The sequence below is a fragment of the Nipponia nippon genome, unplaced genomic scaffold (assembly GCF_047370975.1).
Source record: "Nipponia nippon isolate SJK-2023a ecotype South Korea unplaced genomic scaffold, ASM4737097v1 scaffold_2, whole genome shotgun sequence".
Taxonomy (NCBI): Eukaryota; Metazoa; Chordata; class Aves; order Pelecaniformes; family Threskiornithidae; genus Nipponia; species Nipponia nippon.
Window position 1 is genome coordinate 119,773,160 of NW_028262336.1, and position 126,146 is coordinate 119,899,305.

At 41.2% G+C, this 126,146-nt stretch overlaps 5 protein-coding genes and 9 non-coding genes across 36 annotated transcripts; 10 read left to right on the forward strand and 4 right to left on the reverse strand.

Moving 5' to 3' along the window:
* The first annotated feature begins 3,979 nt into the window (after positions 1-3,979).
* VSTM5 (V-set and transmembrane domain containing 5) lies at positions 3,980-14,355 on the forward strand. Of its 4 annotated transcripts, none has more exons than XR_015705106.1 (5): positions 4,031-4,212; positions 7,257-7,586; positions 7,687-7,827; positions 9,530-9,654; positions 12,446-14,355. XR_015705106.1 is itself a non-coding variant. In XM_087759083.1 (4 exons), exons 1-4 carry the CDS (start codon positions 4,128-4,130, stop codon positions 9,571-9,573), a joined length of 600 nt encoding a protein of 199 aa, XP_087615209.1. In that variant the 5' UTR covers positions 3,980-4,127; the 3' UTR covers positions 9,574-11,248. The 4 variants fall into 4 exon arrangements, 1 of the variants encoding a protein (XP_087615209.1); XR_015705107.1 differs by having other exon boundaries at positions 12,450-14,355; XR_015705108.1 differs by lacking the exon at positions 12,446-14,355 and adding an exon at positions 10,645-11,248.
* On the reverse strand, positions 13,398-25,889 carry MED17 (mediator complex subunit 17). 2 transcript variants are annotated; one of them, XM_087759067.1, is made up of 12 exons: positions 25,562-25,886; positions 25,050-25,216; positions 24,478-24,697; positions 23,108-23,244; positions 22,923-23,007; positions 21,662-21,814; positions 20,713-20,843; positions 19,468-19,652; positions 18,756-18,893; positions 17,637-17,754; positions 16,185-16,344; positions 13,398-14,658 (listed from the first exon to the last, which is right to left on the reverse strand). In XM_087759067.1, the coding sequence occupies exons 1-12, from the start codon at positions 25,791-25,793 to the stop codon at positions 14,453-14,455; spliced, it is 1,932 nt and encodes a 643-aa protein (XP_087615193.1). In that variant the 5' UTR covers positions 25,794-25,886; the 3' UTR covers positions 13,398-14,452. The 2 variants fall into 2 exon arrangements, with proteins under 2 accessions (XP_087615193.1, XP_087615194.1); XM_087759068.1 differs by lacking the exon at positions 16,185-16,344 and having other exon boundaries at positions 25,562-25,889.
* A 937-nt stretch (positions 25,890-26,826) lies between these two features.
* Positions 26,827-39,027, reverse strand: BKGD (beta-keto-L-gulonate decarboxylase). Of its 2 annotated transcripts, XM_087759082.1 has the most exons (11): positions 38,891-39,027; positions 37,845-37,936; positions 36,580-36,753; positions 36,071-36,193; positions 33,811-33,909; positions 32,778-32,851; positions 31,904-32,005; positions 30,757-30,933; positions 29,861-30,010; positions 29,175-29,291; positions 26,827-27,136 (listed from the first exon to the last, which is right to left on the reverse strand). In XM_087759082.1, the coding sequence occupies exons 4-11, from the start codon at positions 36,126-36,128 to the stop codon at positions 26,963-26,965; spliced, it is 951 nt and encodes a 316-aa protein (XP_087615208.1). In that variant the 5' UTR covers positions 36,129-36,193; positions 36,580-36,753; positions 37,845-37,936; positions 38,891-39,027; the 3' UTR covers positions 26,827-26,962. The 2 variants fall into 2 exon arrangements, with proteins under 2 accessions (XP_087615208.1, XP_087615207.1); XM_087759081.1 differs by lacking the exon at positions 36,580-36,753.
* Positions 39,028-39,049: 22 nt separating this feature from the next.
* Positions 39,050-53,902, forward strand: TAF1D (TATA-box binding protein associated factor, RNA polymerase I subunit D). Of its 11 annotated transcripts, none has more exons than XM_087759070.1 (17): positions 39,050-39,189; positions 39,645-39,717; positions 41,293-41,547; positions 41,640-42,096; positions 42,379-42,554; positions 44,161-44,218; positions 44,554-44,841; positions 46,184-46,253; positions 46,506-46,557; positions 47,816-47,960; positions 48,308-48,355; positions 49,254-49,291; positions 49,866-49,939; positions 50,678-50,826; positions 51,698-51,775; positions 52,652-52,724; positions 53,470-53,902. In XM_087759070.1, exons 3-7 carry the CDS (start codon positions 41,306-41,308, stop codon positions 44,707-44,709), a joined length of 1,089 nt encoding a protein of 362 aa, XP_087615196.1. In that variant the 5' UTR covers positions 39,050-39,189; positions 39,645-39,717; positions 41,293-41,305; the 3' UTR covers positions 44,710-44,841; positions 46,184-46,253; positions 46,506-46,557; positions 47,816-47,960; positions 48,308-48,355; positions 49,254-49,291; positions 49,866-49,939; positions 50,678-50,826; positions 51,698-51,775; positions 52,652-52,724; positions 53,470-53,902. The 11 variants fall into 11 exon arrangements, with proteins under 11 accessions (XP_087615196.1, XP_087615205.1, XP_087615204.1 ...); XM_087759071.1 differs by lacking the exon at positions 39,050-39,189 and adding an exon at positions 39,261-39,547; XM_087759078.1 differs by lacking the exon at positions 39,050-39,189 and having other exon boundaries at positions 39,260-39,717; positions 41,643-42,096.
* LOC148055935 (small nucleolar RNA SNORD5) lies at positions 46,298-46,369 on the forward strand. Its single transcript, XR_015705224.1, has one exon. It is a non-coding gene; the product is annotated as a small nucleolar RNA SNORD5 (small nucleolar RNA).
* LOC148055936 (small nucleolar RNA SNORA40) lies at positions 47,579-47,705 on the forward strand. Its single transcript, XR_015705225.1, has one exon. It is a non-coding gene; the product is annotated as a small nucleolar RNA SNORA40 (small nucleolar RNA).
* On the forward strand, positions 48,053-48,191 carry LOC148055937 (small nucleolar RNA SNORA8). The gene has a single exon (XR_015705219.1). It is a non-coding gene; the product is annotated as a small nucleolar RNA SNORA8 (small nucleolar RNA).
* On the forward strand, positions 48,607-48,738 carry LOC148055938 (small nucleolar RNA SNORA1). Its single transcript, XR_015705217.1, has one exon. It is a non-coding gene; the product is annotated as a small nucleolar RNA SNORA1 (small nucleolar RNA).
* LOC148055939 (small nucleolar RNA Z40) lies at positions 49,477-49,549 on the forward strand. Its single transcript, XR_015705215.1, has one exon. It is a non-coding gene; the product is annotated as a small nucleolar RNA Z40 (small nucleolar RNA).
* On the forward strand, positions 50,492-50,623 carry LOC148055940 (small nucleolar RNA SNORA18). Its single transcript, XR_015705218.1, has one exon. It is a non-coding gene; the product is annotated as a small nucleolar RNA SNORA18 (small nucleolar RNA).
* Positions 51,433-51,571, forward strand: LOC148055941 (small nucleolar RNA SNORA8). Its single transcript, XR_015705220.1, has one exon. It is a non-coding gene; the product is annotated as a small nucleolar RNA SNORA8 (small nucleolar RNA).
* LOC148055942 (small nucleolar RNA SNORA25) lies at positions 52,768-52,897 on the forward strand. The gene has a single exon (XR_015705221.1). It is a non-coding gene; the product is annotated as a small nucleolar RNA SNORA25 (small nucleolar RNA).
* Positions 53,903-54,669: 767 nt separating the features above from the next.
* On the reverse strand, positions 54,670-98,040 carry CEP295 (centrosomal protein 295). Of its 8 annotated transcripts, none has more exons than XM_087759062.1 (29): positions 97,931-98,040; positions 96,023-96,156; positions 94,448-94,648; positions 93,149-93,273; positions 92,147-92,240; positions 87,517-87,630; positions 85,964-86,104; positions 84,659-84,842; positions 82,637-82,828; positions 81,438-81,662; positions 80,008-80,114; positions 78,249-78,461; positions 77,331-77,428; positions 76,121-77,204; positions 75,395-75,566; positions 75,114-75,266; positions 73,589-73,813; positions 68,684-68,790; positions 66,991-67,129; positions 65,187-65,420; positions 63,631-63,785; positions 63,216-63,378; positions 60,286-60,920; positions 59,335-59,508; positions 58,131-58,248; positions 57,138-57,341; positions 56,516-56,624; positions 55,918-56,017; positions 54,670-55,067 (listed from the first exon to the last, which is right to left on the reverse strand). In XM_087759062.1, the coding sequence occupies exons 2-29, from the start codon at positions 96,128-96,130 to the stop codon at positions 55,023-55,025; spliced, it is 5,619 nt and encodes a 1,872-aa protein (XP_087615188.1). In that variant the 5' UTR covers positions 96,131-96,156; positions 97,931-98,040; the 3' UTR covers positions 54,670-55,022. The 8 variants fall into 8 exon arrangements, with proteins under 8 accessions (XP_087615188.1, XP_087615186.1, XP_087615187.1 ...); XM_087759060.1 differs by having other exon boundaries at positions 75,395-75,584; XM_087759061.1 differs by having other exon boundaries at positions 54,670-56,017.
* Positions 67,388-67,471, reverse strand: LOC148055943 (small nucleolar RNA U2-19). Its single transcript, XR_015705223.1, has one exon. It is a non-coding gene; the product is annotated as a small nucleolar RNA U2-19 (small nucleolar RNA).
* Positions 98,041-126,146: the final 28,106 nt, after the last annotated feature.

The window sequence follows — 126,146 nt, forward strand, 5'->3', positions numbered from 1 at the left end:
GATTTGGGGTAAGAGAAGGGCTTTTTGCACTGTGCCTCTGCCAAAAAAATAAAAGGCAAAAAGAAACCACTGACAAACAAAGTGCAGATTTGGCCAGGTTCTACTCCAGATCCTGAAAAAGACTTTTTTTCATCTTATATAGATGGAAGGAATGTTTTTACCCACTGAGACCTCCCAAGGGATGTTCTTTTCGCTTCCAGAAGATCAGAATAAAGTAAGCCTGGACCACCAACTTCATGTGAAAGAGGGGGGTCCAGCAGGATGTTACCTCTTTTTCTTCTGTACCTGTGCCTGGTGTACCTTTCTGTTGCCGGTTCAGAAGCCTGCGGCTGTTCCCTGCTCTCTGCCAGCTGTTTGCCAGCTCACTGCATCCACCAAAAGCATCTCAAGGCAGTGGTGAGCAGCCTCCGCAGCCCTCTGACCCTTCAGATGCAATGCCCTGCAGTCCCTGCTAACATTGCTTTCCTGAATTTTCTCCCACGGTTTCTTGCAGGATGAAATTACCTCTAAAGTGCTATTGCAGGTCTGGAATCTCTGTGAATTTTTAACTCTGGTGTTTTTTAGCTTTTCTTCAGCAAAAGACAAGGTCAAGCATTTTTTGAGTCCAAAAAGACATCAAAGGAAAAGGGTGAGAAAAAAAAAAAAAGCAAACCCTCTGTATAAAGCATTTCAGAGTACTCATGCAGCATATTAGAGAGCAAAAGGAGCTTTCTGGCTCCTATCTGGCTGTTGTTGCAACTGTTAATGTGGTTTTGTTCCATTATTAATGACACCAGAAAGAGAAATCAGGCCTTCCAGACAAACTTGAGAGACTCTCAGACGGCAAAGAAAAAAAAAACAAAACCAACCTTAAAATAGTGGAAATAAGCAAAGGGAAGAGAAGGGAAAATTTAATATACGTAGCATGTAGCAATAAAAATCTGCAGGTGTCTATAGCACCGTAGGTATGGTGAACCAAATCTCTTACAAAGCTTGTAAATCATTCCCAGAGCCTGCTAGTTTACGGGCACTTTGTAATTAAACCAGGAAAAATGAATTTCTTACAGCCTGTACTATATTGCTTGATACATTTGTGTTTCCTAGAACTGCTGTTTGACAAGCACAGAAAAATAAAACCAGAAAAGCAACATTATGGACAAAACACCTGTAACCCAGAGCGGTGTATCATTAGCCTCATCTGAATGTGGTTGAACAGGATTTCAATAAAAAGCTTTGTTAGGAAAATACATCATGAATATGCCAAGGTAAGTAATCTCAGGATTAGCACTCCAATCTGGCTTTCCTGTAAAGTTACTGAGTTAGCGACCAAATCAGCATCCCTGCAGAAGAGGCGGGCAGGGCGCACCCCTTTGCTCCCACTCCGCAAAAACAGCTCCACTGCTGAAGCCTTGCACTGATGCCCAAGTACTGAAGCCCGGGACCCACCACCGGCTCATCGCAGCATCCTCTTCAAACCCCATCCCCAAGAGAAGAAGAGATCTGCTGAAGCTCATCCCCCATTGCATTTGGGGTGCTGGGAGGCAGGCAGATGCTGGGGGGACTCAGAGGAGCCAAGCATCAAGGCTAAATTTGGTCAGACTGGCTGCTAATCAATAATAAGCTGTCATTGGTACTCCTTTAAGTCAAGTGACTCTCTCTGCAGTCACTTGTTGATGGGGCTGCACCCGGTGGTCCCCAGCACCAGCCCTGACAGTGCTACTTGCCACGGCCACACTCCTTCGCAGGCTGCTAGCAGGGAGCCTGCCCCGAAAATCCCCCCTGCCCTCTGCTCTGCTGCCCTGCCAGCAGGCTCCCACCCTGCCCAAAGCGCTCACCCACTGCTGCCATCTCACACCCCCATGCATTTCTCCTTAAGAGAAGCCTCCTCCCTTGCAGAGGGGATGTCTGCAGCACAGCGGGAGAAAGTGTTGCTTGCAATGAGCTCTCAGGGAGAGAGGAACCAGCTGGCTTTCAGATAAATAGGGTTTTTATAAACCTGATTAAATGCTCTCTTAATACTGGGCATTTTGTCATATGTGTCACTGTATTTCTTGAAGTGCAGTTTATATTAAAATAAAACAACCTCTAGACTTTTTATAATTTTCCCTTTAAAAAGAAGGCATCTGAAAGCTTTTTGCTGTTAATTATTGATGCTGAAAACAAACACTCGCTTCTTGTCCCAGGACTGAACACTTGACCTATACTGTAAAGCCAAAACTGCCAATATTTGGGAAGAACTCCAGTCCTGGATTTCAATTTCATTATTAACATCTGTCTTTCCAATAGAGTGGATTAAATCAATGCAACCAGTGTGATATATTTTAAATTACTCGAAGTTCAATTCATTTTATATGACTGTATGCCCTGTATGTTGTACTGCCAAAATAGGTCACTGGCCCAAGAGCTCAAAAATAATTTAGATAAAGGTTTAAAGAAACGAAGAAAGAAAATGGCATAGATTTACATTACCATGAGACTGTCTTTATGCTTCGAGGAATAAAACTGCCATGAAGCAATGGGATCAGAAAGAAATTTTGCCCCAGGGATCTCATTTTCAGCAGGGACACCCGGACACAATGTTGGCCTGACGCAGCAGAGGGGATTTGGCAAAGCCCAGCAGCGGCTCGGACAGATGGGGTGGAGGGGAAGCACTTTGCAGGCTGCCTTCGCACATGAAGTGCAGCCATGCTTTCAGGCACGACGGCAGCCCGCAAAACCTATGTGAGATCAAATATTCAGGCAGTATGTCTTCACTGACCTCTCCTCCCCTGTCCCTTCACCTGACTCCCATTGCTGAATCTTCAAATGTACCAGAAGTCAGGGAAGCTGGAGGTTTTATTGCACCCTGAATAAAAGATGGTCCCTGGAGTCCAGGCAGATTGCACCCTCACTTGCCAAGGCCTGACCTAAGTCCTATGAAGACCCCCCCTGAGGTGTGCAAGTAGGAAACCCTAATGTCACACGGAGGCTTTCACCTGGCTGCACCTGACAGCATCACACTTGTTGGAAAGCCCCAGCGGGAGCAGGTCCCCCTCAGCCAAGCCCCGAGCAAGCCCAGCCCTGCTCCTGCTCGGCCCCCTGCCTGCCGCTGTGCTTCGGCCACCCCGACCCCTGCGGGACTCACTCGTCATCCTCGCAGGCAACCAGTACATGGGGAAACCTGCACTAGGCCGTACAGCGCAGCGGGAGACGCGGCTGTCTGGTGCAGAGGGCTCCGGCAGACTCCGGCCATCCCTCCTCGTGTGAGGAGTTGCCCTTTCCTCTCACCCACCCTGAGAAGCCTGTGCTGACCAGCAGATCGAGGTGTCTCTCTTTTATCCACACCCTACTAAAGAAAACTTGAGGACAGGGAAACACGAGGAAGACGGAGATGGAAGATCTGCAAAAGGGCCACCCCGGCATGTAGCCCCTTCGCTGGTCAGAGGCCGGCTCTCCCGCGGGTACTTAAGGCCTCTGGCAGCATCCACCCCTGGGCGAGGGTCAGTGTTCAGGATTGGGGCACTCAGGCGTTTTCTAATGATGTTGCTGCCTAACTCACGCTGTCCCATGCTTTCTGAAAGAAGGACGAGCATTTCTGGGGACCTCCTCTGGAAGCCGGTGGAAGGGAGAGAGGAGCGCCCAGTGGTTATGCTGGGTAGGGTGGGATGGAGCGGGGCTCACGTCCAGCGCCGTCCCCCGAGACGACCCCTGGGAACACGGAGATGCTGCTGCCCAGCCCCGCCACCTCACCCCCAGCATCACCAGCCTCCTCGGGGCAATCAAGTCATTTTTAACACCCCGAAGGGAAATTTCCCTTGCGGGTACGTGTTCCCTCAGCGATCACAGGAAAAAAAAAAAAGAAAAAAAAAAGGCATCCCCGCCGGCGGCCCATTAGCGCCCATTTCCTGGCCGGGGCGATGGCAGGCGGCCGGGCAGCGCTCTCCCTTCCTCAGCCAATTGCATCTTCAACCGGTATCGCAGGATCGCGGGGTGGGAGAACCCGGGGCGCCGGGGGGGAGCTGCCGCCAGCCCCGGCGCCGCGGCAGGAGGGGGAGGAAGAGGAGGGAGAGGAGCGAGGAAGAGGCCCGGGGCGGGCAGCCCCCGGGGTCGGGCGGCGCTGGCCGGCCCAGCCGCTTAAATGCAACCCCTGGGGCACCGGCTTCTCTCCGATGAGACCGCTCCAGGGCTGCCGGCGGCGGGGCGTCGTCGTGGGGACCGTCACCCTCTGCCTGGCCGCCGGGTGGGCTCTGCAGAGTAAGTGTGCCTTTCTCCCCTCCGCTTCCTCCCCCTGCCCCTTCCTCCTCCTCCTCCTCCTCGGCCGCCCCTCCGCGGGCTCCGGCCGCGGCCGCCCACGCCGGGCTGCCGGCGAGAGCTCTCCCGCAACCGGCCTGAAGCGGGAGCGTCCGGAGAGGCGCCGGGAGGGGCCGGGGCCGGGGCCGGGGCCGGGGCCGGGGGCTGAGGCAGGCAGCGCTGCTCCCTGCGGGCTGGAAGCGGCCGGGGCGGGCTCGTCCCCGTCCGGCCGCGCCAGGGGAGCGGGGAACGGAGCGGGGCCAGCCCCGAGCAGCCGCCGATCCCCTCTGCCTGCCCCGCAACGCGGGGAAGCAAGGAGGAGGAAAGAAATCCCGGTTAACCAGCCCGAAGGGGCTCGGGTCACGCTGGGAAACGCGGCGGTGAAGAGGGAGGGTGGATTTCAAGCCCGCAGCCCACGGGGGGCGAGTGGGGACGGGGCAGGAGGCCCAGAGCCGGCCAGTCCTCGCCAAGGCAGAGCTGGAGGGGGCTGCAGCCAGTCCCCACGCCTGGGAACTGGGGTGGGCAGTGCCACCGGTGGGTTTGGTTTGGACACATCACGCCGCCTCCTTCATCATCAAGGTGACGCACAAGCAGGACACCGAAGGATGGAGGGACTGTCCCCAGCGTTTAGGAGCTCCTTTTCAGAATGGTTCCCCCCATTCTACAGCTCCTGCGTGGGGGCTGCTCGCTGCCAGCCCTTTCCCCTGCTCCCCAGCACGCTGCAGGCCCAGCTGCGTTGCTGCGGCCAGGTCAGGTCCACAGAGCCGCGCTTCCAGCTTTGGCTCCAGCTTTGACTCCGGGCCAGGCGAATACTTTGGAGTGCAGCAGCGTGCCAGGGACAGCAAACCCGGCACCGGCACCCTGCTCTCCCCCGTGCGTGTTTTACTGGGCGTGAAGGGTCTGGTTCTGCAACCGGGAGAGCACAGCGGCCTTGCGCAGGGCGCTGCAGGTGGGTGGGATGTTTGCTCTCGAGGCTGATGCAGCTCCGTTTGGGTTAGCCTGGTTCAGGTGATCTAGGCGGACTGCGTATTAAAAATATTTTTGAATGGTCAGATATTGCATTGCCTTTTTTGGCTTTGTGTGCTGGATAGGGACAGAACACATTTGGAAATAATTTAATGGAAGGATTATTTTTTTTTTTTTTTTACATTTACCTTGCAATCACATATTCAAAACAAAACCATGCCTTTATCAAAACATAAAAGGGTCACTGTGGTGAGACTCTCAGCCCCCGTCTGGTCAGAAACAGGGCCTTTAAATAAACACATGGAGCAGAAAACAATTAGAACGATTTGCAACGATTACCCGAGGTTTCCGTCTGTTCTGTTTCTCTGGCGGGCACAAACCCCTTTTTCGCAGCTCTGGTTAGTCTCTCCTGCTCACGGGCCGAACGGCAAACCACAGCTTAGCTGAGGGTGCGCTGGCCTACCTGGAAAGCGTGGTGTCCCTGCACGGGGACTGGGCAGCACGAGCATGGCAAGGTGCCCACAAAGGGGGAATCCCAGGAGCGTTATCTTGGAAAACGCCTAGATCCTATCTGGTTAAAAAAATATGGAGTGGCTGGGGCTTTCTCCTGTGCTGGTCCCGTAGGTGAGGATCTGGGAATCAAACTGGCTTCTCGAGCTTCCCTGCCTTACCTTGACCAGCAGAGTTTCTGAATTCTGCTAGAGATCCCAAATAGAGCAAAGTCAGCTTGTAATTCATTTACCCATCTCTCCCCATTTGTGGTTGCTCTGAGGTTTTGGCCATGGGGGGGGTTCTTATTTTTTTATAAGATTTTTAAAAAGAATTTCTTTTCCTTGGTGATTTTTTTTCTTTGCCTTTTTTAACCATTCTTTTCCCTGAAGACGCTGCAGAACCTCCAGGAGCATCCCCCGGGGTCCTGCTTTGCGCTCCTGCGGCATAGCTGCGGGTCTCGTCCTCCCTCCCCGCTGGGTTACAGACATTTGCAGCTCAGCATTATTTTTTCAGTTCTGCTCTTGCAGTCAGGCTGTTCCCACAGTATGAGAGGAGAGCGGGTGAGCTGCTCCAAGCCAAACCAGGAAAAGGCATTCAGCGGTGAGGCTTACTCTGTGCTTTATCTGCCTTTTGTCTGGTTTGATTTTTGTGGGTAGATTACAGGATTTCAGTCTCTAGCCAAGTGTCTCAAACATGCTGCTAATTATTAAAACAAAAGGTATGCCAATTGAAACTCAGATGTTTGGTGTTCATCCAAATCTCCCTGCAGAAATACCCACATGCAAGCAGAAATTATTGCAGTTACATATTAAACGAAATGGTCAGTTCAGTTCCACAGTGTTATGAACAGCTCCGTAATCACATCAGTAGGAACTAGGTAAGAATTAAATGTTCTTTCACGTGCATTTTTGCCTGGAAAACATCAGGAACATGAGGTCCCTGACTTTGCATGAAGCTGTGTACCTTTGATTACAAGTGATTTATCTGCACTGGCATATAACTGGCTGCCTTTATGAAGCTGTTGTCTCAAACATTGATTACGCATCCCAAAAACATGGTGAAGTCCTTGCCAAGTCTTCACATACCTTGCTTTTGGGGGATGGTAATTAATTAATATAATAGGTTACCTTGGCCATGGAGATTAAACTTTCCATTTAAATGCAGGATTTTAAAGGAAAGCCAGTTACTGATGAATACAAGAGCATTGCTCAGTTTTCAGAAAACATTATGCTCCCTTACCCAGAAAGACTCTTCCAAACTCTCTCCTCTTGGGTATCGAAACACTGAAACACATGCAATTACTTGTCCTGTATGGTGGAAACGTTTCTTCTGACTAACACCAATTAAAAATGTTTATTTAGTCTTTAATTTAAGTATGTATGTTCCTTTTATGGTCAGCAGAAAGAAAGAGAAACTGCAGGGCATAATCGATCTCTCTTAAAACAGACCACTGAGATAGGTGGGATGAATCATGCCCCAGAGGTCCCATCTTGCCGTGGACGGTTGGTGCAGCATCACCTCCACACTTACCGTCCTCCTTTGTCTTTCAGCTCCCGGAGGAGTATCGTTAGTTGTCCCACAACCCAACATCAACGCAACAGTGGCACAAAACATCCTCCTCTCAGTTGAATACTCTTGCAGAGGCGTCGCCACCATTGAGTGGAAGCATGTGTCGAGCTGGGGCACCACCAAAATTGTTGAGTGGAAAAGTGGGAATTATGTCAACATATCCACGGTCTACAAGGACAGAGTGACTACTTTTGAAAATGGCTCTATAGAGCTTCTGAACGTGGGCATGAGAGATGCCGGCTACTATTTTATCACTGTAACAGAGGAACATGGAACCAACACCTATGGCACTATCATAGTCAACGTTTACGGTACAAGCTAGATGGGACTTCTTGGCTTTACCCTGTGTTTAAACATTAATCCGCTTGTAATCAGTTTTATAATACTAATTTTTTTCTGTCCTCCCTGCAGAGATTATCTATGAAGATTTACATTTTGTAGCAGTTCTCTTTGCATTTCTCGCTGCAGTATCTGCCATTTTGATCTGCTTCATGTGGCTGTGTAATAAATCTCTGCATCTATTTCAGAAGAAGACGACACACAAACTAACAGGTATCTCTCTAAGAATGCAGTCAAGGTGTAGGGTTCTCAAGTCTGAATTTTGAGCCTGAAATTCACTTGTGATTTGAGCCATAAAGGTGCTAAGCAGGGACACTGAGAAACAAGATGGGAAGGCCTCGTTTCAGTTATCCTGTTCAACTCTTTACTAGCTGAGGCAACTGAATAAGAGGTATTTAGTTGCAGAACAATCCACAGGACATCTACCTTATACAGAAACCACAAAACACGTCCCAACATGGCTAACTGCAAAACTTAGGGAGAAAAGGCCAGAGCTGCAATAACCCCCCATCAGAGGGCAGGAGACAAAGTCAAGAGCATTCAGCAATGCTCTCGGGGTCTGCACCAGAAGGGTATCTCCTAGGGAAAAATACTCAAATGGCCCTTGGGAGCGGCCCCCACCTCAGTTCACAGGGGACTGCACCTCTTCTTCTCCTCTCAACTTCCCCCTTTCATCTGTCCTCATGTTTGATCCAGTTGCAGGCTCCAACAAACACTGACTAATATCAAAACCAGACTCCTCACGCGTGCCAAAGACACCAGTCATGAAAAGCAGATCAAGGGGACACAAGGGCTGCATTGAAGGGAACGTTCACGTGTTAGAGAAGAAATTTCCAAGCTGCAGCCAGGGATATTCATAGAACCATAGAACCGTTAAGGTTGGAAAAGACCCTTAAGATCATCGAGTCCAACTGTTAACCTAGCACTGCTAAGTCCACCACTAAACCATGTCCTCATTCAGCCCAGGCAGCAAGACAAGGTGCCATGGTGCGGGCCTGGGCTCAGGCTCTGGGCACATCCTTGGAAGGGGAGGTTTCTGTTACCACTTCAAAACATTTCAGGCGTTCACCTCCCTTCTTTGTAAGTGCAGATCCACTAGTGGTTTCTTGCCCTGTAGGTAAAAGGTCTGTATTTCTTCTCTAATAAGCGCTGCTTAAGCTGTTACATTGCAACAAGCAGCCTAAGTATCAGTATTTTACTAGACCAACACAGATGCTCAAGAATCCTAAATCTCATGGCCCAGACTTTGTCTCAACTCTGCAAAACCTGATATGAGACGAGATGAATTTGGCTGGAGCTGTCTCTTCCTTTCTGCCGCTCGCCTACAGCTCTAAGGGCTGCTGCTGTTTTCATGGTGCACACACTGCTCACAAGCTTCTGCAGCTCCTGAACCTTTTCCTATCGTGCCAGAATATACAGGCTTTTGTTTGGATAAAGCCTCTCCTTCCTCCAGTTAAAGCCAATCTTCCTACAGAGCCAGAGTTTTACAAAGTCTGAATCAAATACAGTTATTTGGCAGAGTTCAGGAAAACCACAGTTCTGGAGGCTTGCTTGGTCATCTCCCAGAACATGATCCAAAGCAGGGACCAAACTTCTGCCCCGATTCCACCTCAGAAGAGCCCTCCTTTCAAAAGTCACAAAGAGAGATATAAGGACTGGCCCTGTGGACTTTAGTTTTCATAGTGCCTTTAGTCTTGTATTGGAAGAAATCAGTGTCAATTTAAAGATTGTGAGGGACTCTTCATGCAGTTAAACATTTTGAAAAGATGTATTTAAAACCTAATTGTAGATGAGTAAGCTTGAGCTAATATTAAAAAGTTCAAAATGTCTTAGCTATTAACACAGCGTTGTTAATTTTGGAACGCTGGCCTTCCATTCCATTTGCCAATCAATAATAATATCCTTTTATTTGCAGCAAGTACAACTGAAGAGATTGAATTGGAAACCATTGAGTGTTAGCCAAGGACTCTCTCATAACAAAAATAACAATTCTACCTCAGGAGAAAGTATTGGCAAGGAAAGCGAGAAGAAATCTGAAAGGTAAAATGTTTGTGACTGCTGCAGAAACATCCTGACTTGCAAAGCTCATTAGACATGAAAGCAGCAGTGGCTGATGGAGCTGTTTTGACCTGTTAAGATTTCGGCTCTGCTTTCATGCTGAGCACGAACACATTTTTGTGGCTAATTAATAAAATCTACAGCCTCTACCACTCTTAAAACCAACCAACCAAGCCTCTAAGATCAACCCATAAAGGAAATGATCATGGTCTTGAAGGACACCTGTATTTTGGCTACAGCAAGTCTCCTATTACAGACAGAGCAGCCATTAGCATCCTTCAACATAATAAATTTAATGTCTAATTACAGTATTACATTAAAAAATTAATTGCAAGGATTGAATCCTGTTTATTGTGCCTATGCTGCTACTTTTGGGCGTAAGGAATTTCCTGAAGCTCTGAAGACAAACTGTAATTCTTCATGAGACAAAACTGACTTTGAAACAACACGGAGCTGGTCAAAGTTCCCCCACTTACATTTCCAATTGTTTACGCTGCCCCAGGATATTAACACACATTTTATGACATTACTAGGAAAGGTTGCTGAACAAGGAACTACACACAGGCACGGAAGAGGATGCTGTCTGTAGTGATTAGAGGGGTCAGATAAAATACTGACAACATCACACCGGTGGGGTGGCAAAGTACTGAACGGTTTCATTGTGAAAGATGTCGAGTCCTTTGCAAACTTAGCCCACTGATGAATTGTCTCTCTGGGAAGAAAAGTCAAAAGAGCATTACTTTGAAATTTAGTATTTACAAATACAGTGCTGAAATTGCTCTTGTTGAGAAGCCACCTTTGCTTTCCTATGTTGTAAGAAAACATGAAGTGATCTAACTAGTGTTTTCGTGAACCTGCATATCACACATTTTCCACCTGCAGAGCTTCTGGGTGGAATAACATTTGGTTTTGTCAGTGAGAAAGCACTACGCTGATCAGGCTTCAACTTAATCCTGTTTTGCTTTTGTAAAGGGAAGAATTTTGCAGTGTGAAATAAACTTTGAACATGTGAGAGACCACGGACTAGTCTGTGTCTGCAGATTGCCACGTGGCTTTTTGAGCTGAACTGCTGCTGCTGCCTCTCTCACACGTCAGGTCGCTTCTTCGCATAAGGCTTTCACAGGAGAGGCTGACAGAGCTTCCCCTCGGGTCAGGGACTGGGATGCTCAGGTGCAGAGGTACGACGGGTTAGATATGGAAAACCAAAGGATTTCTCACCAAGTGCGTAGCAATGCAAACCGGCTTTTCCCAAAGCACCCTGTACACAGTACTTTATAGAAGTCATCCCCGGATTGAACTGGCCGTTTGCAGTACAAAGTACTCGCTCACTCAAAGCACTCTCGCTCACTCGTAAACTCGGGTACCGGATTCAGCTGGTTGCTGCTTCCTGCTGTGAGGATAAGAGGTCAAAATAGGCGAGAAATTAAAAAAAAATATCCCAGCTACAGCACAGCTTGGCAAAGTAAGTTTGCTCTGATTCTTCGCTTTAAGTATATATTACCACTCTTTTGCGTCTTTGGGTGAATTAAGCTTTGACAACGCAGAAGTTGTAAGTGCGTCTGTTTTAATCACCAAGCTTGAAGTATTTTGTGAAGTATCCATATACCATAAGGAAAACATTATTAAATGGTTTGGGTTTTTTTTTCTGTTTATCTGTTCCAGATTTTTTTTTTTAATCCCTGAAACTTAGAACTTGAAGTTACACATTAGGCTGAGCTGAGTATATAGCAGGTGCGCTGCCAGACTTAGTCAGAAAGGACAGAAAGAGCAGCTTACACGTAACGCCGTTACGATCTGCTGACGTTGGCCTGCATACTGCAATTGTCAAAGGAAAAGTCAGGAAATGTATGCAGGCACGAATGCCTGTTTGAATGCATTGCTGTAATTGGAGAGATCGCTTACGCCTTTCATCTACAATATTTGAAAGTTGCGATGAAAGTAGGAAACGACCACTTCAAATTCTTCAATTTAAGATGCTCTAGAACAGCAGCAAGAAGTTTCGTGTACGTCTCAGCTTGGCTAAAGATACAGCCACTTCAGGCACCCAGCCTTGGCTATTGATGCTGGCGCCAACCTCGCTTTTAGGCAGTAACGTCCTAGGTGAACAACGGGGATTCAAATAACATTCAGTGAGGACACACAGTGCGGGTAGCCTATGTACGGCTTGCCTTATAGACAACGCCTCACCCACAAATTTTACCCAGAATTTAACATGCTCACTCTACATAGCTAGGGTCACTTATAAAATAGCCACGTTTTCTGAAACTGATGTTTGTCAATACGCATTATTAACGTCAATAATATTTGATACAGGGAACGTGAGGCTAAGCTGGCTGTAGCAGTTTCTTGCTACACTGGAGGTGCCTGAAGTGTTTAAAGATCTTATGGCAAGCTGTTAAAAGTGGAAGTTTAGAAACAAATAGCTCTTCTTACTCCAGTCGTAAACTCTATGCAGAACAGCAGCAAACTTAATATTTAGAGCATTCCAAGTGATCAAAGGGATTAAAGCATTTTGCATTTAAACTTTAATTAAAGAGATGTCCAAGTTCACAAGATTGCTTTGGCAATCAATTGTAAAGGTCTTAATCATCCACTAATGTCTTCATTTCATGTTCAAAGATGCACTACCAAGAATTTCAAGACTGTTGCTCTAGTAGAAGCCTAATCAGTCTGTTTTCCATTAAAATTAGGAATCTCTGTGTATGCGACACTAAAAGACAGATTCTCCAGGTCCCTAATAATTCCTTTTTTTTTTTTTTTTTGTTTCTCCCAGCTAGGCCTGGAAGTCTTCACAAATGTCTTCACTGCTAATGTGCAGTGCTTGCACTTCTGCAACACAAGAGAAGTCCTCTTGCATCCGTTGTTTCCTTTCAGAAGGGGACAAATCCTGCAACTATGAGATCCCAATAGCTCTACAGTGATCCTATAACTTGGTAATGAAGAACTCATTTGACAAAAAGGCTATCGCTACATGCAGACCTGTCAATTTAGGTTAAGAGCAGTGAAGTGTAAAGACACCTTTAAGTTTCATATGCTCATCTTCTCATTATTAGTAAGAGAAAAGTTGTGTTGCCGAGTCAAAGCAGCCTCATATAATCAGATGCACAAGCAGATGCATCAGGCTGTTGGCTGAACTGTTCACCAAGGAACAAACCCCCTGGCTGCCTGCAGCCACGCGATGCCTGCTAGCCAAGCTGTACGGGACCTGGCATCACAGGTGCTGCGTAAGATTCACCCATCCTTCAAGATCGAGAGGCCATTTTCCACTAGTGCTTCTTCCTTTCCGTAAGTTGTCATCAGAACCTGAAAGGGAAACCCTTCAGAAATACTTCAAGGAACTGAAATAATGAGATGTTCTACAGCGGCAAACGCCAACGTAAGTACAAGAGCTGCTTTGGATACACACTGAGCAGCGGCTTGCCACAAGCAGTTGCTTAATATGTATTTCCTACAACTATTCTTTATTGCTCAAGAATACATCAAGGTAACAGCTGTCACCGTACAAGTATGATGTTCAATTCAAACATGTTCTGTGTGCAAGAAGTTCTCATCTATATATACATATATATACACACAGACCTCCTAACACACAATATGGACGTAAGTCTGAACCAGTTCATACAGACAGGTTTCAAAAAGATCTTTAGCAATTAATCATCAAACAAAAGAAAAGCTTTGTGCAACACCTTACTAGAAGCTTCAAGAAGGGTACAATTACAACCAAAAAAGACAAGAACGTGACTTTTTTTATTTTAAAAGAACTCAAAAGAGCTGATCTTCAGGAGGATATTATTGTTTCCCTGGATGATAATCAGTGACAGTGCAGAAAAAAAACCAAACAAAAGCAAAAAACCTAGCACAAGTGTGGAGATCCAAGGTCTGCATGAGAGTTACCTGCTTCTGTACAGACATGAATTCACACAAGTCACCCACAAACTCCAATTGTCAGAATTTTGCAAGCAGAGTAAGACCCTTTCCTCTACATGCTTGCAAAAAACAAGGCCAGAAAACAGAAGCAAAGTAACCGACACCACATAGGCTCATCTCTAGGCATCAGAGAGGAAAGGCGTTCGCCACAAGCTGTGACTTCTTAACACTCTCAACTTAAACAAATACCTAAATAAATCTTTCTCAAAAAGAAATGGGTCACCCAGAAGCCACATGAAGGTACAGTTAACACAAACAAACCTCAACTCAAGACCATCACGCAGTGAAGACTCTTCTTTGAATCTTCAGTTTTGTTTAGCCTTCGTTCTTGACAAGGGAGCTCTGCTTCTCCTCTGTTGTCCCACTTTTAATCAGACAAGTCCATTAACTTCCACAAGGATAGCCATTCCCTGTGGTATAAGCCACTAAAAGGCTTATGGATAGCATAATTCAATTCTAATAATTTTCGTCTTTCAGAAATAAGATCTATTGAGAAAACGTAAGGGCATGAGGGGTAAGGGAATGACTCTGAGCAGACACCTTTCGTGTAGCAAAGGACTACTGAAATCAATTTTATAAAAGAAAAATACCTTAATTACTCAGCTATGTTACTCTAGATAGAGCAATCTGCAAAGATACAGCTGAAAGGAACTTTTTGAAAAAGTTGTATTTTGTATGTCATTGAAAAAAGTTTTATTACAAACACTACGATGGACATATCTGTACAGGAAATAAATTTGGTTTTGCTTTCTTGTATTGCCCCATCGGTTCCATTCCCCTTTGCTGCACGGGCAGTGATCGTTCGCAGCACAGTGATGATTCAATGCCCGCCCCCAGAGAGGCTGATGGATTATTAGCATGGAGTTAGGGCGGCCATGAGGAGTTCCATTTTATACACAAAGTTACGGCCTTCCATTTTATTCCACTGCACTTCCTTGAACGGCCCTCGAAGATGATTCCACTTGTTGTCTTGCAGTACGTCTCCTTTGGGGAGATCCTTGCACTGACTCCGTGGAAACTGAACCATAACTTTGCTGCCACTTTCCGGACCATTACGGACTGTGAGGAACAGAGATTTTTATGAGCGTTTTTACACTGTAGGAATTCCTCATATTAAATATCCTTCCTCATGTGTGCTATACATTACTCCTACTCAATTCCAAACATGCTGAAAGCAAACAAAGGAAATTACCTGACTTTTTTTAAAAAAAAGTTTTTCTCTTTTAATTTTCTCTCTCTCGTCTTCCACTTCTCTATGATTTTGTTGCTTTAGCACTGCATGCTCTTACAGCAGACCCGAGAAACATTTGACAAAAAACCTCACACATACACTTTACAAATGCATTTCTTTTTCCCTAATGATACCAGGAAGGGCAAAGGGTTTTTTTGCCGATTCTTACCTTGGATGTATTCCCCACCATTCTGTTGAAAAACGTGATCAAAAAGATATTGTTTCTAGTGGATTTATCTCAAACAGACAGGAATGAAGTCACTCAAGATAGCTGTTGCTTTTAATCACAAAATTCTGCAAGACTGGAGGGGTGGTGGTACTCTGTTGGCTTGGATGGGGTTTTGTTTTGATGTTGGGGGGGGGTGGTGGTGTTTGTTTATTTTTAAATAAGCAGTTAGGGAGATAATACTTTGCTTTCCCCTCACCTACCAAGCTAGCCTTCCACAGAGATGACTATCAGGCTGACTGAATATGGTTTCTCCTTCATAAATTGATGCTGACTATTCCCCATCACCTTCTTGTCCTTAATATGTTTGGAAACTGCTTCTGGGGCTGTTTTTTTGCCTCATCTCCCCAGTAACTGCAATGAGGCTGACCAGACTGTAGTCCCCTAGATTATCCTTCTTGAATACAGGAAGTGACATCTGCCTTCTTCCAGTCCTCAGGAACCCTTCCTGATCACCGTGACCTTTCAAAGATGATCAAGAGTGGCCTTACAATGACATCAGCCAGCTCCCTCAGCACGCATGCACTCAGCACTATCTTCCTCCCAGGTCAACTGATCCCGCTTACAATCTCTTGCAGCTTCCTTTTTATGTCATGAGTTTAGTCATGAGCTCCCTGTTCATCCACACAGATCTTCTGTCACCTTTGCACAAATTCCTGCACATAGAAATGACTTGAAAGAGATGAGCCTTGGAAAAAAAAAAAACCAAACAGCTCTCTTGGACCCTTCCTCTCTCCATCCCACAGGATGGTATCCCATAGGATTCTTCCAGGAAGATCCCTGAAGAGACCAAACTCTGTTCTCGTTAAGTCCAGAGTTGTGATCCTGTTGTTTGCCTTGCTCCCTTCTCTCAGGATCTTGATGGTTTCTGTAATCTATTTTACTATGCTAATTCTAAGAAATATTTTCAAGCCCGTGTAAATTGAATCAAGTTTACATTAAGTGGCTTACAGGTAAAATATTGATTCTATTTACGTGTCAAATCCATACAGAAAAGAGATTTTTTTCTACAATATTTTGCTATAAATTGACATTCTATAAAGGTCTAGAGACTATCTCAGAAAGAGACTTACAAAGCCTGTAGAATTCGCTTAAGATTTTCCATACATTTGGAATAGAAAACACTACCTGAAATGGCATAGTCTCCATTTGGTGATGCTACAGTTATTGCTGATGCATTGCCAATGCTCTCCACTGGCCCCAGACCAACATGATTACTGAAACTCAGCACATGCCATCCCATAACTTTCGCAAGCTGCTGAACTGCATGTACTTGGTGCTGTGACATCTGAAAGACAACAAGAGGTTCGTCTTCTGTTCAACATTTGCACACCACAGAAAGAATTGCTTACTGGTTTTACCAGCTTTTCTTCTTCTGTAGTTATTTAGAAAAGTGACTTTGTCTTATAAGTTCTCTAGTTTCAGAGGAACTTTTTTTTTTTTACATAGATGCTATATAAATGCTAGTAGAGCTTTGTGTTACTTGAATTTAGACTAGTTCCTCTGGAGACAGAGAAGACCACTGCATTAAGCACACTATGCAGTTAGATGAATTCTTCATACGTATATGGGTTTATGCATTTTATTTAACGATGGCTTTCAATTTACAAAACCCTTTATTTAGGTCTCAAGAACTAATTGAAGTGATAAACAGGATTTTGAAATAATCCTTTCTCTGAATGGAAACGAGATTTCTGCTGTAAAATATAAAAGATCTGTGAGAGTATTATCATAGCAAACTCAGGGGAAAAAAGCTGAGATTCTCAGATGCATGATTATCTCCATTAATGGTCAAGTATAAGCATTGAGCTTTAACAGCTTAAACGTTTAAATGCTAACATTTTTCTGTGTCACGACTTAACACTTGTAACAGGGAAGTATCTAGCACTGTTTAGCAGTTCTCTGTGAACAAGTCTGGAAACACTTGACCAAAAAGAGACACCCTGAGCAGAATCTGTTTCAACTTGTTTTCTGTGTCGTAGAGTTTCGTATAACTGCAACAGGCCAACCACTGTTATTAAAGACCTGTATTCTGACTATTTATAATGCATAGTAGGGAGACTGTCACTTCTCAATAAAACCAGCAGCTTGCTCTAATTAAGAGAACAAAGTTCATTCAAATATCAGCTGATTTAGCAATGGCTGATGCAAAGTGAACATTAACAAGAAAATGTTGACATGACAGTAATTGTGGGTTCATTAAGATCTCTACTCTAGACAGGACTTGGTTACAGTACGTTTCATATATTGAATACCTTATTGTCTGCTACGACTTTCACTGACTTGTTCTGAAGTAAGCAAAAATCTTAGTGCTCCCATAATGAGCAGCATAAAGAAATGTATTTTAAATGGGAGGGAAAATTATTACTACCGACCTTAGTAAAAACTGGCATTATATTTTAGTAACAGTTGCTAAAGTCACTATACAAACATACTGAAAAATTCAGTCATCCACCTTCCTATTTTCACTATCTTTATATGAAGTTTTCTACCATTTTCTACATAGATAAAGGTGAGATTCTAACTTCTTCTCTTTCCCAAACGCTACCAGAAAGGGAAGAATGATGTATATGAGTCTACCTGAGATAAAAGGAAATCCTGCAGTTCTTGCTCTTGATGGGACAACGTAATAACTCTTCCATCTCTATGCACAACTCTGATCTGTTCCACTCCGATGTTCAGCTGTAGTTGAATGGATCTTTGAAGACAGGATGCATATTTATTCAAAATGCATTACAACACTTCACAAAACAGGAAACTGCAAACACAGAATCCCTCCCATTCATTGACAAGAACTCTAAGATGAGGATGGTGCAAAGCCTATGGAATACGACAGCAACTCCAAACATTTCAGCTCCATCACTCACCAGTTCCCTCTATACTGCAGGGGACACATTCTGTGGCATGTTCCCAGACCTGGCCCACTGCTTGTTCAGGTCAAGGAACCTCCTGGAGTGCCTCATGGCTCCCTGCCTGCCACTGTGCCCACGTTTCCTTCCAGAAGTGAAGGGGAAAATGGTGTGGGCCTGTTCTATCCTACAGCCAAGACTTGGGCAGCGTATGTACTCTAGAACCGAGACTGCAAATTGCACCAATGAGCGCAGCCTGCTCCACACTGTGGACACAGCCAGAGGGGAATGCTCAAAAATGGCAAAAGCAACCAGGTCATCCACTGTCAATGCATTAGTTAATTCACTGCTGGGCAGCATGCAGACGTTCCTTTCTGGAACATGAAATCTCTTATTTCAATGACAATATGCATAACTAATAGCATGAATTACACGAGCTTCACATTTCAGTACCTATGCAACCAAGCTAGAACTGAGCACTGACTAGCTCTCCATGACCAAACTGGAAGTTTAGAATCCAGCACATATAAAGATACTTTATATTCAGCTACCCCTATCCAAAGTAAATCCCCCCTTAAACGGCCACTTTCACCTTCAGTTCCTTCTTTGCAAGGAAACTGTGCTAGTTAACGACTTAATAAGTTTCTTCATTCAAGTGTGAAGTGGGTGAAGAGTTTTCTTAGGGTGGCTGCTCCCCCCCCAACTCAGAAAAACAAACACTTCCACACAAATAACAGGCTCCTACTTGTCTGTCTGAAGAGAATCTAAACCCGTAAAACACAACTTGAATACACTCTACCATTGCTGCATGCTGCTACAACTAGAAAGATATATGCATTTTCATACTTACTTGCATATCTGTTCGTATCCTTGAGAAGTTATTAGAACTTTAACACTGGATTCATAAACATCATTTATATTGGACCAGTGGGCCTGAATCTGAGGATCCTCAATACGACTGGCCAGACTGTCAATGGTTCGAGCAGTTCTGGAAGATAAAGACATATTCCGTGCACAATAATCTAGACAGTTTGTGCTGTTATCTTGTTTAAAGGAAATGAGTAGGTTATTAGTTTGGGGTATTTTTTTGTGGCACACCAAAAAAAAAGGCAAATTTAACAGAACCATGTGGATTGAAGTTCTATTTCAGCACTATCCTGGTGCTAATGAAGCGCACTTGTCTACTCTGTACATTTCACATATATTCTGCAGCAGTATTAAAGTGGTATTACACAGTACTGGCTACTGTACAGCAAAGAATACTAAAAAAGATTTATGCAGTGTAAGAAAAGTAGGGACAATTATCAGCAGCCTGCATCAAAACTGTCACAGAGATCTCGAGGAAATCTGATTTTTTTTTTCCTTTTTTTTTTTTTTTACTAGCCGAGTGTTGTTTGCTCATATTGCATGATATGTTATCTGTTCTTAGTACTTAAAAATTAAGACTATTTTAGCAGTGAAGGAAGAAGTACCTAGTTTTAAGAACACTGAAAAAAGATCAATTGTATTCTACATAATGGTACATTTTATTGTAACTTCAACAAGAATAGCTTGTGACCCACCTGCGTCTCAAAAAGATATGTTTTGCCTGCTTTATTATCTTTTCCAGAAGTCCTTCATTTGACTGTAGAGAGCTGATATCATTTTTATCAAAAGCCTGGGGTCCCGCGAGTCTCATTCTCTTATGGCCAAAAGGCGCACTAGCTGGATGGGGCATCACTGTTGAGCTCAAGGTTTGCTTGTGACACTGCAACAAACAACAGATGTTATAAAAGGAAGTGACCAAATAATGTATCTACAAGAAATAATATGTATACTACAATACGCTGCTTCACATCAGGTTTTTTAAGTGTACGTACTTTCAAAAAGTGCAATTTTTTTACTTTATAAACTTGACAGCACTTTAAAGCCAGCTTTACACTCATACTTTGCCTCCCCTGTTTATGCAGGTCTTTTCAAACTTTACGGAAAGCGGGTTTTAAAAAAAGGTGCTAGCTAACAAAAATTTGGTAGTATGGCAGTAGCTCCTACTAAGAAGTCTGCCTTGTATACATCTCTGGAGACAGACAGAATGGTCAAACAAAAATAAAGGAAGCATTTCAGAGATAAAAAAATTGAGGTACAAAAAGATTTAGCAACCTGTTCAAAGTCAAGAAAGGAAATGCACAACAGAGCTGGGCACTGAGCCAAAGCTTCATGAAACCTAGTTCAGTGTTTAAAACACTGGACTATTCCACACGACTCCATGACTTGCAGAGCCACGCTCTAAGGAGATGAACACTCTGGAACACAGTTTCACAACTGCTTAGACATCTAAAATTGTGCTCCTTTCCTGAACAGATGCAACCTCAAACTTCTACCCCAGCTCCTCCTGCTAGATTAGATGAGAATCTAAAACACTGAAGCAGAGAAGTAAGTGGACCTCAAAGGAAGCAAAGTTATTATAGTAATTGATTGTTCTTTCTCTATGGGAGTACTGTCTGAACAGATGCTCACTTAAAGTACTTGACAAGCACTAATGAGACACAAAGAAAAAAAGGGAGACTGATGAGCTGTACTGGAAAAACCTTGCATTGCTTTTCTGAAGCGAGCAGCCAGGCCTTAGGTTAAGTAAAGAACTCCTAGCATTCTTAGTAAAGAACTCCCTAATCACCCATACATATTAAAACTGACCAGTAGGTTGCCTTACACAAATGGATAGAAAGTGACTGGCCTCTAGTGGCACTCTGTTGTTACAGCAGTGCTGCACAGTGTAAGTCTGAACAAAAGCCCAAAAACTCTTCAGTACTTGACCATAAACGCATTACCTCTCTGATAAGTTGATGCAAATTATGTTCCAGGACATAGAGATGATCCTCTGGATTCTGTTTTTCAGAAGCAGACTTTTGTGATTTTTTGTCATTGGAAGAGTGACACAGAGAAATAGACAACTGCAAACCTGTACAAAGCAGATGAAAAAAACAGTGAGGACACTGACAATTTCCAAGCAGGCTACTGAGAACTGCTTTATCTTCACATTTTATAGTTTTACAACCAGTATTCACTGTATCAGAAAAAAATCTAAGAATGATGTTGGACAGCGTAGCACCAAAGGCAAGTAAGACTGGCTACTCACTGAAGTGTGAGAGGCCAACTAATAAATCACTAGGTGCATTTCACACCAATTTCTATGACTCAATCCCACACAAAAACAGTCCCCAGGACCCCATTCCTTCCCCAAAGAAGGAATGATTTACCATCATAGAAATTTTAAGCAATCCAGAAACTTATTCTTCACATGATATAATCAGTTGTGTACTCCTTGTAAGAACAGAGGATTCACCAGCTGACTTTGAGCCATCTTCATGCTGTTTAATTATCCTCATGGAAAAGTATTAGCCTCCGTTCTTCTGAAGACCCATTAACTCAAGTCTTAAATTTCACCTGCATGCAATCCAGGAGCAATGACTTATGCACAGCTCCAAACTGCAATGTCCACATGGCATTACAGTTGACAGCTTTAAGCACTACTGACAAAAAACACAATCACAAAGAAAAACAATCCAAAATCCACAAACTAAAATATTAGTAAATTAGAAACTAAAGTGCATTAGTTGAATTTTTCTATAATTAGCAAGCAAAATTCAAATTCTGGGAAATTACGTTTTTTAAAACCTTTGAAAAACAAGGAGATTACTTTTTTTTTTTTGCCCCCCAGAATTTCTGTTCATGTTTAAGCAAATAATCATAGGTTAAGAATTCTAAAAAGTTTCCTACCTGGGAAAGGCTGGGAGATTATCTGATTTTTCACAACAATGTGAGGAATTTGTGATTTGATTTGAACAGCTTCTCGTGACAGCTGGGCAAAAATTTCTTTACATAAAAGAACGTTCTGTGCAGTCTCCAACTTTGTCTGCCAGTGTGGAGAACCTGAAAAATATAAATCGACGTTTGCAGAAGGAAAGAGTAAAGAGAAGCTATAAAGGTAGCTTCAGATACCAGGTACTGCACAGTAGTTATGAGTAATTGCTAAGATAAGGTAGTCAGTATCTTCCACCCAAATTGAGTATTTTCAGAATTTTATCTCAGATAAGCAAGCACTTTAAGATAACACTAGCGCGTTTTACTTCAATTTTACATATATGTATACTGTGAACTGCACATCCCTTCTGGAACTGCCTATTACATTTCCCAGGCCTTTTGTGAACTCTGCTTATGAAGTCTTGCTTCGTAGTTGCAATTTACTTTCAATGACACTTTTAGCTTTATTAAATTCACTTTACAACGAACCACCAAATGATGTTAAATTCATGTACGCGCTTTTACAGGATTTATAGGCCCAAAATTCTTGGAAGATTCTGGTCTGAGTAAGTACGCAAGCTCTATGCTGTGCCCTGAACACCACATGAAACATCTACTTAATACAACATCCTATCTATGTTCAAGACAGCAGGAGCATCTGTGTCACAGATCACTGTGAAATAAAATCCTGCCAGTTCTGCTTAATCCTGAGGAGTTAAGGATGAATTTTTAATCCCAAAGGCTTACACCTTCAGATACTGTCATATATCAAATGAATCAAGCTACTATCTGCCAGTAATAGCTGAGCTGTTGGTAATGAATACACATGCTGCCAGCACACTTTCAGATTCAAAGAAAACATACGAGCCACAGAAACAAATGATGCATTTTGGGTAAGAGCGAACGGACATTTAGTCCAGTTGAGCCACAACACCTTGGTTTGCTTTTGGTTATGTGCTCAAACTCTTAATGACTAACGAAAGGTGCTCCAGAATACCTAAAATACAATCCTAGTAATTTTATTTCAGAAATTAAGTGAACACACATGAAAAACTGAAGGAGTACACTTTGAAAGCATCATCTTTCCAAAGCCCAAGCAGCACCTACACAGAAAATTTCAGTTTAAATAAGAATATTCTTGTTTGCTCTTCTTTCAAGCTAGAGTTTTCAAATAAACATCAGATGCAAACCCATTTCTTAAGAATGTGCTCAGAAAACAACGTATAGCCAGCTATACCTGGTTTTGATTTTGGCATGGGTCTTTTAAAAAGATTGACTGTCCCAAGGTCACCAATGTCTGGAGCTTGCTTCTGAATAGAAACCTAGGCAAAAGAGAACATTGTTTGATGTTTGTTCTTTGTTGCAAGCATAAAAATAACAGAACAAAACTCATGCTCTATTATTAAAGTTTATCCGGCAAACCTTTATATAGGCTGATCCTTCTAAATCACTTGGAATTTGAACATCCAAAGGACAGTAATCCTCAGGTATCTTCTTATCCAAGTCAATGTCAGTGTTCTTTATCACCTCAAATGTGCCATGATGAAGAAAAAGGGAGCCTAAGAAACGAAGGACAAAGACACACATACTATAAAATATCTTCTGCAAATAATTAATCTCATACCACCATTTTGGAAGAACATGTCGCCAAACCCCCATAGTTGCGCTTGTGTCAGATTTCTTAATGAATTCTTAAAAAAACAGGTAAATTAGAAAGCTCATTTCAGCACATCAGCATCTCAGTCCTCCAGCGTGTGATGTGTAAGTAAGTTAACAAGTAGTATTTAATAGTTATGGGAGAAAACAAACAGTGTTTCAAAATGGTGTCATCAGAAGCAGGGAAAGAGAAAAAAGGGTATTTGGTTAAAACAAGACAAAAACATTTAACTGCCCAAAGTTTTGCAAGCAAGTAGCTTAAGGTGCAACACCCCTACTGATTTGAAGGAATGCTGATGGTGTTTGGCTTGCAATCTTAAAACTATGACAGTGTTCAGTCTGTAAAAACCAGCCATACAGCCAGTCCTTCCGGTGGGACTGATAAAGGCAGATGCCCACTTCTGTCTTAGTTGCATCCCTTTTACATCCAGGGCATGGTTCATCTAGTTTAGGATAAATCATCTAAAAAGAGACATCTCCCGGGTTACATCTACAGCTTCTTCATGAACACAAGATTAATAACCCTAAATTTGACAATGATGACAACTGGAGCCCAACATAACCAGTTCAGATGCCTGCTTTGTATCTACATCTTACGTTTGGCGAGATTCCGTATTCACTCATTCACTCCACAACTGGCTCTAGAACTCTGGGCTGGTTACCCTCTCTCACTGTAATCCATGAAATAATGCATATTCTCAGTATAATTTCTCACAAGTGTAGCAATAATAGGTACGATAACTCTGTCTTCACTCAGAGAAAAATGCAAGATGCTCCTCAATCTTCTAAAAATGCTTTACAGACCAAATGTAGATAAAAGCCAGAGATTTACAAGGTCTACCTGTCAATTGATCAGCTACATTGTCAATGCAGAATTGCTTCTGTAAAGAAATCTCTACTGTAATCCTACACAGCTAGCTTTTGAAATCACTTTCTAGATTGAGGATGGCAGGATATTTTCCCTGATAATAACACAAGTTTCCTCCTTTTACAATTGTGTCATAACTATAATAATATTTTATTATCTGATATTATTTGTTATTAAAAATATTCCATCTGTTTTCCCAGTTACAAAAAAATTACTTGTAAAATATAAATATCCATTCTTGAGAAAAAAAAAAGACCCTACTGTTTACCTGCACTTCTATAGCTCAGATCGCCAAGAATTTTGTCTCCCACTTTTCTCAGCTTCCAATGTTGTCTCAGTCTTAGCAGTTCAGAGTTGAAGTCTCTTTGTCGCTTATTTTCCTGGTTTTCTGCCACCGATTTGGATAATCTTTCAGCGCCTTTCAACAGGATTTGAGCTGCTCCAGCTAATGACTTCTTTTTTGAAATCAACTGTAGAAACTGAGGATTCTAGTAACAAATAAAGAGAAAAAAACTTATTGTATTTTAATTCTCAAAAAATTATTATTAGTGGAACTAAGTGACAGTGACTGATAACTTAGTTTTGCTGGAAGTTCAGTAGTAACTTTCATGACAATATTATATAGCCACAAGTAGTGCTTTGACTTACAGCTTCAGCAAAGAGGCCTGTGAAATCAGCCTCGCCTCCCATTCTCAGCCTTCCCCTGACCCATAAAGCACTGTACCAGCACATCACAGGGAACAGTTTACTAAATCTTGCATGTATCATACGTGAAAAATCCCAGTGGAATAAAATCTTTAGCATCAAGCCTTAAAAACTACACAACTAGGTACAATATACCTGTTTTGGAGGAAGGGGATCCTGCACAACCGGATCTAGAGTCATAAACTTTTTATCCTTGACAATACTAAGAACATCATACAACACACACATCTCAGTCAAGGCGCTTCTTAAGTTGTTCCTCACTGAATCCCAAGGCCAGAGGGATGGCTGAAACTTTACCAGCCCTAAAAAATAAAACAAAAGAAGGGAAAACAAAGGATTGTAAAAACATACGGTGTAAAGCTGATTCTTAAACCACGGAGAGATCATAACGGCATGAAATACAACACGACAGCATGATATCTGGATCTATTCTTTCCCGCTCTACCACTGTAATTTGTTGGACCGGGACTCGGTCACGAATGTCCCGACCCGGTCCACGGCCATCGGCGGGCACCCACGGGGGCCGGCAAGCCGCGCCCGTGGGCCCGCAGGCCGGGCACCGCCACAGCCCGCCAGGCCTCCGTCAGGGGGCTCCGGGCCCAGCCGCGGGCCGACTGACAGGGAGCCGCGGGCCCGCCGCCCCTCACCTTCCTCATCCTCCGCCTCGCCCGGCTCGGCCCAGGCGCGGCCCGCCGAACCCGGCTCGTCCTCCTCGGAGCCGGAGCCCTGGCTGAAGTCGATGCGCTGCGCCAGGCGCGCCAGGTTCTGCGACATGGAGAGCGGCTGCAGGTAGGTCTCGCTGCCATCCAGCCCCACCTCCTGCACCTGCTTCTCGCACGCCGACTCGATGCTGATGCGCACCGCCGGCACGCCCGCCATCTTGCTACGACCTCCCGCCGCGCCGGCCCGCCTGCGCCCCCCCCCGCCACGGGTGCCGGGCGGGGGCGGGGCCAGCGCCGGGCGGGCTCGGCTGTTTCCGGAGGGCGCTCGGGAGGGGGCGGAGCCGCGCAGCCCTGAGGAGCCGGAGCCGGAGCCGGGGCCGGGGCCGCTTTGCTGCTGCGGGGCGTTTGGCACTGGCACAGGCTGCCCAGGGAAGCGGTGGAGTCCCCATCCCTGGAAGTATTTAAAAGAGGTGTAGATGTGGTGCTTAGGGACATGGTTCAGTGGTGGGCTTGGCAGTGCTGGGTTAACGGTTGGACCTGATGATCTTAAGGGTCTTTTCCAACCTAAGCGATTCCAATTTCCACAATACACGGCCACTTTCCTTCTCACATCGCAGGCAAACCCCAGCCGGGTTCTCTCCTCAGAGGTAGCCACGCAGGTCTGAGCTGTTGCAATTTTCTTTTACAGCATTATTTTTGACCAGAAGTTAGTTTAATTCCCCATTCTAAACATAACTTCACTTCTAGTTCTCCATCACCAGCTGTGACCACGCAGGAAGCTCAACCAAATAGCAAAAAAAAAAAACAAAACCAAAAACCATAATACTACTGCAATGAAATTACAGTTTGAATTCATAGACTCATAGCATGGTTTGGGTTGGAAGGGACCTTAAAGATCATCTGGTTCCAACCCCCCGCCATGGGCAGGGACGCCTTCCACTCAGAGCCCCATCCCGCCTGGCCTTGAACACTTCCAGGGATGGGGCATCCACAGCTTCTCTGGACAACCTGTGCCAGTGCCTCACCACCCTCACGGTGACTAATTTCTTCCTTATATCTAATCTAAATCTAACCTCTGTCAGTTTAAAGCCATTACCCCTTGTCCTATCAATACATACCCTTGTAAAAAGCCCCTCTCCAGCTGTCTTTAGGCCCCCTTCAGGTACTGGAAGGCTGCTATTTCAGTCATAACAATTCAGTTATAACAATTCCAATTACATGTACACACTGAATTTCTCGCTTTAACAAAATTAAGAAGTCGGCAGTTTACTGCTCTCATATTTATTCTTCACTCTGATAAATGTGCGTAATGAAAAGCGTTACAAAAATCAGCATTTGTATTTTAGAAAGATTAAATTGTGATGCCTTCTCCGGAGCCTCCCTGCCTCAGTCCCTCCCGACGAGGTGCGTCTCCTGGGGCCTGTCGATGCGGAAGAGCAGCTCGGCGGGCAGGAGGTACCCCAGGTACTGCACGCTGTCGGGGCTGGTGTCCTGGTGGTAGTGCCCTCCTTCCCCGTGGTGGCTGAAACAGTGGGTGTGCTCCACGCGCAGATCAAAGCCCTGTCACCAGAGAAAGGCCCGTGAACATGCATTCCTGTGAACTGTGGTTAAAACTCCAGGGGTAGTCTCCTTTATACTGCGTATTTCCATGCATCTCAGAGCCCACTCCAACCATTAAGAAGTGCAAACTTGCAAGATGCTTGTGAAACTAAGGCGGCAAAAGAAAAGGAGCTGTACAGGGCTTTACCACAGGACATCAAGGAGAAAAGAATTTAGAAACCCTGACAGTCCCCCACTTTGGTGTCAATCTCCCAGAGATTTCCTTTTTTTTTTTTTTTACCTTTCTTTCCATTGGGATTAAATAAAGCAGTCACACCAAGGAACTCCTACTGGAAATCAGAACCCCATTGCACTGAATGCCACAGACCCATGCGATAAAGGGACAATCTCTACTCCAGTTCTGAGAGCCTGCTTACATGAAAGTGAGCATAGCGAATAAAATAACAACTAGCATATTAAACCGTGACATCACCCCCACCACTTTTATATATCACAGAATCATAGAATGGTTTGGGTTGGACGGGACCTTTAAACATCATCTAGTCCAACACCCCTGCAATGATCAGGGACACCTTCCACTAGATCAGCTTGCTCAAAGCCCTGTCCAACCTGACCTTGAACACTTCCAGGGATGGGGCATCCACAGCTTCTCTGGGCAACCTGTGCCAGTGCCTCACCACCCTCATCGTAAAAAAATTCTTCCTAATATCTAATCTAAATCTGCTCTCTCATTTTAAAACCGTTGCCCCTTCTCCTGTCACTGCAGGCTCTGGTAAAAAGTCTCACTCCCTCTTTCTTATAAGCCCCCTTTAAGTGTTCAAAGGCCACAATAAGGTCTCCAGGCTGAACAACCCCGACTCTCTCAGCCTTTCCTCACAGGAGGGGTGTCCCATCCCCCTGATCATTGTCATGGCCCTCCTCTGGACCCGCTCCAACAGGTCCATGTCTTTCTCGGGGCCCCGGAGCTGGATGCAGCACTCCAGGTGGGGTGTCATGAGGGGCAGAGTCACCTCCCTTGACCTGCTGGCCACGCTTCGTTTGACACAGCCCAGGTTTTCTGGGCTGCAAAAGGATACTGACGAGTAATGCGATGGCATTTGAATGCCATCTTCTACTGCTGTCTCTGTAGCGACACTCACACATTTCCAAACCCATAGGCTTAGCGCAGTGCTGTTGAGCTTGCAGTGGATACAGATGGGAGTAACCCAGCAGCATCCACTGCACAAGTTGCACTGGTTCTGAATGGAGCAGCTGTTGATGGCTGTTTTCAAAGTACTCATCAGCTGATTCTGGGAAGATGCACACAATTTAGCCTTAGGCCAAAGGCTGCCACATAATAACACAGTAAAGTCACGCCCTTGAACATATCCAAGCCTACAGCACGACGCATTTAACTCTGGAAAAAATGTTTTTATGTTACTTATGACTGCACTGTTATTTATAAAATAGTCATTTTCATCTATGGTTTCCTGGTTACTTTTAAATAGTCTTCCTAATGATGAACATCTTAACGGCTTTTGAAACCAGATTGGTTTTTATCCTGAACTGTTTGCTGATGAATTCAGTGCTTGTGGAAGATGCTAGATAACTTTCTGCCATGAGGCTTTGCAGACTTTAATTTGCATCAGCAATTATGAGACACGTTTCACATATTTCAACACAGCTTTAGCAGAAACAGTTCTTACGAAAGTGAACTACATGAACACACAGCTGAACAAGCTTCCATGCTCTTGACATTTCTCCTGGTGTGGCCAGCAGTGAATGCAAACTATGCTGTTGGGTTTGGGACAGACACTTGTACACTTGCAATTGGAACTGAATCATTCAGTTCAATCCACTATGAACAGCCACGAGGTTTCAGAACAGATTGACCTAGCCTCAATTCAGCCCGTGACAGAAATGAGAAACTTCTATTTCATTACACCACCTCTGGAAGAGTTTAACACAATATATACACACTCCTGTTCTTAAAAGGAAAATCACATCCAAAATTCATTACAAGTCTCAGTTTACACTTAGAAATGAGAAAGAGACTCACCGGATCTCTGGAAACTATTACTGTCTGACAAATCAGCGGAGCCTTCATTTCAAAGAATTTGAGCCAGTTATTCACATCCTCATCGGTATTCAGAGGACAGGCAGAAAACTCTGGAGGCTACAGCAAAAAAAAGCTTTATAAGTGAAAGGAAGACACTTGAATCAAGATACTTTTTCTCTGGCAACTTCCCTTCACTTTTCCCCTCCCCACTATTCTGTTCTTCTTGCCTAAAAGAAGCTCACCAGTGCCCATTACTGTGTTTCTGCCAGAAATGGAAGTGACCAGAATATTGCTTTTTTCACTGCACAGGTAGTGGGAGAACTACTGAAGTGAGGATTCTCCTCTTGGTAGATTTTAGAAGCTCGGGTTATTTTAAAATAAGTCTATTGCTTCTTAGAAGTACCATCTCAGTTCACGTATTTCATTTCAATTCATTTTACAATAGTTCTACAGCTCTTTAGCTGCCCATGGATTTCAAAAGAAAAGATGACTGTATTAAGGCCAGGTAATACAGCATCACTAGTTTTGTAACGTCAGCTCCTTACTTTAATACACTGCTTATCCTAATAGTTTATGCAGGCATTTAAAAATACCAAACAAAGTCAAGGCACTAAGATGTTACACCCCGATTTATACTTCTGTTTTCAGAAGGATGAAGGAAGTTACATGAATTGAGAACAACTTACCATGATGTGAATCTTTGCTTTCCCCTTCTGAATGATAAATGTACCACCCATCCCAACTGGCTTTTCTCCATAGTGTTTCTCTAAAATTTGTCTCAGACAAGACACAAAGTTAAGTTCCCCAGTTCTTCCATTGGCTTTCACTTCAATGACCTGGAGAATAAAGTTAATTTGTCACTGCTGTCTCCCACTGCAACAGTCTGCAAAGGTCTGTGGAAGCTGCTCTGAAATTCTCCCAAGCTTATAACCCAAGATTACTTTTTGAAAATGCGAGTTTCCTTGCAAGTGCTGCTCCACTTGCATCCTTCCAGTACCTGAGCAACTCTCCTGACTTTCTGTTCAACGCTAGCTTTGCCTGTGAAGGGTGCTGGGCAGCAAGTCATTTATTCATCACACACGAGACAACGCTGTAAGTAACCCCTTTCTGTCCACCAGCTGGCTTCCACTCTTATAACGAAACTCCTGGAAACAGAGAAGACTGCTCAGTTTCCTTGCAGCAGTCAGGTTTTTGACTGCTCTGCCGACACCCCTTTGTGCTAGCTGCGTTGGGGGAAGCACTTCTACAAAAAACCAGACAAGTGCCCAGATGTGATTTACACAAGGACATTGTACAACCATTACCTTAAATCACTGCTAGTTTCGACTGGATTTGGATGGATGATTTATGATGGAACAGGTTTAATAAACTAATACTTATCCCTCAAAAATTCAAACGCCTCTCTGCCTCTACCAATTCTTCCCCTCGTTCACCGGCATCAGTTCCTTATGTTTGGATATTTCTTTCATGGAATTACTACTTTACTATTATCACAGAGAACTGATAGGATAACATCGAAACATGAGTTTTCCTTCAGCCACAAAGCTCTACAAGCAAAGTCACCTTTGATCCAAGCACGTACCTTACCAGGTTGGCCCTCACTGGCATAAAGGTTGGCCAACAGCCCAAACTCACAGTCAGTGTATTTACTGCTGTATTTCTCAAGCAGGCACCCTTTATCTGCAGGATTTATCTGAGCAATGTAGCTCCCATTTACAGCAGGCTTTTTTTCACTCTTAGTTTGAACAATAGGGATAAGCTGAGAAAAAGAACATGTAAGAACAAGTCAAGCAAGTCAATAAGAACGTGTAAGAGTCAGTCACACGAACAGAACTCACATAAATGCAATTTAAGCTTTGGACCATGATCCCAAGAAATAATCCCCTTCGTCACACAGCTCTGTTTCTCAGGATGAGGTCTGTACTGGTAAGAAAAATGCACTAATACTGTAATGTAATTGAAAACTCCAGAAAACAGTTTTACTTTTTCTGGACAGTTACATTTAATGTTATGTGAAGATGAATGCTAGTGTTAAAAGAAAAAAAAAAAAAAAGTCTAACCATTGAGATCTGAGGCCTGCATGCAAGTACTGGAATTCTATGTAATACTTTCTTAGTGTACAGTAACAACCACTATTATAGTGGCCCAAATTTAATGCTGAGAGGGACTGTCTCATCTGCAAATAAATGCACCAACAGGAGATGGCAAGACCAGAGGTTTATGCTTGAAAAGACTCTGAGACTCTGACTAACCAAAGCCTCCACAGGCAGTAGTTTCTGTCTTCTGCCTCTCCTGCAGGTGATCATTTTGTATGTGGCATCTTTAAAATTTACAATGATAAATCAAAGCCATCCAAGAGGGCAAGAGACGGGAAGTATTTCAAAGGCATTTACCAGTAACTTTGACAAGCATTTCTAAATCTTGTCATTCAAACCTCTGGTCAGGTCTTTGTCAATCAGTTTCAAAAAAATCATGTTTCTTGCACGCTTCAAAGCAATCACATGCTTCCTGGAGAACTACAAGTTAAAAATTAATCTTTATTACCTCAGTAATAGATACCTCGTTGGATGGCCCTCATCTGAATTCCTTCTGATGTGTTTTGTGTGCTTTTCGCAAGAATGGTGTTTATTAAACGTTTTATTGTAAATGTGAAATACCCAGCATGATACTGCTCTACTATTATGATACTTCCATGAATTCATTGATAACCATCACATTTATTTACTGACCTCAGCATTTACTCCAAGAATTTTAGATGAAGCAGCTCCAGCTCCAAGAATGAAAGCTCCAGGCAGCTCTATGTCTTTTGCAACTGTATTTAGATCGTAAACCTGCAAGAGAAACAATCCTTTGATTTTGGTGTGGTGCTCTGATTCAGAATTGTCATTCTGTTCACTGTAACCCCTGGATGCATTTAATTCACAACACCCTCCTTAGTATTCTGGATAATTAGGTTGAACACAGTTTCTGAACAACACAACATTTGGTAGTAACAAATTGGGTACATGTCCATTTCTTTTCTGAAAGGTAGAGTCTGCCTGTATGGTCCCCTGCCATTTTACCCAAAATCTGAATTATTGTTCTTACTGAAATTTATATTTGTGTAAAATAAAAAATGGAAGGGAATATCATACAGAGACAGATGGGGTGAGGTGTTGGAAAGGAGGCATGATATTCTTGGAAAAAGACATTGGCCTGAAAATGCAAACACAGCCAGTTTTTACAAAGCAGCATGGCTGTGACTTGAAATCACAGGCATGCAGCAAGCCATATATAAACATGCAGACAAGCCCCTTGTTTAGTAGTTCCTTCCATAGCTCCTGTCACAGATGGTATGTTTCCAAACCTGCCTTGTATTTGAGGGCAGGAGAAGGTGAACCATCAACCACGACATGCTATTTTTGCTACGATGTGTAAGATTTCCTGACATAGACTACGTTTAACATACGTCAGAATCAATCTCATAAAACGCTGAAAAGTAAGCCTCTTTCATAAGTGGAATCTTATAGTATCCGTTAGTCCTTAGTTTTATTTATATTTCAACAAGATATTGCTTTTCTTTTGACAAATGCATTATACCCCACAGCTACAGGAAAAACTCACTTTTTCTTTCTGTACAACAGGTATGAGGTACGGAACACCTCCCACATCCGCTATTCTAGGCTTTCCGCAGATTCCTGGAAGAATACAGCCAGTTAGCTTGGTAAAATATTTTTTCCTAATAATCTTAAATGAGCATGCAGTCTAACCCACCAAAGAACTGGTTCCTCACACTTGTAAAACCCTTTGAGAACACTATTTCCCTAGCATGCTTAGATAAAGCGTTGCACTACTAAGAAGTCCAAGAACAGCAAGCCCTAAAATGATTCACAGTAGGATTTAATGCTAGGCAACCTGTTGCAAAATTAACATTCTCTAAGCACAAAAAAATATTACAGTGGGCAACAACTGCCATTTGCCAGTTCTCCAGTAAGATGCCCTCACCACACAGTGGATGTCCCCACTGGGACTCCACTTGCAAAATTTCAGCAAGGCTGGATGCCCACGTCTCAGGCCAATTCATCCCACTTATTTGGACATGTATTTTAAGAAGGGATGAATCACCTGGAGGTGTTTCTTTCACTACACTGACGACAGAAGGAACTTAAATGAGTAGCACAGGTGACATGTCTGTCTTCCAGACAGCTAATGCCAAAGAAGATGAATCCCCCCCCAGAATAAGACAGTTTCACTCCACCGACATACAAGAATGGCAGGAATTTACAAATGAGTGGAAGTGCAACAACTTAGGTTCAGACAGTGATTGGCATGGATCTAAAAAATTTCTCCATCTGGAAGATAACAACTTAATTTCAAATCCTTTTCAGTACATGACATAAAGATTATGAAGTGAGTGAGTATTGCAATCATAGGTTAAGAAAAAAAAAATTACAACAAGTATTTGGTAATGATTTGTCCTTGTTCATACATCAACTAAGAAGCAAATCCAGGAATAAAATGTAGCTTTCCTCTCATGCATACTCTTTACCTGAAAAACAGTTTAAGCTCTCCCAATGTCTTTAGAAGATCAAAACCAAGTAGGATCAGGGAGAAAGAACTGGAGAAGTCTTAGCGGAAGACAGGAATGCTAGGTTACCTTTGGCAGGAAAGTTGAAGGGTTCCTGAGTCAGATCAGGACAGTCTACAACAGAGACTTGAGCATCAGCAAAGTTTTCTTTAAGCCCTTTCTGCAAAACTATAATAAAGAATAATGGCAAAGTTATTGACAATGAAAAATTACCAAGAGTTTGACAAGTTACTAACAACAATAAATATATCTGTTTAGGCTTTATGTCAGCAAGATACATTAAAGGACTTACGCTTACCCTAAGTAACTGCATTGATGTAAATGTTACTGTCTGTAAGCACTTGTTTCCTGAGTCAGAGCTTCAGAGAAGAGCAAAAGCTTGTTCAGGTAATTGTTTGCTACCACTTCAATTCATTTTAAGAATTTTAAAAGCCTTTTAATTGAAATACAATAACTGACTGCTCCTAGTAGCACTAGGAGCAGCACAATATGAAGTAACATGGGTAAACTTAAACCACATTCAGCAGTGGTTTTGCTTCACAAAAGCAGACAATTATGATTACGGTGTCAAATACCATGTGAGAGCAAAGGAGGAAGTGACTGAAGTGACAATCAGTTCTTTAAATATATTAATTAGACTGTTTGCAATAGTTTCATTATCACCTCAAACTGTCTCTGCTGTCTGGAAATTTCTGCTGTTACAGAATATTGTCTGTCATGTTTATGTTTACGTGGAGATTTTCTAGCAAGTGCCACTGTCCGTACAAGACAGATGACGAATGGTGCTGATGATAATGAACAGCCCCAAATCTAAACTTTTGGGTTTGCTTCATATCAATGTTTTTAGGCTCAGAACCTGCAAAGTCACTCAGACAACAGGGAGGATTCTGACTTAGACAGGTGCACTGTTTGGAAACAACTTCCAAACCTTAACTGAGTGTGAGATTGCCTTCACATAAACTGCTTCTAATACCATGTTAAAAGGTCCAAGTTCTTTCATGCCTGGAGGTCTGCTTTGACAGATGTCTCAAACTAAGGAGCAGAAAATCCAGTCTATGATCTCAAATCAGGCAGTTCCTTATTTACTCAGAAGGCCTTCCTGTGCCTTTGTTTCCTCCAGTCAGGATTTCAGCTGTACCTTACTTCTTGGGAGCAGATTTACCAAGCTGTTGACCACAAGGGTCAGTACAAGGTACTTGGCAGATTTCTAAATACATCTCAGTACCTTCTGGTAAGTGGAAAAGGACAATACGGGACAAGAAGGACAAAAGGGCACTCCTCAAGTTATACTCAAGAGCTGAACAGCAACAAAATTCACAGCTTACAGGAGGTCCTCAGGACAGACGGGGGGGGAAAAAAAAAAAAAAAGAAAATTCTGCTTTGTGACTCATGTTTTCTGCTACCCTTTTAAGCTGTTCTACGGCAAGTACATGCTGTTCTCTGCAGACCCCACAGGTCTGTAGCAGCCCTGGCCTGTTGCCCCAGCCTGACAGCTACCGGGTGAGAAAAGCATGGAGAACCACCCGGGGTACTGCTGGGACCACACTTTCTCAAAGCATGGAAATGTCAAACTGACACAGATTTGGGAGAGTGGCAGGCTGAACTTGAGGACCTCTCTGAAAGAAAAAAAAAAAAAAAAAAAAACCCACAAACAAAAAAAACCCCCACACTTTAGTACATCTGCTTCAGGAGACAGACTACCAGAAGGAATAATGCCTTTCTACTACGGCAAGGAAAGAAGCTCATGAGCCGGTGGGTTGCACCGAATCACCTCCAAAGGTCCCTTCCAACCTCGACCATTCTGTTTTTCTGAGCACGTTTTGTGAAGGCTTTGGAAAGAAACAAACTAAAAATGTTTCCTGCAGCCTGGTTCTAAGGCAATCACCAAAAGAGGAGCCAACTAGGTGCAAGCAAGAGGACCTGCCATGCTATACTGCACCTTGTCAGCTGTGGTTTGAGTAGCCCTGAAAAAGAAAGAAATACTGGAGGGTAGAGGAGGACAGATGATCCCATATGTGTAAGCAAGTTTGGTCTGTAACTGTCGAACTTTCACAACCCATGCACGAATCTGCAAATGCAGCAGATGGTGTTAAACGGTTTGAGAGCCTGTTTGTGTGCTTAAATATCATTGAGGCTTGGGGGAGGAGTCATTGTTTGCTTTAAGGAAATAACAGCATATAGAAAAATAGGGCTTTTCTTTACATCTCAGTGTGCTAAGAGCAGGAACATTCTGCACGTACTAGCTGTAGAAAGGTTTTGATATGAGCTTTAAGATAAGTCTGAAGAGTACATTATAAGTTTGTAAAAAGTTACATGCTGCATGACTTACCCCCAGCAAGCTCCTCCAGACTTGGAACGTGAAAAGCAAACTTTTCAACTTTGGCCATTTCCTAATTGCTGCTGATTTCTTCAGGTAAGAAATTACAATATACCACACTGTAGAGTGACTGACCTGTCAACAAGGATAATAGTTTAATGATTAAAACAGGCTGTTTTCAATATGTTACTTATTTTTCAATTTCACTCAAGAATACATAGACAGTAGAATTGTAGTTCTGCCATCAAAGGAAAGAACAACAGCTTCAATATTAATGTTAATTTTCTCATGTGCTTTGGAAGAAGATGTGACTGTCAGCTCTATAGCTGGCTCAGAGCATTACATATGCTAGTCCTCGAGCTTACAGCTGGCCGTAGGCAAAACACATCCTACACTAAATCCAGTTTAAGGGACAGGTCAGGAGATTTATCTGTCCTTTGTAAGCCTGGAGTCGTAATTTGTTTTTGAAAGAAAACTGGGCTTTTCTGAGCACGTTAGCTGCCTCCTCAAGTCTTCCCTACCTTAATGTTTACTTTTCCAGCATTGGCTATGGTGGACTTTCAACCTCAGCTGTGACATGGTCTCCAATTGATTCTGGGCACGTGTTTCCCCTTCCAGAGGGGAACAGGCTAGCAGCAAAACAGAAAACAACAGCGGCAAGTTCTGCAGTATCAGGCTGTGTACGGGTACAGAGCCTGTAACAAGAAGTTTTGTTTGAACATAAGTTTAAGAACCCCTTTACAAATGAACTCTATTTCAGTCAGCCTTGCAACAGCAAAGTCAGCGACTAGGGCAAACCACTAGCTCAGGGCAGAAACAGCTGATTATACACTACCTATAAATCAGCCACAGCAATCATTCACTCCTTAGGCACATGCTTGCTGCACACAGCAGAAAAAGAAAATGGGTCCCACTTACCCAATCTCAGGCCTCAGAGGAAAAAGCCAAAAACCTAATTACAATCCCAGACCTGGCAGAGCTTTTGTTAGGAAGGACTATAATGTAAGCTAGCTGTTTATGTATACTTTTAGCTTCTATTTTAAAAAAATCCTAGCTTTTATGATTGTCAAAAATCATAACCGTCCTTATACCATCAGCCTCTCAAGTCTGCATAAAGGAAAAAAAACACCAGCGGAAAAAAGAAAGAAAGAGAGTTGGGAGATCATAGCAGTCACCTAATTGAAGTCTTTGAGCTCAAAGTTCAGCCACCCCAAATTACTGCTGTAGCAAGCAGTAGAGAAAGGCGGCTACCTGTGTATAGTGATTCTCATCTTAGTTGGTCTTATCCATCTCCACAAGTGACTCCCTCCCTCCTCTGGCTGTGGAGGAGAAAGTTACAGGCTGAATTTGGTGCCTCTGGCAGAAGACTACCATCAGATGGAGTGAATAACACCCCAAGACTTGAAGTGTGCACCAAACACAAGAAAGGGAGTAATTAGAGAAAGAAAGTGAGAAGATGGCTTTGGCAGCATTATTTTAGATGATCCTTATCCCCTCAAGAACCTTTTTCCACATCTGGAAGGAGGCTGTGCCAGCAGTCAAGATACCAGTTAAAGAAGTCCTGAAACAGACTGAGAAGACAGGCTAGAGCTGCTGTTGTGCCAAAGGCAGAGGCAAGACTTGGACACGGTTCAAATAAGTAGGCTCAGATATAACACCTAGACCATAACCTGCTGTTTAAAGGACAGTAGTCAGCTCCCCACAATCAAGAAAGGAGGGAAAGACTGTGGGAAAAGCTTGGTGTACCATAATAAACCTGATTTGATTGCTAGACAGTAGTCCTTACCGGGAGGGACACAAAAGGGAAGTAGATCCGTGAGTCACCACTGCAAGAAGAGCATTAACACAGGAGTTTGTGTGGTGTGGAAGAGGGAGAACCTGAAAGGAGACAACAGACAATTAAGATCCATCATGGAGGGATGGAGTGACATTGAATTACTGCAGAAGACTTTCAAAGAAAGAACACAAACACTAAAGTGACTATGAAATTATTAGATCTGGGATGGTGCAACAAGAATGGAGAGAACAAACATTTTAAAAGTCTGTCTTTTTGAAGCAGGAACAAACCTCAGAGAGGGCAGTCAAGGGCCAGGAGAATGTAGATGAAATGGGAACCATGATATTAACGGGGTATGGGGGGGTTGTCTACTATCAAAATCTGAATTAAAACTAGTTTGGAGGGTACAAGCCGGAAAGGTAACAGGCAGGCTAGAGATAAGGCAAGGTGGGGGGAAAAAGAGATATCAGGGAAAACCCGAAGATGGTAAGTCAGCGAGAGAAGAGAAATTTAGCGGTGACACCAAGAGGAGCGAAACAGCTCCAGGCGGGTGGGCAGAGGCCGTGCTCCTCCGCGGGGCGATGCGGGGGGATCCCGCCGGCGGCAGGGGAAGGCGGCGGGACGGCAGAGCCATCTGCTCCAGCGGCTGGGGCTTGGGAAGGGGCGGGCGGGCCAGGCGAGACCGGGGCCTTGGGGCCAGCCCCCGGGCAGTCACAGGCAGCGAGGAAACGCTAGAGCCGGCACGGCGCTTGGCGCGGCAGCGAAAGGGAAGAAGGGGTGGTTGGGGCTGGAGCCGCCAGCTCGGGGGAGACTGGGCGGCAGCGGGAAGGAGAGGCGGGACAGCAGCAACGAGAGGCCGACCGCCGCAACGAGCGGCTCCTCGGAGTCTTACACCGAGCGGGAAGCGCGGGCACTGCGCCCTGAAGGGGAGCCCGGACCCCCGGGCCAGGCGGCGAGCGGCTGAAGGGGGAGACAGCTGCCCTAAGCCTGCAAAAGCGCTACAGGCGATCCCTGGCCCCGCACCCGGCCACCGCTAAGCCCCTGACCGCACGTACCTGCCCCGCCGTCCGGGCTGCGCGGCGGCACGGCCCGCCCCCGCCGCGGGCCGGCCCCGGGGACGGACGGACGGACGGACGGACGGACGGACGGACGGACGGACGGACGGACGGACGGACGGACGGACGGACGGACGGACGGACGGACGGACCGCCACCCCCAGCATGGCGGCGCCAGGCTACCAGCCTTCACCTGCCTCCCGTCAGCCCGCGCGCCTCTCGCGAGAGCCCGGCGCTATTTAAGCGCGGAGGCGGCCATTTCGCGCCCTTGGCGGCGGCGGTGCATGAGGGGAGGGGAGGTGGGTGACGGGGCGCTCGGCATCCGCCGCCATCCGCGGCGCTGGGGCGGCGGGAGCGAGGGACCCGGGTGAGGGGGGAAGAGGGGTGGCGGCGGTATCGAGCCGTGCCCGCTCGCCGGGCGCCTCTGCCGGGGCAGGCTGGCAGAGCGGCCCGGCCTGCCCCGGTGGGGGTTGTCTTCGGGAGCGGGCTGTGTGGCGGCCATCGGGGAGGGCCTCCTCGGGAGCGGTGCCGGTGGGGCGTCCCCGACCTGTGGTAACTTGGTGGGTGCCCACGTACAAAATGTCTGCCGCGCCGCCGGCCGCAGCGCGCTGGTGGCAGCCGAGCTCGGGAAGGGGGGGCGAGCGCCTTCCACCTGAGGTGAATATTGGCGAAGCGATCGATGGGTCTTTTGGGAGGAGAGAAGTTTGTGTGGAATAATCAGCCAGTTACATGTTGGTGGTTTTTCTTCCTTAAGGGATCTGTGTGGCGTGCAGGCCGTTACGAATAGAGCTGCAGTAGAGGTGGTGAACGATGCTGAGCTGCTAACTGTAAGTATCAGCTACAACCTGTGCAGTTAGAGTGCTGTTGTTGCACGGGCACCTGCTTTGACGTTGGGCTGTTTCTAGGCCTTGTGTCTGTCAGGCCTTGGGTGAACCCGTGTTAGCGGTGTGCCCGCAGTTGGTCTAGGGCATGGGTGCAGCTTGCTGTAAAATACCATTTTTCCTCACGGTGAAGGGCAGATTGGGCCCCTGTGCTGCTATTTTAAGTGCATTAGGGCGAGTTTAAGGTCCACTGTACTTCTAAGCCTGCATTTAATGCATTTTTTAAATGAAATATTTTCATTTTGAAAAATTGTAACAGAGTACGTTCTGCCTTGAACAGTTGGATGATGCAAAAAGGCAGTCAATCACATGGCTGCAGCAGATCTGTGGTATTTTTATTCTCTTTGTTCTGAGAATAACTTCGAGGTCACTGTGGCTCTATGGGCTAGAGAAGAAATGGAACTTCATAGTGTCAGCAGTCACAGCTATTCATGTTCTACAGCCATTTGTTCTGGTCTGCTATTCTCAGTCTTTCCTTAGTCATATGTATCTACTGTATTTTCAGACTTCTCAGTTTGCTGTTGCATACCTTTGCCTTCCCATGCCTTTGGGAAGGCTTCTTCCTGAATCTGTACTCTGAAACGTAAACTGTTATCCAGACAATAGCAGGTTATCTGAGGACATCAGATGAGCTCTGCTATGGTGTCTTCAGATGCTAAATTGTGTGTAACGACATTTGAAATATTAATGGGTATGATGATGGGTTTGTGAAACTGTAAAAAGCACAGTAAAATAACAAAGATGCAGATCTGCAGGACTAGTAGATGACTAACAAGCAGGTAAAAATAACCCAGTAATGGAAAGGACAGGTTCTTCTGCTGTGTGTTAGAGTCCCTTTTGCGTAGACTTGGGCAGCTGAATGGGTGGATTGGGTTGTCTTGCAGATCCAACAGAAAATTAGCATTTTGTTTGTGGGGTTCGTCTCCATGTTGATTGATAACCAGTGAACAAGGGATTGATAGATTGTTAGAGCAGGAGGCTTTAGGTATCATGTAGCTAGGAAAAGAACAGAGGGAAGATGGCATTGCTTCTGATGGTGGCACTGTCTTAGGTTAGTTTGAAAAGGTTGTAAACCACAATGAAGTGAGTATTTGTGTATGAGTTAAAACTGCAACATCCTTACAAGTATGAGAAGCTGTTGGCTACACGTGTGCTTATTTAACGGAAAAGTTATTCCTAGTAGGGAGAGGGTTAAAACATTCAGAACTTATCTCCGTAAGTGTCTGAACAATCTGATGTAACTCTGAAGTTAGCCTTGCTTTGAGCAGGAGCTGGATCAAAAGAGCTGTAAAAATCCCTTCTGACCTAAATTATGCTATGAATATCTTGAGATAAGTGGCTGCAACTTAATTGTTACTCTGGAGGTTAATACGTTTGCTTGTGGTTCATAGGAAAATCTATGTTGCAGTTTGCTCACAGATAGTTCTTCTAAGTTTACCCTGTTGGGTGGAGTGGTGGAAGGCTTGTTACCTGATTAATATAGAATTTTCTTTAATTTTTTGAATTCTCATTGATTTTTAGGGCAAACGGAGACATGACTGATACAGATGAATCTCCGGCTTCTGGCTCTGATTACCCTGACGCCCAAGAGCTAATATGCAGTCGGCAGAAAGAACCATACAAGGTACATGCACATGAAACAAATACACGAATGGAGTGTTCGCGTTCAAGGCAGAAGAATGCTGCTCCTGAGGAGTCTTCAGATGAGCTTACCAGAAGAGGTAAATCACCAGCTGCTTCAGCTGAGGTTTTCCTGGACAGCAGTGATTCAGAAAGGTGAGTTTTTATTTCTAGTCTGTGTACAGAACCTGTGTGATACATCATAAAAGGATACATTCTTTTGAAAGTTAATATTGTTTTTTCTTTAGCAGTCTCTCTGCTGCTAGTGGCAGTGAATACCATTCTAAGGGCTCCATTTCACCTTCAAAGCAAAAAAAGAGATCTAAACCTTCAAGGCAACAAGCAGAATCTGTTGCAGGACTGCCTGATGATGAAAGTTCAGATTCTTCTCTGTCTCCTCAAAGTCCAGTGAAATCATCGGAAACTTCCCAAAAGCAGAAGTCAAAACTCAATTTGAAAGCCATTTTTGCCTATCACTTCAGGGGAAAGAAGTTTAAGGCTGCTGCACACCGAAAATACAGGGGTGGCTCAGGGAAGAAGAAGAAGAAGTATGAGAGCACACACATGCCTACGGGGAGGCCACCACTGACAGCCTCACCACAAGAGCAAAAGAGAAGGCTTCTAGATAGAGGTTTTCAATTCCCTTTTGTTGAAAAACATTATGGGAAGAAACACATTCCCTTAAAGATGGTTCTTGGCTATGAGGTGAGTCCTCTGTTTTGTGGGATAAATGTCTTTACTTTTGTATCTAGTCTAAAAATAGTGAATTTAAATGGGTGTGTTGTGCTTCTACCTGATGTGCTACAGTGTAACAAATCTGGTTTTGTTAAACAGGACACTTGATGTTGTCTGTTTAATGCCTTTAAGACAAACACAGATAAAATGTATGTGTCAATTTAATATTACAATTCAGTTGATAATAGAAATGCTTTATTTCTTTGCTTTGTAGTGATATTTTTAAGATCTCACCTGATGCATTTTTTTCAGCAAGCAGCTGCCAAGGGGTATTTCCAGTACATTGAAGTGCTTAAATATGAAGAACATCTCAAAAAAGCTTTAAAAGCCCTTCAGGCTAGTGAAGACTTAGAAAGAGAATGTCTGGCAGAACGGAAACACAAATATTTAGATGATGAAGGCCCCATTTCCCCCATCCAGGAGATGAAGTAAGTTTGTCTTTATATTTTTAGGTGGTGTAAAACTTGCTTTTTTGTTCTTAACTTATATCTAAGTTTGTGTGTATACAGGTAGATGCATGACACCATCCCAGTCCCCAGCTCTTGGTTGCCCCCAGCTTGTTTGCTGGAGTGGGGAGGGCATCAGCACAGCTTTAGTTGCAAGTCCAAACCAGCACCGTACAGGCTGCTGTGAAGAAACCTAACTCCATCCCAGCCAGACCAGTACAATCTGCTGCTGTTACAGTTGAGGAATTCAGGAGGTAGTACAGTTGTAGTAGCATGTGATTTTGTGTCTGAGTTGTAGGTGTATCAGGTTCGGTACCTATGCTGTCCTTCTAGCCTATATCAACATTGTGTGATCTAAATGTGACTATCTGCTTACGAAAGCATTGTTTATTTTGGGAACAAAACACTCTGCCACTTGAGATTCTGTGCTTGTAAACGTGACTTGGAACTTCTCATAGAATGATCAGTCTTTAGATTTAAAATATTTCGTTATTTCAAGTGGTGATTTGTACTGTCTCATTAAAATGACATGGCAGAAATGTTTTAAAAAAAAAAAAGTATTTCCTAAAATTAGTTATCCTATAGTTATTGCAAGTAAAGAAGTGGAGTGTTTTATGGCAAAGACTAAAGGATATTTTTTCATTTCCTTTTTACTTTAGTAAGTATTGAAGTATCATGTTATGTCTTTCTTTATGCTCAAACAGTTAACTTGCAATAAAGGGATCAGTAAATCAATAAGAACACTTACTGTTGTAAATATACTTGGCACCTTAAAACTAGAAAGCCTAAAAGACTGTGTAAAGGTACAAAGCTGTCTTTCAGCTACTGTTCACTTTAGCAATCACTTAAACTGCTAATTTTTGTGAGTTGAAGTATTAGGGTGAGCCTGTAAAATGAGTAACAATAATTAGTTTGCTCTCTTACAAAAGAGCAGAAGAAACAAAGTTCTGCAGAATAAATGCAAGCCAGCTCATCCAGACACTCAATTCTTTATATAAAATGAGTACTAGAAGATCTTCTAGGTTTTGGAACCAGTCCTCCTGGTGCCACTTGTTGAAACCGTAGTACTAAAGTGGCTTCACCTCTTTCTGGGGAGTTCTTTCTGTCTTGAGAGAAAAACCTGTGGACAATAGTGGAATTGAATTTCATACTTGTGGTTCATGGCAGTATGGAGATAATATTTCTCAGTTGTAGTATCAGGAAGACAGGTGTGTACTCTTGTTAGCTGAGGCCTATCCTCCTATTTTCTTGATTGTATTCTGCTTGTTTTCTAACTTGCTAACTTTGTAGCGTGTTTGGCAGTGTAATCCTAAATATCTCAATACTACTGTTGATGCCTACTGCTAAATCTTTGTCCTGCTGCTAAACACTGCTTCCATCCTGCTGGTGTTGCCAGTTAGGATGCAATTCTGCTGTCAGAAGCTATCATTTGAGAACAACCTCATGTAGAAGTAGTATTTTCTTACACCTACAAGCTGTAGCATTTCCATACACATTAAGAGAAACCTGGAGTTGCAGTAGGAAAATAGTTAACGCATTTTAGGCTACTATAAAAGAACAGAGCTTAATTTGAATTTTTATATTTCAGTGATGATGATGACAGCTTGAATTCTGATAATCAAGAAGACCTTGATGCCAGAGTAGTGGTGAGTAAATATTCCTTAACTCCAGAAACTCTCTAACCTTCTTTCTCTTGTGAGGTTAAAGAATTAGTAGATAATGTTTTGAGTACTTAATTCTTGAGCTTAGATCCAGAGTTAACTGTGTGATAACTGTATGATACCTGCGAATCCTGATCTGCAATGCAGAAAGAAATTGTTTTGAGAGTCCACACTCTCCTCCTTGAAATAATGCTGGAATGTATAGGAATTCTGGAGTTCTCTGAAGAGTTCTTCAAGTTTGCAAAGTTACTACCAAAATCTTAACCTTTTAAGTATCTCAGAACTAGACTTGTGAATACTTCTGTCTTCTGTTTTCTTAGGAGAACAGCTCTTTCATTATAAGCAGCAAAATTCCTAGTAAGAAAAAATCAAAGCCAGAAATGAAACGTGCAAAATCAATTGAAGTGATAGAAGTAGAGGAGGAAGACGACTGTGCTGCTGAGAACTCTGGGCTTCTGCAGGGTTCACCTCAGTGAACAGAAAACTAACAAATGAGGTGGCAGTGGTCATTCTTCAGATACCTTTTTCATGGCCTGCCTGGTGTAAAACACTGCTCTGAAGTCAATGTTGAGCTGTCAACCAAGCAACCTAGTCAGACTAGGTTTAAGGTGGGTATATTGGGGTTGTGTCTGAGATGGTTACAAAAAACCAAGTATAATCTGTCTTTGCTAAGCTTTTTAAGTGTCTTCTGTGCTGTCCTGTATCAAGTGTATGACGTCCTTGATTCAGTGGCTACTAATCTTGCTGAAATGCTAGCTTCTGCACCCTGACCTCTGTTAACCAATGGATCATAGAATTTATGTAATTAAAGATAGGAAAACAAGTTCCAAATATTGTAACATAGCAGAAGCACACTATAGAAAGGTGTATGCATTTGTATACATACGTATACACGCTCATGTTAAAGGGCAATTTGGACCCCTTTTGCTTTCATAGCTGGCTTTTTTGCGAGTGGTACTTGAGGGATTTTTTCCTGTATCTTAAGGAAATGGAGGTTATGCTTTGAAACACTTCAAGAGCTGAGTAAGGTTGAAGACAGAATTGAAGCTTGATGCAAATCTTTGTGCCAACAGTAAAAATGCAAAAGTGGTTAGTCAACTTGGACAAAAGTGTATTGCAAAATATGGTTAATGCATTCGAACGATGATAAAATCAATTTGTGTGATTGAGGTTGTCCATTCCATGTGGAATAACTTTTCAGAAAGCTAATTCTCTGCTCCTGAATCTAGTACAATAATCTGAAGTTGTAAATTACTTAAAAATAACTGTAGCGGCATAGTGAATCTTAGATTAAAAGATTCTTTTTCCCCTCCTGCCCTCCTCTGTCCAGAATGGGGTCCGATGTGAACACGACGAAGCAGAAGATGAAAGCTCTTTATAATGACAGTACTTAAGAAGCATTGCCCCAACTGCAAATACCTTTCTCAAGGTGTTGTAGACAGTTGGAAACATGAGTAGTGAATGTTTAGAAATGGTCTGAATATGGCTAACTCTTAGATGACAAGGCTGTGTTTGTAGCAGTAGAAATAAAAGAACTGTTTGAAAAGTTTACTTGTGAATCAACAACATTTAAAAAACAAAGGGTGATCTGCCTCACTCAAATACTCTTAATAACCAACCAAACAGCTGTTCAGCAGCTAAAAGTAGTCTGTGCTGAACAGGAGTGTTGTCAGAGCTACTGGTTTAATTTCTTTCAACATGTAGTTGACGGTTTGAGGAGATGCACAGTAGGTGCTATGTATAATGAGAGCAGGTCAAGTTGCATTCCTTATATGCTTGAATTAAGGTCCCAAATCTTTGTAAAGGAAGTTTGGGGTTTCCCAGTTGCAACTTGGTAGCAATTAGGGAGTAGTAGCAACTAGGGGGTGAGACTGCAAAAATTACTCTTCAGTAGTTGAAGACCACGTTTAGTATTCATCCAGAATTAATGGCTAAATGTAACTCTTTTAGGCATCTACCCGAGGAATACTCTACGGCTTGAAAGACTCATCCTGGATCTCGGAGTGGGCTTCTTGCTTGGGTAAGGCATAGCGAGGTGGTATGTGGAGTCTCGCTCATTCTGCAGTTCATGTGATGAATTCTTCTGTTCAACTGCTGAGTGACTCAGAAATGAACTAAATTTCAATTCTGATTAGAACTGGATAACTACACATGAAAATCAAGCTTATTACAACTGTTAAATTGATTGCTAAAACCTAGCTTTTGTCTTTAGGAATCTTCAGTTGTTTGACCTTACCTGATAGTTCTTATCACTTTACTTTTTTTCTTGTAGTTTGTGTTGCTTTTGGAAGATGAAATACTACTCAGTTTCCTTGATATGCAAGGTGAGCTCTTACTTGGTTTGCAGTTCCTATTTTTCTTCAGGTAGCTTTTTTGCTTTGTTTCACAAAATGTTTTGGAAAAACAGTATTCCATAGGTCAGGTGTGAATATATTACCAAGTTTCATAGCTGTGCAACTTCTGTGTGAAGCTTCCAAGGTGTTGAGTTCAGTGCAACATCTCTTATCAGTCTGACCAGAATTAGAGCCTGTAGTCTCTGCTTGAATGAAGACTAAAACTTTCAAGCTCTTGACTACTTTTATATTAAATACAGTTTTTGTTAGAAGTTTATATATAGAAATACTTCGGTTTTACGTGATGTTGAATGCTGCAGGGCAACTTAATCTGTCTGATTTGGTTTGGACATTACCTGGGATCGTCTCTGCTGAAGATGTTGGAGAACTACTGTATTCTCCTGGTGCGGTCGCACCCACACTTTCTGTGCTGGGGTGTATCATACAGCTGCAGCTTCTGATTGCTTCCCTATGGTAAAATGTCATCTTAATGCATGTCCCATGCAAGAACAGGAGGAACAGTAGAGAAGCCGGTGTTCTTGCACGTATGTATTGCTAAAGCGGTGAAACTTCTTACTGTAGGATGTTGCCAAGTTTGTGTGGCTTCAAGAGAGGAAACAGGAAATAGCACAGAAGAAAACGCCATGTAAGATTACTGGACAGGAAAACATCTTTAAGATGGGAAGCCCTGAGCTAAAGCTGCTCAAGTCTTACAAGAACATACTTGAGTAAGAGGATAGGAACAGGGCATCTTATTTGGCCATTGCTGTAGTGAGGGTACTGGACTAGATAGCGTATCAGTTTGACACAGCATACATTGTTCTTATGACAGCATATCTGATATTGAACTTCTTGCTGCAGTTACCTTAGTCCAAACTATACTTGTCTTTAGAAAACACAGTAGTGGAAAGTGACAGTTACTAATGGTAAGTATATAGTAAACTGAGAAATAGCTTCAAATGCTGTTTCAGAAATGGTGGAAAAATGAAAGCTGATGCATTCAATCTGTTCCAGCACGTGTTCAGTTTTTGTCTGTTGCTGTAGACAAAAACCTGGAACCTAGTGCTTAGAAAAAACCCTTCTTTTGCAACCCACAGCTGATGAACGTATTAGTTGTGTTACTTATATGAAGGGACAATATTTGCATGTATTCAAACAGCAATTCATTCAAATACGGATGAATCTAGGGCATGAGCTTCATGTTCCAGATTTGCAGAAGTGTAGTTCAGTTATATCGATTTCTTTCCAGACTTTGCAGATGAACACACCAGCTCTGCAGCAGCGAGCAATTGTAACTTTTTTGGAGTGCTTGAACTCTTGTGGCTGTTTGCTGGCCTTCTGATGTACAAATCTGTTACTTCGGTGGACATTTGCGGAACGCGTTAGCGAAAGAGGTAAGCTTTGTGTTTCTTCTGCACTTCAGCATAAGAGCATTAGATTTTTTCAGACAAGTACTATTTCCCCAGCAAGTAATCAGGCTAATTTGTGCACTGCATGGTATCTGCACCCAGCAGTATCTTCCTGATGGGGTGTTCAAAAAGCAGTGCTACAGTACTTCAACAGCTGGCATCGTTGGTTTTCATGCAGATGTGCTGGTTAAACTTGGTATTTCTGTTGAGACAAGTAGATTGGAAGTTTCTTGTTGGGAAGCTTGTCAAATACAACTTTGAGGAACTGTCGAACTGTTATGGGATAAAAGTATAGTTAAATCAATGACCTTGTTCCAAAATCTTTCTTAAAGGGGCATTCCTGTGATGTCTGGAACACAGCAGAAAGCCTCTACTTAAGGGTAAGTACTGAGGAAATAGCTGCTTTTTCCTAGGTGGAGGTAGTTGGATGAGGATCGTAAAAGCTCAAGTCTTAGCTTTTTGGTTGCCTTTTTACAAAGAAGCAATACTTTATTTTGAAACACAAATCCAAGTGCCAGAAGGCAGCTAGTGACATGTTGTTGTGGTTTGTTTTTTTTTTTTTAAAAAAGTAAACTGCCTAGGCTTCAAAACCAGAAGCTGTTCTGCAGACATTGCGCAGAGTTGATTGTTATGCCTCGTTATTCAGCAAATAGACACAAGTCACTGTGTGTCTGAATTGAAAAACGTGGCTAGAAGAGTAACAGGTTATGCTTTCCTCACTGCAAACTTAATTGCAGTGGTGACAATGAGACCTGTAACAGGTTTACTTAGTGGCACAATTATGCAAACATAGTTCAAAATGCAGCTACTGAAAAATCCCAAGGACTAGCTTGTTGTGATGTTTTTGAATTCTGCATCCTGCCTACTAAAGGAAGTAGAATTAGCAGGTAGAGGAAAAATACACGCAGTGCTGCGTTCTTGTAAATGGTTTATTAGAGCATATTTGTAAGCTGTCTTAAAATGGTATCTCGTATGTGTTTTGTTTACATCACGGTACCAGCTGGCTGGTGGGTAACTCCCTTAGTTGTATCTTCTGTGCCATAGTCCTCCAGTTTCTTAGATTGCAGATAGATTTTGTTGATAGTTGTGTGATAGACTGGGGCCATGGCTCTGCTGTCAAGAAATTTTTTGTTTTGGCGTTAGCATGCAGGCAGCATAACTGGACTACAGTCTGTCTGCTTCATATTCAGTATAAAAGTACCTAAGTCTTCATAAATTACTAAAATACCAAAGAAACTTGGAACTGTTACTCAGATGAAACAATTTACTTCTTTTTAGGAAGTCCACATGATAGTCCAGTCTGAATTAGCATCTTGGTAAGTTAATGTGACAGATTTTTTTTTTTTTTTTTTTTTTTTAAACCCTTGCCTGTTGCAGGTTAGCTGGCTGTCTTTAACTTGGTGAGCTGGTTCTATTGCTGTTTTTCTTACTGAGAAGATGCAGTGTTGCTTTAGAAAACATAAGAACTTCTCTTCCCCCAGACTTGAGAATGCTGGGAGAAAATTGTTGTGATGATTGGCAAAATGTTCAACTGCTCTGAAGAGAGTGAGTGAGAATAGCCTTTCTGAACAAATCTATTACATGAGTGTCCTATTCATGTCACTTCATTCTGGGCATCCATTCTGAGTGTTTAACAGCAACGGTTTGTGTCAGTGAGCAGAGATCAGGACTGTGTGACTTGCTTTTAAAAATAAACAGGAAATTAAGAAGAGCTGTCAAATCAAATAGGATAACATTCAGACGTTGTAGTAGCTTTAAGTGTGATTCCAAATAGAGGCTCTCAGGAATGCCTGTGGTGGTTGGAACCACTTAAGGACTAAGTACTGCTCTAGGTTCTGCTGGCTTGTATGCACACGCATGTCAGTTTGTAACCTTATCTTGCTTTTTCAGGTGGTATAGAATTACAGGAAAGGAGAGAAGAAATGCGGGATGCCATTTCACAGAAATCTGCAGCCCCTCCTAGGGTTAGTATGACATCTGAGGTTAATGATTGAAGGGCTCTGGTTTTCCGTGGCTGGAAGTCTGTATCAGATCAAGCTTACTGACTTGTGGAGGGTTTCAGGGACTTGTTTCAACACTACGCTACTGTATTTTAATGTAGCATTCACTCTGTTAAGTGAAGAAGTTATTTTAACTGATTTGTCAGAAGGACACTCATACAAATTTCTCATTCAAAAAGGAGGTGATCAGCTTAACTGCTTAAACTGATAGTTTTACCTTCTACAAGTAAGTTAACACTTAGCAGGAAAGTTAGAGGGAGGATTCTGTTCGAGTACAATTCTGTAGTTAATTGCCTTTGTTGTTTGCCTTTCAGGTAACATTGATTTTTAATGTTAGAACTGTTGCTAATATGAAGGATTTACTTCATCTTCCCCAAATGTTAGTGTGTCATTTACCCTCCTCCTTCCCCCAAATGCCTTGAAACAAGTTGAAAAGACACCGAGTAGGATCTGTATGCGATACCTTTCCAGTCTGCTTGATTTTTATCTATTGTGTTAATTTCTAGTACCAGGAATGTTGAGGTCTATCCCGATAGGATCTCCTCTGTAGGTTCGTGTCGTTGGAAATGCCTCACAGAATAAACTTGTGGTTTCGCTTTACCCACTGAACTACCTGTTAGCTCTGTGGGATAAAACTGCAAGACAAATCGCTGCAAATGTAGCATCCTAGGAACTGTAATAACGCATTATATTCTCCTTTAGGTACTGGCTTATGCTTTCGATACAAATGGAAAAAATTATTCAAGTGGAAAAGCTTGGTCAGAATCAAAAGATGGTGTGTTCTGGGACTTCCAGTGTAACCAACACGTTGGATTGCGTGGGCTGAACTTAATCTTCAGCCAGGTTTTTGTGTAGGTACCTGATGTCTAACACTGGTTCTTGTGGTTTGAGTTTTCTGGATGGCTTGAAACAATCAATTCCCCCTTTGATCATGAAGGAGTGATTCTTTATTTCTTGTTTTGGTGGCCATAGGTAAGAAGAGACAGCACTGGTGTCTGTCTGAACTTGAAGTGACTTCATAAACATGCGGCATTGTTGTTCTGTGTCAAGTAGATGCTTGATAGCTTCACACTGAGCAGCAATATCGGGTTTTCTGTCTGTAAGTTTGAGTTTAGAGAGTTAATCTCTGAGCAGCTCAGCCAGTTTACTACTATACCATTACAATTCCTGGCTTCTGTTTTATAGAATGCAGAGTTTAAAGTAAGAAAAACAAGCACAGTATTCTGGGAGAAGTATAAATCCTTCACAGTAGGAATATAGAAAAGCTTAAAAGAATTCTGAAGCTGCTGTTCCTGTTAGGTGCAATTCATGGAGTCCGTTTTCCCTGTTAGTTGCATGGCAGCTTTTGTGCAATGAAGAGCACATCCATTTAGCTTATCACTGGGCTCTAACGGGTGCATACAAAAAGCTTGGAATGTTAAAATGAGCAGCTGTGGATGAAGAACTGCTGCAGCTCTTGCACTGTGTGGTATCTGCACCCAGCAGCGTTCTCCTGATGGGATGTTCAAAAAACAGTGCTACACGAGTTCAGTGTTTGGCATCGTTGGTTTTCTTTCTGCTGTGGCTGTTAAACCTGGTATTTTTGCTGATACAGTCTTTGTCCTCTTCAGGGATTTGAGTGTACTTGCTTTCTGTTTTCATGTTCCAGAGCAAGAACTGGATACTGGCCTCTGGAACTGGGCAAGTGCATTCGGTTTATTTCTTCTTTTTTTTTTTTTTTAGCAGGTGCTTTAGGCTACACAGCAATGTGAATTTTGCCATGTTAAAAGGATTGGCTGTGGAAGATAACCTGTCTGACAGGTAAGCGCTGAGTTACTTGTCAGTTCAGATGGTTTCATGCTGCTTTACAGTTTGTGTGTTAACTTGGTATAGCGACTCCAAACCAGGGAACCCTCAGCACGCTGTTCTGGAAAAGTGTAGAAATGATTGTCTAGAAGCAGAGATTGCCGGGCAGTGATCACCCCCGATTTTGGCAGTATCTGGGGGGTTGCTTGTCTGCGAGTTATTCTTCCTTCTGTGTGTCTATCTACTTCAAATGGCTGTCAGAGTTGTGCAGCCAGTTGTAGCACTAGTTTCTGAAGCAAAGGCTGATACTGGTGGTGAGGAATTCCTCTGTACTTGGAGCTCTTAACAGATTTTAGGCTTGTTGGTACACAGCTTGGCTTACTTATTGGTACGATTGATTGGTCCTTAACAAGAAAGGATGGGCAAGTTGAATGCTGATTGAGGTTGGTGGTAACAGCAGTGAGAGGAGAGTACCTGGTCATTACCAAGGCTGCTGGGATGTTGCTGTTCCCGGCGAGTTGTGGACATGACCGTACAGCAAGTCCATCGGACTCTCGAATCGCCACGTGATGCGGCACTAAAGTCTGCTGGGAACAAAGCTTTAGCGTAGCTCAGAGACGCAGCGCTCCCCTCTGCTGCTGCTGAGAGGAAAGCAAGCTCCTGCTGAGGAGTAGGTGTGTAGCTCTGTCCTTGGGCACCTCTAACGCTTACACTACAGCAGAAGAAGAGTTCTGGTTAGGGCCTTTGTAATTTGGCCTCCAGAAGCTGTGTTGTCGTGCACACAAAGCAAAAAGGGCAGACAAAAAGCTGCTCCGTGCCATTTACATCCAGCTTCAGTTCGTTGTAGCTCTTCACTTACTTACACTAACCAAACCTGCCTGTAACCCGTAGCGTCTGCTCCCAAGTCACTGCGTGCCAGAGGGGCGAGAAACACTGCCCGAGTGCTACCAGCGTGGGTCTGAAGGTAAGGGTGCTCAGCGAAATTGCTGGTACTAAAAAGAAATCCCAGGTCACTTCAAAGAGGGTTTGCATGGCTGAAAAACCAGCAGCTCTTAACGCGGTGACCGCATATTGAAATCCTCTGCAGGATGCCGTGGACACTTGGTGTGTGCTATGGTCTATTTATGAGGAGATATACCTTATGTAGTCAGGCCTCGTGGAGTGGAAAAGGATGCTTACCTGCTCCCCTCGGGGTTTTTTGAGATGCTGACATAGAATGAAACTGCTGCTCAGTTTCATTCTGAAACCAGTTGACTTTTGCAGCATGTGAAGCTGGAGAACGACAGGTGGATAGGGTTGTGGCATGAGCAGTCTTGTAACTTCATTGCTGCTTCCTTTTTCCCTTGGCAGTATGAGCTATTCTTAGAGCTGCGTGGAAGTCTTAGAGTGAATAATCCTGGAACAACAAGGTGTGGGAGGAAAGAAGTGCAGGGTGGGAATGCTGTGGGCACTGCAAGTAGTTACAGGAAACAGAAAATGATGGTACTTGGGAGCTGGCCCTGGAAATCATCTTTTGCCCCTTAAGAGTTCAGTAAGGGGTGTAGGCACGTGTTCCCTGCCTTCTGCTGCTTTTGTACCAGCACCATGTCCTGAAACTAAATTGCTTCAGACTAGAGGAAGAGGTGTTTTGCTCAGTGTGAGGAAGACAACAGAGTTCAGATGGCTTCTCTTTCAAGTAAAAGCGCTAATTGATGCTTTTCCTCTCTCAGGTCCTGGTGATGTTGCTGCAAGCCTGCTGCAAAGAACTGCAGAGCTCTTCCAAATAGAGAACGAACCTTATCTGGAGTGTTTATTGCAGTAATTTGGAATTAAGCATTCATTCTAACTTCCCATATTGCTTTGTAAATTGTGAAGTAGTGCATGTTACTTGGAAACCAGTTCAGAAGCACGGGGAGCCTTTGCCTGTACCCTCTCCTCCTGGGAGCCAGGGTGGCAAGGCTTGGGATGGACACTTAGCTGCCAGCTCGGTGTTGCAGAAGAGCCAACTACACTGAGTGTATCAAGTTGTAATTTGGCTGGCAAAGGCTTTATCGGCTGTTTTCCCTCACTTCCCTGTCCCTGAACTCCGCAGTACCAAAGCTCTGGAGAGGTATTTATTCTGTACAGAATGTCACAGCGTTTAAATAAAGCGGGTCTCTGAAAGCTGCAGCCTGGGATTAGTTCTGTTGCTGTACGGTAAGCAAACATGAGCGGCAAGGAAACCATGGCAGCTGAGCCCCTGTGCCTTGCTGGTGGCACAGTGTAGGCTTGGTCTCCTCCCTTCTGATCGTGTTCTGAGAAAGGAACCAGAACGTTCCTGCGTAACGTTCCTGAGCAGCCCTGGCAGAACCACAGGGGCGAAGATGAGACCGACCACACATACCATACCCTCATCTTTGCATCGCAAAAAGCCCCCACCTCACTCAGCGCCGCAGACTGACAAGCTGCTTTTGTCTTATGCTCTTTACTTAGAAAGGGGGTAACAAACGGCTGTACCTACTGCAGTACGTGCAGCTGCACTGTGGACTGAAAAAAACTGGTGAGAACAAGCCTAAATTGTAATCAATTGCTCATCAAAAATAACCTAAGACAGACTCCTCTCTGCTGTATTTTAAACAGGACCAGATTTAATGAAAGCGCCCTGCTATTCCACCTGCTGATAACCAAGTTCAACTTGATGGCAAAAGCTGAGCTTTGCATTTGTCCTCATGATGCAATGACTGAGCTCTGAAGCGGAGCTCAGGAAACTTGGATAGAAGAACTGCTTTTGGAAGTAGTAACAGTGTAAGGTTTTTAGTCTCTTCCTACCTTCAGGTGCTTTAAGATGCACCTCTCAACTGCAGGAACCTACACTTCCTCACCTTAAATCACAGTGCAAAGACAGATTAAAATTTCAGTTTAACAGACGAAAATGTCTTGCAGCCTGATGATTCAAGTCTTGTAAAAAAACACTTTATTTGAAGAAGTTTTATACATGTATATTACAAAAGTTAGTATGACCTCCCTTTAAAACACTAATGCACTTCAAGAAAGGCCTTTACAATGTCAGTCTACTCCATCTGAGACAAAGCCTGTTTAAAGCAGTAGTTAATCTGCCGCCGGAGCGATCTCAGTAAAACGCGAGTGTACTACACTGATTCTGTTCACTTATGGTTTTCCTACAGCTTCAAGCTGAGGACTCCTAACGGCTCCACAATTAACTTCATGCAGTCTGCGTTATTCAGTGGTCTCTTGGATTGTACCAACACAGTAGTGGTCCTTGGTGCTCAGGCTCTTCTGCCAGTCACGGTGCTTTCCAGGTCTTGGCTCGTAGTTTTTCCAGCATTTTCTGCAAATAAAACAAACCGTGAGACTACGGTAGCGTAGCTTAAGTGACTGTACTAAAACCAGCGTAGTTAGGTGGGCGCAAGTGAGGTACTACTCATGTGTAACCTCAGCATCAGTAACAGACAGCGGGTTCGGTTACTGCTCCTGCTCCAGAAAGCCCACAGCCCTCAGGGGGAGGTGTGCTTATTTCTCTCATTTTCTGTTGACTGTGGAATCTGGAGCCCCCAGGAGCGGCCCCAGCCTGTCCGGATTGCCAGGCATTTCCTCCCTTCCCGTTGTCTGAGGCCCAGCAAGGGACAGGGAGAAGCAACACCTCACATCCTCTTGTTCAGCCCCCGGAGCAACTGCAGGCAAACCCAGGCAGGATTCTTGCAACCCTAAGTTGAGGTGTGCTCAGCGAGGCAGAATCTTAGGTCACCGAGAGCAGCCAACAAAGCCAGAAGAGAAGAGACTGCCTTACAATGGAAATTCAGTCAAGTTTGGACTAATAATTAAAAAAAACCCAAACAAGCAAACAAGCCAACCCTGTCATTCCTTTGCCAAGTAGACTTGTAGCAGCTGGAGTCCCCAACAGCCTTTTTGCTTACTGAAGTCGCCAGACAAATTCAGCCTGAGGCAGAGGCCCTTTAGAGGAAACCTGAGCTCTAGGAGTTGCTTCAGATTAGCAGGCACAGTCATGGGGCTGACGGGGAACTTACGTGGGATATGCCAACAGCATCCCTTAAAACCCAGACTGGTTTGATGCTCTCTGTCCCAGTTGCACTCCCACCACAGAACTGTCAGTCACTCTGACCAGCAGCTCAGCGACGTGAGAGCCAACCAGCTGAGACGACACTGCAGTAGGCCATTACCTTTTGAAACTCTTTAGCCTTTTCCCTGTTTTTAGCATAAGTTTCTTGCCTTGTTTTTTCTTCCTTTCTGATTTTTACTTCTGCAAGTTGATTATAAAGTCTGTCAAAACAGTAGAAAAAAAAAATAATTGTATGTTGTCAGGAAGGGGAGTGGCAAAGCAGCAATAAGTTAACAGGCTTAACGGTTTACGCTGTCTGAGTTGCTAGAAATGAAAACAGGAAATGGGCTCGGCTCTCCCATAATCTAGAATCACTGGAAATTCCTCTTCAGCTGCCTGTATCTAACAGACCCCCTGCTCAGGAGTTGTACTTGCATGTGATCATTAATAAGGGCCCGAGTACAATTAGGCTTTGTGTCAGGTTTAATCCCATTCCGTGCGTTAACTGGCAGAGCTGCCCGAGGGCTGCCAGCCGTGTTCCGTGCTGCCAGCTCCGCACCGGCATTTCCCAGCACCAGGAGGGCGGGCTGTTCAGCAGCATGCCCCCAGGCTCCAGCTGGAAGATCACAGACTGCTCTGACCAGCAGCTTTCACCAGACACAGATGAACCACTTCTGTTTTTTCAATCCCAACTTCTCCCACCTGTGGTCACACAATACCTTGAAGTACGCTGGTGCATTTCAGCTTCTCCAAGCTTCCTGTCCTCTGGGGAAGACACTTTCACTTCTCCTACTTTCTTCAACTGATGGGCAACCACACCTTTTCTTCCTTTTGTCAAGAAAAAAAGCAAATATATGTTAAATCTCAAAAGCGTGAGAGGTTTCAAAGATTTTTAAATGACGTTACAAAAAAAGAAACAGGCTAGCAGAATGGAGATGACATCTTGTGTTGAAAATAAATCTTCACAGTCTCACTCGTTAGGCTGCTGCCAGCCATGCTTCTCAGCAGCCAGCTCCCACCTCCCCATCAGCAGCCAGCCACTAGAGCTGCATCAGTTCACTTAACATGGTGGTTCTTTGACACCAACTGTTCTTTGCAAAGAGACAGCCTATGGCTGCCAACAGGGCAGGCTGTGAAAATATGAAGAGGATCCATAAGGGCCTTGGCAACACTGACAAGGTAGCCAGACAGTGGAGGAAGAAAAAAAAGCTCCTTGCATCCCTGAGAAAACAAAGAATATCCCAGTCTGCAAAGATGCAACAAGTGTGAAATCTGTTCTTCGATATAAACCAGCAACTAAAAGGATGCCTAATGCTATGCCTTGTCCTCAGATAAACCTACCAGAGAGAAGAAAAGATTCCTTTTGCCTGCTTAACTTCTCAGGCTTTCCTCTTTGAAACTGTTTGGCTTCTGGCTTTTCATTTTTTCTCTCTTTATTTTTTATTTCTTCTACTCTTTTCAGAGATTTCTGGATGAAGTCCTTCTTTCTTTTTAAAAAAGATTCTTGCAGATTTCCTGGTGTAGAAGCAAACTCCAGCAGCATCACTGTGAAAGAGAATGAAGAGCCTGAACATCTCTCACTTACTAGAGGTGATGTTGCTCCTTGCTGAAAGTCACGCGTTTCAACGTATTGCTCCTAAAATGCTGAGCTTGACTGTTTTGTAAATGGTACCGGGAGCATGACATTGTGAATGATGAGTGATCTTGCAAAACAAGCAGCAATTCAGACCTAGGGAATCTAATAACTGGAAGCAGGTCTGCCGCGGCAAACACTGTGGTAAATACTGCATCGAAAGCATCTTGATTGATGCCTCAAAACTTATCAAAGACCTGAGAAGTCCCTAACATGGTTAAGTTCCGTCAATTCCCATCTTTCATGTTACTGCTGTTCATCTTGGGCAAAAAATATTTCAATATTTTACTGATGTTCCACACTATTGTCAGAGTAGAAAAAAAAAAAAAAGACATTCTTTGGCTATGGAGCTTGGGGACTAACGGGAAATAAAAAAAACAAGAGAAGATGCATAAACTACATGACAACAAGCCACAAACCACCACAGAATTTTTCAAAATGAAATAGTTACAACACAATAAAACCAGGGTATTCTAGATATGAACTTGCATGAAAGACAGCCTGGCTTAGGAAGAAACAAGTCAATAAAGACACATATTAAACCTGGGTCAAATGTACTACAAACCAAGCCTGAAAAGCAAGAGGCGCTCACCTAAATAAAAGCAGCTCTATAATTTCCAAAGGAGAAGTGTATTTTATTGATGATTTTAATACTAGAAATAAAGACCCCCTCAGTATATTGAAGTTACACATGAAGTTACCTGCGGTCTGGTGTGATGGGGAGTGACTGCCGTTGGAACTCCAGGCTTTGGCAGAGCTGTCAGACTTTACAAAAACTGAATAATCCGCAGCTGGAGCTAGTGGTAAAAATTCTCTCTCCTGTTTCAAAAGGAATCGGTGATTGGAAACGCTTAAAATACACCACAAATTTGAATGAAGTGGCAGTACTGCACCACTAGCGTAGACCCGATGCAAACAGACCTACTCTTCTGCCTTTGTAGCAGATGCAAGAAAAACATCAGAAAATGGATCTTGATAGAATTAAAAAGCTACTTCCTAAAAACATTTTAAAACTTAAAACCAAAATCCATTAGAGACCCTTTGCCCACTAGATTTCAATTGCTTTTTCTTAATTCGGGGCTGCCCGTTCTCTCTAGTTCTCCCCCACGGCTCTCGTAGTGCTGTGTCTCCTTCCCCCGCTCCCAGCTGGAAGGCAACCCCCCTCCAGCAGCACAGCCTCCACCATGCCCACATTTTGGTTACTTTCTAAAGACCCATCCGTAGGCACTTTTAGGATCTTCTCTAGATGCCTCCTGCAACTGAAACATGATTTCATCTAATCTTTCATCTAACAGACACACATGACTTGGTTCTACTTTGTTGCTTCAGCACCCAAACTACTCTCGTATTACAAACCAGTCCCTCTATAATCTATGGCCTTTGCTTTACACAAGCCAACAGCAAAACGCATGCCACAGGCAAGTGAAATATGGCAGAATGACGACCTGATCATATTTTCCCCATAAACTAAGAGCTACTGTGCTGGGTCTGGTGTAGCTCCATCCACTAGGTAGGGGATTTTTTTCCTTTTTTCCCCTGTTTAGTTCGTAGCTCTTGTTTTGTCCCACCCTCTCCCCTCATTCAAATCTTCAACTTAATGGGATACAATTTAGTCTTGCAGACACCGGCAAGATGGTTCCGTTTGTCAGCAGCAGACGTCTTCCCAAACTCTACCTATACCTGATGCGACAAGGTAGTGACGCTAAGGAATAGCCCGAATTTCAGTTCTATTATTAGCTCTGTCCAGAAAACATCACGACAAGATGATCCAAGCACTTGCTAAGCTCAGCTAACCCTAACGCGCTCTCGTTTTGCAACAGTGGATTAACTGCTGTAGCAGGGCCCATCCTTATTCTGATCAAGACTAAGTTAAAATCAGAATTACATTAGATAATAAAGACTCACCTCAGTAAAAACATTAAATCCAGACTGATCCACACATGCTGGGTTACTGATTTTATCCTCCTTAATTTTCTCTTGGTTAGTATGTTCGATGTCTGATTCTGCAACGCTGATGTCATTTGAGCTTATCAGAGTGAGTTCAGGTTCTTCCATAATACCACACCCTGACTCAGTCTCCTAGAAAATGAATTATACAAGACATCAGTGTAAAAAAGAAAAAAAAATGTTAAAAAAAAAGAAACCACTATTTCCAGCAACAGCTGTTATCTTGTCAGAAAGAGGAGGCTCATTCAACATGTACAAGAAGGAAAATCCGCCCCCAGGCAATAAATGAAATGCAGGAAGAGCACTTCGCCTGAGGTTTTGATGCACGCAAGCCCTGGAGCCTAAGTTCAATGCAAAGTATTTCATCTACCAGTGTTAAAAAAACCCAAGTAATCCAAAGCAACGAAACAACAACAAAAACTCCGCCTCTCCTCCACTCACCTCAAGTTTAAGTTACTTACTTCTAGGGCAAACTTTTTTTTTTTTTAAAGCTACATTAAAGCTGTTTCCTTAAGTTTGCTTTGGTTAAATTATTTACCTCCTCCAGGCTTCTAACTGGGGAGAGGGGCTGTTCAGTTCCGTGACCGTACCACGTAATACAGATGCATACGCTGCACCGACTGATGCTAAGAGCAGGAGATGCAACAGAGACGCTATAGCTTCTCCAGCAATCACGGGAACGCCAGCTCATTTTAGCTACTGCCAATTATTTCAGTGCTACGATCTGAAAGAAATAGTAGGGCAGAAGTCCAGGAAACACGCGAGTCTCAAACTAGAATTGTAAAATCAACATTTGCCAAGCTTTCAGATATTAAAGGTCTGAAATAACTTGATGCAACAACAACAACAAAAAACCACCAACAAAAAAGCCTGCACAAGTTACTGCTTTTGGAACTCTGTTTTACTCACCCAGACTGGAATACAACATGAGCTCCTGGGCACAGAATTAGAAAGTTTTTCACGTCTTTCCAGGAAAGAACCATTCTGTTGTACGACAATCTGTAAAGGGATGCCTGAGTCTTCCAAGCTGTTTTCTCTGGGAACCCTCGAAGATTTCTGTGCTTCTGGAAAGCCTTGAGCTGGCTCCTTTATATTTGTATTGCACTGAGAATCCAGTTCCACAGCTTTATTTGCTTCATGTACACAAACTGATTTTTCAGGAAGCTTCACATACTCCTTATCAGGTGCCTCCGCAGGTAACGTTGCATAAGAGACAGTCTCTTTTAATAAGTGTTGAGGGAAAATTTCATCCACTGGTGTGGTATTTAGCTGATAAAATGGTTTTTGCTCTTCCAGTGGATTCAGACTTTCATTTCGCAGATCTTCCGTTGAACACTGGAGATTAATACATTCCATACTTCTTGCCAGTTCTTCGTATTCTCTGGCAGATGAAACACAGTTCTCATTGCTCCGTTTTTTAATTCCAGGGGTTTGTTCAGAAGATCTCTGTAACACAGCATTAAGGTCCACTGGCTGATCGGCGTTCTGACAGTGATCGCTCAGAGTAGATTCTAATTGCAGCGGGTGAAAAGATTCTTCAGATCCTGTTTCAAAAATTATCAAGAGTCAAAATTCTACCTAACAAAACAGAATTTCAACTTTAAAAAGTCCCTCCATAATGAGACTTTTCAGTAATGTATAATAAGTCGTCTAGTAAATAGGAAGAAATATTTCTTCAAACATAATACCATTAACATTACATAAAATGATTCCTTCACCGTACACAAAACAAGTTCAAGAAACAACACTTTTGGTTGCTTCTTAAAATATGTTTAGGGACAGACTTTGTGGTGCTGCTGACATAACTGCATCGAAAGCCAGTGGATTTTACAGTTTATACTCTGTAAATGGAAGGCCTCTGAGTCCCTTTTGGGCCTCCAACCAAGGCTCTAAATCAGGAAGAAACCAATCCAAAACACCATTACTCAGGCAGAAACCCTTCAAAGTAGAAGAAAACATCCAAATTGGAACAGTGATTGCTGTTCCTACAAGTTATGATATTGCACTCTAAATTTCTTTCCCTTAAGATCTACACACAACAATCAAGACTTTTTTCCAGAAGAGGCTGGGAAAAGAGAAAGATTGGGTATCAACATTTTAATTTCTGGGGAGGCATTTCAGCAGTACAGCATACGCCAAACACACACCAGCATTGTTTAAAACTTTTTTTTTTTTTTAAACTATGCCTCTGACCCAAGTTTGACAGTTACACAAATTCCAGCATCGTGCTATTAATAGGCCTTTTATACACACAGAAATATATCACATAAACCTTTAAAGGTTTCCTTTAAAGATTTTTTTTTTGCATTGACCCATAAAAAAGTATCTAGTTTTACATGTATAAAGAATATTGTCTCCTGATAAATAGCTGTTAATAAGGAGGGAGAAATCACACTGCAACATCAACCATTACTAGAAAATTCTCCAGATGATGGACTTACACATCAATCTACCTGGAACTGACAACCCAAAATAGTTTTTACTTGCTGAGCCTGTTGCTTATGTTATTTTTTCCCCCCTTGTAAAGCGCAAGAATAATTAGTTTGGGATTATAAAAAGACTTAAGAGATGGGGAGATCCTGCAGTTACATTTAAAGCACAAAGATTGTTTCTATAAGCAATTTAGAAACAGAACCTTTTGAAGTTAGAAGGGAGTTTCCTAAGTCCTATTTGCTGCGACCACTGGTAGGCTCAAAGTGTAAGCCTCTTCTGGCATTTTTTATTACCTTTTTTTTTGTACCAGCATCTGCCAGCTAAAGAGGAAGAGAAGTATAATAAACACAGAATAGGTGCTTGCAGCTTTAAAGATAGTGTGTTTTCAAAAATTAGATGTGTATATATATATATGCAAATAACAAAGATAACTGACCAGGAACATTTACATTATAAAGAAATCTACTACTTAAAATATTGTGCTGTGTTTCCTGTTACTGTTCAGCTTTCTGCTGGAGCACCTTAAAACTCTGAAACTCCTGTTGCTTGGTAAATAAGAGCTTCAGAAATATTTAGATTACTGCTCGCTGCCTTTGGAATTTCAGATTGGTCTTTCTCTTTAGAACATGTGAAATATCAAGTTCATTTGAATTCAACTGCAGAACATTAAAAAAATACTTTGTCCTGCTATGAGCTGCAGTTAACTTAATGCTGCTGTAGAATCATAAACTTTTACTCTAAATTAATTACTACATTGTAACCTAAAAGTTTATTCCTTCCGCTCTTCCGCCCCTTTATTTTGTAGATAAAGCAATTCTATAAGCAGACCAAATATCACAGCACGCAGTACGTAACGACTATTGGTGTAACTTCACAGTGGAAAAAGGAAAATTCAACGGTTTCTTGGAGGACACAATGTATAAAAGAAAAACAAGTAAGATCAGAGAGATTCTAACACATATACCTCAAAAAATTTTAATCAATTTATGGAACGTCCTTAATTTCCTCAAACTTACAAAACGACGGATATGCATAAACAAGTATTTGGAAAAGTACTTAAACGGACAGTTTCAGCCAGAGTTGATATTTCTTCACTAGCATCGTAATTACTGCCCAAGTAATAACTAACACAATATCCATTGCAGTGACATGAACATGCAGGTCTGCTTTCGTATTGAAGTCGTAACTGCTGAGGAAATAAAGAACTTAACAAAATTTAGGAGTTCTACCCATGAAAGGTGGTGGAGAAGACGGTGCGTGAGAGAGCAGAAGCAGAGTTAAGCCATTTCAAAGTAGGGTTGGTAGAGAAGTGAAGAGTCCCTTCCCAGTTTCAACACAGCAAGGCCACCTGCAGGGCTGGCAATAGGCTGATTTTGAAAGCATTGATCTGACGCTACTGTACATACCTGGAATAACATTTTCTTTAACAGACTCTTCTTCCGATGTAATGTTGTTTGGCCCATTTGTTTCAAGACTAGAAGGCAGACTGCTTCTTTGTATATTCAAACTGCAGCTTCCCACTTCTAGAAACGTAGACATGTCTTGACTTTTTGTTGAAAATTTTGAAGTCTAGTGGCAAGAAAAAGAAAATCTTGCTTTAAGATTCATTTTCTCAGAAATATGAAGGATAAAAAGTTCAAGGTTATACTTGATTTTTGGACCATATTTCTGCTACAATCAGCAAAAACGCTTCCAGTTCTAAGTATATCAGAGATTATTATTGTGTTTCTTCTAAACAGAAGACAGTATAGGGATTATACATTCAAATCTTACAGAAATCTTAAGCCAAAGTATTCCTCCATCAGAGTTTTTCTGCAGTACCTTGCTAAATTCTCTACTGTCTTGGGAAATTCTGTATTGAGAACAGGATGATGAAGTATCAAAGTCAAGACTTGGTTCCAAAGGCTGAAAGAACTGGTGATGGAAGTTCGGAAAATGTCTCTCAGTTTCAGGAAGATCAAGTTCAGCTGCTAGAGCTGTAAGAAAAGAGGTTATTTTAAAAACAAACAAAAAACCCACTGAAGAACAACCCCCCTCAAAAAAACAGCGGACTTATCACACCTTGCTTCTCTACGCAGTAAATAAAGTATGTAGAATTCTGCAGGTATACAAATACTAGCTTGTAAAAAAAAAAAAAAAAAACAAACAAACAACTTTACAACATCCAATTCTTTCTTCTGATACAATACAGGTACAAAAAGCAGCAAGAAGCTGCTACACTGATGCAAAGTTTTGAGTTTTGGGTTTGTTTGTTTGTTTTTTAAATGAAAAGCTGAAGTCCATAAGCTTTCTGTTCAGCACTTGTGAGACTGCATCAGAAGCAGCGTGGGCTTCCCAGTACAAAACATGCAGTGGCACAGTGAAGCAAGCCCAATGAAGAGCCACAAGGATGACTAAGGGAAGGATGAAGCACCTGATGTTCAAAGAGAAGCTAAAAAACTGAGTTTGTTCAATCTTAAGAAAGGCTTGGGGGTGTGGGGGAAGGGGCACAGAAATCTCTGCTGTCGACTACATCCTAAGAGGCAGTATAGAGAAGACGCAGTCAGTCTTCTTGGACACGCTCAGTCAAAGAGAGAGAGATAATGGACACAGAATGGAACATGGGGAATTCTGGTCGGATACAATCAAAATTAAAAAAAAAAGAGAAGGAAAGAAGTAAGTTGTTAAAACGTTGCCCAGGCAGGTGTGGAATCTCTGTCCTTGGAGATATTCAGAACTTGCCTGGACAAGGCCTTAAGCAACCTGGTCTAAGTTGGCTCTGCTGTGAGCAGAAAGGAGAATTTGGATCACATAACTGGAAGTCCTTCCTGGTCTAGATTAATCTGTAATTCTATGATTCTAGGTTTTCAAACATTCCAGGAGGAAGTGGTTCAAATTAAAATACTAGCGTTACCTTCATGATAGCTAATAAAGATGTTCTTATTTTCATAAATTGTTACATTTTTCTAGAGAGCACAGAACTCCCACCAGTCCGTTAATCAGTGTTTCATCAACTATGTGACCCTACATGAACAGTACTGTATTATATATTCTTGTCTCTACCTTCCCGAAGAGAAAGTTGTGCATAAACAAGCGATAAAATCAGCACAAACAGTCTAGCCGTGGTAGCAGGAGGCTGTGCAGAACTAGACTATGATCAGACAGATACCTGACCAGACTATCTTTTTTTTTTTTTTGCACTACACTATGCTATGTGGACATATACATAAAGCAAGGCATGAAAATATCAAAGCATCAAAGTTCTCACATGCAGAATCCTTATTGACTTTAAACTGTAAGCTGAATATAAATAATACAGACTAACACATAACATTGAGTCAACTCCTCATTCTGTATGATGAGAGCACGGCACAAAAATGCTTTAAAATGGCAAATACCTTGGAAACGTGTATTGTCCTTTGCGTAAGCGTTCAAGTCTCCAGTACATTTCTGCAAGAGCTGCTGTATCTGACTTCCTTTATAAAGGTGCATCTCTCCTTCAGGCAACTGAGTTTCAGATGCTCCAGAAAAATTCTCTTGCCTCTGCTGCAAGGTAAAAGGCAGCGAGGAGTTCCAAGGGCGGCTTGCTGTTCCTCTCAAAATTCGATCTTCTGTACTATCAGAAGACAATCCTGAAATAGTAAGCTAGATGTTCACAGTTTTGCATATAAACCACTTGCATGAAGTCATCTGACAAACACTGCTTAATATCCTGAAATATTCACAAAGAGCTCCAGGATTTTGTTTCTTTAATTGTCTCCTATCAATGGTCTCACAAACCTTACCACAAATTTCCACAGATTCAAGTTGATAATACCTAATTAGGTAGTAGTCAGTACAGCTTAGCACTTTTAGAGTATGTAGACTTAGGAAATACCAAAGCAATAAAATCAGAAAACAATTAATACTGTTATTTTATGCTAGCTAGCGTTATTCTTACTTCCTATCACACGTAAATGTGTCAATCCTTTAATACAATCTTGAGTGTCTTTATGACATCGGGCAATAGTTTTATTCATGCTTAAACAGAAATTGCCTAATACCAACACAAGACATCCGAGGGAATCGAGGAAACCAAAATCGTGTTCCTAGTTAGCGCACCAGCCCCTCTTGTCTATACGCTTCCAGGAGAATTGCACAAAGCCATCAGAAAAGGTCATGATAAGACAGAGCTAGACTTGAAAAATGTATTCATGTAGCTGAGTAACCAAGACCTTTGGTATTTTGATTCCACAACTGAAAAATAGAAAAGAAAAGCTACAAACAAATGATCTTAGAATTTGCCTTAGCTTTTTTCCATCAGCAAAACACAGATTTGTCACATGAGTTATGAAGTTTATTATTCAAAGTAACACTCACCAGTTTAGAACATTAGGGTTAAAATACAGCCTGAGATTTCAGTGGCTCAAAAACTGTAGTCTTCAAAAATTGATTTATAAACATGGAATAACTCTCATACACATATGGTTGTTTATGACATCAGATGTGTGTCAGATTAACACAATATTAAGCCCTGAAGCCTTGTGGAAATAAATCCACAGGTCACTATCTAATCAACTTTCAAACTCACTTCCCATGTTCACAAGTGACAACATCAGTATATAGAGGAGCAGCTATATATTTATTATAAAGAAATTATTTTTAAGCTAACTTAAGATCAAAACGCAGACTGCAAGCAAAAAAGCACATGAACACATATTTCCCAGAAAACTATTAAAAGTCAACATGGCATTCGAATGACATTTTCACAAATAAGTTATTAAGAATTACTATGGTGACGAGCAGATATTGGAAAAATTCTCTTAACACCACGACAACAATCATAGCTCTGTAACAATCCATGATATATATTGATTTGAAAACTTTTATCAGGGTATCATTTCGGGAATCATTTTTTTTTTTAAATTTGCCACTTAAAAACTGCTAGTGTTACAGTTGCTTAATAAAACTCAAAATATCCTTTGCCAAACCTCATGTGTTACAAGGTTAAATTATTATAAAAGTAAAAACATCATGAGCATGTAACAAAATATTCTAGTTACACACAACTCTGTAGGACATATTAATCATTCTGAAGTGAAGTTTCCCATTAGCCTATTTCAGAAGAATTTATGTCCAGTGAGTTAGACTCTTTCTGTTATAAAATAAGGAGCACGCACAATTTTCCTTTTAGAAGAACAACAACAAAACTCAAACACTTACCAGTGTCAACAGGGCTTGCATCCAGCGTTTCACTAGTCAAAAAGCTTCCAGTGGAAATTGTTGAAGACAAGTCACAGGGTATTCCTCGCATGAAAGCCTCGGAACCTAAGTTCGTGGATACTACTTCAGAAAGCACTTCCTAGGATGAAATAACATACCTGTTACCATGTATTTGGATGTCCATCATTAAAGCTTTAAAACCACGCATCTCATTCTGAGCTCAGTTCAAGTGTAGAAGCCTTCATGTTTTGCACAGTCAGGCAAATACAGATTCATCGTTGCTCAGTACAAAACATTCGCACCCAAAGTCCCAGACACATCCCCCCCCCCCCAGCCCCCTCCCCTCAACACACACACACACACACACACACACACACACACACTCTGTTATAAAGCCTCTCAGAACTGCATACAAATCATGACACCTGGAAGATTATTTTATCTTCTGGTCATCAGATTTGGCTATTTCTCATCACAGACCCACTTCAGTAGAATTGTGGATCTCAGAGGAACATATATGAAAAATTCAGGAATTTTACAGGTACTTGCAAGACTAAGCCTTTTGCATACAGGAGACTGACTTCAAAATTTAAATCTACAAAATTAAACGAAAAACATACAAAATATCCTAAAATATTATCTTCCTTAATTTTGAGGTAAGCTCTACAAAGTCACAAAACCGAGAACGAAGGTTCTTGTACTTCCAAATTTTGAAGAATTAGATGTGAACATTTCTTCCCAAACTCTGAATTAAAATATGCACTAAGAAAATAAAAGACAAAAATCTAAGAAACTCTTCCCCTACATTTTTCATTATATACTACCTTATATAAATACATTTAACATACACATATTTAAAAGTAATGTTATATATACACCTTATACATAGCATTTTTTAAATACTGTTTTTATCTCCTGACAAAATGATGGGGTCTTTGGGTGAGGGGAAAGCAGGGGATATCATTGGTGTGGATTTTGGCAAGGCTTTTGACAGTGTCTCTCACAACATTCTTGTGTCCCAGTCTGGATGTCACAACTTGGATGGGTGGATGACGAGATGGGTAACAAACTGGCTGGATAATCAGGCTCGGAGGACAGTGATTAAAGGGTTACACCCTACCTGGAGGTGGGGAACAAGTGGAGTATGACAGGGCTCCATTCTAAGAGCTGTCCTCTTTAACACCTTAGGCAATGACCCAGAGGAGGGGAAACCACACTTTTATCAAGTTTGCAGATGGCACTAAGCTGGGAGGACCATCTGATACAGTAAATGGCAGGGCTGACGTCTAGAAGGACCTCGTGAAGCTGGCCCTGCAGGAACATCATGAAACTCAGCAAGAACAAAGGCAAAGTCCAGCACCTGGGAAGGAAGAAGCCCATCCCTCAGTCCAAGCTGGGGCCTGCCTGGGGAGCAGCCCCGTGAGAAAGGACCCGGCAGTCTCGGCAGACAGCGAGCTGAGCGTAAGCCCACGGTATGCCCTGGCAGCAAAGACGGACAACGATGTCCTGCGCCATATGAACAGGAATACAGCCAGTAGATCCACCGCAGTGATTACCTCTCTTTACTCGGTGCTTGTTATACTGCTGCATCTAGAATACCGCACCCAGTCTTAGCCTCCCAATATGAGACAGAAAGACTGCATCACAAAATAAAGAGTAAGTTATGTTATATGGTTATTTTGATATGACTAACCATATTATTGAGTCCGAATGACGGTCCAGAATGCGTTGTAACTCCCTCTCCAATTTCAGCAGCAAGAACTGGTGAATCTTGAGCCACTTGAGAATCCTGGGACTGGGCTGAACATAAATGCGATACAAGCAGTAAGTAACAGAAAGCAACTTTTGAGTTCATAATTAGCAATTTTTTTTTGAACACCAGATGGCAGCAATACTCTACCACTGCTGTCCTCACTAATACGACACTGATTTTGCCCATCCTTACCACTTCTCACCTGCAACATAACTTTCTGCTCCACTGTACCACAGAATTAATTGGCAACCAGCAGTTCTCCTTGACCAGCCTTCCTAAAATGTCTAACCAGCACGACTTCATAATTACCTCAACCTCCTGCAAAGCTGGGTCTGTTAAACAACACTGTTCCAACTACAGATAAAATTATAAATCTAAGAGCAAAGAACACTGGCTTCTGACCCCTTTTCTACAAGTACGCGACAGATGTCTTCAGGTTCACAGGAAAGATAACTTTTAAGGTTTGAACAGAACAAGGTGGCGACAAGCTGCTTGGCTGGATGTGGCAGTAGTGTGACTGAGTCTACATACGCTGCAGAATTCTGCTCTTCTTTGGAGGAGAATATAGAAGACAGAGGATCCTGAAAATGAGCAAGGCCTTGAAGAAAATTCCTTGAATCAGGATGAAAACTGCAATCATATCTCCTGGTATTTAAATATCTCCATAGGAGAAAAAACACACAGGACAAAAGATTTCTAAACTCAAAGAAGGTAATAACAAGAAGCAGTGGCTACAAATGGCTGTCAGGTATTCTGAAATTGGAAATAGACCATTTATTTCCTAATTTGATAAAAAATTAAATGCTGGAACAAGCTACCAAAGAATTCTCTATTTCCTGATACCTTTACATCAAGATTAGATATTTTTCTGAAAGAATTGATTTTATTTTCTGAAGGATATCAGCGTGACAGGTAGTAATTTAGGATACATACGAGATGAGATTCAAGCACGTAATACTCTCTTGTATATAAATTCTATAGAGAGCTATGCTACTAATGTTTCATTACTATGCTGTAATAACCTGCATTGCTCTTGTGATATTAATACAAGGCATGAACAGTAGGAATTTCATGCTATAAACCAAATTATTTAATTAAAAATACAACATGCTCATACCTTGTGACTTTATTACATTAATATCCTTAAAAAAACTCAAACAACTGTATTTAGTGACTCATAAAGGAGGGGTTTTTATTCTTCTCTCCTCCCTCCAAACTAATAGTGCAAGGTTCTTGTTCCTCACAGCTTCCTGACATCGACATGGGACTGTCATGTTTTAACCTCCTAGCTACCACACTGTGACAAAGAATTTGTATTTAAAAATTGAGGCTGTAATATCCAGAATGCCTTTTTTTCCCCCCCCAACCAAAATTGCAGTAAAATAGCAGCAATTACTTTAGGGTGCAATTTGAAAACAAAAGACTGAATGACAAACCACTCGGTGAAGACAATATAAAAACAAGGATTAATCCAAATCCAACCATACAGACAAACAAACAAAAGTACTCCATGCTAGCTTGGCTAAATTGGTGATGGATAAGACAATCTGTCACAATAACAAATTATGGACAAATATTTGGGATTATCAAAAATAAACTGAAATCTTAGGTTAGCTTAGATCACACAAAAAAATAATCATGCTTGGAATAACATCTCTGTATAGGGTATACATGAAGATAATCACAGCTGGAACACTGCTCAAGGGGACCATTAAAGATGAGCAGAGACAAGCCTGTTGATATGTAATGAAGGAGAACTGTGTAAGAGATGTATGTATCAAATCTAGTTACTATTTTCCTAAGGAAATGAGATTTATGCCATCAAACTGCCTGTCTCATCTGTAGGGTTATTCCATATTAACAATTTGCATTCTATTAGTCCATTTTAACCAAATTGGATTGGGAAGAAGAAATATCGAGTGTCCAAAGTTCCTAACTCATCTTGTCATTCATCAGTGGCATTGTAACAGAGAACAATCCAAATCTTAGCCTCACTGGTGGCATTTACTGCACCATCACTTTAACAGTACCTGTCCTCTTCTCCTGCCAACCAGCTGATCAGTTTGTGTAGCACTTGTAACCAACTCAATACTGAGCATCGGGATTCATCCTCCCCTAACCAGAAGCAGTCCTCAAGACCCATTTAATGTTCACATGTCTGCTTCTAAATTTGAGAGGGTTAAAGTTATTTTTCTTCTTGTAATAATTGGTAGAAAGAAATACAGCTAATTATAGAAATTGAAAAAAAAAAAATTGCCTGTTACCCAAGGACAAGTCTCATATCAAAGGACACTCACCTTTGTTGATGAAGTATCCAAGCATATTTACCAAGTTTATCTTTTTAAGAACCTGTGTAACTTTTACCTTTTTATCTTTAATGCTTTCTTTTGAGAAAGCATGTGAGCAGTGATCAACAGGATTTGTGCTTATCTAGTACTCCCTTCAAGATTACAGAACCACAACTCACAAACTGTAAAGCTTTACATTATTTGATCGAAGGTAGAAACCACCACGAACAACTTCAAAGAACAAGGTCAAAGATCACATGTACAAAGCACTCATTTGCTCTCACCTTTAGAGACACAATTACAAACACAGGAAAACTGCAAACGTGTTCTGGTTAGAATCAAGTAGCAAAAAAAAAAAAAAAATTAAAACCCCAACAATTAAATAAAAAAGAAAAAAATCAAAGCTACCATCATAAGTAACAACTTAAAATGCACCTTAAATTTCCCCTTCAGAAACTTTATATATAAACACAGACTGTAGATTTTCTTGCTGAAGATCCTGCACTAGTTACCAAAAGCACCACAGAGTGCTGCACAGCCTTCAAATTATACTATCAACAGTTTTGGTTGTTCAACTGTTCAAGAGGACAAGCCTCTTAAACACATAATTCACAGAAAGCTTTGGGTTGGGTTTTTTTTGTTTTTGTTTGTTTGGTTGGTTTTTTGTTTGTTTTTTTAATAAATATAGATGTTGACATGAAGTTTCCTAATCCTCTTATAAAAACCACTGCACTGTTCATATACTCACTAATACTCACTAATGTAAAAAGATGCTACACTAAGATATTTCATATTAATTTGATAACGGCTGATCTAGCAATGCTTCTATGACATACTCAGAAAAATACAAGCCTTTTCTTCAAATATTGTTAAAAAAACCAAAATTCTTTACTGATAATTTAAGTTTAAATATAGATATATTTAAAAAAAGAATATTCTGAGAATTAAAGGAAGCAGTTGAAAGAAAATGAGCTTCTATGTACTTATTCAAAATAATTCCAATTCCTAGTAAATCCTGATTGAATTGAAAAGGATGCCTCAACACAAGCTAAATGAAAAGTTATCTGAAGATTTTGGGCAGCGGTGAAATCCCTACCAAAACCAGGAGGTGCATACTACACAGCTGTATTGCTCGTAAAGACGTACATACAAGGTAGCAAAGTTGCTGAAAACTCCTTTGCAGCTCTATTAATATATTTATTTTTGATGGATACTGAAAACTGTACTGGACCATGAGATGCTGTCATCTTGTAAAAAGCTTCAAATTGCTTTAGTTCACATTTTGCAAACTTTGTGTACCAGTTTCCAGCAAGTCAGGCATAGCATTTCTCAATTACAGCAACAATAAACTGCACTTCAATCTGCAGGAAACTTGAAGAGAAGCGAGTGCATTGCAACTGAAAGTCCTGGAGCCTTTGAGTTAACATTATTCCAAGACTGGAGAGACAAGTTAAGTTTGTATAAGCAGGGAAAAAAACAGTAGGAGTTAGAAACCTTGACATCCACTTGTTAGTCCAATCTCTTGAAAAACTTCTCAGTAACCTGCCTTCTTTGTTTACCTAACTAGTCACCTTTGTCCTTTTATAAAGCCAGTCAAGCTACCCATAACATGTTTAGTAGGTCTCAACAACCCTTTAACAAAATTATTTTGAACATTTGCAAAACACTTTATAACAAAACCAACTTTTTTTTTTGATAACCAAAACAACTTGGTTTAATTTATAGAATTGGACTGTCACATATGGACACAGCCTATCCTCAAAGGTGTGATCTCTAATAAAAGCTCTTCCAGATGAACAGAAATCAGAATTAAAGTAATCCTTACATGATTGCACCATTTTTATTTCTGTCACAACTAACAGCGGATTCTTTCAAAGTTGTTTCTTTGAGCTACGGGTAACACTCAGCCTTCTATTTTTTGTCTCAACTGTATTTTTAAGCAATTTCTTATATACATTGATCTTTCAGTGGACATCTACATCAGCATGTTAACACTCTAGAGTTCTCTTGAAGCATTAGTTTCCTTTGTGTCGATACCAGGCATCACTGGGTATGAATCACGCACACTACTGGTCTGCTCAACACAGGTGCCCCCAGGGAAGCTGCAAAGCTGAACACCCCACAGCCAGGACAGAAGGAGGAAGACACACCTGTGGCTTTCTACAGCAGTTTGCTCCCTATGCATGCATGGGATTCTGCTGGTAAGGGCAGGGCAACCAGGCAGTACAAAAGTTTCTTTACAGACAATTCTACAAGGTACAGCTACAAAGCACATGCCTTGGATGAGGAACTGGTGATTAGTAATGAAGTTTACTGCAGTGTGGACTTTTGTTACTAGAATGGTAATGGGTCACAAAAAAAAATAAATTAAAAAACTTAGTCATTCCAAGACACATGCTTATTGCAACACCCTTTTTTACACTTAAAATTAAACAGTACTTAAATAACACTGCATGTTCTTTTACAAGTCAGGTCATATGCTACAAATAAATAGCAGTAGAATTAGCAGTGTTGAATGGCATACACATAATTCCTCAAAGGAAGAGGATTTCCTCACCTGAATCATATGAATTTTCAGCAGTCGTCATCAGCACCTCTTTTAATAATCTACTTGACTGTTTACTTTGCCTTGGACTCCCATTAGAGATTTGTTCCTCATAGTTTGTTACGCTCGAAGGTAACCTGCCTTCTTCACGAAGAGCGTGACTGTAGCGTTTCACATATGCAGACTCCCCAAGGGCCGAAACGGGAGAAGATTCTCCACCAACAGAATCTGTTTCATCTGAATTTAAAACGTTTGTAATCAGTTTAGGTATAGAAATGCAGTGGTTTGCACTTAATGTTTTTCATGAAGGTGCACATTCTATTCTACAGAAATAACCAGCTGAATTCATACAGTGCTCCATTTTAATAAAGTTAGCTATGTCAGGTCAGTAAAAACCTTTGTATTACACAGTTCATGGATTATACAGGTCGAAAGATTATACAGGTCATAGACTTCTTAAAAAAATAATTCCTAACTCAACTAAAATATTTCTTCCAAAAAAACTCAGACAGATTTTTCCACATAGCAAATTCACCAAAACTTTTAGTAATTTTTCCAAATCCAGAGGCAATATAACTTCTCTGCTCTGGCTTAAAGATTTCTTTTCTCTCCAACCCACCCCACACAACAACTCTTTTTGGCCACCCAAGCCAATAAAAAAACTCAAGTCCAACTTTTTACTACCTATCACAGCAAATGAGTATTCCCTGCTCTAGAATTCCACTGGATAATATTTCATAAAACTTCTTTGGTATGTATTTTTGGTTTTAACTTTTTTTTTTTTTTTAATTATGATGTGTAACATTAAGTCAAGTGCTTTTGAGAATATATTCTTCAATCAAAACTTTTCACCAAAAAAAACTTGTTGTCTAGTCAAGATACCAAATTGGTCCAACAAAAATTATTCTGCATAAACCGATTCTGACTAGCATTAATTACTTTAATTAAAAAATGTCCCATATCAGCTGTTTTATTATTTCATTATTTTGCTCAAGATGAATGTCAAGATGAATATCTGAATTTATTTTTTTTTTAAACAAAGAGTGTTTTATAATTGAAAAAAACTAAAAAGATAGTCTAAAAATTCCTGCAGCAACTTCATACTAACTCCTTATTTAAAAGATTTCACACTTACTTTCTTGGTATGCTCAAAAGCTAAACCTTTAAACACCTTCCATCAACTCTGATGGTTCTCTTCAAAATTATTGTACAATCGTCTCTTACCACAGACCCTGCCCAATAGAAAAATCAACAGGGAACTTAAATCATGGAATTACAGTAAATTTTCTTTTCTTGGTGAATTTTTGTTTCAGTTATGTTTTTCTAGACAGACACTGACAAGATAAGCTCTTCTCAACTATAATTCACTTTGCTAGTATATAAATTATACCTTAAAAAAGGGCAACAGTACTGGCTATTATTTCATAACCAATCATCTCAAAGACTCTTCAGAAAAGATTAATTTCCTCCAATCTGTATTTCTCAGGAACAGCAGCATTTATTATATATTTTATATTCATATATATATATATTTTACCTGCAAAAGAAATGTTGCAACTCTTTGGTGTGTCTACCTCTGGTATAACACTGAGCTCATGTTGTTCCAAATCAAGCCCTAACTTGACTTTTGCCACAGGTGGTTTGGAAGATCTCCATTTCTGTTCTTTACATAGAATTTTCTCAGACTGTTCTGTAAAACAAAATTTTGCATGTTGCAATAATATATACATATATATCAAATTAACTTGGGGAAATGGAAGAGAACTCCATTTCAGCTGCAAAATGAGAAAAATAATGAAAAATACCGCATAGCCATACCAGTTTGCTCAGCCGGACCGATGCACTGTGAAATCATTTCACTTCCATGAAATTTACTCCTGCCACAATTCTCTTGCTGGTAGTTTTCTGAGACTTGGAAAAAGTCAGTCCTATTTATCCAGTCAGGCTTTTGTGCTTCTGTCATTTCTTCATTTGTGCAGATACGTCTCACCTTAGAAGGTGGGGGAAACTGTATATAAGATTATATTTATACTCATTTATCAAACCAGCATTTTCTTGTGTGTGTATTCCATGCAGGACAATATTGAGCACTTTGAGAAAGCAGTTCAAGTATGCAAGACAGCGGACACACTTGTTTAGCTTACAAAAACATTTAGACATATAGGTATTTTATTTAGGTCTACAAACCTAACGTGCTAAAACATAATTATTTATATTTTCAAGGCCTTTGTTAGATTAGACAGAAACAAGCAAAATTACAAGTCAAGAGTGCAGCTGACAAACCAACTTCCGAACGCATACACATAAAAAGACAAACTTTAAGAAATAATACGTTCAAAATGCTTACGATATCCTCTGAAGTACTGCTTAAGTATTTTTAATACACGAGTCATTTTACAAATCACAAGTCCTAATTAAAATTTTCATTATGGTAAATCACCTAAAACTATCAACACTCCATGGGATATTTTGCTAATTGGTGGCATTCACTCAAGTTTGATTACCTACTAGATGACTCACCATGCAAGCATTTATAAAGCTTACCTGCTTGTTTAGAAATCCTTTCAAAGCCTCTTGCTGTCTCTGCATCTGTTCCTTCAATTTATCTTGCTTCTGTAAAAGTAGTTGCTCTTGTATTTTCCGTCTAGAAAGAAGAGCTTCTCTTTGGGCATCTAGCTGTTCTTGCAGTTCTTTCAAATACTTCTGCTGAGCTTGGATGCTTTCTGATGAGGCCAACACTCTGTCCCTTAAACTCAGTATACCAGAATAATTTAACAAAGATGCATCTCCCATTTTTGATATCAAGAATTCCTCAACACCCTGTGCTTTAGATTCTTTATGAGATAAAGTCACGGGTTCAGAAAGATTGAGGTGTTGTTCAAGGCTTGTTTTGATATTGCTCTCTGCAGATCCCTGCTGATACACCAAAGAATCAGCTGAGGCTGCCTGAACTATATGAGATCCCTTTGTTGCTGGCATGAGGGGTGTCTTAAATAGAGGCTCTTCTCCAGCCTCTGTCTCCGTTTGATGGTTAGACATCTTCTGAGATGACTCTTTAAAGTGCACCGTTTCTGAAGGCTCAGAGGAATCTTCTGCAGGCAAACCAAATCTAACGCGCTGTACGCGTGCTTCTGGTTGCGTTCTTACTGCAGTGACATCTTTCATGGCTAACCCTGATGGTAACTGGAATCGAGATGGTTCTCTGACGTGATTATTGGGGGGTTCCAACAGTCCCTCTTGGTCCTGTGACGGACAGCCATGTGGCAAGCGAAACTCTCCATGCTTCAATTTCGATGCTTCTAAAAACTGCACGTGTCTGCCAGGACAAGCATTATGCATTTGCTCTTCATGTTTCTGTGAAGATGGTTTTTCCAACATATGCAATGTTCCTGAAGACACAGGTAGCGACCACACATACTCTTGTGCGTGAACTTGTTCAAATGACTGGTATTGTGTCGGTTGCACTCCTTGCCTCTGTAGAAGTGGTTCTGAGACAGGCTTTAAATTAATTGATTTTGTTTCCACAGAGCTCGGAGGTGTTGCAGAAGTAGACAAGTATCTTTGCTTCAATTTATTCTGATACTCCTGGAGACGCTTTCTAGCTTCTTCAATGTTCTGTTTGTGCACCCTGAACAGAATGAAAATATGAATCTTTCCAGAGTGGTGCAAAGATAAACATCAACTTCAATAATCAAAGCAATTCAAATTATTTTGAAACACGCAACTCAGACTTCCATTTCATAAAGGAATTCACCTATTTTGCTGTAGAAGGCGTTGTTGATAATTACGAATCATCTGTAAATGGCTGTCTTCTCTAGGACTCCTGGTTTCCGATACAGTAGTATTTCCAGTCTAATAAAAATAAAATAATTTTAAGTGCACATATACAATTAACTCACAGAAAACTATTAGAGCAACAATATTAAGCTGTATGTTCTTTCTCCTAAGTTTACAGAAGCCACTCTGTACCACTGTCTGAAGTCTGTGAGATTTCAGCCTGAGGCAATGAAGCTAAAGCAGTTTCTGGAACAGATGGCCTACAGCTACAGTCTCTCTTGGCAAGTCGAGCATACGCCGTCAAAGTCAACGGTGCTTACAGCAGCTTAGCTCAAAGAGGTAAATGTACCCAGCAGCAAACTCAGGGAGCAATGACCCAACACAGCTGCATTCAAAAGGCAATCAGATTCTCAGAAGAGTACAGGTTGTTCAAATGACCCAAGATTTTTAAAGATTACTTTCCTTCAACATCCTCAATAAATTCCTCTCCTTTAAGTAGACATTTGAGATTTAGACAGACAAAAACAGAGAGGTGGGGTTTTTGTCTTACCCCCACCCCCGATTTTTTTTCTTTTTGAAAAAGGATACATGTACATGCATAATCGTTATATGACTCTAATTAGATTTTACTAACAGGTACTTTAAACAGACATGCTGTCACTGGGACTATGTAAAGACGGTGCAATATTCAAAGTCCAGTGACATCATGTGAAATACAAGCTGCCATGTTAGGCAAAAGGAAGCTTTTGCATGTACAAACATCTGATTCATAGTCTAAGAAATAAAGACTGATTGATTGTCTTGATTGATATAATTTCAAATTGGCAAATAGTGCTCTTGATTTTTACAATAAGGTTAATTAAAAAACTACACACAATTTTCTACAATTCTTCACCTCATGTTCCACTTTGTTCTGCTGATCTGTAGAAGGAACACTGTGGCTTTGTACCATCAGATCTTGCTCTTCCTCCTCTTTTTTTTTCTTAGCCTCCTCCAAACAGGTTTGCATTTGGATCTTCAGAAAATCAGCCTCCAAACGTGCTCTCTCTTCTTCTATTTTTTTAAGCAAGGCCAGCTGTTCCTGTTTCTGTTGCTCTATTTGCTCTTTCTATTGAGAAGAAAAATGAGGGTGTCTCCAGAACTGAATGACAAAGAAATCAAAAGACCCCTCACACATACCACCACACACAAAATTTTGTTCCAGCTTACAAAAGAAATTTTATTGCTTGTGACAGGCATTTCTGAGTTGTAAGAGGCTTTTAAAAATAGGTCCAAAGTTTACAAGAATAATTTTGTTTTACTGGCTAGATATTTCTAATAGTCCCTGAATCCATTTACTATTATCTGTTCTCAAATTAATAGAACGGATAAAATCAGACTCTAACCATTCAAGATACATTATCATTTTCCAGAGACCGCAAAAGTAGTCCTTTTCTTAAATTGAATTCAGAAACCTACTTTGCATTTTATAGAGCTTTTCATCAAGAGTTCAACACATTTAAATGTTAATTCAAGCCTTACAAAACTTCTGGAATAGCTAATGTATAACCACTTTAAGAGCACTCCATAAATCTCTGAAGTGGTTTGTTTATTTTTATTCTCTTTCCATGTACCTATCAGCTACAAATCACTTAGATCCAGGTGTAGCAACAGCATACATACTTTTAGAATGGAAACAAAGAAAAATTTCAAAGTACTGGCAAAGATGAAGTGGACAAGAGCCTTTAACAACACAGTCTGAATGGGGATGTCAGGAAGAGCAACCTGAGGAAAAGCTAGACCTGAGAACAGCTAATGTGGATATAGCAGGTGCAGGCAGGACATAGCACCTGGGCACGTGCAAGGTGGGAGAAAACGAACATTAAAGAAAGTAACCACACTTTCACAGAGGATCTGCTGCTTTCTTTTTTTCCTAAAACAATATTATTTTGTCAAATTTTTGCTTCCTGAATTTCTGAACTTTAACTCCACAATTTAAGGATGCACTAAGACCTGAATTTCAACTTTTTTTTTTTTTTTTAAAATTGATAAACCACCACATAATAGCTGGTAGGTCTCTAAGGATACAACAAAAATGAAAACATAATGAAAGACACAAACAATACATATAATGAAATAATACACAGTTATTATTTTCTAAATATAATAGATGTAGCATTCCCATAGACACAAAAGACTTTCTCCATTTGATTCCTAGTTGATTTAAAAAAACCCAAAATATTCAAGGTTCGTAAGCTTTTCCTGTCACTCTAAATGCAATCCCACAGACCTTGCTATGTTATTACACAGGGTTAGTAAAGTTTTCAGAGTTGTGTATTGTTGACCACATCCTCCCTAAAGCAAACGTATTAATCTACAATTGGGATTCTTATTTAATCATATGGTGGCATCCCTTGCCTATAGCACTTGTTAGATTTTAAGAAACTGGGTTTTTCCACTGTATTCTAAATTCCAGCTAGAGCTTAGTCATTTTTAAAAAGTTAATACACAGAGGCTAAGTAGAGAAAATGTTACAGCAAAAGTTTATCTAAGGGTTACAAGCATGTTAAAAGAATCTATAGCTGCTATATAACCTGAAGCACCTTAAAGTCTTCTGTAAATCACTTTTTTTTTTACACCACAACTGAGATAGGAATAAGTACACACCCACTTACCTGCTTGTGTCTCTCCTCTCCAATTCTAATTTTAGTTGCTTGTTCTTGAGGATGGATTAGAACTGAATTTTCAGCTGCAACTGTATTTTCCAACATTTCCACAGAGTCTAAAATATACATGTTATTTAACTGTAATTGCAGTCAGAAAGGGCCTTGGATCTTCTTTACATCTTGCTTTACAGTTTGGCAACCTCTCTAAACAAAATGCATAAGGTGCTCTTGAAATGATTACCATCTCTGCCCCACTACTCTGCCTGTCTCCCTAAGCTAGAAAATCAGGTTTTTGTATTATTTAAGCCTTTAATGGCCCTTTATCATGTGTCTTCTTGAATATACAGTAATGACTCAGCTCCAACAGGACCGAGGATTGCTTCTACCCAGATTATGTGGTAGCCTAACAGCAAAATCATCCTGAGGAATAAAAAGCCACACATTAACCTCTCAGAACAAAGAAGGTATAAAAGGGGCACTCTCTGAACAAATGATCTAACATTTCACTACTGCACAAAAAGTGAGTCTCCATCCTATATTATCAGCTTCAAATAGCATCACATTTTCCTCAGAGGCATGTTTCCACTCATGCTGCACTCACCAATCCCCAGGAATTCTGCTGGTGTATCCACGTACACAATTGAACTATATCGCTTGATCTCATTAAAAAAAAACACAAAAACAAAACCCCAAGCACCCTATGAAAGCAAAAAACCAAAAAAACCTCAAACAAAACCAAACAAACCCACCACAATTTAATCACTTTAATAGACTTCAGAAATCCCACTTAGCATATGAGTTCACCAACTTCAGCACTAGCATAACCAAAAGAGCACAGAGAATAGAAATGGGAAGTAACCCCAAAACGATTTGGCTACCAAAGTGGAACATCTAATTGCTATAAATTCCAGTTTTACAAAGAAGCTTTTCAGAATGGTGCCTAGAAGCAGAAAAAAAAAAAAAACAAGAAACAAAAAACAACTCCACACGAGTTCAGACACATCATCTCATGCTTGTCTTGTGCATTTCTGGCTGTGAATCTCTGAAGCATCTGGCTTTTCCAATTCAACAGATACAGAACTTCAATGCCCAGTGCTGCCCTGAGAATTCTACTCCTGGAGGCAAACACCTCTTCAAGCATGGCAACACCAAGTGTGACAACAATCTGGGCGAGATTTAAAAGATACAAAGGTATTTTGGACATCTTTCCTCCACAAGATCTTAACAGGCAAGTTGGACGCAAGAGCAAAAACCTCTCCTACTTGTATGCTTTCAACAAATCCACAATGCACTGTGGGCAAAGATAGAAGAATTGTACTTTCTGGCAACACAACGAAACACCACCACTGAAAAGTCATTAAACAGTTTTGTTATAGTCCACCCTTACAAGTCTTTTTGCTCCTACACAACAAATTTTGATGCAAGCATGTATTACATACCTTTGGTGTCGCATACTGTGTTTTTCTGTTGCTCACAGTTAAGTTCTAAATCACATAATGGTCTCTCTTCACTAGCAATTGTGCCTGATTCAATAGTCTCAATTTCACTTTGAATCTCTTTCTCACTTTTTGATGTCCACTCCTCTTTTTGGCTTCTAATCCTGTTCAGCAATTTCTTTAAGGCAAGTTTTGACTGAGGTTGGTGAGTTTTTGCTTCTTCATGATCTATAAAGGACATATACTGCTAAGAGTTTTGGGTAATGAATATCTTCACATCATAAAACAAAAAAAAACCCAAACTTTTTTTTTCATTGCTTACACAGTTGGGACAAATCGCTCAGATGTATTACCAAGTTTTAAAAGCTTACCAATATTTTCTCTTACCTGCAAGAGAGCAGCAGTAATTTGTCTCAGCATACTATAAAAGGAGGGCTAAGCTAGTTGTAGTGTTTCACAGTCAGACTACTCCTGGACCGTACTGTTGCAGAAATAAGCAGTACTATCCCCCTGCCTGCCTGCTTTGTATTAGCACTGGCAACACAGTCCCTCACAGACCAGAAAACGGATTATGCCAGCAAAGGGATGTGGCAGAAATGCTTGGCTAAGCAGTGAAGTTCACTAATACAGGATAATGTGATGTGAACAAGAAGCGTATGTGCCACAAGCAAAGAGTACACACACACACACACACACACACACACGTGTGCAACTGTTGCAGCCTACTCACAATATGGAGCAACTCAATCACAAATCTGAACATAAAGGACATACAATAAGTAGACTTTCATACAAAGTCAAGCTTTAACTTTGAAACATTTCAAAACACAAAATGAAACCCATTTAATTTCACATACCAGAATCATCCCATAATCTACACTAATGATACAGGAATTATTATGGCTATTAACAACATAGTTCTTACAACAATTAAAAATTATTCTCAGTCTACTAATGAACTGAAGTATAGTAGAAGAGGACGACACATTTTCATGTTTAAATTCATAATCATTAGAGTATTATCATCCATGATAAACATCATAAACCACTTGATACTGAAATACTTCACAGGCATTAAGGAATTTTAAGTACTTAAGACATTTTAGTTAATACTAAAATTAATTTGATATATTAAACTAAATCTCTTCTCTTCTACTATAAAACCAAAAAGTTTAAGTTAAACTTAAAGTTTAAAAGCTTACTTTCTGATTCTTTGGGGACCTCCTCTTCTATCATCTGTCCCGATTCTTGTTGAGTACCACAAACAGATTCTGGTTGAGTGTCACAAGCAGATTCTTGCTCCAAAGAGATATCGAGATCATTATCTTGAGATCTATCAGACGGGGCTGGCAAAGGTTGTGGCTCAAACTGCAAAATCAGGTCCCCTTTCATTTCTAATTAAAAGAACACAATAACATAACACGACCAACTGGAATAAAAAGCAAACAACATTGCAAGACTACGCTCATCATACAAATCCCTAAGAAGTTCAAATATCAATAGCTTGTTTCACAACAGATTTAATCCAACTATTTTTTTTCCAAAACAGAAGATTCAAAATTGTTTAAATCATTAGCCATCTATTAATTCAGAAATTCCACAGGGTTTTCCACTAGAATACGCTATGTCTTTCAAAATAAAAGTTTATGCGATAAAAGGCTCATCTTTACACAAAAAGCAGCACACAGGAACAATTACACGTAGGAGGATCCCAATAAGTTCATCAGAGAAAAGGCGCACCCTGACCTGGCCGCTCACAGGCCTGTCACAGGAGGGTGACCGAGTACGTGGTCCAGGTGCGAAATCCTAGAAGAGAAGTCAACAGGAGTTCTCCCAGGATCACCTTACCAACCGAGGGGGTTAATGCCAACAGGACACGTGGGACACATGGGAAGATCATCTTGGGATTGTATGCTTATTATAGATGTTTAGGGGAGGAACCAAAAGGTAGGGAAAGGAAAGGATCAAGTTAGTCTGGGGAGAAGCAACTGTGAGGAAAAGTATAAGAATAAGGGGATGAAGGGGGCCAGTCAGCACACTTGTCTGGCCATGGACTGTGCCCGACAGTCTGTCCTCTCTTCTCACTAAATTCCATTTCTAGCTGTTTTCCTGGGTGAGGAACCATCTATTTTGTATGCATGTGTGTGTATGGATATATAAGGGCCAGCAACTGGAGTAAAGACCAAAAGTCACACGGGCACCTGTGCCCAGAATGCTGCCAACAACTGCAGAGAACAGAACAAGTGCACGTTATGTGGGTATGAGTATCAGCACGCAGTGGCTAGCAAATCACAAGCCAGACTAGCCAGAAAGAACAGTAAGAGGCTTAGGAGCTAGGTATCAATCAGCCGTAAGACTGGGCTGGATACTGGAGAGGCCAGGGGATCTGCAAGTTGGCTAGTGGAGGGATCAGGAGATCCAAGCATCCAAGCCAACTACAGGGGAGACCATGGGGTCTCAGCATCGACTAAGAAACTGTGCGTGCGTCTCAGACAATCGGAGACAAGAGGATCCAGGGTCAGCTACTGGGTAGACTGAGTATTTAAGGACAGTTACTGCAGGGATCCACAACGTGCAGGTCTGTGCACGTACCCAACTGGGTCTGTGTAGCAATGACGAGCGGAGCAGCAGGCCTTGGGGGTTCACAAGCCCAGGAGCCAGTAACTGGGGAGACCAAGGACTGAGGGCCAGCTGCTAGGCAGTCAGTGTCTAAAGCCACTGACTGAGTGATCCATAGCACATATTTGAGCAGGTCAGTGCCTATGTGGACACACGAGGTAACTGGAAGGCTGCAGGGTCCGGGATGAATTACTGGATAGACAGGGTGTCTAAGACCTGTTACTGGGGGATCCATAGTGTGACGGGTGGAGACCTGGGATGCAGGTGACAGCTACTGGGGAGACTTGAGCATCTAAGACCAACTGCTGGAGGGGTCCATACCATATATACAGATGTATATCCTACTAACAGGCGTTCATCCTGATCAGCCAGAGCAGCAAACAGGATGAGGCCATTTGTGCAGTTTGTGTTTAATGTGAGTGCTGCATTTTCTGTGGTGGCCTGTGTGGCCAGCTGCATGTATGCGTACTGAAAGCCTGTTCGCGTGTGTGCCTACTGTGAATACGCACACAGCCTTGCTACCGGCTGGACCTGGGAACAGGCAGCTGCAGCAGCCTCTCCTCTACTGGGCTACCAGATTCAGCAACCTCCAATAAATTACTTACTCCTGTCTTCACTGTACATATCTTCAAATGCAAACTCCAGTTCTCTCTGCCATTCTTCTTTCATTTCCATGCGTTTGTATGCAGGCACAAAAATTTCAGGTGGCACCTGCGCTACAATCTGTCTTCTGCGCATCCGATCCATATTCTGCATTTGCTCAAGTTCTTTCAGTAGCTTTTCCCTATCCTTCAAGTATAAAGGAGGAATAACAAACATTTAGTGTTCACATTCAGGCATATGTCAGGACTGATAAAACACTTCCATTTGGTTACCATGAAGTTTGCTTAATCCTTAATGTTTAAAGTTAATTTTATCCTAGGGAGAAGGTGCTTCCTCAGGAGAAGGCAGTATCTGACCTTTAAACCCAAGAGTCATCAATACTACCCAGAAGACCTAATGTTAAAAGGATCAGACTGTACAACTGTAGGCAAACTTTCCTCAACAGAATTAAATCTTCTGTTTTACAAGGTAAATGAGTACTTCCTTTGGCAAGTTACTTTTGTCAGTATGTACTTCAGCAATTGCTACTTTTGAAGACATGAACTAAATACTCTTGGCACACTACAATTATATATGAAATCTATTTAAAAAAAAGCTTTTTATTTGGAGTTTGGTTGCATGTTTTTCCTGTTAACTTTATGAGCATCAGTAATATTTCCACAGTTCCCTGTTTGAGTTGGGTTACTCATTCAGGGCCATTCATATCTCGACTAAAAACCAGGAAGCTTCTGCTATTTCTAGCCTCCAAAAATACTTGTGAAGGTAACGGACAATAAAACAAATTTCAGAGCGTATAGCTCAGTTTTTACGTCTCAAAGGAAACAATTTCAGTATTTCCAGACTTATACACTAACAGAACCCCAGTCTTTAAGTAAAAACTTTGGAAAGTTTTACAAAAATAAAAATAAAAATTGTTGCCTTCTTAATAATAAACGATTTTTTCCCTTGAAGCACAGAATAATCAACTCCAACTAAAGCTGATGTGAAAAAGTAGAGTTTATCACCTATTAAAACAGTTTATCTTGATTATTACCAACTGGTTAACAGCTGGTCAAATATTAAGATCATAAAAAATTAAAGGATGTTGTTCTAAAGGTTGGTCTTAATCTGTGTGCTTTCATTCTCCTTCCTTCCAGACAGCCAAACTAAGCAAACAGAGTTTGATGTTTTTTAAACACATTCTGAAAACTCCATTTAGTCCATCAATTTTCCTTCTGTAACTATAATTCCTATACTAATCGCCTACCTACAACTTACTTAACACTGGCCATTTTGACATTAAAAACAAGCACAACTACTTTGCCTACCTGAGCCAAAAGGACCTTCTTCAAGGCATGACTTCCTCTGAGGTGTGCCTTTTCAAGCTGCTCTCGTCTCTCCCTCTCTGCCTCTCTGTGTAGTTTCTCCAAACGTTTCCCTTCTTCTTCAGCAGCTAGCCGAGCATCTGGCTGGCAGTCAATCAATAGTTTAGTCCATGAAGTTCTTTGTGGTAGTTTAAAGCATATGTAACAATGAACAAATGAATAATTCTGTAGCAAAAGCACTTAAAAGAGACATACAATGCCATACGAACACCCTTGAAGGTTTATAATTCTTGGTTGTAAGCAGGACCAAACTAGTCTTTTACCTTTAAAATAAAAAGGCACATTTACATATTCCGTAAGCATAGCTGTTAAAGTGTTCTAGTTTCAAGCTGTACTAGGGACAATCATTTGTATGATTTATTTGTTATAGCAGAGTGGTTACTTTTCCTAGAGTACAAGGTAAAATGAATACTACAGTCTATTACAGATTGATTACTTCTATCCTCGTGATTTTGTTTTAAACAAGGCCAGGAGGGGGATAAATAAATCCAGAAGTGTTTTCATTCTCATTTGGGAAACCAGAAACAATCTGCAACTTTTAAATAACCAAAATCTTACTAACACATGAAAATGAAAAAAAAAAAAAAATACTGAAGTAAAAAAAAAAAAAATCATTGCACATAAGCAAGGCTACAAAGATTAACATTTTGGAATTTTCCCTTACAAAACGGAGCAAACTACAGCATTCCATTGTTTAGGCCTAGTCCTTCAAACATTAAGAAAACCTAAAACTTAATGAATGAAAACTTCATGAATGCACTGAAGAAAACATTCACAAAAACAAATTTATCAAGAGCGCTTTTCTAGTCTAAAAGAGGCTGATCCAGAACAGGAACTTAGATTGTGGTCTCACCAAGCTATTGTTTAGTTAACTTTTCAACAGCATTACCTTAATTCAAAAATTGCTCTAAAAGCTAAGCTCTTGCTCCATCTCTCACTTTTCCAGGTCCTCCCCTTCTTCTGATCTGACTTTGGCCTTTGTCTGAGTGTACTGTAAACTTGAGTAAACTTTCCCATTTGTCAAAAATCTATTCATTGTTCTTTTTCCCCAAATTAGACTTCTGCCATTTTGGCAAGCTGAAACTGTTGACCGCACGAACAGATGAACACAAATACGAGGTAAAGACTGGGAGTACACAGCTAAAAGAGGGGAAGAGAAAAAAGCAGGGCAACCACAACTATTAATTTAGCATAAGCCACAAAGCAGAAGATTTGGGTGTCCTAATGTTATGCCAGTCTTGCGAACTCACCTCCTTACTGAGGACTGTTCACGTAAGACAGACCGTGAGGTGTGATCCCGCAAGTGACTGAGCACATAACAGGCCTTGCAAGATTCCCCATCTAATGTTCTGATTAGTAAGTTGTGTAATGGCTTCTTTATACAAGTTCATACTTTTAACCAAGTTCTAGAAAACTGAATTGCTGATATCCAGACACTGTATGCAATATAAAGAAAGATATATGGAAGCATGAATCAAACACTTGGAGTTAATCACCTGCTCTCCATCCACTTCTCTGTCCACATAAGGTTCAGATATATGATAACGTGTAACAGAAAAGTTGTCAGCACTATAGGGCTTCACTGCAGGAGCCTTTTTCACTTCAAAATTCTAGAAAGAAAAGTACAAGTACAGCTGTATCAGAGAACAGTATCTCTAGCAAAGCAACTAAACAGAACATAAGTGATCTGTACACTTTAAGTATGAAAAGAAAGTCACCCTCCCAAATTCTCTCCTGAAAATATTGTTGTTTAAAACTTTACGTACGTTTAAGAATCACATCAGCATGAGGCAGATCTAGAGGGCTTAACAACTGAGAGCATCTAACAGCCCAAGGCAGACTCCTCCACGCAAACTGACATTCAGGGAGCTCTACCTTCATGTTTCAAAAGCATTACCTTAATTTAAAAGCACTTGAGTTTAATTTACTAATACAAATCCCACTTACAACAGCCGTCACACCCACCTCAAAGCAGGGCAACCACAGATCCACAATATAATTATACCTAACAGCAAAATAACATTTGTCAAGTACAGACTTTCTTCACAAAACTCAGAACCATTATGTCCAACTTATTAATTGACCAGAGAAAAGAGCATTTTCCATAACTTCACTGAAAAGTGTCTATTCATATAATGCAAAGTATTGATTTTTTGTAAAAGTTTTGGGTACACTACCACATTTCAACCCTTGCCCGAAAGAGTTTGAACACTGACCCTCCCTCTTCTTTGGCTCAGCCTGATATTCTCAGTAGTGAGGTAGCCAGGTTAGGTAACCCAGTATTTCTGTAGGACCTGCCTTTGTACTTCTAACATCTCCTCCATTAATTTTCTCTCAGCTTCCTCTTCCCTAGACTTTCTCCTAAAAAAGGATTCTTATCCACATTAACTAAACCAGCAGGTTTCATAGCCTGAGCCTGTAAACAAATGCACGTACACGAAGAGCAGCATTAAGTCTCAGGAATATCTTAAACTTACCTCTACATAATATGAGGCATACAAAATTTCAGTACTTATTACCTCTTGCTATTTTATAGACTGTAAAAAGTGAATTATTTAAATTAAAATCCTATGATATGCAACTAGTTTTAGCCTTACCTACAGAACTTCAGTGACTTATTTTATAGTTCTTGAGCAAATGCGTGTTATTCTAGTAGGAAGAAAAAAATGTACAAATAAAAGCACACAATCAAGAACTTAACTTTTATTTGTACATGATAATGCTGTTTAAAAATTGCTAACTTTCTTAATCACTAAATCATAGTAATTGTAACAGATCAACATTAACCAAAACGCTTGTAGATACTGATTATAGCTCTGAAAACAGACATGTCCCATGCCTAAACCTCATGAGCCAGATCACCACCTGCTTGACCTATACTGTGTTACTTTCAGAACGTAGAATTAAACCTGTCTTCTGAATTATTTAAAAAAATGCAAAACTAACAAATCAGTAATTAATAATCACATTTAATCAGTCATATCTCCAGAATTTTATTCAAAAGCTGTGAAGATGTGGGAATTATGTTGGAGGATGCAATTTTGCAATTAATGTCAAAAGCAATTTAGGTTGAAAAAATACTGGTAACGTTACACCTCATGGTGGAACCACTACAGTTAAGAATCCGTCTATACTTCCATCAAGAGGTTTGTAATTTCCCTCCCCCTTTTATTTTTCCTTAAAAAAGTAAATAATTCTATACTAAAATCTGGCAAAACTGGAATGTATCATGAAATAAAAAGAAAACCCAACTCTACAAACGTTTTGAATACTCAAGAAGAGTACAGTAACATTTTTAGGTTGTATTTCCATTACATAAAAATCTTATAGATCGTATAAAAAGAAATTAAGTTCACAAAAACTCTGTGACACTTGTCAATAAAATGGTGTTTCCAGTTTAACTTCAATTAAGTAACTTAACAGTTGGTCTAACTAAATAAGGCCTCAGTTCCTAAAAGCCATCCTTCTGAGAATTAAACTTGATTATGACAATATATCTAGAGTAAAAACACTTCTTTTGTAACTGGGTAAAGTAACAATAATAGGAGTATCTTCAGAAAATGTTTCTTACATTCTAAGTAATCCTGCAATGAACAACACCGCCCTAGCTCCATTTTATGAAATTTTATTCAATTGTTATTGCAACAGAGCATCAGATTATGATTATAGTTAGGTTTAACAAGCTCTTTATGCAAATTGATTCAAGAAAATAAGCATGCTTATGCAGATGACCTTGTAATTTGCTGTAATTCACAGGATTTAGACTAAAGTTAAGCAATGCAAATTCAGTGCCTTTTGAGTAATTCATTTGCAAGACAAAGCCCCAGATTTTTTCCCCCCTGAAATTGACAGTTAACATCTTTTGTTTTCTCCCTCTATACAGAACTAGGAACAAGCCACAGCTCTAACCATCTCTGATCTTTCAGTTACTTCGCATTTATCCCATGCAGTACGTAGCACCCAGTTACTCTTCCAAGAAAATAACTTTATTCTTCACCCTGTGCCCTCCCAGCAACACAGGCCTATGACAAAAGGATGAAAATCCATAGAGAGATGAAAACTAGGGAAAAGGCTCTAAGTCAGCTAGTCCGTACATGGACCAGATCGCCATGCTGTGCTGTATTTAAACAATGCAATGCAATCTCTTTCCTCAACAAAAATCCAACATATCTGCAGAATTCTTGATTCAATTTGCCATTATCAGAGCATGAACTTCTTAAAATAAACAAACCCCACGTATGGTAGAAAATCCAGATGTTTGAAAACTCTGCTAAAAACAGCTAGAATCTCATTTGCTGAAAAGGTCAGTAAAGGACATTTACTCAAGGGTGGAAATGCATTAAATTGTAGAATTTCAGGAAAGAAAGTTATGATTCTGCAATACTTAAACAGGCTACTGACCCAGACCTGTCATCCCACACAATCGCAAATGCAATTGTACCAGAACCTGGAGAAACCTGAACAAAGCCGTCTTGCCTGTCCTGGTGAAAAAAGACGAAAGAACAAGAAGGAAATTCTGCATTTGTGAAATGGAAAGAGATGCATTACTGAGGTTGTTAGATGAAAAGTATTATGTAGCACCATGCCTTTTTAGCTGTTGTATCACCTACAAATATGCACGTTAACTGCGGCTGACTTTCAGTCACCAACTACAAACATTTTTTTTAATAGAAAGCAACATAGAACACATCCTAAACTGCAAAAGTTACTAGAAAGCAATGCTGCAGCGTCTCATGCTTTTCCAACAATGCCAACTGAGCAACACAAGCATCTGAAAACCAGGAAATGAATAGTCAAAGTTGTAACTGATACAGCCTTCATCTGCTCTACAGCAGATATACTGCGAATATGACATGTGGAACAACACAGAGGAGAACAGCAGCACGAAAGAGTGAATTTACCTTCTTCCATCTGTTCTAAATTCCAGTATTGCATATACTTCACCAGAAATAACCCCAAACTTTACCACTCCCTTACAACACTTGTTTTAATGCTCACTCATATCCAGCTTCCACAATAAGAAAACCCTTGGGCAGCCAGCGAGGAGACCTACAGAGAAGCGTGTACTAAGGAATACAAATGAAAGTATACAGGCACTCCTCCTTCAAATCATTCTTAAAACTGTGAGGGTCAAACCTTTTCAGTTTTTCCAGATACGTCAGTACCAAACGCCTATCATCCAACACACTAACCTATACATAACGTGCTGGATGTAGCTGCGAGAAGCTTTGATAACTTCATTGGCTCCGAGAGGGACTAGTATACCTTAATCCTTTCTATTCTTGTCAGTGGTCTGAATATCCCTGAACCTGTTGGTCTGAAAGAGCACAACACATAAGGCAACTTAAACTCCGCATTAATGAAGTTCCGTTAAATTAAATTTACTAAAAATTAACTCCAAAGTAAAAATGCACATAATGTTCTTCCTGCAGTTCAGATCTGCAATCCTACAGTAACTTCTATACCTATGCAGAGTCTCTCTGAAATCAAAGAAGCATGAAGGAGGTGCAAAGTTGCCCCCTAAAAAGGGTACAGCATAGAATTAAAAATAGGGGGTTTATCTACTTTCCTCCCCAATAGCCTTAAGCACTGCTTTGCTATCAAAATTTAACAGCTCACCCTATATTTAGTATTCCCTACAAAAAACAAAGAAATTGGAGGAAAAAAAAAACACCAACAAAAAAACCTCACAACTAAAGAGGTAGAACGCTCTTTATCACAGAACTAAACAAAATGCTACTACTGCATCATTATGACAGAAGGCTGAGGTAGTGTGCATCTGCTGAGAAAGATCATTGTAGAGTTTAATACCACTGTGGCTATTAGATGAAAATAAGATCATGATAAAGTTTAAGACAGATTAACTACAAAAATAAGATCTCAGATGACGAGAAATAAAATCCACACATAACAAGAGATCAGAAATAAACAAATACCAAAGCTTAGGAGTAGGAAGTCTGCTAATACATAATTCATTAATTTTCTTTATTTTTGCTGAACCACTCTCCTTATAGTATGGAAATAGCAATTTTGGATATCCTGTTGTGAGGAGTCAGACTAATAAATATATCATTACATTATATGATACCCTAAAATTGTGATCACTATCGCATCACGGATACATACCTCAAGAGGACGTGGTGGAGGAGGTGGCAGGCTTGCAATTTTGGCTGCTCTCTGTCTTTCCACTTCCAGAGCATGTTTACGTGCATTTGTTCGTCTTGGGGGGAAAAAACACAAAAACAAACAAAAAAATACCACATATATAAAAGAGAAAAAACCACAAGAGAGAAAAGGAAAGTTATTCAAGCAACAATGACAGCACTGGGCAAAATAAAAGACAAACCTGAAAATAAACAGATTCAGATGTACCTGAATTGAATGCTTGGGAGGTAGGGATGGGCAAGCACACTGAAAAGTCAACAGAACTTATGCTGGAAGGCAGCACTGGGAAACTAATTTCTTGAAGTAATGCAAAAATGTTAACACACACTAGCTTCTAAAGAACAAAGCAAAATCCCTGCTTTTCACTTAAGTTTTCAGAAAGCACTGCATCATTTCAACACATTTTAATTGCTCAAGCGTGGACAAAACTAAGTATTTAATCAATAGGTCTCAGCTCTACTCAAGCACAACTATCCCCAAGAGCACACAGCTCATTTTTCATGCCAGCTCAAGTTTAGTCCAACCTGCTTAAAACAAGCAAACTAACAAACAAACACACTAAGAAGGAAGACCATCACAAATGCAATAGGTCGTTTTTTCAAGTCAGTAACTCTCCATCAGGAACTGGCCTGAGAACATTTCATTTCATATGTCACTGAATAGCTGTCAGCCAACAATCTAGACGATTACAGCCATATAGAGATGAAAGGCCCCCCACTCTCTGAGAGTCCATAAGGCCAGCTCTTGTATTTGACATACTCCTATACTTGACATTTTTGTCTTGGTTTTAAAACTACAGTTCTTATAGAAATCCACAAGCTTTGTCCATGAACATTAACTCTAACCCAGAAAATTTCAAGATTAAAAAAGCTCCAAGCAAGAAGCATCAAGATTTTTGCGTTCCACCTTGTGACATTGTAAAATGCATTCTATGCTTAATAAAACTAGATAGCTATTGCATACCGGGCTTGCTCACGAAGTAATTTTTCTTTTTGGTACTTCTGCTCTTTCAGGGCTTTCCTATGTCTCTTCTCTGCTCTTTGTTTCCTTTCCTCTGCTTGCTTTGCCAGAGCTTCTAAGTCAGGTTCCTTAACAATAAAATATTGTAAGCACTTAATACAGGATTTTACTCACTTATCGTACTATCAGTGTGATATTTCAAATTAACTTTTCCTTCTCTGCCATCTTCTTTACTCTCTTCTTCTCTACCACCAACAACAGCAGATTTGCCACATTCCTCAGCCAATGTAACCCAATATTGATGTGGAAACCTTAGCTTCTCTCTGCATCTCTTTATCAGAGAGGGTAATGTAAATATACTCACACATTTTAGCACCTGCTGACTAACTGTGCGGTGAAAGCATGTTACTACCTTTCAGTCATTAATTACAACAATCATGTATCAACAGAAACATTTCTTTATGATTAGTTCTCTGTTCCTATAGCATTGGTACCAGTTTTCCACAAACTCATCCACCCTAGCATCGGAAAGGACTTGACAAAGAAGTTGATATAGAGACTGAGATACAGAAAAGTATGATGTTATTTTACTTGGGTTAAAAAGCCTGACTAATTCAGGAAGTAAGCTAGTTTGCAAAATTCATGCAAGAAATCTGTGGCACTGATGATTTCTATAAACCTCATTCAGAGTCAAATCTATGGAAAATTTCTACCAAACAACCTCAATGATCTCTCAAAGAGAGCCTACACAAGTTATAGGATTTTAAAGAAAGTGAAAATAGTTTATACGTGCAGAATTAAGAAACGACACCAGTTTGTAGTCTAGGCAAAGGCCCCTGAAGCCCTTACCAAGACTTTCCATGTCACTTGAGCACTGAAGAAAAAGTGATGTCTTTTCTTAACCATACTAAAGATACTGTTACATGGTAGAAAGAAAAAGTTACTATATTACTGGCATACTTGAGACAATGATTCACCATGTGCAATTTAGTCAAGTACAAACATACACTATCATAAACCTGTACAATCTAACACAAACAAAATAACTTTAAGAGTATGCACAGCAAAAGCCTTAGCAGATGGGCCTGCTAGACCATTTAATCCTGGTCTTGCGGAAAGATATCTGCAAAAAAGTACATTAACATTTCTAAGAAGTTTCCATTCTTAAAAAACTGTTGTTTTAGGTATTAGGACTGCAAGATCAAGAATATTAAAAAAATAAATAAATAATCAAACAGCAATCTTGGTATTTCTAGAACATCAAGAATTTCTCTGACAACAATACTAAGCTGTTTTACTTACGTTCTCCTTGGCTTGACGGTGACCCTCACCAATCGCTCTTAAGCTTGATAAATACAGTTTTTCTAAGGCTTTCATCTTTTCATCCTGTGCTTTTTGCCATTCAGCTCTCAGTGCCTCCTCTAACTGATGTAGTTGTTCTTCTCTCCTCTGCTTTACTTTCTGTCTTATCTGCAAGGCGATATACTTCTGTTGCTCTCTAACCTGTAGAAATAGCATTTATGTTTTTTCAGCAACTTAAAAAAAGCACAATATTTTTGCAGCAAGTCTTTCCACAACACACTCTACCCTCCTTTCAGCTTTCCATCTATTCTATACTATTCCATTCATATTCTATACCATTCCATCCATCCAGAAAATACTTTGAAGTTGCTGTTACCTTTTTCCAAAATTCACATTTAAATAATAAATGTAATTAGTTAAATGTTTCAGTTAAAGTCCAAAGAGCAACATACAGCTGACAAACAAAATGCAAAAACTGCTTGGAATATCCTTCCCTCCAAAAATACAACACAATAATTTATTAAAGACTCCAATTACAATGCAACATGGTTTAAAGAAAATCAGCAACTATACTGATAAATTAAAGTCTGTTTACTAAGTCTTTGTTTTCCACTTTGAGTAAAACTCTCATCGCTAAAGTGAAAAACATATCAAGAAAAAAGCCCAGGAGGAGTGAAAGGTTAGTATATAGTAAATGTCTTGAAAATGTATATTTTTTTGAAGATGTGAAAGACCTGAACAGCTTGTGTAGGACAAAGCAGAGGAAGGCTAAGAAAAGAGTAAGAATGAAATGGAGAAATAGCCCTGCGTTCTAACAGCAGGACAGAAATAGAAGAAAGACAAGATGATTCACAGACATGTTCTGAAGAACATAAAGGTATTCAGACATTCTAAAAGGACCAGTACTTAAAGCATTTAGAGCTATGAGGGTGGCGAGGCACTGGAACAGGTTTCCCAGAAAAGCTGTGGATGCCCCCTCCTTGGAAGCGTTCAAGGCCAGGCTGGATGGGGCTTTGGGCAACCTGGTCTAGTGGAAGGTGTCCCTGCCCATGGCAGGGGGGTTGGAACCAGATGATCTTTAAGGTCCCTTCCAACCCAAACCATTCTATGATTCTACGACATATTGTAGCAATATAGTTTGTCTAGTGGAATGCTGTGAAGTTCTGTATTAGTAGTAGTTGTCTTATTTTTTCCGCATGATCACTCTGAAAACACCTGGAACACTGTAAGAGGTTTGAATCCTTATACAAGTGACACATCAGCAGAAGAGAGACAACTGCATGTTCACAGCCAAATAAAAATGGTAGATTCCAGGAAGCTGGCAGGGAAGAAGAGATTCTGGAACAGAGGCCAAAGTGAATCTAACAAACAGAGAAGGTATCACAAGCAAAATATGCACTTAGTAGTAAATAAACATGAGAACAGTAAAACAATTCACAAGTTAAATACAAAGCTAATACACAATATTATGACCCTGAAATTTAGTTTACATGAAATAAATTTTTCAGTTAATTTTCCTAAATTATTTGTTACATCATTAAATGAAATACACAATGTGCAAAAATACAGGCATACTTGCTGTAGCCTCAGTTTTCTTCTTCTTTCGTATTCTTCTTTCAGAAGCATGGCTTCTTCATTAGGACTAAGCCTCAATTTCCCAACTTTTGCAACTTTCCTCTTCATCTTTGGAAATGCTGAGTAATTGACTTCTATGAGAACACCATGAAAAACAGAAATTGTGCATAAATGATACAGGTACACCAGCTATAAAAACCAGATATTGCCATAATCTTACAAATCTATCATGCTATCTAGGAGTGAGAGCTACAACTGCTCACATCTGTTTCAATTGTACTCAACGACATTGGCACAGTCTTTGTCACAGTCACAAAATGTACTGCTTTTGAAATATCATGTTATGTAGCAAACTCTGCAACAGCATCACATTCACATTCTACACTGTGGACCAGACAGGCACATCTGCAAAGTGAATAGCCAACACCATTCCACTCCTGGGAAGATAAAAAAAAATAAAAAATCTACTGAAAACCACACCACACAGTGAAGCAGGTTGGTCACTTCGGTGATTGGTACTGAAATATTCTCATAACAATTACAAGGTATTGAGTTTGCTAACATTTTTGACTGCAGTCCAAGGCTTTCTGCCTTGAAGGCTCCCAAACTCCGACAACAGTCTGCATACCAAGCATTTCACTAGAATGCTAAAATTGCTTACTGACAATTTTTTATTCAAGTTTTCTTAAGTAGCCATTTCAAATGATGTTTTCCTGTAGATTTTACTGTGGAACCAGAATCTGCTGGTTCTACAGATAGTTTCCTGTTTTCCTTGCAATTATAATTTTCATCTGCACAGCAAAAAAAACTTTTTCAGCCTGATATGCAGCCTAGTCCAAAACTGACCACCCCCCCCCAAAAAAAATAATCTTTATTTGATCTTTAAATATCTATATGCCTGAAAATACTCTCCCAAAACAAACCAACAAAGACTTTCAAAAGTCACTCTTTAGTTCTAAAAATCAAAAGCTTATTACTAGTGAACAATCTACACAGCACTAAAAATTTAACCAACATGTTACACCTGGAAAGATTTCTTTTCAGTATCATAAATAAAAAAAAAAAAAACCCAAACCAAAACTCTAAAGAAACCAGGTGAGGTGTAAAAATGTAATCATTATCCATAAGATACTTTTGGTACAGGGTTATTAAGCCAATGAATCCCAGGTTCATTACAGGATAAGCAGGGACAGAATATCATGGATCCCACTAGCCTTCCCTTATTCAGCTGATGACGTACAAAACAAGTTTATCAATACACATAATTAAGAAGCAAATGAGTAATTTCCCTCCCTCCCCCCCAAGAAAGGAAAAATCTGGAGAACGAACAATACAAAGTCTAGATCTAACAGTTAAAGAATAAGAGCAAAAGCAGACGATGCAAACGCCACAGTAAAGTAGTCAACATTTGCACAGGTGCAGTTGCAGCGCAAAGCAGTCAGTAAATGCACGGCAGTTAAAACTAAGGCAGCCCTCCCCGGGAATACCGCACTAGAGAGGTTCCCGTAAGCCACGTTAACGCCTCTTACTACCCTGCCCAGGAGAGCGAGCAGAAAGCGCTTCTCCAGAGGCGGGAAGAGCAGCAGCAGAGTTAGAAGGCAGCGGCAAGCGCGGCGCCCCGACCGGGAGCTCAGCCCTGCGGCGGGCGTCTCGGCTGCCTCGGGGGCCGTGAGGAGGCTGGAGCACGCAGGAGCGCAGGCAGGCCGCAGGGAGGGCCCCGCCGCCAGCCCTGCCCAGCAGGCCCCGGGCCCGCTCCCCATCGGTCACCCCGAAGCCGCCACCGCGGCCACTGAACCAGCCCGAGCCGAGGAAGGAAGGAGAGCAGGCCCTCGCCCACGCGGGGGAAGGGGAAGGGGAAGGGAAAGGGAAAGGAGCGACCCCGCGGCGGGGCTGCCCGCACCTACCCACCGCTTCTCCCGCCGCCACCAACGGCTGCCTCCTCCGGCCGCGTCACCCCCAACGCTCAGCCCGAGCGGCCAATGAGCGCGGGCGCAGCGCGAAACCGAGCGCCACGGCGGACCCCGCCCCCTGCGCATGCCCAGCACCGGCCCACCCGTCCCCACCTCCCAGCGCGGCTGAGCCCCGCCCCCGCCCCTGCTCCTGCTGACCAATGGGAACCGAGGAAAGCGGTGACTGGCCGGCGAGGCCGCACGCGGCGAATATAAAATGGGCGCCGGGGAGAGGGAGGTGCTTGGCTCCTTCTCGCCGGTCAGCCCCTTCCCACGGACCGGTTTGAACGGGGTTAGCGGTTTGCCCACGTCATCAGGCAGCCTCGGTCCGTGTGTGAAGGGGTTTGTCGCTCTGGTTTTCCCAGGGCGCTACATCAGCAGGCCTCAGTCAGGGCTTCCAGGTGCCAAGGCTCGCGTGGCAGGGGTGCCCGCCAGGCTAGAGCTGGTGAGGGAGCAGAGGACGGCTCAGCACTGCTAGTGTTACCTCGCTAGCGTGACCCCTGTGTAACTTCCTTCTTCAACGCTCTTTTTGGATGCGCTCTATGGGTAGAAGGAGTAAATTTAGGCTGTGACAGTCCCCCTGGACTCACAGCGCTGCTCCACCTGTCTTCCAGGCTTGCATATGGCTGGCGAAGCCGCTTCTGCAACGAGCGGGTCTGCGCTGCTACCTCGACCTCATAACCAGCGCTGATCTTTCCTTGATAAAACTCTCTTTTAACTAATGTCTGCTCCATGTAAGTCTGATGCAATACTTGTTTGCTGCTTTGCTTTCACCCTTGTGTTTTAGTTTTCTTTCTAAAAGGGACCATTTATCATACGTGTGAGACTTGGAGCAGTCGGGATTTGAAAGGGGAGTCATCTGATATCCTTGATTTATGAGGAACATAAAACTGAGCAGAAACTTGTTATTCGTGTTGAGAGAAACAATTCTGCTGCACATACGGATGATGCACGAGAGGCTGTGCTTGACTGTTCCTTTGCATTCAGTATCTTCCCAGGGCCTGAGATGCTGCTGCAAAAATGGAAGAAATGCTCGTGACTTTTAGAATCGATCAGGTGCAACGGAGATAACTGGTTGTCTCGCACTGAAACGTGACTGCAAAATACAGCTACTTTCTATGGCAGTTTCCTCTAGAAAAAGGAAAAAACAATTTTATACTAGGAGCTAACCATCATAGTAACCCACCAGATTGTGCCCTACAGGACTGAAACCAGGAGGGCCGAGATTGCTCGGTAAAACTTAGCGGTTTGGTGCATGTGGATGCATGGCCGCGTGGGAAATACACTAAAAAAAATACAGGATTGAAAACCAAAAGACATCAGCATAGGAAGAAGAGGTAACATAGCAGCTGAATATGCTTTTTTCCCCGCCTTCTGCCTTTTACTGCTAAACTGCCTTCTTATTCACAGACTTCTGTGCTATGGGATCAGTTAGGGAGATAATTTGCTTTCTGTCAAGTGCTTGCAACTTGCAGCAAACTGCTGACTGTAATAGCTGGTACCAAGTTAATACCTGATTGTGCATTAAAGACACCCAGATGTTTCACAGTATGCATATTGAATAAATTAAATGTGAGCAGTGTGCTTCCAAATGTGGTTTCCAGTCTCCTTATTGGATTTTTTTGTCCTTCAGCATTTTCATTATGGCAGTGCCCTCCACAATAACATCTCTTCCAAATAGCTTTATCCTGCAGGTCAACAGGTAAAAAAAAAATTGAACGCAGTCTATTAAGAGAGTAATTGAGATTATAGATTTTAGAATCCTCTACTTATAAAATGTGAAAGAGGTCAAATATATGCTCCTCAATTATACTACTGGAAAAAAGGGATATGATGAAACCCACGTGTGCTGGGTAAGAATTTTGTTTCAAGGGTGTCTTCTAGTCAATGTATTGCAGCATTTTTTCTGCTACCACTTAATTTACATACATATACTGAAAAACAGGGATTTAGCAAACAGTCATTCTAATACTGTAGTGTGTTCTACTTTTTACTGCACCTGTTAGAATCACAGTATTACAGGCCTGAATTAATTCTTTCCCCTTGTGAAGTAGATGGTGTTCCTTTTACAGAAGGTGAATAGTGATGCAGCGATATCGGTGCATCTAGCCAGGCATATGTACAACGGGAGATAATGGCTCCCCTGTGCTTCAGTTACTGGTCGCATTTCTCCTGGGGGAAAAGAATGATACTTGGAGGAGTTATCTACAAATTCCCAAGACAGTTGGGGGAAAATCTGCATTTATTTTCAGGACACAATGCTTTCCATACATAGAATTATAGAATCGTCAAGGTTGGAAAAGACCCTTAAGATCATCGAGTCCAACCGTCAACCTATCACGGCCAAGTCCATCTATACCATGTCCTCGAGCACCACATCTATCCGTTCTTTAAATACCTCCAGGGATGGAGACTCAACCACTTCCCTGGGCAGCCTGTTCCAGTGCCTAACCACTCTCTCCATGAAGAAATTTTTCCTAATATCCAACCTAAACCTCCCCTGGCGCAGCTTGAGGCCGTTCCCTCTCATCCTATCGCTTGCTACTTGGGAGAAGAGACCGACCCCCACCTCGCTACAGCCTCCTTTCGGGTAGTTGTGGAGAGCAATAAGGTCTCCCCTCAGCCTCCTCTTCTCCAGGCTAAACAACCCCAGCTCCCTCAGCTGCTCCTCATAAGACTTGTGCTCCAGACCCTCCACCAGCTTCATTGCCCTCCTCTGGACACGCTCCAGCACCTCGATGTCCTTCTTGTAGTGAGGGGCCCAAAACTGAACACAGTACTCGAGGTGCGGCCTCACCAGTGCCGAGTAGAGGGGCACTATCACCTCCCTGCTCCTGCTGGCCACACTATTTCTGATACAGGCCAGGATAAAAAAATGTCATACATAAAAAATGTCTTGCAGTGAAATGAAAACACAGATTTCAAAGAAATAATTTTTGTTTCACCTGTTTGAAGAGGGGCTGTATGACTGAAGTCCGCTGCTGAGGAGGCCTGCAGCATGCAGTCAGGAGCTCAAATAACAGCACAGGCCTCTGCTGTCCCAGAAAATGGCTTCTGGGAGTGGGACTGTCCATACTTCCCTGTCACAGAGGATGTCTATTCATCAGCAGATGAAGCACTGCAAGAGACGTTGGCACAGGCACGTTGCCTTGGTGGGCTCCGTGGGACTGTTAAGTCTGGATACAAGATCAGTGAGACTGGAGCTGCCTTCGTGTGCCCTGAGAGAACAGATTCCCTGCCTCGTAGGCAGGTTGAGTAGACCAGCATATGCAACGTATACCTCCTACTGCCACACAGGAGCACTTGCTCCTTTCTTCATTAGAAATTCTTAACTGGCCACTTCTTTCTCTCACTCTCACAGGGGAAGGATGACCTTGCAGGCTTTTCTGCATCTTCAGCAGGGAAGCACTGGTTTTATAGGTTTTCTGAGATCCAGTAATGGAACAGTACAACCACCTGACAGCTCACCCTTGTGCAGGACTTGGCACCCTGCAAGAATTAAGTATTCTCCTTGAAAACCTCTGAAGGAAGAGCTTTAAAGAAAGCGTCATATTCAGACAGTAACTCCGCCGCTCCGAGCCCTCTAACACCTCATTAGACAGTAATGCAGTTTTCTGTTTCTTGTCTCCTTGCTGATTACTGAAGTATCTGAATGAAATGAGAACTTCTCTCAGTTTGAACTGGCCTTTCTCTGCACTCAGTATTCCTCAATGTCGCATACCACATTATCATACGGTCTTAAATGTTTCCCTACGGTTCATTTTGTTTTGATCTGTGATTACTTCTCCCATGCTGTTTTATCTCTTTTAGCACCTGACACTGGACGTCTCATTATTATGACCGCCAGGAACTAACAGGATGTGGTTTTACAAAGGTTTGTAATCCTCCAGTTCATACAGTCTCAAAACTGCAAACTGCCTATGTTAAATAGTTTGCATTAAGTGCGTTTTTTACATGTAAGCTTTGCAAACATAGATGGAGTTTCCTAACAAGGAAAAAGGGCTAATCTTTATTTTTGAGACTGACTAATCTCCTATGGTCAGCCTGTGCAAGTACAGCCTATAATAGTCTCTCTCTGAGACTGATTTGGAGATAAATTTTCTTGACAGATGCGGAAGGGTAGCTTTCGTTATTATACTCTGTGTCACGTAATAGACGGATGCAAAGCTACGCTTTCCGGTACCAAAGCAACTGCATCCAGAGCTGTGCCTGCGTAAATTCTCAACTTGCAGATTCTATTAATAAAAAAGATACTACAGTTAAAAAAAAAAAAGTGAAGCAAAATATGAGGCATAAATAGCTAAGTAGCTGGTAAAAGTACAATTACATGTAATTAAATTAAATACAATGTACATCCTAAAATTATTGTCATGCAAAGACAAAGAAATGGCTGTAAGTTCACATCTGGTTGTAGATAGGTATTGTCTTACAGAAAAAAAAAAAAAGCATGCTTTCTTATGACGTTGGTCCAGAGCTCTTATCAGGGAACCAACAGCAACCTTAAGTAATGCCCATTCTCTCTCATGAGTGTCCCTGGGACTTCACCCAGTATCCATAGCCCAGCTTAATGGTTTGGGTCTCTGGAAAACAACCAGCCTTGGGATGGTAAGAGCAGGACCACGTGCTTAAGAACTTATTATTCATGTATGAACCGTGGTGCTGCGTAAGGTCATTTTAGAATGGGCTCTCAAGCTCTCAAACAAATGAACTCTCCCAAAGCTTGAAGCCAACAGAACTGAGCTGGATTCAGGTTTTTACAGGCAAAAAGGAGCCTTATGTAGCTATACTGCTGCATGTCCTCAGAACCAGTCTGCCTAATTACTCAGTGATGCCAACGTATGCAGAATTCTACAACACAAAATTGGTGTGTGCGCATTCATTTACTAAAATTCTCGTAATCTCTGTTCAGCCTTCTAAAACATATTGGAACCATACATAGAATTTTCTCCAATTGTTATAATATGCTCTGTAACTACGTGCCAGTTATGCTCAGTCCAGTGAGTTTACAGCTGGTCTTTGCCAGCTTTTCTCAGCTACTGTGCCATATCTTGTTTGGCTAACCTTCCTTTGTTTCTTCATGTAATATCTACTTTTATTCAAGTTCAGAAACTATACTGAACATTACTTGCTCTATTGCAGGTAGTTTCAAGCAGAAAATAGAACAGTGCTGGGTTTTCTGGTACTTCCTTTAAATAACAGATTCTACTCCAGCAAGATCTCTTAAATGGATTAAAATTTTACCTTGTAGAAAAAGTCCTCCTTATGTGACTAAACCCACTTTTTTAGTTTAGTCCTACATTAGTAGTAAGCATCATATATTCAGCATGTAGTACAGATGAAACTGGGAGAAAACTGATTTTTTTCTAATTTTAAAATGATTACTTTTCTTCAACCTACTTTTCTCTAACCTTTGTATTGTTTGCCTCCTCCTTTTGATTGCTTATGTTTATTACATTGTTTACAGAAGCTGTTGGGAGTTTTCACAAGCTTCAATTTCCCTCAGATGTGCATCCAAATGCTGTGCTGGAAGCAATAAAATTAATGTAACAACATCTTGAAGAACAGCTTAAGGCATTAAGTCTACAAATCGCCAAAGAAGAGGTTAAAGGCTCTGGATGAAATCATAAGGAACAAGTGAATGGTCAGGTCCTGCCAACTTAATGACTGATTCAATCAGAATGCCTTTTGATGTCTTAATAGTCACTGATACATAAAGCAACTAAAAATATGTGCTAGATACTCCCTTTCCTTACTGCTGGCTTCTGCCATCTCTGACAACTTTTACAGTGGGTGACATACAGGATAAGATACAGAATGCAGGTCTCCTCTCAGGAAAATACATGTCATTATCCTTGGATATCTGTTATAATATCTTCATATTGTTTATGAAATACCAGCAAAATGTCCACAGTGTAAAAGAGTGGAGCCTGGTTTGATCAAGGCCTTCACAGTCTAAATCAAACAGACTATATGATCAGACAGACCTGTGATATACCAGATTACACTTCTACCACAAATTAGCTTTGATGTTTTCTTTAGTAGAAAGAAACTGATTATATAGATGGAGTCATTAAAAGGCTTTATGGAGGAAATATGTTTCAAAGAGAACCTTACAAAAGGAACGGATGGTGAAGAAAAATTTACAAGGAGTGCAAATGAATTTGCACCAAGAGGAGGAACTTGGATAAAGCTGCAAAGTGAACAAACTTGTGTTTAGAAGAAAGCAGCACATATAGAACAGTAATATACTGGTTCTTATTGCTCCCATTTTACTCTTTTTAACAGAAACCAATTTCTCTACAGATGCAGAGACATTTTCTGTCATAATTTTGCTAATTATTATAGAAACCAAGGAGGGGTCTTCAGTGGTTGCAAAGCGGTAAATTTAGAGTCAAGTCTGAGAGAAGAAAATGTGCAAGGGAAGTTGGTTAATGACTTAGATGCTAGTTTGATAAACTGGAGTCTGAGCTTCAGTTTTCTGCGAGACCATAGGTTTTTGTGCCTGTGATCTTGGCTTAGTCTCTTTGGGATTGATCTGATAAATGGAACTGAGTCCCAGAATCACGATCCTGAAAAGCCTTGCTAACCTACTAAAGTCTAGAAGTAGTTAGCATTTTTTAATCCTAAAGATGCCTGAGCTTCTAGATTTTCTGACCTTTACATGCTCAAGCTGTTCTAATGTTGACAGGACTGAATGGCTCAAAATCTAAACCTGAACAAGATTCAGGAATTACTTTTTTTTTTATACAGGTCAACATCTAGTGTACTCAAAGTACACGCAACACAAAAACTGCACAGGGTTCTGCACAAAACATGCTACTGTTTTCTTTTGCGATTGGAGAGAAGAGGCAATTGGAGCCCACAGCTCCTGTTTTCCATGGTTTTGTCTGAACAGCCTGTTTAGAGTCATCTGCTCGCTCTCATTATGGCCAAATTAATAGTGAATTACGTTTTGCATAGCAGCATGGCTTCACAGGAAGAGACAGATGATCCCATCTTCCTAGAAAGAGTTATGCTTGGTGGTTAGAACATCTCTGTGGGAGCTGACTCTGACTTGTATGAAAAAACATTCAATCTTTCCCACTTCCTCCACAAGTGCTGTGACCACCAAACTGCTGTTAAGTCGATGCAGTTCCTACCGCCTGCTCCTGTTGGGGGGGGAAAAAAAGAGCTTTGCCCAGCTTTTTTTTGGAAATGTGGGTTCCTATATTTAGTAGAGGTTTGAGGCTAAAGATATATTTTCTGGAAAGCATATGCCCACAGGTCTGAGAGGTGGAATTCAAGATATATTTATTTTCTCAGTATTTCCTATAAGGTAGTGCTAGATAGCTGTACCTTTGACTTTAAGTGGTTCCCTATTGGTGTGCTCGCATCCTTAGATCATACCTCGAGGTTCCAGTGATGCCTAGGTGATGTACCCAGCAGTATGAGCCTACACCAGCCCTAAAATCAGAGGCGTCTATTGAATCGGGCCCTTTGTTTCAGATGTTAAAGTAATACTGAAGTCAGTAAAGGGGACAGCAGCAGTAGTGGAGAAAGACATGGACAGCAGTATCATTTGCCCCAGTAATGTCCTTGGTAAAGCAAAACCATTTTTTTCCCACTGGCCCAATAAAATTGCCTCAATCTGCTTCCTTGGGTGATCCATGCTCATCTGGAATTTTATCACTGTCCTTTTTAGAGGATAATTTAATTGTTTTACATTTATAGAGGCAAGGTAATAACCTTAGATTTACATAGAGCTAATTTCTTTCTTTGTGAGTGGGTTCTGCTGGATGTGAGCAATTAAGCTTCTGTGGGAGGATACAGGAAACATGATTAATGGATCAAAGCGACACCATCTAAGGCAAATGGGTATAATACCAAGGGAGATAATGCTCCATTTCATAATAGTTATGCAAATATGCCAAATGTTGGAGAATTCAATTAATATTTGACAAATGGATTTTCTGTGATGCAGAGTAAACACATACTGGGGAAAAAATAAAGCTCTATTGCACGTTATCTGTTAGCTTCCTCTCACGCAGGTTGCGTTGGCTGGTCAGGCATCTCATTCCTCTGCAGGTGGCAAAGAACAGCTAGGCACGAATCAGTGCCAGACAGTGATATTGTTTGGATGAAAAACATTGACCAAGGTTAAATTCTATGGACACAAGGCCAATCAGCACTTCTCAGTGTGCTTAGGTCTATTGCTCAGTCCTCTGCTAAAAGTTAAATTTTATTCCATGTAATTGAAAAGTGGTTTAAGGATGAAGGAGACAGAATTAGACAACGTTTATATTCTTGATTTTCTTTTTCACTTCCCTTTTCTTACCTGTAAAAGCAACATTAGCAGAAAAAACAATAATCAAGTAAGAACAGAATGCCTGAGCTGGTGGAAGACACTGGGCTGGGACTCAAAAAACCTGAGCCTCAGTTACCCAAGTATAAAATAAGGTTAATACTAATGACAGATAAAGGCAATGACTCATTCAGATGATGGGAGATGCACAAATATCTAGATTTACTGAAAACATAAGTTTCTTGTTTGTTTGGTAGCTTCCATAGTGGATATGGTATTTTAATCTCTATTCTAAAATACTCTGTTCCCTTACTAAAGATTTAATATGAGGTTTTGTTCTGAGAAGTCCTGATCCGGAGAAGGAAGGCGTTTGAGGAGCATATTGAAGCATTTTGAAGAGTTTCTGACCATACAGACTGGACACTGAGCTAACAAAATGTGGCAAGAGTTATGGAGCTGAAGTTGTCAGTATGAAACTCAAGTTTGACCTTTAGTTGCAACTGTGATATAGCTGTGTGTCAGGGCTATACCTGTGTGCACACCCAGAGCCTGTAAGTCATGAATTCCCTGGGTGGCCTAGGAGCTCCCCAGCTAGTCATCTGCGATGATTTAGATTGATCTGAAACAATGGATCAACTTGAGACAAAGTGATTGACTGGACTTCCAGCCACCTTCACAATTAAAAATTTGACTTTCATAAAAGCTCTCCGAGTAGGAATTTTGGACAGTTCTAGAGATCTCCCCAGACAGCTCCTGCTGTCCCTGTATCAATTTATATCCTTAAGTGTGTTGATTAACATTCTGGGTAGAGAATCTGGTCAAGAGATTCCCTTACATGGTTCTTGCTGCAGAACTGACCAAACTTTACATAGACATTTGCAAATAGGCAGTAGAAACTGTTCCTACATATGCAGAAACAGTCACATAGGACCTTTGTACATACTTACGACAGTTAGGAGACGTTTTGTATGGAGATTAAAATCATCTCTAGAAATGGATCATATACATGCTGGACTGGTTATGTAGCACCACAGGCCAGTTAGATTACCTAACAGTTGAGCAAAACAGTTGTTTACGGAGCTGGATCACATGATCCAGCTAAGATGTCATTGCAGGGACCCTTTGCAATGGCGACTCTCATTGCCATCTCAACAACCACCGTGCTGTCTGAGAGATCTAATTCACCATGCGAGCATTACCGTGTGCCAAGTTCTCAAGAAGCTATTTCTTTTTAGCCAACACTCTGAGTGTCTGTGCAAAACAAATCCTGGGCTGTTAGGACATCCCATGCCTTGCAGTCAGGAGGAATTCTAAGGACATTCCTTCAGTGCCTAGAGACAAGAAGCTGGGAAGAACTTCAGAAATTAATCTTCAAAATCCTGCATCGCTCAGAAAACCTACCCTTGGAGATAGCATGCTCCTACTTGACTTGGAAGCTCTCTCAATGCTTCAAATGAGACTTCTGTTTATTGTTCTTTTCTGTGAAAGTAGGTGCCTACTCTGTGAAAACAGAAGTCCACCGTGATGCAACCAGGAATGACTAGGTGAGCTATAAACTTATATATATATCACAGAAGGACTGTATTTTTTTATTGTAAAGCGTGACAGCCAAGTTACCCTATTTAAAAGTGATATTACTGTTGCTTCTTCAGTGCTGTTGCTTAGTAGTCAAAGCAGTTATCTAGGGCAGTGGAGATTTGGGGTTGATCCTTAACCTGCAAATGCCCTGTCTCAGGCTAGGAAGGTCTCTTTGGGGCATGCCCTGTGCCAACTGAGCTGCTATGCATCCAGGAATGAGACTGGAAAGAAAGCAGACAGGGCGGTGCCAGGTCCTGGAGGCCTGGAGAGAAAGGTGAGGGGACCTGGAAGTCAGGCAAAGATTGAATTCTTCTCTGCTGTGCTCTGAACTATCAATGCATTTTACGTTAGGTAATCATGAGATGAACATTCAAAGCTAATGAGGGAGCTGAGACCCCAGTTTAGGCTTGTCCTTCAGCCATTACATTCCTCTAGAAAGAATGAGCCATGCTCAGTTACGCCACTACAGTGAGGGGAAGGCGCAGTGCTGTGTATCCTGAGCGGGTAGAAGCTCCAAAGTCCAGGAAAAGAGAATTGCTCAGGCACGTGTTTTCCTCAAGATTTTATACTGGCTAGCCAGCAAGCCCTTGTGTGGCATTCTGGGCTACACTGGCAAGTGTCTAATTCTTTGCTTTGAGAATACAGACCTTACACGTGTAATTTCACTTCTTTGATTCGCTCTGCTGAGACCAGCCTTTGTGATGCCTGTAAGAAGTGCATAAATAGGCACTCTGGATCTTATCCTCGCATCATTTCAGTGTGCGTTTTCCCTTTGCTTTTGACTGTAGGGGAGGATATAAGCCCCACTTTCTACTTGTAAGGCATGTGTTCATTCATTCTGATTCACTATGGTCAAGTTACAAGATCTTAAGAAAATCTTCATCTCTTCTACTAAGACATCTACTTAAATCAGAGGTAATAAATTTTAATAAACATTGATATTTTCCCGAGTTTAGGATTTCTTTTATCAAGCAATTTTGCTGTGATCTTTGAGTTATTGCCTCTAATAGACGACTTCCCTGTTGTCAGGGCTGATTCTATCTCAAAATGTATTAATCTAACCCACATGTACATTTTAGTTAAATATATCTTGGCAGACATCCACCACTGGAATCAGTGCTGAACACCACAGAGTATTTTTCTAATTGGACATAAAATTCACAGTTTTATCATATGATTCTTTGCTATACAGTGTGTCCAATTAGATTTAATGAGCTCATTTTCAGGACAAGTTGTCAAACCAGTGCTATTGCTAATTTATAGAGGCTACAGAAAAAGTTACTTGATTAATTTCTTTCCTAAATTAAAACCTTCTAGGAAATACTGTTGCTTCTTTTCCTTTTAGCACATGAATATACAAAAGCCTAATTTTGGAAATAAAATGTTTTCCCAGTGTGTAGTTTCCAATGATTGCTGTAATATCTTTGTTTTTTTCTTGCAAATGTTTTGGCAACAAAGATAAGTCTAGCATATTCTTATATCATGTTAATAAAACCAAGCTAAGTAGCATGATGACTGAGGAACCAGTAAAAACATTTTTGGTTAACACAGAACCGGTTCAACAATGTTTTTCTCTGGAAAAATTATCTCACTGGCTGGCTAGGACAGAAGGAAGCTTCAGCCATTACTGTCTGAATTCACTAGACCTTGCAAGCTACAGAAACCTGAGCTGGTCCACACTGGAAAGCTGTGTACTACAGACCTAATTCAAGAGATCACAGTTGAACCTAGTGAACTGTAGTGGAAAGATTAGAGCATGGAAAACAACACAGAGGAAGGAGTTCATTTGGCCTCCTTGTCACTGCAGCGCTAGCAGAGCAGACTGGTAAGTTGTTAGATGATGATGCAATGCAAAATGTCAGCGTTAACACATGGCTGAGAAGAGTGGTATTTGGAGAAAAAAAAAGGAGATCCAACCACTTGAGACAGTCATTCACAAGGAAGGGTTCTCTAACAAGCTGATGCTATTTTATGTGGTACCTTCTGTCTTCTACCTTTCATCTCATGTCAGTGGGTAGATGATGGGAGCTGGTAGGCCAAGGTTCTCTTCCCAATTGGTAGAGCAGAGATGGGAGCAGCTCCGTGGGATGGCTGCAGCTGGAAATGGCTGCCCCACTCCTACCCTTCTCTCCCCTGTGCTCGGCTGCATGGCTTCCTCCCACCTTGTTCACCAGCTGATTCGTTTAGGCAAGGCACTTGTCCTAGTGGGATCACTTTCCACAGCTGCAAAATGGGAATAATACACCCATTTTTGAAAAATGCATTGAGAACTACTAGCATGAACCTCAGAACAGGAGTGGAAATTATTGTTATTGCAGTTTTACTTGCCCCTACTTGCTTTGTGACAGTGTCCCAGGCTATGATCACTTCATAAATTACTAGTTCTGAGTTATTAAGAATTAAACAGTTATGTTCCTGTTTGCATTGGATAGACATATACTAGGGCTTCCATGCCTGGCACCCTTGCTACTTCTTACAAAGATGTTTCTCATTTATATACAGAAATAACGAGACAGAAAAATATTAAAAGGATTGCCTGAAAGCTGCAGATCACTTCTGGCAAGAATTATTTATCTGTCTACCATTTTCTCTGTGTATCTTTTATTCTCTCTCAGTGTATATGTAACAACAAATTACCTAGCAGAATCAAAGCTGCTTATTTGAAACTTAAAATGCTCTCTTTTGACCTGTACACAAACAAGCAGCATAGTGGAGGACATAGGCACATTTTACACTTAGTAATCTTTTGGTGTTAATTTATTTACATGCATCTGTTGCTTTCCTAATAGAATAGACCAGTCTTCCTTCCCTAATGAAAGTAGTCATAGGAAAATTGCTTGAGGTGCTGTAATGAAAGCCAAGATATTATGATTCGTCTTTAGCAGAGCGGGTTAAGCATGAGTACCTTGTGTGTTAACTGTTTCTTTCACCTGTACAGTACAAATTTTGCACTAAGAATGACAATGTATTAGCGTTTTACACAGTGAAGAGTCAACATTAACAAAATATCCTTGCCCCTCTTTTACAGAAGAAGAAACAACATCGGATTAGCATTGTAACTCCACCGACTTCTGTGGAGTTATTCCAGATTTACACCAGTAGAAATAAGACTAACATTAGTCCTCAAAAGAATAAGCCATTTGCTCATGGTTATCTAGTCACAAAGCTGCACACTCAGGATTAGAAACTGAAGACATCCACGTTTTCTTTGCTGTTATAACAAGAGTTTCTACTGAAATAGCATCTCTAAACCTTTAGCTAGGATAATTTAAAAAAACCCACACCATCACAGAATCTTACATTGTTCTCCTACTTGTGTCTAGAAATAATTGCCCTGTGTCTAGAAAGGTCTGCATCCTATGGAAACAGATGAACAAGAATAAATTATTTTTGATGAACTTCTACTTGCCCAGAAATGTGAATGTTTTTCTGGGTAAATTTAATAGCAGCAAAGACTAATGGGCTTCCAAAGATTGCCAATGAGCAAAGAATGTAAGTTAAAAGGCTTTTTATATGCAAATACTTCATTATGTTTGGGGTTTTTCTTCTTTTTTTTTCTCTTTTTTTTGAAAGCAAAAGCACAATGGGACATCAGTTATTTCAATTTGCATATGAATACCCAGAATTCACTTTCCACTTACAGTTATTCCAGAGTCCTGGTGGTACCTGTCAGCATTTGAGGTCTGGAGTAAAGTGGGAGTCTGCTGACTTCTCTAGACAGAGTGCTCTGCAGAAATTAGGGGTCTACACTATTTCTGCAAAAATAGAAAATCTTTTTGCAAGGTATGTGTTCATTCCCAAGTAAGTGGTGGCAACAGCATTATTTCTGAAGCAGTATGACTTGAAAACACTTAAAACTATCATGTCTGCTAGTTAAATTATTTCTAATGTATCCATTATAAAAACTCTTAGCTGTCAGTTATAATATACGCACTGCAAGTCTGGGAACTAGAGCTCAAATTCAGCCTTACAGAGAGGATCAGTACCAAGCTTCACATGTAAGACCCACCCAAAAAAAGTTAAGTTCCACTCATTAATCTCCTTGTTCTGACTGGCCTTTATGGGTTGAACGGGCACTGACTGCACTGGCCAGTGTCCCCTTACCGTGGCTGAGCGCTACCCTAAGAATTCAAATTCTTTCTTGAAATCAGGTTAGAAGGTAACTGTAGCTAAATCTTGAATATTCCAGATAAAACAATATCAGACTTGCAGACTGAAAAACTGCTTTCTGGGTCAGAAACAAACATGGAGGCCAAATTTCATGAACCACTTCAGTGATATGTATCAGAAATAGTGTGGCCAGCAGGACCAGGGAAGCGATCATCCCCCTGTACTCAGCACTGGTGAGGCCGCACCTCGAGTACTGTGTTCAGTTTTGGGCCCCTCACTACAAGAAGGACATCGAGGTGCTGGAGCGTGTCCAGAGGAGGGCAATGAAGTTGGTGAAGGGTCTGGAGCACAAGTCTTATGAGGAGCGGCTGAGGCAGCTGGGGTTGTTTAGCCTGGAGAAGAGGAGGCTGAGGGGAGACCTTATTGCTCTCTACAACTGCCTGAAAGGAGGCTGTAGCAAGGTGGGGGTCGGTCTCTTCTCCCTGGTAAGAAGCAATAGGATGAGAGGAAACGGCCTCAAGTTGCACCAGGGGAGGTTTAGACTGGATATTAGGAAAAATTTCTTCATGGAGAGAGTGGTTAGGCACTGGAACAGGCTGCCCAGGGAAGTGGTTGAGTCTCCATCCCTGGAGGTATTTAAAGAACGGATAGATGTGGTGCTCGAGGACATGGTTTAGTGATGGACTTGGCCGTGATAGGTTGACGGTTGGACTCGATGATCTTAAGGGTCTTTTCCAACCTTAATGATTCTATGATTCTATGATATCACTGACACTACACAGATGCAAATTCATATGGAATCTGGTCCACTGAAATTAAACTAATATTCCAATGGGGTTTGATAGTATTCTGAAAGTCTAAAATATTTAAATATTTAAAATCTGAAAATCTAAATAGGAAATAGAACATTTATTTCTTCCAAAATTGTTTTTCACACTAAATGCCTTCCAAAAGTAAGTGTACAAGAAAATCAATTATGTAAAAGTCTTTGCAAGACTGACTTTGAGCCAGAAAATTAAATCCATTCAGATTTTAGCAAAACTCTAGAGATTGCAGTCCATTTCCAAACATTTACAGAGATGAGAATCAGAGGTTGAGGAAACCCTACTAATCTCAAAAATTAAAGGCAGCATTTTAAAAAGTATGGGTTGATTATTTATAGTAGTGTGTAAGTAACCATCACTGTTAAGTTGCCAAAATATTCACTAATAATTAATATTCAAAACCTCAATTTGCAAAATACTTATCACACTTTCATTATTTCCATTATCCACAAGCGCTGCTTTTCTTTCTCTGTCAAAGATGCCTCTTTCCTAATACAGCTTATCATCAGGTGGGATTTTTATCTGTCTCACATGGCAGCACTTGAATGCATGAGAGATGCTGGCAAGTCTAACAGATTTTGTGTGGAAAACTTTTCCTTTGTAAACAGTAATAACAGCCTTCTTGTACAATAAATTAGAAAGCCTATGGATTTCCTCATTCTAGAACTGTATTACCAAATAGTCATGAAGGTGAATTCTATTTCATTGGCTGATGGTTGCTTATTTAAGGTCAGGCATATTCACTTTTATTTTTAATTAATTGCACTAGTAAAACAGAATGAGGTCTAGATGCTAAAAGCTGAGCTACACATAATGAGATACATTCTCTCTAGGGAAAATCTATGATTTACATATGGATCTGTAGTCTTATGTGGGGGGGATGTGTCCCCATCCCACTCTATCCCTTCTCTGCCTTCTCCCTCACATCGGTCACAGAGCCACAGGGTGAGAGACTATTCTTTTTCAGGGTCGGTGTATCACCAGATCTGCAACGTGAATAACTCACCCCGGGGTTACATTCACCCACATTTAAAGCACTCAGCCTCCTGTTAAGCTTGCTTCCTAGCAGAGGCTTGTCATAATATAAAACAGCAAGTCAATCTGGGATCTGACAGGATCAGGCCAGTGCTTAACCAAGAGTATAGGCTTTTGATTCCTTCAGAATTGCACTCTCTTAGTTGTCCTTGCGGCTTTCAAAAGCACGGACCAGGAACAGAGGAAAATGCACACTGCCAAGGTAAGCTTACTCACAGTATTTACCTTACAAAACACAATGTAAAGTGCTGTAAGATGGTAGTTTGCACATGTACTGCAGTAGTGGCCAAATGAATGTGCACAGCTTTATCCCTGCAAATGTAGTCCCAATCTCCTATACCTCACCATTTGTGCAAAATTAATTTTTATAACAGAAGACTGCTAGGACTCCGAAACACTTCTAGGATAAAGCAATGCTCCCAGTTCAGAAACATGAATTTTCACGTCCCCTCTCTTCACAGAGTTTTGTGGCTGCTGTGCCTCAAACCTTTGTGTCTCTGCCACAGACCTTTTTTTTGGGGGGGACTTGAACAAACCAAACAAGGACTGCTCCAGCTCCTTCTGTAGTCAGTGGGAACAACTCCAGTCGACTTCAGTCAGGTCAGTTCAGGCCCTTAAACGCCCTGAACATATTTTCATTAGAACAAGCAGCAGACATTGATATTACCAGAGAAAAGGAGGGTGACATGAATCTATTTCCAAACAAGAGAGATTTACGGGCCAGTTGGAATTATAGCACAGTTATTTTCTTTAAAGTTAATGAGCGGCGTGATCCAATAATAATTGTATCTTACACTTTTCATAAAGCTCTTAAGGCATTTCATAATCAATTAACAGCTCAAGCACGTCATCATTACAGAACATTTTGCAATAATCCATTAGGAATTAATGTAGAGTGAGCTTTCCATCATCACTAAACAAACTGCTACTCAGCTAAGATCCAGGCCAAGCAGACAGGCTTTGAATTTTCTAATGAAGATTATACCTTCCCTGCAAGCATATCGCCAGTACTTTCTATTCAGCTCCTCCCCACCACCTGCAATTTTTTTTATGATTAGCCATTTCTCTGTACTGTGGCAAGATTAATAAAATCCAGTGTTTCTGTGCTGTGTTACCTTTAATTCAGATATTTAGGACTAGATGGATCACAGAAAATGCAATATGGAGTAGTTATACTCCTGGATTCAAAATCAGTCCCTAGAGTGACTTCATGTATTTCTGAAGTCTTTCTTAACAGCTCTGTGAGTAAGACTCCCAAATAAACTTTTGCTGCCTCTTCTTAAACCTTGCCACTCCTCCTATTTTTTCCAGTTAATAGCTCTGGACATATCCCTGCCTCCTCAGATCAAACACAGCAAAGAGGGAGAGAGCACCTATGTAGGTTTTTCCAAGCTGTTGTCAGACCTAGTGTCCTGGTTTCGGCTGGAATAGAGTTAATTTCCTTCCTAGTAGCTGGTATAGTGCTGTGTTTTGGATTTAGGAGGACAATAACGTTGATAACACACTGATGGTTTAGTTGTTGCTCAGTAGTGCTTACACTGGTCAAGGACTTTCCAGCTTCACATCCTCTGCTGGGTGCACAAGAAGCTGGGGGGGCACAGCCAGGACAGCTGACCCAGACTGGCCAAAGGGCTGTTCCATACTGTATGATGTCATGCCCAGTATAGAAACTGGGGGAGCTGGCTGGGGGGTATTGATCACTGCTCGGGGACGGTCTTGATGTTGGTCGGCAGGTGGTGAGCAATTGCATTGTGCATCACTTGTTTTGTATATTCTTTTATCATTGTTATTATTTTCTCTTCCTCTGCTGTCCTATTAAACTGCCTTTATCTCAGCCCATGGGCTTTACTTGTTTTTTTCCTGATTCTCTCCCCCGTCTCACTGGTGGGGGGGGGGAGGGTGAGCGAGTGGCTGTGTGGTGCTCAGTTGCCGACTGGGGTTAAACCACGACACCTAGCAATTAAATGCCTGGCTCTCATGGGTATTTTAGGGCAGCAGTAATGCAATCAGGCTCCTTATATTCCAGAGATAGTGTCTGGATCTAAAATTCAAGCGTGTACCTAAACAGCTCCCTCGCCTGGCGATAGCCGGCTATTCCCTCTCCGCCTACGGTATTTGTGGCTTTCCACACTCATCTGCCCAGCAACAGTTTGTCCCTTCCCATCTGCAGCAACAGTCTAAGGTAAGCATCTTGCCCTGAGATCAGCAGCAGGAACTTACAGTATGATTTACATGGAAAAAAAGCCTCTTCAAAGATTAAAACTCCTTTAGATGTTTGACATTGGGCCTCCCCACTGACAGCATCACACAGGATGTAACTTTTAAGCCGTTTAAGCGAGACATGTTTTTGTTTTACAAAGACAGCACAGAGTCTATTATTAATCTTTTGCATGAGAGACATGGCAGTTTCCCCACTGTTACGCCAGACAATATGGTTTGATTGCTTCTGCCTCCTGTCAAGTCTCCAACTGGAAATGTGTAATATGAAATGAAGTACAGCAAAACAGATAAGGATGTGCTGAGGCAGTTAAAACAATACTGGGGTAATTAAGGATTGGTATCTATACTAGAAACAAAATAAGCCCACTGTTTGGATCGTTTGATTAACACTGCAGGATTGTAAAGTTACCAACGACACATACTCTGTACAAAGCAGAAGGAGAAAAATCATCTTAAAATAGGAAAGTTTGACACTAAATGGTGCATAGTGGGAATATTTAATTTATTTAAAGGTTTTCAGGAAAGATTCTCCTCCAAGCGGAAACAGGAATAGAAAATGGTTCTTGCAGCAGCTATAGCAGCAAGTTATATAGTGAGAGGCCACTCTGATCTTTTTGCTAACATGTACTGCATTGTTAGTATGCACTTAGACCTGTGGCAAATGTAGCAATAACGAAGGAGACTGAATGCCAGTGGCAGAAAAAACTGGCAGCAACTGACTACATAAAACATGAGGAATTCCTCCTGTGCGTGCCACGTTTTTTTAAAAAAGCCAAGAGCTCCTTCTTTCCCTGCACCAAAAAATGATGAAGTACTGCCTAGAAGAGCAGTGCTGAACCATGGGTTGCTGTTATTAATGCTATATCGTGCAACTTCGAAAAACAGCCTGCTTTGCTCCAGAAGGCACCAGAATCTAAGCAATGGAGTGAAGCTTACTGCTAGGTATCTGATCCATAACTCCTGTTCTTTTGCAGCTCTTTTAGAGATTACATTTGCCCATGGACCCTGTAACCTTACAATGATCAGTCCCCTCCTGTGTCCAGCTGCACTTCTTTGACTATCAGAGTCATTAATTCCTGAGTCTTTAATTCTATACTTACAAAATAACCCCTCTTCTTTGGAGAAGACACACAGTCTGTGCACAACAGTTAAGTTACACCCATAGCTGTGCAGTGTGTGCAGTGTATGTGGGAAAAGGGGAAAGGGTGGAAGCACAGATTCCCATTGGCTTCCAATGGGATATATGACCAATAAAGGAAACAAACCCTCCTTCAAAAAGATCAAGGAAAAATGAATGCAACAATTCCCTCCAAAAGATATATTGCCTCTCTTTCTTCTCCCTCCTGCTAATCAGTCTTGTACGCAGTCATCATCTCTCTTTTTGATGAGGGAGATATTCATGCAGTGTAGCCTCACTCAAACTGAGAATATTCTTACTTTATTTCCCAGAGTGAATGTATCAATTGAACCAACTCGTCAACTGGAAATAGCTGTGCGTGAGCCAACCCCAGCTTTCTGTGTTATCAACAGAATGATGCACATTGCTGACAAGCTCGACGAAACAGGCCATTTCACAGTTGTGAGCTGCAGAGTGATTGAGCCGATGTAGATTTCCAGCAGTATGCTTTCCTAAAGAACTACTGCTTCGCATTCCCCTCGTGACACAGCAAGCACTAGGGATGCTCTTCCTTCTGCGTGAATAAAAAAATACTGCAGCGATTATTTCTAAATAACGATTAACACCAGAGGAAAGCACATTAATATCAGCAGTGGTCTTGTGACTAGTGTACTGCTAGGAGGCTGCTTAGATTAGGTTCAAGGCTAAGCTCTGCTGGGCCTGCTGGATGCTCCTGATAAGTGTTTTACCTAACAGCTTGTTGATAAGGATCTGAGTTTGAATGCAGCCCAGGACACAAGTGCCCCAGTTGCTTCTTTTGCCTTAAAGGTCTGAGCTTGTTTTCCTATGAAAGAGCCGTAATGTCCAAGTTATAGAGTACTCTGAACGTCTCTCTTGGCCACCTTTGCTGAAGCTGTTTTACTCTGCGTAGAATTATTAATACCCACAGGGACCTGAGAGTACGGTTTGTGACTTGGTGATTAAGGTAGGCATCTGGAGAGGGGATGGGGTTTCTCGTCGGTTCTCCAGGGACTATATGAGGTTTAATTTACTAAAAGTATGTGATTGAAAATTTAAGATGAATGCTAGGCAGGCAATGCACCATGACACAGACTTAAATTTGGTCATAACACTACTCAGAGACGAACTGCTGTGGTAAAGGAGCATCTTTACCACTCGCTTGTCCGATGTGGATCACAGTTGGATTCTGGTGCCTTCTAAAGTGACTTCAAACCGTGATCAGTGCAACACTCCAGGGTAATTCACATTTCTGTAGCACCAGATGCAACCACACAGGTGTAGCGCAGTGGAGTAACTTCCTCTAACTACAACTAAAGAAGAATCAGGCAGCTACGTGCTCCCTGGATGCACAGAGGTTGTTCAATCATTTTAATCAGCTCCCATTACACTGCTGGGCAACAAAGTCAGGATATGGCAAGCTTCAGTAGGTCCCAAAGATGAAGAGAAACCTATTTCCTGTTGTTGGGATTTTTTTTTAATGATCTTGACACATAACACTTAGCAAAAATGATTGATTCGTTCTTCAGAAAATAGTAGAAGATTCCCATTGATTTCAGAGGGTGACAGCAATTACTCACTCAAAAACATCAGTCTTCACCTTTGAGAATCAGTGGTAAACTAGACCAGTCACACTTTTTAATCTAAACAATTTTCTTTGGAAAGTGCCACTTCTACAGAAGTGGGGGTTTTATGTGAAACTATCAATTTCAAAACAGTTTCTATTAGGAAAGAGTGAAAATCTTCCTCTTTCAGTATTCTCTAAACGAGAAACGTTGATTTTTAAATTCAATACTGTTTGCCATTTAGTGACAAAGCTCATATAAAAGAAGTTTAAATTGAAACAAAATATTTGGAACAGATTAAGGTAAAACACAGGTACTCATCTAAAATGAATTTCTTCTTGTTTAACAATTTAACAGAGACAATTCTTATCGCACTCATCTCCCTGCCACTCAAAAAAGGAGAAGCAGCTTTGGTCCCACTTGGAATAATGAAAACTTCTGTCCTGTTGGGAATAAGAAGAGCCTATTTCAAGATTTTCGCAGACTGAAAAAAATATTTCCCAGCCAACTCTACCAAACAGACTACTGTGTCTCAGAGCTGTAAATACAGTTTGCAGATCTTGCATCTGGTTTTTGTTTACAGTGATGGTAAGATATCTGTATAGGTAAGTCAGGTTTTCCATGACAACAGTGTGTACTTCTACGTTTCTAGCTAGTGGTGGTTCTTGAAAACACAAGAATAAGAGAATACAGAAAAAGAACCTTACAGAAAAAGAAGCAAGAATCTAAAGAGGCAGAATTAGGTAACGCACAGAGTAGCTGAGCTTGTTCAAGTAGGTAATTGTATTAGTATTGACTCAGTGTAACCATCTCTCTTTCATAAACGAATGCTTTGCATGACTGGTTTTTTGTGAGTATAAATGCATTGGATTTTTTCTTGTTATTGAATTTTGTAGGAAAAAAACCAACTACACAGATGGAGGTGAAGAGAGCTAATCCCTAATATTTTATATGAGAGGAAGTATGAAACATACATAGCAGTGAATCCAAATGTAACTAGAGATTATTTGAACTGCTGGGATGCATAATCATGCTCACCTCCACTGGAAAAAACCAAAACCAGAGCTCCAAATCTGAAGCCATCAGGAACATACTATTTCAAATAAACCCACCCCTGACTGTAAGCTTCCACGTGGGTCCAGTTTCAAAACAGAATTTCATGCCCACCTCACCTTTGTGATATTGCTCCTGTAGTCCCTGTTCATGCTGAGTAACACCTACTCATGAAAGTTATTAGACTGAAGAAGGGGATAAGAGGATCTCCCCCCTTCACTTCTCACAACACTGTAAAAAAAGTGCTATATATATCTTTGCATTATAAATATAAAACCTTGGGGGGGGAAAAAAAGAAAGGTTATGAACGTGGCCTCTGGGATCCACAGGACCGAACCGGTAAGAATGTCCACAGACAGAATATTAGATATTATATCCACAGATACAATGTGGAGAAAGGCTTTGGAACTGAGCCCAGAAAGAACTGCTGATACAAGACAGAGTTCCTTATGCTTCTCCTAAAATCTCAAAGTCTGATATTAATAAATAAAAAGGTTTTTAGGCTGGAATTAAACTTGCATAGTTTTATGAGGGACAAGTCTTTACTGCCTAGTTCAACTTGCTTGACAATATAACCCTCAGACTCTGCCCACGCTTTTGAGAAATATGGTGGTTGGGAAGGTCTTTACGGTCAAGTCACAAACTTCTTTTCAGTAGGAGGTAAACAGGAACCAAACATTCTCTTTTTGTCATGTTATGTATGAAAATGTCTCATGGTGACATCATTAGTGATATCACTGGAAGCAGCCAATCTACAGCCAGAATCTACTCCACTCCTCCACCCAACTGTAAGCATCCCCTGACCCTTCCCTTCTGACGTAAACATGTGTCCACCTTACATCCACCTTACAGTCCAAGCCTGACTGATCTCTCTTCCTAGGCTCAAAGCTGGCTTGTGAACAAGGCATCCCAGCCACCCAGCCTGAAATCTCCACCCTCTCCAGCCACCGGTCCATGCAACCCAGCATCTCACTTTTGATGGTTTTGGTGGAGGAAAAGATAAATAGAAGTACATGTGTCCAGTTCTGCCCAGGCAAGTGAGGGGGCAAGGAAGAAAAAACTTCCTAATCACTTCAGGATCTCATCTGAAGTCCTGAGAGATGAGGTTCAATTACAGACACTGGCATAATACAGAACTGCATGTACTACGAGCGAAACAAGGACTACAGGCACAATTCTGCTCACTGTGCCACGACCCATGAAGAAAGGAAACGCTGCACAGATTCATAGTTCCTGAGACCAAAAGGAACTGCAATGTCTCCAGGCCATAACCTCAGCACACAGGCTATAAATTTCTTCTAGATGATTAATGAATATTTTGTAAAAAAAAGATATTAACTCCTACTTTTAAAAAAACTAAGTTATAATCTACTGCTTCCTTGTTAAGGCACCCTACTGTTTAATTATTCTCACAGACTGCATTTTATTTCAAGGTTGAATCTATTCCACTCTGACTTAAAGCTTTTGGATTTTGCAATGTCATCAGATGTGAAGGCCCATCACAAAGAATTATAGTGACATCTATGTCAAAAAAAGCACAGGACCCATCTCTGCTAAACATGCTAAACACAAAGATGGATAATACTGCTATGTGATCTTCTCACATTACCTGGGGATACCTACACTCCCTTTAATTATATTATTTTACTTCCCCAGTCACTGTAAGGTGATCATCGGGAAAACAGGAGGAAGCAGAAGGCTCTGTTATGTGCCAGAAAGAATAAAGGACATGCTGTAAACAGTATCTGTGCGCCAAATTCTACTGGATCTTTCAACAGATCATTGAGCAGTCAACAGCTCTGGTCTGGAATCAGGCTGATTGTTTAGAGAAAAAGTCCTCAACCGAATCAGTCGTTTGAATATCTGGCTGCTATGATTTAGGAAAAATATGAAAGAGTTCACAGCATTAGTATGTTTATATACATAAGGGAGGCAATTGATCTGCTGAAAGTCATGGAACTGAACATTAACTTTTAAAACTAAAAGCTTTTTACACTTACATTTCTCCAAAACATTTTGTCCTCTAACACTGAAGATAACATCAACAGCAACAGAAGAAGTTGATGGCTGGTGTGAGAATCCTAAAGGAAGTGACAGTAGGTGTTTGCCAGTTAAGTATATTTTTATGTTCAGAAGAAAAAATAGAAAATGTCAAACTATACCTAAAAGTAACTACAAATGTGTAAGCTAATAGAATTAATTTGCACTTGATTCTTTAAAAGTCCCAGCTCTTCTTGTACATAGCCAACTTCCTTCAATTCCTAAAAGATCAATAGGAGTTGAAAGCATTTTGTAACTTGCAGGAACTTGCTCAGCACTACGCCATGGTGTTTATAGTGCAGATTTTGAAAGTCTGGCTGGTATGACAGGTTCTTCAGAGAGAAAGACATCTTGAAGCAAAGAAAATCTTTTCTCAAGTGTACGTCTTCAGGGATTCATCATAAGTCACAAAACTGTTAATATATTTATGATGATTGAATGTGAAAATGTTATACACAGACATCAACTTTCAAAACGGTTGTGATTTAGAGAGCTGCAGGTGTTGCTTTTGTAAATTTCATATAGCTCAGTGCCAAAAAGAGGAGACAGCGTGAAAAATTATAAGTAGATCTACTAAAGCATTTATATCAATAGTCTGTACTGAAGAAAGCTTTGTCAACCTCTGTGACTTATCCTTCCACTTCTGTAACACATGGTACAGATGTAACTGTCTAATCTGACTTTTAGTCACAATATTTAGCTACCTGAACAATAAAGTATAGTGTAACACTATACATTTCTCCTCTTTCAGTCTTTCTCAGCTTTGGAACTGTAAGCCTTTGAAAGCAGATGACATAATCATTATCAAGTAAATTTTTTTATCTGTCATTTGATCACTTGTGACAGTGAATGAAATGTAAAAAGACTAAACGTGCACTACATATAATAGTTATTGTAGTGTATTCAACATGCAAAATGTAAATTATCTGTCGGAAGTTTCTGAATAATATTTTTATGCTTTTCAGATAAGATCAGACGAAGCGCTGGTGATGTCACATTGCTATAGTAACTTTCAGAATATTACACATCCTGTCCTGCTGAAAAAGGAATTTTGAAGTCCAAGAGTCCTGCTGTAAACTGGAGTTCTAGGGAAGAAGGATAGTGTCTCAGTGTGTTTCTGTCTTAGCTTCAAATGTTCATAGATCAGAATTTCTCCTTGTGTAAATCAATATAACTTCACTGACTGCAATGGAGCTATTAATAGCAGCAGATGAATCCAGTCTTTTGTTTTCTATCACAATTCACATTTTCTTCTAAAGGTTATTTTAGGCTCTACACTGAGCAAACCGTTGTGATTGTGACACTGTTATCCAGAGTTCAGAAGAAGAGAGTTCTGCAGGATGGTGACAGCGCAAACCACTTCTTTTACCTTGTCAATATGGACCAGCGTTCTGTTTGAAGAACTTATCCCATGGTTTGTAAAGTCAGAACAAAGCACTGTGATAATTTACTCCGACTGTCTGTATATAGAGATCATCACAATTTCTGGGCTCAATTCTTGTGTGAACTACAGCAACTTTTTTAGGAAAGCATCCTGTCTCAATTTAGACATTACTGGTATTGACACTTTTCAAGTCATACCGTATGTATATCACTCTCCCTATTTATTTGCTTGCATGTTTTTTATCTCAGTCTTAGTGTGAGTATGTTGAGCTTTAACTTTAATCTGGGAGCCTGAAGAGTCTGTTCCTGAAATCTTGTTCCCCACATAGCTACTTCCAGTTCACAGCGGATTCGCTTCTTAAAGCATCTCTTTGATACACTTGTTCTACCACAGTTAGATTGAGCTCCAAAGATCTCCTCTCCAGAAGAGAAAGAGTACTATAGTCTCTGGGACAGTTCAGTGAGTGACATCTATCATGAAGTCATCTCTGAGAATACAAATTAAGAGCCAGGTGGATTTCTCATTTTTCAGAGACTACCAAACTACTTTCCGGCAGTAATAACTAACGATTACTTGTGTTCTGAGGTAGCTGCTGAGCTAGAAATTAAGGCATTCGTTATCCACCACCTCAGGTACCATTGTTACTAGGACAAAAAATTTTGGGGCCTTATCTTTCAGTACTGAAATTACTCAAAGTTTGTCTTTGACTTCACTGGCAACAGAGAAGTCTCTCGTAAGACGGAATTCATCTCACCCACTTTAAATGTCTAAATCTGATCTACTTCTTACTTACTTTTTTATAGTCAGTAGAAGATAAATAGGCATTTCCATGGCACATCCCTCCCATCCAAAACTTGACAGGGGAATATCACCTCGCTTGAGTGTTTCAGGTAACTGTACAGGAGATTTCCATGTTAAATCTCTATTTAACACGAGAGAAACAAGACTGTGATGATGCGATTCAGGGAAGGCCCCACAGGAGGATGGTATGAACACAGGATAAGAAAAACAAGAGCCCAGAATAAATCTGAAGAAAGCGTGGAACCAAAAAGAAATCAAAGAAGGGCGAAGGAGTTCTTGAAAGGTAAAGACATCAGCAAAACCCAGAGGTGGAACTGCACAGAGAGGGGAAGGATTTGCTCTAAGAGTGCTGTGGCTCCAGCACCCTTTGGAGAAAAAGAAGTCCAGAACTGTCGGAGTCTGTGAAAATCACAAATCCAAAGAGACTCGACAAGCAACATTTGTTTCTTATTATCAGGAGATATTTTGCCAGTTGGGAAAGATATCATCTGGAAGGTTTTGCCTCTGTAAGTTCTCAGGGAAGGAAAAAATTCTCCAGGCAAAGGCCCTTGTAGAGTATACATATATGCACCCATACAATTACATTTTGTATTTGAACTTGTAACTACTACCACAGTTACTGCAGTTCAATTACTGTTCGTGTGTGATTTTTTCTCTCCAAACACATACGTATGTAAAAACATACATATTTATTAAAAGACTAAGCTGCTACTGTCGCAGAAGCGGGATACAACAAAAGGAAAAAATACTGAATCCGGTAATAGCATTTCCCACCCTTTTACAGTACTACATATAAAATCTATAAATTCTGAGCAGGTTTAAGGGGAGATTACTGCACACTGATAGTTCAACCTGCAAAGACTTTTTTTCTAGATTAAAAATAAAATAATAAAGATTATAATATAATCCTGGCAGCAGATTTTTACATCTACATCCAAAGGACATGCAGGTTTATTAAAGAACAGTGCAATGTCTTAAAATGTGAACCGAACCTTTTACTGAGCTGTACTGCAGACTCCACTGCTGCAATCAATACTCCAAACAGCCCTATTTTTCTTGGACAAAAAAACCATATATATATCTGACATTTGAGGAAGCCAGGTGAATAAATCAATAGCTAAACAAAAATGTACTTAATCATATCTATTCTGGACAGATGCAGAGTGGAAAATCTGATATGGTCCACGTGTTGCCTTCTGCTTAAAGCTTAGAAATGAATCTGTGTTTCCTAAATTACAATGTCGTGTTACTAGAGCATTGCTGAAGCTAGAGTGATTACAGCAGCAATTAACTGTATGCCAGCCAGCATTAGACAGATCTACTGCTCAAACTTAAGTTCAAGTATAGTTTGTTGTTAGAGTACTTTAACACAAATACATAACTTAATAACTCACAAATTACGTACCTTATAAGTGTAACAGCTTTACTGGAAAATGTAGGAAAGACTCACACATTCACTTGAACCTTAAATCTACTGGGCTGCATTTTCTTACCTGGAGTCAGGCCAAGGAGGAATTTAATACATACACATCCTTTATCTTTCCTTAATGGTTTTAAGCGGTGACCATTATTGGACATTTCTCATGGCGTTGCAGGTGATCATTAAACATACATAACAGCGCTACTAAATGATTATAGATAACTCTAATGCCAAAAATGTCTGTGTTCAAAGGTACATTTGTGCACAGAATGGCTGCTATGCTCAAAGGTGCTCCTTTACTTGACATTACTTCATAAAGCCCTTTGAGATAACCACAGTGTGAGAGATGTTTTAGAAAAACACAATTTCATTTCTTCTCTGCTTTAGCCCTAAGCGGTTCAGCATTATTTGAACATCAGCAACAGCACTTCTTTACAACTTCAAAGTCAGATTCTAATCTCAAATTGGCAGCGCACCTCAAGATTAAAAATCTGCCCGCCACTGGAAGAAATAGATGTTTTCAGCAGAAAGAAGAGCAATAGGAGGTAACAACACGACAGTCTAATATCACTTAATTAGAAGGCATATTAAGGTTACACTAAGGTGCCTGACATGAACGCTCTTAACAGGAAACACTTTAAGAAAGGCATGAGGAAAAGGACGACACCATTGAGCTTGGGAAGAGTTTTGTAGCTGTTACTAACCTGGAAGAAGGGTGAGATTCCTCCC

Coding starts and splice junctions, on each gene's coding strand:
- CEP295 (XM_087759058.1), bottom strand. CDS start 96,130: ATGAAGAGGAAAGTTGCAAAAGTTGGGAAATTGAGGCTTAGTCCTAAT. Junction 84,843..85,963: donor AGAAGGTCCTTTTGGCTCAG/GTAGGCAAAGTA, acceptor TTATACTTGAAG/GATAGGGAAAAGCTACTGAA. Junction 77,429..78,248: donor AGAACAAAGTGGAACATGAG/GTGAAGAATTGT, acceptor TATTTTTATTAG/ACTGGAAATACTACTGTATC.
- TAF1D (XM_087759070.1), top strand. CDS start 41,306: ATGACTGATACAGATGAATCTCCGGCTTCTGGCTCTGATTACCCTGAC. Junction 42,555..44,160: donor TCCCCCATCCAGGAGATGAA/GTAAGTTTGTCT, acceptor TTTATATTTCAG/TGATGATGATGACAGCTTGA. Junction 44,219..44,553: donor ACCTTGATGCCAGAGTAGTG/GTGAGTAAATAT, acceptor CTGTTTTCTTAG/GAGAACAGCTCTTTCATTAT.
- VSTM5 (XM_087759083.1), top strand. CDS start 4,128: ATGAGACCGCTCCAGGGCTGCCGGCGGCGGGGCGTCGTCGTGGGGACC. Junction 7,587..7,686: donor TATCATAGTCAACGTTTACG/GTACAAGCTAGA, acceptor TCCTCCCTGCAG/AGATTATCTATGAAGATTTA. Junction 7,828..9,529: donor GACGACACACAAACTAACAG/GTATCTCTCTAA, acceptor TTTTATTTGCAG/CAAGTACAACTGAAGAGATT.
- MED17 (XM_087759067.1), bottom strand. CDS start 25,793: ATGGCGGGCGTGCCGGCGGTGCGCATCAGCATCGAGTCGGCGTGCGAG. Junction 25,217..25,561: donor CGAGGCGGAGGATGAGGAAG/GTGAGGGGCGGC, acceptor TTTATTTTTTAG/GGCTGGTAAAGTTTCAGCCA. Junction 18,894..19,467: donor CATATCTTTTTGAGACGCAG/GTGGGTCACAAG, acceptor TTTATCTTCCAG/AACTGCTCGAACCATTGACA.
- BKGD (XM_087759081.1), bottom strand. CDS start 36,128: ATGGCCAAAGTTGAAAAGTTTGCTTTTCACGTTCCAAGTCTGGAGGAG. Junction 33,910..36,070: donor TCTGGAGGAGCTTGCTGGGG/GTAAGTCATGCA, acceptor TCTTTATTATAG/TTTTGCAGAAAGGGCTTAAA. Junction 30,011..30,756: donor GTGAGGGCCAACCTGGTAAG/GTACGTGCTTGG, acceptor TTTATTCTCCAG/GTCATTGAAGTGAAAGCCAA.